This window comes from Chionomys nivalis, chromosome X (genome assembly GCF_950005125.1).
Source record: "Chionomys nivalis chromosome X, mChiNiv1.1, whole genome shotgun sequence".
In the NCBI taxonomy this organism is placed as follows: Eukaryota; Metazoa; Chordata; class Mammalia; order Rodentia; family Cricetidae; genus Chionomys; species Chionomys nivalis.
Window position 1 is genome coordinate 123,269,076 of NC_080112.1, and position 144,179 is coordinate 123,413,254.

Here is a 144,179-nt window from a genome sequence, read left to right on the forward strand (position 1 = left end):
CATCCCCTTCTTGTTACAATTGTACCTTCAGTTTGAAATTTGAGCAGCAGGTGGTCAGAAGCCTCCATCTCTCTGCTAATGGGCTAGCCTAGCCCAGGAGTGGATTTCCTTCACATTATAGTGTCCTTGCAGAAATACATGTCATCACTTGCCTGGCCATTGTTGCTTTATTATTGCCTGATCGACCATCATCTGCTGCCTTCCCAAACTCCTCTTCAACCCCAGGGAGTCCTCATCACCGTCCAGGCTCCCACCCATTCTGTTGAAATGATGATAGCTCATAAGTAACAGTTGCTTTCAGTCCTATAAAAACATTTCTGCAAGGAAATGGTAGCTAGCTAGCCTGTTGATTTTATTGGCTTCCAATACGTTGGCATTTTTATTCAATGCAATCGAATTACGTTTGTTAATGTAGCATGACTCTATGGATCGGCCGCAGCAGGGATCCGTGTTGCCTAAAGCATCGCTTCACAGAGTAAAGGGCAATTCAAATTGGATTGTTTTCCTTAGCAAAGGTGTCCATGTTCTCCAGACATCAGTGCCTGTCAGGAGTCCCCTCCCATTTTGAAGGCTCTGTTTGTAAGAAACCTTTGAATAATCTGAAATGTGTGAAATAAGGCTACTCACCGGATTTCCTGCCCCCAGAGCGCACAAACAAACTTTCTTCACTTCCTCTTTTGTTCAGTTTAGGCTCACTGACATAGCTGCTTTTGCTCCAGTGGTAACTCTCTTCACCCTGTTACCAAAGGTTACTCAGGGTTGACAGCGCCCGAAGTACTCCCTCCTTCTCGCTTCCGCACACACCACTTACTTTAAAATGCCAGACACTCTATTATGAATTTACACCCAGGGGACTTGGTTTCTTTCAGGTTTGAGTGAGTATTTGTCTTTCTGTGACTGCTTTAGTCTCCTTATCTTAAACTGAGGCCTCTCCAGCCCTGGCTCTTCCCTCAAAGTCCTTTCCCACCTCCTCCGTGGCTGCGTTTGTAAATTGTAGTCCCAAGGCTCTCCAGTCTCTGGGCTTTTTCAGGCCTCTAGCGAATTCTACCCTCTCCAGGACCTTACCTTTACCCACTTACATCTTCTCACCCCAGGCTCAGGTTAACCTTGGCCTTGTGTATATGGATGAGGGTTTAGAGATATGCTCATTCCCTACTGTTGTCCCAGGTCCTTGGTGTTTGTTTAATGAATGGAAATAGAAAGTAGATTAATTATTATTCCTGCCAGATGATGGTATTTCAGTTTACTAGAAATGGGTTTTTCCACAAGGCAAGGGAAGATTAAATCTAGTGGTCTGAGGGTTTCGACCCATGAGGAATGATTTGTGTGCGGCAGTGTAGTTCAGGCCTTAAGCTGCTATGTGTGATGGGACTGGAGGTGTTCTTATTCTAGGTTGTGGGTGACTTTATCTGTGCATTTGCTACACACATTCCTTTATTTCCCTTGTCTTCTTCTTTATTTTATTTTATTTGTCTAACATCCACTTTGTCTATGGACAATTAGCAAAGCAGTTTGGCTTTCTCAGAAGACATCCCTGTGAAACAAAGGAATTCCAGACTGTATACTACGTAACCAGTAAAGTCTCTTTTCCCAGACACAGTTCACATGACTTTGCACAGCTAGAGGCCCTAGGCAGAATCTACTGGGATTCTTTCTGCAAGGCATTCCAGTTTAATCATGTGCCTTAGAGGGATGAGGATTCTGGTTGGTTCACCTTCCTTTTACCCTCTACTCCAGGGTGGAACTCCTCTCTTTGATTCTAATATTGGTTCCTGGAGGGGGAAGGCTCTGTTTTGTTTCACCCCTGCATGGAAAACAATGGCTTCTATCTGAACCCAGTTTGAACTTTGCATTTAATCCCTTCGATACCAATACAACAGCACATTCTCTCCACGGGGCCCTGGGAATTTGGCTCTTTACCTTCCTGCTCTAGCCCAAGTCATGCTTTATGAACTCTCTCCTGTATCAGGCACTTTTCTATCTACAAAGGCCCTGCTGTGCGTTATCTGCTGGGAGATATCTAGGCTCTCGCTGTGGAGTCTTGTTTTTTTCCTCCTTGCTTTGCTCTCAAGCAGTCTTTGCCCACCAGCCACAGTCTCTGACCACATTTTGTTTGCTCTGTTAGTTTTAGGCTGACGCTAGTGTGAGCCAGGGGAGAAAGAGATTTTAGCTCTCACGGGTCACCAGACCATCTTGTAGAAGAGACTGGAGCTGAGGAGGAGACACTAAATAGGATTTTATTTTATTTAATCTTTGATTTTTCCAGAAAAATTTTCTCTGTGTGGAGCCCTGGCTGGCCTCGAACTCACCGACACCCTCCTGCCTTTGACTCTCAGGTGCTGGGATTAAAGGCATGTGCTACCACTGCCTGACTGCTTAAAAAGATTTTAAATCAACAACAATAGGGAAGAAAAAAATCAACACAGACGTTCCAAAAATGGAATCATTTTCCAAATGATTAATCATAGAAACTGGATCCAGAAATGACTTGGCTTCCTAAGCAAGACATCTAGAGACTACTTTCATTTATTCCCTGAATTCTCATGTACCCCAATGGAAATACTCTGCAAGCACTGTCTATGTTACCACTTCCAATATTAAGTATCCCTCCTAATCAACCCCAGATCTGCCACTCATGGACATCCTTGTCTTGCCTGATGAGCACACAAGTCAGATTGGTTTACGCACCTTATCCCCATCCCTCTCCATTCTCACCAGTCTCCACAGGCCATTGGAAAGGCTTTGGGGAATATGAATGGACATGGTACTCCCCTGCTCAATGTTAATCCATGAACTTAGGCTACAGACTTTTCAATTCTCCTTTTAGTAGGTATGTTGTCGTATAAATGCAGGCTTGAATCTTGAAGCACAGCCCATACATCTTAAGAAAACTGTGTGTGGTTGTGAAGGATGCTTCTGCTGTGGCTTCTTAAATATGATGGGAAGACCAAAGTGCCCTGATTTAAAGATCATAATTTTGTCAAGCTGGATTAGGTTCCTGAGAGCTGATTTTGTCTAACATACATATATATTTCTGTATAAAAGCAAATTCATCAGACAAAAGCAACACACAAGAACATTCACGATATCAATTTGTAGAGAAAGCAAAATGGTAAAGCAAGTATTCTTGGCCTTTTCCTGCCTTTTATGTGAATCTGCAAATGTCTCTTCTCTTCTGTCTGTATTCAAGGTTTCTTTCCACTCACTGAAAAAAAAAAAAAAGCTTAGTGACAGGATTTACCACTCCAAACAAAGCTTCCTTTTCAAGATACAAATATTACACATTAACATACATGATAAATACTTAACACTTAATATATTATTGAGGGAGCTTTTTTCTACAGAATTTGAAAACATAAAATATATATACTAAATGTTTATTAAAAGTCTGAAATTGCCAAAGTATTGGACATTTATCTTACTTAAAGAATAGTGGTTTATATTTCAACCAAACAAAAGAAGAGAATCATTCTGTGTTTATTCTTTTATTACTGCCATATTTCACTTAGTATAATGTGTTGAAGTTTTATCCTTGTGACAAATGTCAAGATTCTGGTCTTTTTATGGCTAAATAATATTCTATTTCTATATCTACGGGCATTTAGTTTGTTTTCACATCTCAGTGAATGTGGATGCTCACCTCACTTTGAGAAAAGGGGTTTGACTTTCCAGATGGACCCCTGGTGATGGAGAGAAGCATTAAAAGAGACCCACGCCCTGTTCTTACAGGGGTCAATAGGCAGGAACAGAACAGTCAATGGGCTACAGAACATCAATGTGTTGGCAGTGCTATACTATACTCAGCTCAGTGGGTAGCATTAAATCCCCTCTCTCTTTTCCTCACACTGCTTGGTTAAATGTAAAGCTGGCAAGCTTCAATCAGCCCATCAGAGGGACTAAGTATGAATGCTCTTAATGAAGATATTCCGATCACAGCACATCCCCACTAGCTAGCAATCTCTCTCCCAGCACCAGGAGGCACTTAGGCTTTATTTCTACAAACTTTCCTTTACTCGCTCTCTTGGGGGATGAGTTTCTCCCTAAATAGCACAGAGCACCTTCTCCATTAAAAAGCCTTGGGTTTATTAAATCTGATTTACAATGAGTACCATGACACTTGCCAGATTGTCAATATTCAATTGTTGTTGACCGGTCATAAGTAATCACTGTTTCTGATGTTGCCTCCCTAGTTTCTAATCTTCTGAACTACTACAGACTTTCTCAGTTCCACACAGTCTGTCAATTATAAAATGTTTTATGTGATTTCTTAGCAAAACAAATTGTGCAATTCTTTTGCAGTAAAGCTTGGACCTAGTACGTCACTACATTTCATGAGGCTGGCATATAGCACATCTTGATTGCTGGTTGGATTTGAAGTATTTGACACCGTTTTTTCCCTCTATTGTATTGCAAGCATGGTGCAAGAAAAACCACTGTACTTTGCGTGAAATACGATTTTCACTATTATCTCACAGTCTAGTGAGGCAAAGGAAGATGTAAGTCAGTAATTACAACTAAATCTGTTAACTACACTGCAGGAGTTTAATGCAGATAAATGCAGGCTCTATATTTCAAGGTGAAAGAAAAATCTTACTGAGGAAGTACACATTAGGCCTTTCCTACATAATAAGGTAGAACACAGGAGGGAGAACCTTCTCCCATCAAATGAACAGGAAAAAAAAGAAATGTTCAGGGACAGAAGTACAAGTTCTTATCAACATAGGGCACAGAAGAAGAAAGGGGGGAAGGACCAACGGGGCCATGCTCAGGATTTTGAGCCTCATCCAGAAAGCACTAGGGAGCCACTGAGACGTTTTTTCAGCAAGGCAGCATCATGCTCTCATTTGCATTGCTAAACAGGCCACGGGTAGCAGGCTCAAGGAGCACAGATCCCAATACCACCAACAGACCAATTTGCAGACTGTTGCTACCGAAGGTAGCCTACACTAGGGTTCCCTAAGATACTGAAAGCTCAATAATAGTTGTGAAAACCATGATAGAAGCAAAACAGATAGCATCTAGTGATCAACAGAAGAATGCACTTTCTGCACCAGCTTGAGGAATCGAGTTTGAGTCGTAGTACCTGGAAGCCTAACGGCGTAACACCGCAGCATATGGAGATACACAGGGGACCACTGGAGCTTACCGATCATATGCCAGTGGTCCAAGTTTCAAAGGAGTGGGGAAGAGATTGATAGAGCAGGACACCTGAGCATCTCCTCTGGCTTCCACAACTATGTGCACTACACACACACACACACACAAACACACACACACAAACACACACCACTCATACACACACAGAATAAATTACGTCAATTTTAAAATATTAGACTGGAAATTCTGATCAATGACAATAATATCAATCAACATGAGGTGTGCTATCAAGAGCCTGGAATTTGGAATCCAGGCTGGAATGCTCACCGTTCATTAGCCATGAAGTTTGGGGCATGTCTTCTTAAACCTAAAAATAGGTAAAATCCAGATAGCATGACCTACCACAAAAGGTCTGTGTGGGAACTGAACACATGGACATAACTGTGTATTATATGTTAGAAGGTGCTGAATGCAAATGCTGACCATTATTCCTTTGACTTGAAGAGTTGCCCTGCCTCCCCCCACTCATGCTTGTACATGCGTGCACACACATAGGCACAAGTGCGTGGTACTGGAGATGCAACCTAGACCCGTACACATGCTAATACAACCTCAAATTTCTTGAATTTCCTTAGAATCCATCTTCGGTGACTAAATTAAATAGCACTTGCATAGGAGAGCAAGGCAGAAAGGGTAACAAGGAATCGAAATGCCAAGTCAATCACCCACACTCCCCAGCTGCCTCCCTACCCTGCTGAGCAGGAAATGTCTATCGGGAATTATTGTGCAGGTGACAGTGAACAGCAAACTTTCAACAGTCCATCAAAACTGGGAGTTTGGCCTGTTTTAAGTCACTGATGCAAGGCCTCACCACGGCACTGTGAAGCGATGATTTGAGCTTTGTTTATGCCTGCGAATCAACAGACTCGTGGCAAGAAAAATGCTCTCCGGCTCATGGACGGAAAGAGATATGTTATTTTTGCTAAAGTTTTACAGAAATAAAGATGAATATGATCTTTTTGAATTGTTTATCACTGAGGTCTTGCCCTCAGACCCGTAGCCTGAAGGAACCACGCACCTTATCCACTTCCACTGAAGTGGTTTTCTAAGGACACTACATGCTGGTTCACACAGTCTGATAAAAAAATCAGACCTCCCCAAAAAGCTACAGAGAAACCCTGTCTCGAAAAGAAAAAAAAAGAAAAAAAAATCAGACATCGGGGTGTAGGTAATGTTTGCTTCTGCTTCCAGCTCTGTTCCTTCTGTGGGTGCATCCGGAGACTGTTTGTTGGGCTCATGAACCTTTGCTGAACTATTTTCCCTTCTAACCATACCAGTCAAATGTTTTCCTTGGGGGTATCTTTTAAATTGAACTTTTAGTTGGGAGGGGCACGATGCATTAATTCATACTTCTGTGCTAAAGACTGATCATTTGCTGTTCTTTTCAAAGATATTTGCATATTAACAATGGGTTTGTCTAAGTCCTAGAAGAAACAAGCAGAGACCTGAAAATTCCAGGTAAGAGTCTTTTCAGGTAACTTGCAACGCCAATTATATAATATGTTTGAGCCTGATACTCACCAAACGTCTGCCGATAAGAAAGCTGGTATAAACCAGACAATGCCGTTTTATTCATTCAATAGAGAATGTAGAAATTAATAAGCAAAATTGTTTAGTGTTTATCTAAAACTACATTATTGTTAATTAAGTTTGAAGTACCAAAGGACACATTATTAAATTACAATTTCCTGACTAGAAAACCCCTCCTATATTTGATATGTATTTGTAGGGTCCTCAGAGAAGCATTCCGAAGAACTCTATATTATTTCTTTCTGTATACAATCATTACTAAAAACTTCTATGGGGAGTTTCACATACAGAAACCAAATAGAATACTGAGGACCTAGCACTTAATTTGCAGTTTTGAATAATAAGGGTCAAGTCACAGAATGGATTTATCTTTAGTTCTCCATCCGAATTCCATTGGGCTCTGCAGTTGTGAAAGAGCTGAGTGAGGTTAGGGTTACAGGCTATGCCCCTGAAACTCGATGAGGCTAAGTTAAACAAATGGGAATTGACCCACCAACTTTGACCTCAGCCACTGCGTGGTCTAAACAACTGAGCCGTGCTAGCGTCGGAATGAGACCTAGTGACTAAATTCTCTGGCACTGAAAGTTTGATTTTGTTTTGCTTTTAGAATTGATCAAGCACGTTTCATTTTGAAAATCACATCTGTCTTGTACACAGTTTACCATCTGCTATAGCTAAAAGGTACACAGTCCTCAAATACAGAAACAAATGGTATGCAAGCCATTTAGTTGTAGTAAAACCTTCATACTAGCTAGGAAGCTATTCTAAAGTGCAGTCCACATGCACAAGACTACTACTGTTCTCAGTAGGAAAGTATATATCATAGGAAATCCATTCATGTACGTGGCAGGAAAGAGGCTAAGCAGGACAGTTCCATGATCAATTCAGCGTCCGCAAAGCTTCCAGTGCTGGGGGTACAGAGGATGGATTGGCAGAGGGTGAGAGGCCTTAAACAATGCCATAGGGAAGAACTTAAGGCGGGAACCCCAGTTTTTCAGAGACTATGACAAGCACTTCTGAAAAATAAAGATGGATTCAAGGGATATATGATCAGAGTTTGGGGTGTGTCTCAGTTGGTCAAGTATTTCCCTGGCATAGCCTGCACTTCATAAACCACCCGTGGTGGCACACATGCTTTATAATCTTGACAGTCTAGAGGTAGAGCTAGGAGGATCAGAAGTTCAAGGTTATCTTTAGCTACACAGGGAGTTCAAGGCTATCCTGGACCACTTAAGACTCTGTTTGAAAAGAAAATAAAAAAGATATATGAACAACATAATTACTATGTCATGGTCATTAATCAATGGGGATCTTGCTGGGGAGAGTTGTATAGGAAGAAGGCTTAAAAAATAATAATTCTTCCAATTGAAGAAGTAAAAAGTACTAAGTACTATATGTATTCATTTGTGTTTGGAATGTGCAGGATTTCTAATGTGCATATAGACACGGGTGGAGCAGCCCGTGTAAAAGTGTTTCATCGCAGGATAAAGACCGTTTCTTCTGGACTATTCTCCCATGGGTGAAAGCAGTGTAACCAGGCAGGGACCGTGGTCATTGGCCCAAGAGAGTTGCACAAGGTTCAAGTCAGAGAAGTAATCGCAAGTGCCGGGTCCTAGGGTGAGGTAAGAGAGTCGAAGGAAAAATGAGTCACGCCGTCAGAAACTTTAAAAGGCAGCGGGAGTTAGGAATTGGAGTCTGAGATAAGCTGGGGTGAATGGTTCAGGAGAGAAGTCATGAATTCTGAAAGAATGAGGGGGGCCTGTTTTCATGCAGCGTGGGCAGGTTGGTACAGGCAAGTACCTGATAGCTTAACAGCATTGAGCAGGCCCAGACACCGCGTGTGGAATCCCTAAGCCAAATTGTCTCTGCCTGAGGAGCTGAAAAAAAAAAAGAAAAGTACATACTTATAATTAGAGCCAAGTTTCATGTGTGTGCTTCAGTTTCCCAAGATCTGCCGTGGAAATATCTAACCTCATTAAGAGGCAAGATTCCCCAAGTCCTCTCCGCCCCCTCGAAATGCATGGGACAGATGAGTTCCGATCCTGAAGTATAAATCCAAGACTATCTTTCTCCTTCTAGTTAATGACTGTTTCCAAAAGAGAAATCCTTGAAACTGTAAACACAGGCTGCTGCACTCATTGTGTTTAGCAGGTAGCAGATAAGCTACCAACAACTGTCAGGCAGTGACTTAGAATGCAGCCTTTTCTCTGCAACTTTGCTGTCATGTGATAAACAGGGCACACTTGACCTCCAGAGAGATGGCTAGTTTAGGATGATTTTTTTTTTTTGCTATTGTCTCGGGCTCCCCACAAAGTACATAGTGGCCTTGAGCTAGGAACAGACAAGAGCGTAGGGAGAATGCCAACATACAGTGGCTTTTGCCTGCATCCATCACCAAATTTAGTCGTAGGAATAAAGCAGAAAAGGTTTAAGGAGGAAAAACCTTGGGAGAGGAAATCCAAGGCAGGAAAGGGACACTAATCCCAGCTGTCTCTTGCCATTTCCAGTCCTGGATTGACGCTGACCTTCATTTTCACCTAAGCCTTCTCCCAAGCCTTCCTAGTACCCTTTGCCATCATCAACCCTGACTGCCTAGAGTCCTGTGAGTACCCTAATGCTAGTGGACTGGTTATAGGCAGAATACTCTTTGTTCTACCAATACAACGCTAGGATTTTCCAAGTGGATTCTTATAGAAGAAAGACTATACAAAGGCAACGAAATTCTATTGGCTGGGACTGAAACCCTAAGATTTTTGGATCTGAGACTAGATTTCAAAGAACACTTAAGAGATAGACGACGAGCTGCAGCAAGCAGAGACAAATCCTTAGGTCCCACCCTAGACACATTGAGTTTGAATTTCTGGCCTAGGTTCTAGCCATCTTTGCCCCCATGGGACTCCGATGTTTGCTCAAGGTTGAAAACAAGCGACTCGTCTGGTCTCCTCCCACAAACCCCATGACTTTCTCCCATTTCTGTCAGCCATGTTTGGTTTGGCTTGCTTTGTGGCAGAGTTACAAGTGGCCTTCTCTACATCTGGCCCAGTGGACTCCATGTCCTAGAGTAGCATCTGTACCAAGTGCTACCACTAGCAGTCTTTCTAGTAACTGGCACATGCTTGCCTGGTTTCCATTGTACCTGCAACACTCCCATCCTTCCTGTGTGTAAGCCCTCTGGCGCTTACTGCTTGGTTCAAGACCTCTGCCTCATAAATGAGGCCATCATTCCAGTTCACCCTCTGGTTAACAACCCTTACAATCTCCTGTCTAATGTTCCCCCACCATCTCCTACTTTACTGTTCTGGACCTAAAAGATGCCTTCTTCACTGTCCCTTTACACCCTGACTCATACTTCCTCTTTGCCTTCACCTGGGAGGACCCTGATTCCCGGCCCTCCAGACAGCTTACGTGAACTGTTCTCCCTCAAGGTTTTAGAGACAGCCCCCATTTCTTTGGCCAAGATCTGGCTTAAGATCTCTCAAACTTTGACACAGGTTCCAGCATGCTTCTCTAGTACGTGGACGACCTACTTCTTCTCTGCAATCCTACATTGTCTCTGTCCCAAAAGGCCACCTCTATGCCCCTAAACTTCCTCGGATCCCTGGAATATCAAGTCTCACCAACTACGGCTCAGCTACGCTCTCCTACAGTGGTATATTTGGGTGTTTAATTCAACCTAGGGTCTAAAACCCTCACCTCTGACAGGGTCCAGACATTGCGAGATTTATAGTCTTCAGCCACAGGGGCTCAGATCCTCTCATTTTTGGGTCTGTTGGGGTTCTTTCACCACTGGATTTCTATCTTTTCCATTACAGCCAAGCCTCTGTATCAGGCAGCCAGAGAGATGCTCACGGGACCTCTCACCCACCAGGCCATCATCCATTGCCACTTCTCTCTACTGTGAGATGCCCTTCTAACAGCCCCTGCCCTTGCTCTTCCAGACCCCACAAAGCCTTACCATCTCTACACAGATGAGAGGTCAGGAGTGGCCACAGGAGTCCTAACCCAACAGGCTGGGCCTTCAAATTGGGCCATCACCTTTTTATCCAAACAGCTGGACCTCACTGTTTGTGGATGGCAGCCATGCCTGAGAGCCCTGGCAGCAGCAGCTGAACTCACTTGGGAGGCTCTCAAGATCGCCTTGTCCATACCAATTACGGTATATTCCACCCACTGCCTCTCAGACCTTCTGAGACACTCCTCTCTCTCTCTCCCCTTAGGCCTTCTTGAGTCCAGGGTTTTCACTTACTGTTTCTAGAAAACCCCCAAATTACTTTGGCTTCTAGTCCTGCCCTAAATCCCACAACTCTCTTTCCTGTTCCCTCCCCTCTGGTACCTCCTCTCACTCTTGCCCAGAGGCTGTAGACGCTTCAACCTCACCCAGCAGGGTCTTCTAGATCAACCGCTTACAGATCCCCAACTCACCCTGTTTGTTGATGGGAGCTCCCTTATAGATAAATCAGGAAACCGCCAGGCAGCATATGCAGTGTTGAAGCGGCCTGCCTGCCAATGGGAACCTCCTCACAAAAGGCCGAATTAATTGCCTTAACTAGGGCACTCCAAGTAGTCATGGGCCAAAAGGCTAATATCTACACTGACTCTAAATATGTCTTCTTAATAGCCCATACCCATTCTGCACTCTGGAAGGAAAGGGGCTTCCTTACTACCAAGGGCACTCCCATAGTTAACAGATCCCTTATAGCCAAACTTTTGGAGGCCCTCCAGCTCCCTGCAGAAGTAGCCATTATTCACTGTTGGGGACACCAGTACTCCAAGGACCCAGTGGCCTTAGGCAATGCCAAGGCTGACTCAGTGGCCTGGGGGCCTCCAGCTCCTCAGATTCCACAGAACATACTTTGTTCTTAACTCCCTCCTATCAGCCCTGTTACCAACCAAAACACAAGCTTATAAAAAGGGGGGCACAAAAACAAAGGATGGATGGTTCTATTTAAATAGCCATCTCATCCTTCCTCAAGACCAGGCATTGTCAATCATTTCAGACATCCACCAGACCTCACACATAGGCCCCAAAGCTTTGTTCTGCTTCTTGGAGCCCCTTTTTGACCCCACCCATCTCCGAGATTCTATTTCACAGGTTCACTCCCCCTGATGGAGGAAGGTCATTGGTTAAAAAATAAAGAAACTGCTTGGCCCTCATAGGTTAGAACATAGGTGGGTGGAGTAAACAGAACAGAATGCTGGGAGGAAAAGGAAGTGAGCTCAGATGCAGGGCAGCTCCTCTGAGAGACAGACGCCATGCTCTCCTATCCAGGGCAGATGCGATGAAGCTCTGACCCAGGATGGACATAGGCTAGAATCTTCCCGGGAAGGCACCTTGGGGTGCTACACACATTATTAGAAATGGGCTAGTCCAGGTGCGAGAGTTAGCTGAGAAGAGGCTAGATATAATGGGTCAAGCAGTGTTTAAAAGAATACAGTTTGTGTGTTGTTATTTTGGGGCATAAGCTAGCCAGGCGACCAGGAGCTGGGGCGGCAGGAACACAGCCTGCAGCTCCCCCTGCCAGACGTGTACCCAGGCCAACTCATAGGGGGCTCTCCAAATACATCAGTCTCTACACCAGCTTCATGAACACCAACCCAGCAAAGACTGGCCGGTTTATTTCACCCATATGCCTACTCATAAAATACTCCGTTATCTCCTAACACTTGTGGACACTTTAACAGGATGGAAACATTTCCAGCCTCCAGGGAAACAGCAGATGTGGTGGCTCAGGTATTCCTGGACCACATTATTCCTCAGTTAGGCGTCCCATGGACCATCCAGAGGGACAATGGGCCAGCCTTCACTTCCAGGGTCATGGAGCTATGTAAGAAGTTCTCAACATCTTCTGGAAACTCCATATCCCCTACCATCCACAATCCTCAGGAAAGGTGGAGAGGGCCAGTGGAATCATCAAACAACAGCTAACCAAGCTCTCCATTGAACTCAGGTTATCTTGGCCCTCCATTCTCCCCATGGCCCTGGCTTGCCTCAGAGCCACCCCATATTCCCCTACATGCCTGAGCCCTTTGAGCTGTTTTATGGCAGGCCCTTTCTCCTTAACCATCACCTCCCAGTCCAAACTCCTCCACTGGTGGGATGCCTACCCTATCTCTCTCTTCTGAGGTCCCTTTTCCATTCACATGCCGACAGCTGTCTACCTGCCTCATACCAGTGGACCCTAATGCCCCTCCTGAACCTGTCTCGCTCTCCCTAGGGGACAGAGTACTCCTCAAACAACTAACTCCTAGGTCTCCTGAACCTCCACGGACAGGACCTCACACGATAATTCTCACTACCCCCTCAGCTGCCAAGCTCCTGGGACATCCATGCTGGTACCATCTCTCCAGGCTCAAGAGGGCACCTACTCAGGACACTTGGTCTGTCTAGCAGACAGGACCTTCCACCCCCCGGCTTTCCACCTTCCTGTCACTCCTTATACAGTCTGGAATGTAAATCCCAGCCTCTGGCCTCCATCTTTGGAGCCCCTTCCCCTGTGCCCCTCGAACCTTGATCCCTTTCCAAGGAGGGTTAAGGTGGCCCACCAACCTTGACTCCTCCCCAGGAAAAGTCAAGATGACTCCCACAGGCTAGTTAAACTGCTCCCCCAAAAATAAACGCGTGGTTTTCCCTTTTCCTCTCTGGTGGCCTTGGCAACTTTCTGTTTCCCTCAGGGGCACCCGGGAGCTCAAGTGTCTAATTAAACCTGGATATCTTTTAATCTCATCTGATTTGACTTAATTGGGATTATTTTGCATCTGCCGAGAGGCTCGATTAGGAAAATATTCTTAACATCCATGTGCTCTGATTTTTACTGGACACATAATATCATTTCACTGTATCCTCCTAAGAACTCAACAAAGTGACCTTTTTCTTGGTTAGTTTTTTAATATAAAATATTAATTTTTGAGACGTTTATGCAATATATTTTGAGCATATTCACCCTCCCCCCTCAAAATCCTTCCTGCAGCATCACAAGTACCTGCTACAGAGTTCTGGCTCCTCTTAGCACTTCTCACTCCCTACCCTTCCCTCCATGGTTTCCCTTCCCCAGCTTCTCTTTCCTATAGAACTCCCATCTGCTCTCTTGGTCCTTTCGGCCTCCTTTCTCTTCTCTCTTCCCATCTCACTCTCCCTTCTCTCTCTCCTATAATGGCTGCTCTGTTCTGCTGGCCATGTTCAGTCTGAACTCTTCCAGATGCCTCTAGTTATTCTTTCTCTCTCATAAAAATAAAACCTCCTCAACCGTACCTTTGAGCAGTCACATGCTCATTTGCAATCACTTCCATATCTACCCCCATTTCTCTGCCCCGTAGCCACCCTCCCTAACTTTGTGTTTCCTCTTTTGCTTTTTACTTGAGTCCAATTTGTGCTGTCCATATGCTCCTGGTGGCAGGGCCATCCACTGGAGTGTTAAACACACCAGGAAACACACCTTAAAAGCCATCAAGTGTCCTTAGTTCCTCAGCTAGGATCAGGTACTCCTGATCCCCCTCCCACATCAACGCTGGAATGTTGACTGGCTTGATTCTGTGCAGGTATTATGCAGGCAGCCGCAGCTGCTGGGCCTTCATTTAGGGCAGTGATCTTGTCATTTCTAAAAGGCCTCATTTCACTTTTGTCCTTTCTGACCTTTTCAGAGTCTGACCCTGAACCTTGAAGGGGGGGGGGTGATCTAAAATGTCCCATTTGTGGCTGAACACTCTTCAGTCACTTCTCTGCACAGTGATCAGCTGTGAGTTTCTGTCTGAACTACTACTGTTCACTGCATAAAAAAATCCTCTGATGAGGTTTGGGAGCTACATGAATCCACTGGCAAAGAGATATGTATTAATAGGTAGTTTGATGCTAGGTCCACTTAACAGAATAATTATAGTAGGTTGACTTCTGGGTCTTGTGAGCGCCCCAAACCTGGGTTTGTGACCAGATTTACAGTCATGAGTTTCCTTCCATGGAAAGGGTCTTAAATTCAACCAGAAAGTGTTTGCTATCCCCATAACACATGTGTCACCATTGCGCCCATGGGAGTAGCTTGCCATGCTGAGTATTATTGCAGTGCGCAGGAGTTCCATCTGCATAAGATTACTGATGAGCTATTCTCCCAGAAGCCTATGTAGCACTTCCTCGTACTAGAAAAGCTAGGCAACTTGATTCCTCCATGTCCTGTGACCTAAACATGTGGTGTTAAATCAACATAATTATCCTCATGTTCTAAATAAGAAAATGTAGTCTGAAGAGGAAGGTTTGCACAGGCTATCCAGAGTCAGGATTCCTACCTAGATTTCTAGGGCTCCAACATACTCCATAAAGACAAATCGTTCATGTGCCAGGCACTGTGACTCTGGCAGCTTCTCTAAGTCTATGCCAACTCAATATCTTGAAGGAACAACTCTCCTCATACACTGGCCTTTTGCAAATTATCCCAAGGAAAGATTTTCAATCTTCAAGAGCATCAATTCTTTTGCTTGTAACATGGGAGACATAATTACCTCAGAGAGTGGTTTCAGGAGTTAAACAGACGGACATATACCCAAGGATTCTAAGCTATGTTTTTTGTTGTCATTACTTTTGAGGCAGTATTTCATGTTGTGTTTGAACTGGTTATATATCAAGGGATGACCTTGAACTTCTGATCTTGCCTCTTCCGTCTCCCACTTTCTGATATTATAGGAACATGCTACAATGCCATTTAATTTTTGTTTTTTTTTTTTTTTGAGACAGAGTTTCTCTGTAGCTTTCTAGCCTGTCCTGGAACTAGCTCTTGTAGACTAGGCTGGCACCAAACTCACAGAGATTTGCCTGCTGCTGCCTCCTGAGTGCTGGGATTAAAGGTATGCACCATCACCGCCCAGCTACAATGCCTAATTTTTATGTGATGCTGGGAATCTAACCCAAGGCTTCATGTATGTTAGGCAAGCACTCTACCAACTCAGCTACATTCCCCAGCCCCTAAGCTCTGAGGAAAATAAAAGGCATTGTCTACATTTTTACAGATGAGGAAATAGGAGTTCAAAGTGGTGAGCTACCAGACAAAAACTGCTCACTTGGCTTATATGAGGGTCAGAAGAGATTATTGCCCCCATGCTATCGCTACTTGCAACTTCAAAGAAGAGACAATATTTAGTAAGTATTAACTTTTAAAACATGAGGATGGAAAGGTTCTTAGGTCAAGGTAACAAACTGGAGGAACATAGACACATTGTGATCAAATCGAGGGATGAAAATGGCCTACAGTCAGACTAAGTACTTACTGGCTTCCATGTGGGCTGGGAGAAGTTGAAGAGGTCATAGAATAAGCTCAGTTAGCTTCATTTGTTTCTGCCTGTGGCCCAGATACCTATACCAGCATTTGAAACTACATTTAGTTAGTTACCATCTCTCTTTTAAAGCAATTGAAAATGTTTAAGTATAAATATCTTTATAGAACAAGGCTATCTTCACTTGTGCCTTTGTTTCTCAGTTCTCCTCGTTGTTTCTTTGAATACTTCCTGCCCATTGATAAGAGAAGCTGTCTGTGAACTCAGTGGTCACTGCCAATCTGTTTTCTCTTCTTTGCTCACATGCATGCTGTACACAGAACATATACAGTGTTTCAATCAGGGTAGAGGTCAGAAAAGTCAAGGTAGGATGTTGGGACATTTTTTTTTTTTTCAAAACCAGCAGTGTCAGGCCTACGGAACAGAAGACCTTGTGAATGAAGGCTGGTGCAACAGAGAAGCCACTATGTAAGTTTTTTTTTTATGGGAGACACTTTCTTTTAAGATTATTTCCTGATGTTTCTCACATGAAATTAGTTTCCTTTTAAATGGATTTTTTTTGTTTTAAAAATCTAGACTCAAAGCCCAAATAACTGTTGACTTAGACATTAGATGCTAAAAGAAAAAAAAAATGCTTCTGCCTCTTCTTTGGGGGACAATGCACCTTCAGTGGGTTGTCTTTTACAAAGGATTGCATGTCTACAGGGTGTAGAGCTTTGTTGGAAATGGGAGTGGTTTATGCTATCAATTAAAGCAGAATCAGGCATAATATAAATGACAATCACCCTGATAGGTGATTACAAGGAATTGCTGTACCATTTCATCACTTATGTCATAGTTTAAGAAGAAAAGCCACCATGTGGCCAGAATTTGGATCCACATAGCCCAAAGGTTTGAAATGGAACTGAGGGAGTGTATTGATCATAGCAGCAAGGAGTCGGCCTCCGTGACAATCCTATAGGTTGATAACAATTTACAAGATCCTCTTATTAGCATGTTCTGGGTTTTATTTTCTACAGATGTAGTCCAAAGCCTTCTTGAACCATGGTCTACCCAACTTCTGCTGCTGCTGGATGTGGTGAGCCCCGCAGGTTTTACTGCCCACTGTATAAAGTCTCACTTCCTTTTGTTTGTCTTGGATTTGACTCTTTCGAGTTTAAAGGTCTGTGCTGCGCTCTTGCCTGTTAATAGCTTTGATCCTTATTTACTCTGACCATATCCTTCACGATGCCTTTACCATGAAGTCAGCTGTGGAATCTCCTTCATAAAGTGAACAGATACTGAACGACCCCTTGCCTGTTAGGTGCTTAGACGTGTGGGACACACAGAGCGTTTCCTAACTATGTGGTCACTCTTAGTGGTTCCGGGAACCACATTAACTTTGACATTTCTTGTATGTCTGTCTTTTGTGGGTAGTGAATGGCAACACTTTGTCTCTGTCTCTATATAGCTTCTCCTTAGCCAGTCTTTGCCACTACCCATCTGCTCACCACTTCACACTTCATTTGTGACTCCATGAACCAAACATTATGTTCCAGACACGGCTGCAATGGAGTCTTAATTTTTCTCCCCCAAATTAGATAACATGCAATTTTATTTCTAGGTTATTTTCTATCATTGCAGAGTTTTCTTGAGCTTCCTGGCCAATACAGGCTAGTGGGCTGAAATTCTTCCAGAAGTACCTTTCAGTTCCTAGATGGCTCTTTGGATTCATAGTTAACAGGAAATTCAGTTACTGCTATTGTGTGGGCTTTGCTTTTCTAAATGCTTTACCTTAGTTGAGTTTGGTTCACACATCTGTAATCCTAGCACTGGGGAGACTGTGCAGGAAGGTCACAAGTTTAAGGTCAACCAGGCTGCACACTGAAGATCTGGCTAAAACAGTGTTTTCCCTTCCTGAGATAACACATTGTTTCTTTTTTCAACTCCCCCTACTTTGAGACATTTTCTTGCCATTTACCCCACAACAGCCTTGCATTTCATTACTGAGAAGAGTTTGCTGCCAACTACAAACACAGAAATACCACTGCGCATACTGCATTGCACACTGTTTATTTTATTTAGCAGGCATGGGTCTGGGAGAATCTCGGCTTTGACACACCCTCACCCAGAGAAGCACCCACTTTCCCCTATCCTCTAGTTAGTTCTGCTAGTTAGCTTCCCTTCCTCCTGAATCCCATAGGGACTCATTTAAAAATAACAAAAAAAAATTTTCAACAAAAGAGGATCTTGCCAAGGGCTTTTTAAAAAGTTGTTATAAATTCCGTCCGTGGCTTTCTCCTGTCCCTCTGGTATTTGCTCTCTCTAGGAGCACTGATAGACCTGCCAGACATGATTTCCTCTCCCAGAAATTCCTCTTTCTTTTGAGAAGTCATGTTGGTCTGTGACTCTGGGTTTACTAATCAACTATACAATAATCTTTGGAAAATTTCAGATTCTGCTTCTTTGTTTAAGAAAGGTTTTCAGGGGTCAGCAAGTTAGCTCAGAGGCTAATGGTGATTTGCTGCCAAGCCTGATGACCTGAGATTAAACTTCAGGACCCAAATGGTGGAAGGAGAGAATCAATTTCTGTAGGTTGTCCTTTGACCTTCACATGAATGCTGAGGCATGCGCACACACACTTACATAAACACACACACACACACACAAATGCTTGCACGAATATGCCAAATTATTAATTAATATGGAAAAGAAATATTTTCATAGAACCATTAAATGTCACTGGCGGCATATGCAGTGTCATTAATATGTTAGTCTAGGCAAGACTTGCACAAGGACAGCACCTGCTGATGTGTCGACATGTATGGAAAACATCTCAAAAAGCCCCACCTCCAGATGAAGAGCTAGAGGCAACCAATGGCTGTTGAGAGTGGGGCAATCAATCTTCTCCGGGGATAGATCCCCTAATAGATTATCCAATTCCAAGTGGCCAGCCCTGAACACATATACAGAAGAGCACCGCTAAATGGACACAGCAGGCTGTGTACGTATATGTAACAAAAATAATTAAAGAAGAAATTGTGCATCTGAGTGGCCGTGGAGGGGTGTGAAAGGAGGTGGAGGGAGGAACGGGAGGGGTGGAAATGATGCCAGTATACAACACACATACGGAATTCTCCAAAACAAAAAACTAAATAAATAAATTTAAGAAAAAGTCAGTGTTAGTATGAGAAGCCAAGGACAATGGCACAGGATTTTGATCCTACTTCATGTTCTGGCTTTGTGGGAGCCTAGGCTGTTTGGATGCTCACCTTCCTAGTCCTGGATGGAGGGGGGAGGACCTTGGACTTTCCACAGGGCAGGGAACCCTGACTGCTCTTCAGACTGGAGAAGGAGAGGGAGAGGAGTGGGGGGAGGGGGAGAGAAATGGGAGGCGGGGAGGAGGCGGAAATTTTTAATAATAAAAAAATAAATAAAAAAAATAAGAAAAAGTCAGTGTTGGAAAGTGCTTTTGAGATAGCCGAATTCTCTTTGTTCTGAAGTGAGAAAACTGAGGCCCCTACTAAACTTATTTTTTATCTTTCACTCAGTTAATGATTTCAGAAAAGTGCTTGCCATGATTATGCTGAAATGTTTTGCAAGATACAATGGGTGTATTTTTTCATTGAATAAACAATGAATATTATTTATGGAAGGAAATTTGGAAAACTCCAGCCTACAAGAGGCTTCTCACCCTTAGCTTTATTACCAGATACGTTGCTCTCACCTCACAAAGTTTGCCTCTCGTTTTCTTATCTTTTTCACACATTCTATCCAAGCCATAGGAATTTTCTTATCAAAAGCCAGCTGCCACGTTTATTCAGTGTCCACTATGTTCCAGACCCTGTCCTTGGCCTTTTGTTGTAGAAAATTCGAGTGTGATGTTACAAACTTTGGAGGTGAAGAGGACAGCTTTGCGCCGAGGTGACAGTACTTGGATAAACATGGCAGCTAAGTCTAGGTAGATTACTTCCTGTTGACCTGAATGATAAATCACAGAAGGGTTGACTTTGTTAAAATTCTCTGAGCTATTGAACACTTTAGATGTGTGCAGCTTTCTGTAGGCACATCACAATTTAATGAATGTTTAAAGAAAAAAGAATCTTCATTTGTAACTCTACATCAATTTTGAATATATATATATATATTTGAAAAATTATAAAACCATAGCACAGGCTAAAAAATACTTAGTTGAAGACCACAGGATGCACATAAAGAACAAACTAAGATTACCACTAAGTAGCATGGTTCCAGAATCTTTGCTATAAACTTGTATCACATATACCACCTCTCAGATTTGATTCATTTCTTTGTAGCAACTCTTCACTGTCTAGTCCTGTGCTAACCTTTTATCTGGCTCCTTCTGAGTCTGCTTCTGTATAATCCCACATCGTACATCATCAGCCCTCAATTAAATACAAATGGACATTGAGAAAACAAAATGAAAAGGGCAAACCCTTTAATGACATCAGTTTCCTGACTTGGCGGTCTTCTTTGCTGTCCATTAAAAGAAAATAAGCTACATAAAGCCTAAATTGCAACTCTAAGAACATTTTCTATGGCTTCTAAAAGCCACTCTAAAACTCTTGCAACCTACCTCTAAGAGCAGAAATTACACTGTAGAATCTTCTCTATCCTAATCATGATATGAATTCAGAAAATCACACAAGGCAAAGTGGAGTTCAGTTAACTTGACCCTTGATTTTTATGTGACTCCGGACCAGGCAAAAGTTGGTAAATAAGGATTATCCTCTTAAAGACTCCTGAGGCTTGCTAAGAGTAGTAGAGAGAGGCTCAGGAGAAGGGACAAATGAACCAAAAAGTAGAGATCGTACTTTTGTGAGTTTTCGATTCTTTATCAGATTTTATGTTACAGCAGCTTATGTCACTTATCTCCTTTGGCCTCCACAATTGGATGTGGCTGTTAACCATCTCCATATTGCACAAGAAAACAAGACTCAGACATTAAGTTCAGACAACTAAAAAGGTGGAGCAGGCCCTCCAAAGATGGTCATTTTTTTCCTTTGGAAATTATACTACTTTTCATCGAGTGAGTATTGCTGTTGTCTATTTTAGAGTAGAAAGATCAGAAGAAAAGAAGATGGTATAATACTTTCAATAGGCAGAACAAAGCTACGTTGTGTTAGAAGCACAAGGTGATTTGAACAACAGTACTGACCAACTAATTCTGTTCATTACAGTGGATCATGAAGGTCAATCACACTATTTTAATTTCTCCATTAGAGAACACAGAAGAAAAAAAGTTAATTAATAGTATAGACCTTATCACCTTGGAAACAAAAATTCACACTAAAATGTTGTTATTAAAAGATACTAATAATCACAGAAAATTCTAATAAAATGAAAGTTATTTCAAACTCATGATCCTCTGAGGCTTATCTATTAGTTACAATTGTTTCTGGTACTCCACATAAAGCCCTCTAATCTTGTAACCAGTTTAAATGAATGTAGTGGGCTAAAGCTTGAATTCTGATGCCTTATTCCTTGGCTCTAATTCTCATTTCACCTCTTAATAACTATTTGACCTTGGTTTATCAGATTGTCTGATTGTGCAAATAAAAGTTACAGTTGAGTTGCAGGTAGATGGTATTTTTCCAGTATAAATATGTATCATACAGAATTATGCATCATTGATTTAAAATTCAAATTGAATTGTCATTCTACATTTGTCTTAGATAAGTGATTTAATCTGTTCATTTTTTTTTTTTTGCTTTTTTCATCTGTAAACTGTGAATCGTATTTCCACTAGCAGTGCCTAATTCATGGAGTGCTGGTCAGGATTAAGCAGGATTTTGTTGAAATTATAGTCCTGTCTGATAAAGAGTAAGGGCTGCAGAAATGACATCTATTATAATTAATTCCCTCTGGTTACATTAATTCAAGCTTGGCTTGGGCTTCTGCTTTATGAACAGTGGAAGGATTACTCTAGGCAAGGTAGAAGACTGAGCGTGTAACATTTGCTTATGCACACTCACTTTGGATAGCTTACATTTTGCTGGGAAATATATTCACTAACCCAGCATTTTACAATCCAGACACAGTTTCTTCTGCTATTGGTCATATAAATGACCTTTCCATACAGCAATAATCTTTTATGCTTTTAGAGTCTGGAAATTTTTCTTTTAAAAATCTATATACTTCATAAACTATATCCATTCTTCATAAGCATCTATTTCAATATTTGCATGGCAGGAATCTGTATGTTGTCAGATGCAAAAGAAACGTTAAAATTTAAGAGCTGGTATACTTGAGTTTCTTGTAACATGGAGAAAAAGGCCAAACACATAATAAAATGTGGTATACAAAACATTTAAAATACAATCTATTTGTATCTGCTTTCATGATCTCATCTTGTAAATGTCTACCATTATTTTCACAATTTATATGGGAAGCATGATTTATCTATGTTAATTTTGAGCTGGCAGCCAGCCATCTGAATGCTTACCTTCCCATATTGTAAACTACAGGGATGTGTGAAGTCTCACATAAGGTCACTAGGACAGAAAGTATGAAAGAGCCAAAAGACTATGAATGATTCTGAGAAACTGAAGAAACACTAACAAGTCACTACACACTTTCAAAGCCAGAAAATATCGTGATTTTGACGGTAATCTGTGCTTTAGATTGCAATAAATTGTTCCTGTTTTTCTTTCCATTGTGGAAGACACTAACTTGGCTTCATGAAACCAAGCATGCATGTCATCTCCCACCTCATTTTCTTTTGAGTGTAGGAGGGGAAATATAATACAAACTGTTCTGGTGCACAATAATCTATTTTACAGTTGCATGCAAGAAAACCGTCCCAGAAATCCTGGCAACGTAGCATTTAGATCTCTTTACATCAGTTCTCTCTTACTTCCCTTGTTTATTATTAATACTATGTAGTCAAAAAAAAATTATCTATGCAAGCACATGGCAGAAATATTTAGTAACAGCCCTGTACACATGATATTAACAATTTCTATTTGAAGAAAATAGTATGTTTTCTGCAGATATGATGATATATAGATGTGACATCAGTAGACACAGACAGCATTTGACTGTCCCCAAGCATAGACCAATTATTTAAGAAGTGGTTTTCTAAATGGGAAGTGAATGTGGTTTCTATTTTTTATGCTCTTTATTGACACTTTGTCATGGGGTTATACAGGATTTATCTCTACAGTCATCAAATCTATATTTGCAATCTGATTCCTTGGTATTTTCAGCAGCTCTCTGGATATGTCTTTCCACTTAGGTGCCTTAGAGGTACCTTAAATTCATGGATCCCTTATCTTCTCTCCAATCTTGGTGTCCCTTTTATGTTTTCAGGCATCATTTATCCAGTCCCTTAAGCTCTATGTTTCTGGCATCTTAAATCTCTTCCCTGGTAATGTCCATGTCGAATCAATTGAATGCTGCTTATTTCACCTTCAAATTGTTTCTGGAATCTATCCCCTCTTCTTTATTGTATTAGCCATTAATTTAGCTCATTCACTCTCTATACTTTTCTGTTGATAACCTAATGGTCTCTTAATAGGTTCCTTTCCTTCAACTTTCTTCTATTTCCAATCCTTTATTTGTGGTTTTCTTTTGGAAAAAAATCTGGTTCAAGTCTCTCACTTCCTTAAAACACTTTGGGCCTTGTAGAAACCTCTGGAATCAAGTCTAAATGGCAGAAAGGCAAACCAAGCCCACAGTCTGCTCCTAACTTATCCCACCCAGCCTTCTTGCTGGGATGCCTCATAGAGTCTGTTTCTGCCTGCCCAAAAGCAAACCCACAACTAGACCACAAGGACAGCGTGTCATTTCTTTAAGCTAGCTGTTCTTAATAGAATACATATAAACAGAACCTCCAAAAAATACAAGTGTTCTTTCTCTATTTGAGACATAAGAATTCACAACCTGTATTCATAGATGACATAATCTATATTTATCTAGAACAGAGGTGATGTGGGATATGCGTGCCTGACTTATGAATTTCTTCATGGCTTCCCTTCTTTGGATGCCCTCTTTGCTCTATTGTCTCCTCAGTTCTCTCCTGTTTACTGACCACTCATTTTTCAAGGCTTCACTCAAGTTTTTCCTCTATTCATCCTTCCAGAACTTACACAGGTAAAATCAATTGCTCTGTGGTGCTTGCTGCTCTACTTTGCTTTTGTTTCCTTTGAGACAGAATCTCACTACGTAGTCCACACTGGCCTCACACTGGTGGTGATCCTCCTGCCTCAGCCTCCCAAGTGATGATGTTGCAGGCTTGTAGAAGTATGCCTGGATTATAGCATTTTTAATGGAATGCTATTAAAATCACCCATTCCCTTGAATGTGTTTTGTTCGTGGCATTCTGCTGGGAGAAAGCAAACTTTGTGTTTGTCTTGGTATTTAGTACACTGCCTGGCTTGGTGTTCAAGAAATATGTCAGAAGAGAAGGGCAAAGAAGAAAGGCAAAGTCGTGCAATGTGGGCGGTTTCTAGGGTCAAAGTGAAAGTGCGAATGAGCATGTCGTCTGTTTCTTAGCACCAGTTCTCTCTCAAGCAACTGGAGTCTTCTCAGCAGGTGTCATCACATGGCATATGGACTCTTAAAATATCGAAGTGGCCTTGGGGAAAAAGTAGTGGAATAGGAGATTTGCTTGTTTTCAATGTTGAGTTTCTGTCCCTCAGATACTTCAGCGTGTCTCTGATAATAGCCTTGCAAGGAGTGTCTGTCATTACTGTACTCTGTTCATGACCTCTTAAGTATAGGCGTAACAAAACCATGGACGTTTTTCTACCATGGTGTGACGGGACCTCGGCCGAGCCAGTCAAAGGTTGGTGATTTTACACAACTGCCTTTCTTAGAGGTCCTGGCAACAACTTCCTTTTCCTCAGCGTGAGCTGATGGCATAGTCACTTCCTATTTGGTTTCAACTGCCAGGGTTTTTTTTTCCTGTTTTTAACTGCCACCTTTGACTAGAGCTGTTCACTTGAGAAGCCTATGAATTAAAGAACAAGTGGCCAATTTAATACATTTTGAAAAGTCAACTCAGAAGGGAAAATATCACCTAGAATGTCAGTTGAGCATCACTTCATGGGGACACATGAAAAGGCTCTCTCCTGTACTTAAAGTCTGCACTCCAAGGAGCAGAGAAGCTACTGGAGCTTATTCTAAGGAGCCCAGCTTCCCAAATCAGTCCTCCCAGGAAATGCCCACCAACATCCTTTCACAGAAGCCTCTCCACTATCCCTATCAAGGCAACACTGTCATTACGAGGTGACCTGTGCAGCAACCAGTGTTTCTTTTTGGCACCAGGAGAGCTGAGTACCTAGGTATCTGCAACTCTCCAGCATGATTTTGTCACCGAGGAGGGAGAAGGTAGCCAAACGGGAACCAGGGAAGAAGCCATTCTACCTTTGGATTCAGAAATACACACGTGTATGCAATGGCCCAGACTGCATTGCCCTCTCTCAGCTCTGGAACCAACTGATGCAAGCAGTGAGCTCTTTACGTTTGGTGCCCAAGTGAAAGCATTTTAAAGGGCTTCAGCACGCACGTAAAGAAATGCTACAAGCAGGAAGCTGCTTAAACAACATCTGCTTCCACCCACCTAGTCTGTTGCTGTAGTTCCCTCGGTAGCATCCGGAAGTAACGCTATTGACAATAGTCTGCTGCGCAGAGTCTTGCATACTTTGCTTTTCTGTTACAAGTGATACCGTGGCAGACTACTGTGCAAGCCCCCAAAGGTCTAAGGTTATTCTGGAGAATTCAGCAATTACACAGGCTTAACATTCTCTGACTCAGATTGGATTCCTTAGGGGTTTTGCTCAGGACACTTGTTAGAACAAAGGTTAGAGCTATTATATCATGCTTTCCAATCTGCTACCCACAGAGAGCAGAGAGAAGACTGGAGATAGCCAACATGCTTTTACAAAACAAAACAACAACAACAAAAAAAACCCTTCTGAGTATGGTGTTGCATGCTTTTAATTTTAGTACTTGGGAGGCAGAGGCAGGCAGATCTTTGTGAGTTTGAGGCCAGCCTGGTCTACACAGTGAGACAATGTCTCAAAAACACTCAAACGATGATGACAATAACAAAAACAAAAAGATCCTCGAAGGCTTTACTTCAAAATATGGACAGGCTCCAAAGCCACAGAGAAACCCTGTCTCGAAAAAACAAACAAACAAAAAAAAAAACAAAAACAAAATATCAACTCAGTAGCTTATAGCATGAATCCAAATATTCATATCACACTGGATGGTAAACTTCAAGTATAACCCAAGTAATTTCCTTAGGTTGACTATATTTCAATAATTAAGATCTAGACAATTGTATCATTTGTCATTACACTTTGCACATTTTATATAGTTCAACATATACATTAGGCTTAAAATATGAAAATTCATACTGTGAGGTCTTTTTTTAAAAATTTTGTGGACAAAAGGCTCACACACTTATGTTTGATAGCTCTTCGATAATGCCTGGCATATTAAAATATGCTCAATGACTATGTTTTAAGCAAACCAATATTTTCCTTAAACTTTTCTGTTTGAGGCCGGGCGGTGGGTGGCGCATGCTTTTAATCCCAGCACTCGGGAGGTAGAGGCAGGCGGATCTTTGTGAGTTCGAGACCAGCCTGGTCTACAAGAGCTAGTTCCAGGACAGGCTCCAAAACCACAGAGAAGCCCTGTCTCGAAAAACGAAAAAAAAAAAAAAAAAACTTTTCTGTTTGATATTATTTTGAAGTAAATTATGCAAGTCTTGTGTGTGAGGGAGAGTGGGTACCAAACGTTGAATTTCTTGCCATTATGTTCACATTTTAGGAAATGGTGTTTTGTGGTGCAACAATGACATAATAGTATTGTTTTGTTTATAGGACTCACTTGACATGTTTTCATATGATTATTTTTTTTTTATTACAGACATCATACTGGGATAAAATACCCAAAGAACACGGATTCCCAAGTGTGTTACTTGATTAGTAGTGCCTCTAATAAAGAAGGTAGGACGTGTTTTCTTAAGTATTGGTATCACTGACATTTCAAAGGAGATAATTCTTTGTTATGCACCCCTTGCCTCTACCAACTAGAGAGTGGTAGAATTCCCACATTATTTACTATACCCAAATATTTTCTATCAGAGGTAAAAATTAATGCTAGTTGAGAACCTACATATTTGCTATGAATCAGTCCATCAACTAAGCTTATTTATAAGCATGAATAAAGTTAAATATTTAATATTGAAAGTATGATAAATATCAGCAAATGCAATCCCTAGATATTACATTTTATTTAGTTATTTATTTGTGCGTCTTTGTGTGCATGCATATGTGTAGGCCTGCCCTTGCCATGCCATGCAAGAGGAGATCAGAGGACAACTTTCTCAAGTTGGTTTGCTTTCACCATAAAGGTCTTAGGGTCTGAACTAAAGTCCTCAGCCTTGTTGGCAAGTATCTTTAGTTGCTAATCCATCTCACTGGGACAGATAGATGTTCAATTTCTTTTTTTTTTTTTTAATTTTGGAGGGATCATGGATACTGACATGGAATTTATTTGCTTCGCTAATTCATCACATAATCTTCATTTATCATAGAAATAAGGTTATATGTATCAAGCAAGCACTAAATTCTGTCTAAGGTGCTGTGTTATAACCTATGAGGCTACCAAAAAATCATCAGATCTTTTGTCTGTTCTCATGAAACATTTTCCATTGAACTGTGGTAATACATTGTAACATACAGGTTGGGGGTCCCTAATCTGAAATCCAAAATGCTCTGAAATTTTGAATATCAACCTGATGCTTGTGTAAACAGCCCCATATTTGAAAAACTGGATCTGAGACACTTCTCTCAAGCACTCAGATGAGAGACATTCAACCTGTATTATTAGATTCTGGACAGACATCTTGAAGTAAAAGTCAAGCATTGTGTGTGTGTACATGTAGATGCGTGATATTAAAAGCAAACTATAATTTGCCATTTTACTTTAAAATCATGAGAAATAGTGTTATGTGTGAGGGGGGTGTCCTGGTACTCATGATATTTGGATTATTTTCAAACATTTATACCTTCAAAATATTTTATGCACATGTTCACGTATAGCACGCACGTAATATAAGAAAACCATAAACAGAACCATAAGGAACCCCAAGGAAATTCCCAAATGTTCTTTATCAATAACAGCCATAACGAATGGTTTATTTAAGCTCCGCACATCTAAAATAAAAACACTCATCTCAGTAGTCTAGATCTCAAAGTTTAGTGTTAATTGTCCCACGTTACTACATCATTCTAGGCTAGCATGATGTCATTTCTCTGTTATGTTTAGAGCTCACTTGTTTACTAGAATCATATGACATTCTCTTAGGTAGTTATGAAATTTAAGGAACGAGAAAGAACACAGTAGGCCAAAATTGAATGGTACAATATATAAAAAAGTGACCAACTTCAAGTTCAACCAAGAGCAGTGCCTACGAGTTTACCCTGACAACAATACAATAAAATATAGTGTCCCCAGAACACGCCTAACAACATCAGCAAATCATTCTAAGGAAGTGCATTCCCTCAATCAACAAATGTTTAGTGAGGATCTACTCTGTGCCATAGAACATTCTAGGCTCTGGGAAAACAGCAGTAAACAACAACAAAGAGCCATCATTCTTGGATAATTTTCATAGAAGAGAAACTGGATCTTTAGGGTTGGTGGGCAAATAAAAGCCCTTCAATGCCTGAGGTAAGAAGAAACAGCAACAATGTTAGCATTGCTTCCATGCACACACAGTAGGATTTTGAAAGTTTGCATGGAAGAGCTATGAAGATTGGATGGCGGGTCTAAGAAAGTTCAGTGTCCTTACTTGAGGTGGGTTTTTAATGATGGAGCTGGATTCACATGACTAACTCGAAACCTGATCTAAGAATCACTGTGTCGTCTCAGATCTCGCCAACAGTGCAAATTCTTGGGCTAACTCTAAACTTGCAGATTCAAAACCTTCACTTTGAAAAGATCCTCTGAGCTCAGCATGGTGGCACCTTTAATCCTGACATTCAGGAGGCAGAGACAGGTGGATCTCTGTGAGGCTGAGGTCAGTCTGGCCTAAATAGGGAGTTCCAGAATAGCCAGGGCCACACAGTGGGACCTTGTCTCAAACAAACAAACAAACAAACAAAAAACCAAACAAATAAAACAGACAAAAAGTAACAAAAAGTAAACCAAGAAGGAAACTCCTTTGAGATCTCTATGGACATTAAAGTTTAAGTGGCATTGCATGCTTCAGGATAGGCTACTTAGTATAAAGTGTGTGTTAGACTAGTGAGAAATAGACACTAGATTGGGGCCTACCGTTGGGTAGAAATAAAGAACAGTTAGACTTGGGGAACTGCGAGTGAGGAAGAGGCAATGCTATTGTTTAATAATCTTCCAAGAAAACAGAAAGCAAACAGAAGGTAGTAAGTAGTCGGGGGGGGGGGGGGGGGACACTGACGGCAATGGGAATTCTCTGATACATCACTTTTTAATTGCAATATCTGAGTCAAATATTTACTTGGCTGAGCCTTTCGCTCTATTTGTTCAATGGGGGAGAAAACAGCGTGACCCAGGTGAGCTCTTGTCACACTAACTCATTCCAAAACTCAAAGTCTGAACTTTAGTGGTCTCTGGCCCAAAGTGAATGAACTCATTAGTAATAGCTGTGTTGACAGTAAGCAGCTACTTTCCTTAGAGAAAAGTCATAAATGAAGGCTAGCATTTGTAGGGCGTCTACTTAGCGTTTCCACCCAGTGTGTTGGATACACAACCTTGTAACAAACTGTACGGTATGTCCTCATTTTCGTCTGGCACTTGACTGTTAGCCCCTCCTATGTACACAAAAGAGCTTCCCTAGATTCCTGTGAGTGCTACTATTAGCAGTCACTGCTGATTTTGGGTTACCGAAAAGGGGCTTGCCTTGCTCCTGGAGTTGAGTTTAAGTTGGAAAAAAGGCAGAAGTCACTGCTGTGTATGCTGAATTCAGCTGTCTGTACTGCCAAAGATCTAATCTCATGCTCCTCGCCTCTGCTATCCTCATTAATTTCTCTGCCAATAGGTGATCCGTTTTCCAATCGCCTCTCTTTTACACACACAGAAATTGTGAGAAGTTTCAGCCAGGTCATTCCTCAACTGATAGCCTAAGGGAGGGACAGGCTCAGGTTAAAGTGAGGCATGTATAGGGGTAAGAAAGCTGAAGAGCAAGGGGGAAGGAACCTATGGCGTGAAGGAGCAGGTGTCTGGCTTGGTGGCCCCACCCTCGGCCAGGTGGGGGAGCCAAGCAAAACTTTTGCAACTCCAGACCTCTGGGAGGCTACACGCACCCCAGCTCTGCAACGTGGCCGCGTTCATCCGGGTCGCCCTCATATCCCCCACCCCACTCCTCCCTCGCAAACTCTTCTGTTCTTTCTCCAGGCCCAGTCGTATTCCAAGTTTCTCGATCCAGGGCTTCTGCTGCTCCCCCAAAATCCGGAGAGCCTCCTGCTTCTCTGACTCTAGCTACTTTAGCCAAACCCCTTTGCCTCCTGAAGCCTCCGCTCCCCCGACACCGCCCGGCAGCAGGGTGGAGGCAGGGCCAACTGGGGAACCGCCCCCAACCGCCTCCCAGGCTAAGCGATCGGGCGGGTTGCTGGGGCGCCTCCACCTCTTCTTCCTAAAGCGGCGAGGCGCAGCCGAGCGGCATCACTGGAGCCCGGGTCCCAGCCACTGCCTCACGTACAGCCCTGCATTCAGGAAGAGGAGCAGCACCGCAGTTGGCCACGACCTCGGCGGGCGGGCATCTGAGAGGTAAACTGAGTCCAGGGAGCAGTGCCGCGAACCGCTCACCTCCCAGGAAGGGGTGGGGGCGGTGGGAGAGCGGAGGTTGCAAGCCATCAAGCCACTAACTCCACTTCTCTGCGTCCTTTCAGGCCCCGATCGAGAAGCCTGGGAGAGCAGCCGAGCTACCCCCGTAGGAGGAGCCAGTCTGAGCCCAAGGCGCCACCACCGCAGAAGCAGCGCAAAGTAGCACTCGCCTCCATGGCCCACTCACCGGTGGCTGTCCAAGTGCCCGGGATGCAGGTGAGAAAGCCCAGGCCTCCTCTGCCATCCACGTGACGGCTCCGGAGCCCCGCTCTGGGCACCAGGGACCAGGGGCAGCCACCGGGCAAACCTGAAGGCAGGGCCGGATCCCTCTCCAGGTGACCCCGAAGTAAAGCTCGAGGTGTTTCCTGGTGTCTGGGCTAGAAGGTGCTTTGCACGAGAGAGATTGGGACTACTGGGGCGCGACAGTAAATGGTGGCTGGGGTTGTGGGAAGGGGGACACGATTAAAAACGGGCCAGAACCTTAGGCACCTGTGCTTGTTGGCTCTTTGATCGTGGCACGGTTGGGGACTGGGGGGCGGGGGGTGGCCCAGAACTTAACCTAGATGAGATGGAGGCATCTTGGGATGCGTGGGCTAAAACACCCCAGCGTTGCCCCTCGCACGACACACACAGAAGTTGGGGCGGAGCGAGACCAGGAGTGGTGGTGGCATTGAATTGGGTTCTTCCTGTGTGCAGAGAGAGAAGAGCTAGATGACTTTTTTGGTCTCTTGTGCCACTTAAAGGCAAACTTGTATCTCGCTCCCCGACCTGGCCCAAGGGATAGTGCTGAGAGGAAGGCAGGAGCCTTTTCTGAGTACCTGGGTGATGACTTCCCAGGCCCATCTCCCTGTCTCTGATAAAGTGCTGAGCACATGTGTTGAAGCTTTTGTCCAGTGTAAAGGACTACTACTGAGTGGGACCCAACTTCTTATTCGAAGTCTGTGCAGTTTCCCCCATTATATTATCATTTTATTAGACAAAAGCTATGTCAACAGTCTTTCTACACATCTTGTTTATTTTTTAAACCACTATAATATTTTAAACCACTTACATTTGACCCCCGCCACACAATAGCCTAAACAACCCCTTCATGAATAATGGGTCAGAGGCTAAAAACACTGAAACGGATTCCTTGTGATCTTCTAAATATGCTAAGCCAAACAAACAAACTTTTTTTTTCAAGTTAGAAAATGTCTGGAACTTTTGCATAGCTTATGCTTCTAGTAGGAATCAAAACTTTGGGAACTGGAGATTCATTTTACTGCTTGCTGCATGCGATTCAGCTTTTGCCTTGGAAACTGGTCTCGTTTGATCCATAATCACAATGGTGATTTAAAAAAAAAATCCTTTCTCCTCAAAGGGGCCATTTGTGTAGGACATACAGCTTCCCTGAATTTAGAGCAGGTCTCGGTCGAGATTCAGGAAGTTTGCCTATATTTAATAAAATTACAGAAGGGGAGGGAAAGAGATGTGAAATAGGAAATAGTAGGGCCTTTTATGGTATTAATCCATTTAAGCTTTTTCCCAGGACCCCCAACTTTTTTCTCATGGTTCTCCTGGAACTAGCTCTTTCCCCTAACTACTCTGCCCCACACCCATTCATTCAGTTCTACCTTTGGTTGTTGCTGGAGAAGCAGACATTTGCAATAGGAGCTACGGTTTTGCTCTGTTTGATCTGGAACACAGTGTGAACTTTCCCCTGCCTGCTCTTCTTGCTGTGATGGGGAGAAGTAGAGCTTTACATATGTAATGTTTGTCACGCGGGGACTCCACGCTTCTCTATCCATTGTGTGCAAACGCCTGCCTGCACGCATCCTCAGTGGTACCCCTCATTCATCAACTCTGTGATTCTGGGGGACTCTGTGTGCTAAGGAGAAAATGGTTTCTGGTTTTTATTTCATTTGTCTTGACTTTATTTGATTTATGTGGTTTCTGGTCTTTATTTAATTTGTCTTGACTTTATTTGATTTAGATGGTTTACGAACTGCTTGCTGTTCAGCATTTTGTATTGCTCCTTGCTTTGTTTAATTATCTAAGCTGGTTATTTCTTGGGTTTTCGGTTCTTACCTAAGGTGGGTCAAAATGGGAATCACATATTTGAAATGATCAACTTTGCCTCGCATGGTATGCCTTCTCAAAGTTGCTGTTATTTTGTCAGACTGTGGTTGCACAGGGCAGGCATCCCATTTTTAGCCAAGACACAATGATTGTTGATTTGCTACCCTCTCCATCTAAATGAAACAACAAATTCTGAAATTATTTCCATTTTTCTTTCTAGATGTGGTTCTGAAGTACTTGCTGTAACATAAAAAAAAGCAACAAAAACTTTTTCCGTACTTGAAATTATACAGTGACCTAAAAAAATTCACAGCATGCAGCATGACCCTTTAGCCTAGAGTATTTTTGTTTTCTTTTGAAAAACTATGATGAGGAAACATATCTTGGGATCATCATAGTCTCCTGGAGTTTTGATAGAGTTAGGAACAAGCAACTTTTAGGTTGCTTAAGTAGTAAGAAGACTTGATTTTGCCATGTGTTCTTTAAATTAATGTGGAATATTTCCCCAAATCAGGGTGAAGTGACTGACCAGCCTGTACGTTTTTAACTGTTTATGTTGGAGAGTTATGAAGATTGATGGGAAAAATGAGTTTTCCAGAAATTAAAAGCAAAATTACTTTCTCCACAATGTTTTTCTCCCTTTGAGGAGTGATGAGGAGCAGAAGCCAAGCTACCTGCTCTGTCACTTAAGATTCCGAATTGCAAACTTTTCAGACAAAGACATTTCTGTTGCCACTGGTTTAAAATAGAAAAGAAACTTGGAGTGAAGGAAGAAAACTCAGGATTTGGTCCAATTCAAACTCATCCTTTATGAAATTAGTTCCTCAAAATTTAGATTGGTATTTCTCAGTACTGTGGTAATGTTCTGTTACACTCAACGTCTAGGATATGACTTTTCATATTTAACTTGTGTACTTTTTAAGGTTTGTAACTAAAGGAATTTTCCAACCAGGAACTGTACTCTTGAACCACATTTAAAGTACAACCTTAAAAAAAAAAAACCAATAAACCTGTTTCTTTCCACCCAAATATTTACTCTTCAGTGATTTAAAACCTGTTTTTGTCTTTAAAGTTGTCAGTTAAAAAATGACATTTGAAAGTTTAAGATATTTCCCTTAAAGCTTGCATTAGTGTTTTTAACGAACTATGGAAATGAGCCTTGAAAGTATAGTCTTGTATTAGTGTTTTTAAAAAAATATGCAAAAGCAATTTTCAGTCTTTCATAATGTTCAACTGAGCATGAGTTACTATGTTTGTTATGCTTTGTGCTATGTCTCTCACTAGCAAAACAAATTTGCTTACTTATAGAATTCTAAAATTAGCTCTTCTGTACCTTTCCATGTGAACGGGATAGTGCAGCTTAACAACGGCTGTTTGAGATACCAATGGAAATGGAATTTTAGTATTAATAAATACTTTGAAAACTTTTAACTAGGGAGTAAAAAACATTACCTGCCACTGGTGAACCCAGTAGTGGCTTCTAGGAAGGACCAATATAGAAATATATGACCTGCCCTTAAAGAACTATCAAGCAATACGAAGTCTGTAATCTTACCTCTCTAAGTATAAAAAGAGGTTATGAATCGAAGAGTTGAAGGCTTCTGGAAGGTCAGTTGACCCTACAGTATTGTTAAGACTTAGAATAGACATTTCCAAATGAAGAAACACTCTTAGCTAAGGTATACCCTCACATATAACCAAGGGCCTGCCTGCATGTTTAAACATACATGCACACATGCACATACACCTTCTTTGAAAGTGGAATAAAATCATTGGGGTGAAATAGAGTTTTTCTCTAAAGAAATGATAAATGATAATTTTGGAAAACTGGAGTGAGACCGGATCGTGGTTGCCTTTGGATGCTAGGGAAAGATTTAAGCATTTGAAATAGCCTCGAACATTTCTTTATAATGGTACTCAATAACCAAAACTATGTATAGGGGAGAAAACTCCATATTGGATGAACGAATGTACTGGGAAATTACGATATTTAAGTCAGTTTGATCTGCAGAGGCTCTTTTGGTAGGACAGTTATAACTACACAGATAAAATGGATCTTATATTAACAGGTTGCCTTGCATATTTCTGGGTGGCTTAAAGAAAAAAGACATGGCCTGACTTAATAATTAGTTACAGGAGGAGAGGTGATAGAAGTACAGTACAGCTGGAGAATAAGAATGTAATGCAGACGATGCAGACCTGGCAGGAAGTTGGTGATTTCTGTTCCATGCTTGTGAATTTGGAAGTAGCAAAGGGATGACACCATACGAAGCCTAACATAGGGTTAGAGATGCAGAACTGGAGCCTTAGCTCCTCAGTAATGATTTACTGAGCATCTATTATGTGACCCAGCATTTTACTTGAAGATAAAAAGACGGAGAACCTTTGAGATGAAAGCGGGTCATAACATCAGTGAGACTGTGGAAATGAAGGCCCTCACGGGACAGGAAACACAGGTTGTCAGTGAAGATGCATGAGAGGATGAGAAAATCTGGCAAGATAAAGAGGGAGTGATTAATTGGGACAAAATTTTTATTAACTGTCACCCAAAAGCCTGAAGTGAAGAGATGACTTGTGGTACCAGATTCCAGTATGTGGTGTTGCTGCCTCCTCGTTTCTTTCTGATTGGTCAGTCAGGTTTGCTGTGTGTCGTAGCAAGAGGTTGGAAGCATGACCTTGAACTTGGGAACCCTGTGTTGAGTGGCTGAAACTGAAGCATTAGGTAAAATGACAATACCTGGAACAAAATAATCCGAGTCAACTTTATCTTGGAGGAGGAGGAGTAGGTACAATTTGAAGGCTCAACACTAGGGTCTGTAGGCTGGGGGATATTGGGGGAAAGTAAGTGGGAATTGGGCAGAGTATAGCATGTGATGTGAACGGTACGGAGGCTCTAGAAATGGTACTTGAATAAAGAAGCCCCCCTCCCCCCCACGCACTTCCCATTCTTGGGCCATAGGAAATGAGAGTTTATAATTTGCCTGGTGTTTAGGAACCAGTGAGCATTGTGGTGCTGTATTTTTTTATTCTTCCTTTTTTTTCGATTTAAGGTCATTTTTATTTATGCGATTATGCTCTCATCCCTTTAAAATGCCAAAGATTACATAAATGTTCACATATGCATAAAATGGCTGAAAACTACACAAAGCTGTTAACACTGTTACCTCTGAGAAGTTGTTAAGGGGATGAGAGTAGAGAAACTTATTTTAAAAACCTCCTGTGCTCGTTTCTTTTTTTCCCTGAGAATTACTTGTTTTTGCTTCTCTTTGCTTTGTGGGGGGTGTCGTTCAACACACTGTGGTTCACAGAGTAGGATTAGCTAGTCTGATTTTGTGCGACTCCCTTAATTTTACACATTAGGAAATGGATCCAGAAAATAGAATGGCTTATTCAGACACAGCCTGTACTAGTCTGAATCTGCCTTTCTTTTACCTAACAACCTTGTACAAATTGTCTCCAAAATTGGGAATAATAAAAGCTGCATTTCTTTTGCTCAGTGAGAGCTTGTTATGATAGAGTTATCTGTGGAGTATACTTGGAGCTCTCTTTGGCGTGATACCCTCCCCTTTTTTTTCAGTGAAACCAAATCCTGACCACTCCACTGCCCCCAGTCAGATCCAAGCCCTATGCTCCGTTTCCCTTATTTTCTACCTTGGGCTACTCTCGATAATAACTCTAAACCCAGTTTAACTACTTCCCACCAAGCAATCCTATTTGATCTGCTGTGTTAGTTCCAATTCATTAATCACCGCTTAGCCAAACCTTACTTGACTTTTCAGGTCCTAATCTTACTTTCTCTATGGACTTCCTGAGAATGTACCAAGCTGAAGAACCTTCCATTTTCACACAATTTGTGTCTACTGTCAGAAGCAGACAGTGCCCAATTTATATCCTGTCTTCGATTTTCTTTAAATGTGTTTGTTAGAGCTAGAGAGATGTTACAGTCGGTGGGCAAAGTCTTTGTTGCCAGAGGACTTCAGTTCACAGTCCAGCCCCATGTGAATACCTGGTGGCTCTGACTGTCTGTGATATGAACAGCGTTTGGGATGGGCATAATATACATATGGAAAAGTAAATAAGCTGTGTGTGTCTCCAAAGCTAGGTTGTAGACTGTTGAAGCTCTGGACCACTCCTTTTACTTTTGTTTATACCATTATCTAGGAGCTTTTACATAGATTAAAAAGAAATATAAATGGTAGTTATTAAAAATACATCCATGAGTCTTTATACATAGAGTTGGCAACGAACGTACTATAGACTATTCCTGCCTTTTAACTTTCTGGCTGATTTTGAAGTAAGTTGTGGAATGCTTATGTTGTGTGGACCATAAAGACATATTTAAATTGGACAGTAGAGACTTTGCCTTCGTTGAAATGATTTTGATGAATACTACACTGTGTAAGCGTGATGTAGTTCAGAACAATTCAGCTATCCACAGTTTGACACTGTCATCCGCTTGTCGTCCATGTCTTTGTGAGAAAATGAGAGTCTCACGGATTTCCTTCTAAGTGGGACTGATTTCTGATTTCAGGCACACTTTTGTCTTTGGGGGAAAATGGCTTCCTCTGTCTTCATCTCTTCGCTTTGCCTTTTCATTTGAGCACCCTTTCCATTGCCCCTGTAGGATTGTTTGGTGATTAGGCCCTCTTTGTGTCTTTGATCTGTTCTCCTGTTGCCTATACTACTTTCTGAGGCTTCTTTATTTCCTAAACCCAGCTATCACATTCGAATTTGATAGTTTCATCCATATCAATGTATTTTTAAAAATATTTATTTTTATGTGTGTGAATGTTGGAATGCATGTATGTAAATGTGTGTGTACCACATGTGTGCCCGGTGTTCAGAGATGGTAGACTCCCTGGAGTTAAAGTTGGTGGTAGAGCCTCCACATAGGCGTTGGGAACCAAAGGGAACCAGGGTTCTCTGAGAGAGTAGCAAGTGTTCCTAATTGCTGAGTCCTTTCTTCCTCCTGTATCAAGGTCGTTTTGACTGAGAGTTCAGTGTGTGGATTCTTTTGTAATAGTCACATTTTACAGGGACTCATGACAACTAAAAGGAAATTTCATAGTAGAATTTCAAGCATCTTGGTACTACTTTTTGATTGAGTTGTGTCTTCTGAAAGAGTGGTGGTACAGCTGATTGTATTTGTTGCTAGAAAAGGGAATTCAGAGAATTAAAACTAACATCATTATTAGGTGTGATGCAACAAACTCCTTTTCATTTCTCATAATTAAGACTCAAGGTCTTCCTATGCACATATAAAACAATGTTTTTGGAGGAATGTCATGAATTTTATTAGTATTTACCCATTCATTTAATTTCTTCAGCACTTATGATAGAACTCATGGCCTTCTGCATGATGTGCACTCTAGAATTGAGCTACATTGCCAGCTCCTAATTTTAAAATAAACAATAATTAATAAAATATCCACGGCTAAAATTTTCAACCCATGCTAGATACATATTTCTTATTTGGTCATCTGCCTCTTTAAGTAAAGTATTGTGTTCATAGAAATCAGATATTTAAGATAAATAACTTAATTCCCCATTAAAACTCTTATGAAATAAAAGGAGTGATTGAAGGAAATGCCTTCAAAATGGAATTTAAATGTAGAAGGCTGTCATCGTAGCCCTGGCTGACTTCCCCAACCTTCATTACAACAGGCAAATCACCTGATACGAATGTTTAGAAAAACAGGCAGGCTTATTTCCACAGCAAGTCCTGCACTCTATTCCTGCCTGCCTCCTCGTAACACCTCAGCAACATATCCCTACTGGGGCTGGAGAGAGTGGTGCAGGATGCTGCCAAGAACGCTCCTTAGCCTTCTCTGGACTTGTTCCAGCATTCCCCTGACAGCAGCCTACTGCCTTTTCATCTCCTTCATTTTTCCTAAGATCGTGGATTTGAATGATTCATATCCCCAAATATCAGTTTAGCCATTAGAACGGCATACTTTTGGATACTCTGGCAAAATTAGAACACAGTTGCGGTTCATACTTCCTGAGCCTTAGGGGAAAAACTGTAGACAGCTTAGATGAAAGATTTGTAAACATGTGTGTGTATTCCCCATCCCCCCCCCCCCAGCATCAGTCACAGTGCCTAGTAGATGCTAGACAAGGGTTAGACCGTGGAACTTACATTCCCAACCTCTGATTATGTTTTCACTGCTCAACTTCTACCTATTTGATCAAGTTCCTTTCCTAAAGTGTTGTCGAGAAAACAAGGCTCCATGATTTTGTGCTTTCATCATAGAAAATGTCTACAGAAAAAAGGAAAAAAAAAAACTTTTCAACTCTTTCTCTGTGGCCCTTGGAACAGGGATTGTGTGTTGATGGTGTTTTCCCTTTTGGTGCACCACCCGTTAAGGAGAAAGTTAGGGGGAATCTGTAAAACCATTCTGACTTAAACTTCAAAGCACCGAAATAAGTGAGCTTGAGATCAACCATGATGACTTTAAAAATGTGTTTATTAAAGAAAAATAGGGTGTCTCTCCGAAGAATAACTGTTGCTTTGGATTCTAGGAGCAGCTTCAGTGTAATGAAGTTTCAGGGGAATTTGAAATGTACACTGCCCTGGATGTGTTCCGTCATTTCAAAGTATGCTGGTGAATTACTCTACCAGATTTCAACAGTGCCTGGTAACATAATCCTAGGAGTGAATTTTTGGCAGGTGGAGGAAATGCTTCAAGGACATCTAGAAGCATCCAGAGTTTTCTTTGAAAATGCATTTTTGAGCTGTTCTGTTCCAGCATTTGTTTTTTTTTTTTTAATAATTCCCTCCCCTAGATTTCCATTAAACCACTGGATTTGGGGAATATCATTTTACAGCATGTCTATTAAGCTAGGCTTAGCTATTTGATGCAGTAGCGTTTGAATAACAGAGTAACAGGTGATGGGGGAGGGGTGAGCAACATACATAATCAGATGGGGTGTGGAGTGGGTGTGATTAATGCAAGGAAATTGGAAGAAGCTGAACCAGTCGAAACCATTAAGTCAGAATTTCTTCCCAAACCCTGCCTGCTAGAGCTGGGAAAGTTCTTGGATTCCGTCTCAATTTCCTGCTGCCTGCCTTAACTTTAAGCAGAAGCACAAAAGAAACCAACCAGAAAAGCATGCACACGCACACATGCTACTAAGTATGGCGATAGAAAGTAGAACTTTGACCTCTTGTGGTTAAAAGAGACTATAGTCAGAGTGTCTAGCCGCCCTGGGGAAAGAAACATTTTTCAGATGTATGCTTTTAAATGCTACTGACCCCGTGGGGGAAAAGGGTTAGCAAACTCATTAGCTCAGTCCTATTTACTTCTTCAGTTTACATCCAAATCCTTTGTTTGAAATGAGCTCAGAGCCTTCCTATGTGCCACCCAGTAAATGGTAATATATCAGACTTTCTCATGCTGGGCTGTGCTGGTTTAATGTTTTTCTATCCTCACTCTTCAAGAAGTAACTGGTTCTGAACTCAAGTAGAAAGGCGTTATCAGCTCTTTCCAAAGCTTCTTTTGATTAGGGCATAGGACTTTGTGCTCATCGTTTGAGACAGCAAACATAAGAGATTTTTCTGACTTCAAGAAGTTCATAAACTAGAATGACATTGAGAAATTCGACAGGGCAGATTGAAACCAATGCTTGTTAAATGATATAGCCTCTACCATAGACACGTCCCAGAGAAGATAGGTTATGTAGAATACTGCCATTTAGAAAAAAAAAAAAGAAGAAGTTCACAAAAGAAGAAATGCGTACATCAGAGGTTTGAGGTAGGTACTAGTTAGAATGAACTGTTTGGAACACGTTATACAAAGCTTTGAATGGCAGACTGAGACATTTATTTACTTGATTAATCTTTAGTCAGTTATCAAAAGTTATTTAGCAAGATGAGTGTTTGTTTGGAAGTTCGCTTAAAACTTCAAAAATATGCAAGAGGCTGGATGGAGATAGGAAAGGTCTGAAAGCTTAAGTTGAAAAGTGTTTGTTCTAAGGCAGTGGTTCTCAACCTCCCTAATGCTGTGACTCTGTAATACAGTTCCTGGTGTTATGGTGATCCCCAACCAGAAAATATTTTCGTTGCTAATTCATAACTGTAATTTTGCTGCTGTTATAAATCATAATATAAATATTGGATATGCAGGATATTTGATATGCAATCCCCATGAGAGGATCATTTGACTCCCCTCCCCCCTAAGGGGCCAAGGCCCACAGGTTGAGAACTACTTATCTAGGGCAATGAAGGGCAAATTCCAGCCTGCTAAGAAACCACCTGGAGGGGTTGTTAAAAGCAAGGCTGTTCCCATCCTTTCCATTTCTGATTCTGGAGGTCTGAGGTGGACTCTGGGAATTTACATGTCTAATAAGTTCCCAGCTGTTCTGTTGGTTTGGAGACTCTTCTGAGCACCACTCAAGGTATTTACAGACCTTGGTGACTAATTGAATGTGGGAATTGGAGAGGGTCAAGAATCAGATGTCCAGCTGAGTCTTGAAGAGAATCCGCGGAAGGCCAGATTTGAAGTGCTGGTTCACACAGCCAAGCAAAAGCAATCATTAGCCAGCTTGTTCAGGAGAGAAAATGGAAACAGGGAGGGAGCTGATAGAAGATAAATGTGTGGGAGATGAAAACAACAAGATTTCCAGCTATCCCTCCAAGGATGGGAACACAACTGTGTCCGAGTTCTACAGCTTCAGGACCAACCAACCAACCGAACAACAACAACTTCCCACTCCATCTGTCATTTCTTTCCTCCCTCCAGGTACGTTTGCATCTTAGAGAATGCCCATTGTCATTTGTATTGATCATCGACTCATGCATGCTCTACGAAAAGAATTTCTGTTTTTATCTATCAATTGATAACCTAGATTTTGTTATATATAGTATGTATATTTAATTTTTATATGGGAAAAATTTTTTCACTTAGTGACAGTTTTTAATGAGCCTGGTATCAACCTAACTGGTTTCAATGGTGCCATGTCACAGAACATCCTCCTTCTGGGTAATTCTTTAGGTGGGAAATCCTTGCAAATAGCAACTTTCTGTTGAATTCTGATAGCATTCCCAGCATGGTTCTGTGCTTTCTGTAGTAAATAGCTCAGCAGATTCTCTTAGTTAGGATGCAAGCACTCATTAAGAACATAAAATCTGGTTAAAATGAGGTAGAAGGCCATGATTATAAATGCCAATATTTTCCCCTAAATTGGAGATTTTTAAAGCCCTTCCACAATTTTCATAAACAGCATCACTTTTCATTATTCCGATCCTCCTGCGGCTTGCTGTTGTACACCTTTCTACCTACATGGACCTCATCAATCAAACAAACTGAATCTAATGTATCTAGGCTGCTATTAGAAAAATGTTTATTCATAATCATGCCACTCTGAAGCCAACTTGTGATTAAATATGTAAATTTCCGGAAGAGAGAGGAAGTTAATTCTGAATCATTAAGGAAATATCAAACTACTTCCTAAATGGCCTTTTTGCCTTGTAACACATTCCCTAGACCTGCCAGGTTAGTATGTTAGCACTTGCCAACAGGTACCATGTAGGAAAACCAGAGTCAAGTTCAAACAGAATATTAGAACTGAAAACAAGGGAAGCAAATATTTAATGAGTTTGCCGACTCCAAACAATGTGGACAAACTTGATTACCCACTGTACCAGTTTTGTATTAGATCATTTTCCAATTTCTTAAATGAACACAAGTTAACAACAGCAACAACAAAGAATCCAGCCTTCAGAAATAAAAATTGACCACCCATGATATCCCGAACAGCACATACAACAATTTCTCTTAAAGTATTAATCTATGTTTATTCATCAGCTGTTGTCCCTTTATATAATACTGTTTCTTAAGCTGTAAAAGTCTGGTTACCCTATCTATTCCCCATGATTTAGTGAACATCCGTTAACTAGAGTCAAGATTGTTAACTTTAATTTGTGTTGGTGAAAATGATTGATGGGTGCAGCATACATGTATATATACATACATGTATACATATGTATGTATTTACATGTACAAGGGTACTGCACAGGAAATATAGTTTCGTGTTTGAAAACACTTTATTTAAAAAAGAAGGCTCAGCATAAAGTGGACAGAAGATGACATGGTTCCTAAGTTCAAGAAACAGACAAATACGACTTGATAATGACATTTAAGAAGGTCTGCACTTAATGGCAGGGAATGAAGGTTCTGGAAAAGTGTATTTGTGAAAATCTGTGGCATTCCTGTTGTTAGCAAATGTTTCTGACATTTGAAAAAAATCTAGAGAACCCAGACTGCCATTTAGAATGTTCCCTGTAAGGTAGGGCATCTGTGTATTCCTACCTCTGCTGAGATGCTGGACACTTCATTGTGACGCATGGTAATTACACTTCCATCATGTCTGGTTCTTCCTTCCTCATTTTGTTCTCTTGCTATTTAAACTCCCATGGTTCTTACAGAAATTGAGCTCACCGTAGTCTGTTCCATACAGATCATGAGAATTGACTTTGAAGGAAATTTGATGCCAGTGTTAAGCAGTTTTAGAGAATTAGAATTGAACATTACGTGGGATTACATTTATCAAGATTTCCGATAGTCTCCTTAATTTCTCCCACAGAACAGTCTTACAGAGAATCGTTGCATCGAAGGAGCCGCCTTTGATAAACACAAATCCATTCACCTGTTAGTAAAATCAGAGGTCCTGGGCAGTATGCAAATGATTTGTAGCTGTCACCGTCCAAGCTAATTCTGAAGCTAAATGTATTACTGATATTTCACACTGTGGATTCTAAGGCGAAGGTGACTGGGAATGGAGGGAACCAGATACTGGATTCTGACTCAGTCACGAACAGAATCTTGTACCAGGAAGCTGCTTTTTCTTCCAACTATTTATTTCGTTATGAAAAATGGTGACTGTCACTGAAAGATCTTTTTTTTTTTCTCTGCCATTACCTTCCCAAAGGGCACATAAAATGAAAATGTGGGTTTCAAGTAGTTAAGGATGACTCAGTTTTGAGACTTTAGTATAGATGACACCTCCATGGTCATCTTTTTAGACTGTGATCTCTCATAATAGCACATGAAAAAGCTATTCCCTTTTTTGCTCTGGGTTGCCTATCTTCTGAGGTTCAGGCATTGTTTTTGGAAGCCCTGCTTAGGGAAGGTAGCATTTCCTAATACCAGAGGATTACTGCTGTCTCCTGAGCAAACAGAAAATATAGGGGAAGGAAAAGGGTGCTGGACTCGGGGAGCACAGAAGGACAGTGTTTCCAAGGAAGGGGAAAGTAGTCTTTTGCTTCAAAGACTGAGAATTTTGTCTATCTATTTTTTAAGAATGGGAAATTTCCCTACTTTCTGCAGAGTGGAGAAAAAGCTAACAGGAAAGGAGACTGAGGAGGTAATAGTAATTCTTTTTCTAAATGTTGTTATGGCTTCTGTGATGAAAGTTATATTTGCATAATTGATTTGTAATGACAATAAAATATCTGTAAAGAGAATTTTGGGGGGCTTGAGATCAAGCTTGTGAAAAACCGGGGGGATAAGTGATGACAATGGGGTGGTGGTTTTAGCTGCTCTTCTAATTAAGATGTGCAAATTTAGTTGTGGGCATATCGATCTAAATAATTGCTTCTAGATACCTGTAATCATTTTAGGTGGTCCTATCCCCATGTCATATTCTCTGCAGACCCACTGTCCGCACCTAAAGGCGTACTTTCTGTTTAAGCAAGGAAAGATGCCAGAATAGCATGGATTTCATTTAACTCATTCGAACTGCTGTTTTATGTGGAGGAAGGACAAAAGAATGAGTCTCACTTTCAAATGATTGGGCTTAATATAATGGTTACATTTTCAATAGGCTCTGACATTTAAGGTCTCCCTGGAGAAGGGATTAGAATAGTTATTTGGCGTGCTTCAAGACGGAAGACCATCTCTAATTTACTTTGAAATAAGTTTGCATAATGACTGTTTGATTCGTGTTTTGGCTGAGAAAAGAGTTCACGCTGTAGTTATGCAGGTTTTGTTGGGGGTTTTTTGTTTGTTTGCTTCTGGATTGTTTTCTCCCTAGGAACACCTAATGGATATTGACTATTCCATTGTTTTTATTACTGATTTAAGTCTGCAATAGTTTAGAAGGTATGAATGTCTTCATTCTTTGCAGAAATAAATAAAAAAAGAAAACAAAACTGAGCCCACTTGTTTATCCTAGGGGTTTCAGTGCCGTCTTCAGTTCCGGAACTGTTGCTCATCTACATTCTTCTCTCAAGCTGGATAACAAGAAGCATTTTAATCTGATTGTTCGGCTGTACATTTTTTTTTTTTTTGATGACAGTTTGACATCCAATTACAATGTCAGGGATCAAAATTCTAGTTGATAGATAAGGCACAGTTTTCGATTAGCTGAAAAGACGTGTTCATTGTGAAAAAATATTCTCGCTTAACATAACCAAATATTTCCCAAGCTTGAGAACTGGATTTTTTTTAACCTCAGGAGGTCAATAAGTTGTTTCCTCTTACCCATGAGGCTGGAGAACGCAGTGCATTCTGTTTCCCTATGCTCTAGCATCTGCTAAACTACGATATAAGGAGACTGCCCCAATGACTCTCCAGGTACAAGTTTGTGGGGAGTAGGAATCAGGACTGAGGCATTGTTGCTGTTCATCTTGGCGGGTTTTGTTTAGTTTCTTTTGCTTTAGTTAGTTTGGCTGTGACACAGAATCTTGAAACATAGCTCGGGATGGCCTGGGACCTGTAGCACGTCTCCTGCCTTAGCTTTCCAAGAGCTGGGATTACATGCCTGATGCACCATATCCGGCTTAGTTTTTATTTGTACATCAGGGCAATATTCAAGTATTTATATATTGGAGAGTCTGGATACCCATTCCAAACAAACTTTGAATGAGATGTGAGGTATTTTCTGTGAAATCAGTTTATGTACAGCTTATGTTTTGACTGAGAAATCAGTTTTCTGCTAAGAGGTATATATAATGTTTGCCTTGCAATTGAGACAAAGGAACAGGGCTTGAAATTGGACAATTTTACATTCTCCCTTGGTAAATATTTATAAATGACTGTGTATTTGGTTTTGTATTTTTGAGGCAAGGTCTAGCACTATAGCCCAAGCTGGCCTCTCATTCACAATTCCTGTGTCTACTCCTCCTGAGTGCCCTACCATGCCCCAGTCCTTGACTGTATTTTTAAAACATTTATCATTCACCTTAGGGTGGAGCTTTTGGAACTTTCTCGAGTAGGACTTTGTTATCTGAATTACGAAACAAGAAAGGTCCCGATTTTCCTTTGAAGGACACATGACTAAGGCTAATTCTCTTTGCGCTCTAGAGCAGTTATGATTGTGTGTGTGTGTGCACGCACGTGCACACGCCCCCCCACACACACACTTAACATATAGTGGATTCCTGATGGCAACAGTTAGCACACTATAGCTGAGAACCAAATTCTGCCTGCAAACCAAAATAATATTAATACTTGCAATAGTAATAATAATGAATATAACCATGCTGGGGATGGAAGCAAGCACATGCTTGGGAAGCATTTTAACACTGAACTCTGTCCCGAGGAAGGAAGAAAACGATGATCCTTGTTATGTTTTTAGAAAATAGTTTATAAATAATGGCACTCAGGGACTGCAGGCTTCATTTGACTCACAAAGCCCCTTTTAAGAAAATGTTTCCCAGCTCTGCCTTAGGACCTTGACCCCACTAAGAATCGCTGATCTAGAGAAAGTAGGATTTTATATCGTTTCCTATAAAGGTAGACGTCTAGTGTGAAAACTAAGTTTTCTGTTTGCCGCACACCTGATTTATATGCAGCCCTATTATTAAAATGAACCCAAGGAAATGCCTCAGATTATAGTAAATGTATACTTATTTTTCTTCACTTCTTCAAGATAAATTTTAGCCACTGAAGAATATAGAAAGTTGGATTGATAAGAATAATGAACATAAAGCATGTGTGTTTTTTTAATGGACACATTTAAATTTTTTCTCAATTTTAACACAGAAAATAAAGAAATGTAATGGAGGGCAGAAGATAGTGTTCCTTGCGTTTATTTGTATTTTAAATTAAACAGCTATATCTGTTCAAGAGGGGAATTGAATAGCGAGTGTTAAGTGTCAGAAATAATCACATTTATTTCTTCCTTGTACCGCGTAAGTGTCCTCTCCCTACAATTAACATCTCAGGGACCTCGTCAGCAGGAAGGAGAAGAATACTTAATCAAAAATGCATTCAATTTATTAGATCATAGTATGTGAAATAATCAGGCTCTATCAAAAGCCACTTAACCGCTTGATTTCGTGGGGGAGGTGACATCAGCCATAAAGCATGTATTGGCAAATCACAAAATGATCGAGACCAGCAGGCATTATGTATAACCTGCTGCAGATTTCCTTTCTCTCCCCATTTCGTTAATCACGAGGCTCTATCAGCATTTTCCCCCTGGAAAGTGTCGGATATCATCCTTGCTTTTTATCACGCCCTTCTGGCTTTTGTCAGTAACTCGACTCAAGGCTGTGTGCAGACATGATGGAATTACCTGAACTACAACATTTATTTTAGCCTTCATCTGCTGAAAACTGTCAGTGGCTCCCTACCAGCCAAATCAGAAATTCCGAGGAAGGCTAAGCCAGTCCAAACTGTTGAAATGATCACGAAAAGCATTTCGCCATAGCTGAGCTGCCATTAAGGTTGGGTATGAAGAAGGGAAAGAAAAAGGAAGAAAGAACTTTCCTAAGGCAAGAAAGATCAAAGAGACCTCTTCCATTTTATTTCTAAATGATTTTTTTTTCAGTCTTTTTGGGGTGGGCAGTGAGATTTCCTTGGTGAATGGCCCTTTCTGGCTAGGGCTCCAAAGTGAGAAGCTGAAATTCAGCTAAAATTGGAAATCGCCTATCTGAAATCATTTTAATTGCTTTGAGTCTGCCTTCAAGATTATGTTGATGACATGACAGCAAGATAAGAACTGATTAAGGGGTTTGATCATCTGCGTTCAAACTGGGATCCCTCGCTTGTGAAAACCCACTGCACCGTCCTCCCACCTAGAACCTCACGATAAAACCAAAAGGGCAAGTGCTTTTCAATGCTCATGTCTGTTTTCAAATCCTGCCCCTTTTCAAAAGCTATAAATAGATCGTATGGCAGTTTCTGAAGGGAGAAATTTTGATTCCTATGCATATAAAGCTTTGGCACTGGCTATTGTTTATTCTAATTGGAGAATGACAGTTCTGTTGGATTGATTGTTAGAGAGACAAGGACTACAAGTTTCCAAACATAAAATGGCTCGCATTTACATTAGTATATATAAGTCATATTTGTAGACAAAACATGGAAACAACTTCTTGCTTATAATATTTGTAAATCTTTTTAAAAAAATTAGCTCATTATTATGTAACTCGGAACTTAATGATATTTTCCCTTTTATTTAGACATTTAATCTATCCACAGATTTAAATTGTGCTTTGGCAATAGGTACCAATTTTGGTTATGTCAACAATACCAATAAGTCTAAACACTGAATCTGTACCTGTAAGGAGAGACATTTGAGGTCCGAAATGCTAAGGACAACTGGGATAACAACGGGGGTTTTGAGTGGGATTAAGATAGGTTTGAAAGAGGCAGGTGAATCTCTGTGAGTTCGAGACCAGCCTGGTCTACAAGAGCTAGTTTCAGGACAGGCTCCAAAGCTACAGAGAAGCCCTGTCTCAAAAAACCAAAAAAGAAAAGAAAAGAAAAGAAAATTTTCAGTTCAGGAAATGTTGGTGAACTTCCAGGGGAGATTAGTTTAAAAGAAAAGGTAGAAGAGCTTTCCTAGCTCCCTTCTTTGGGAAGATGTTTAATATTTTTCTTGATCAATGTCATTCCGTATGTCGAGGAAATGACAACAATAAAGTCATCATTAGAGAGGATGCTTGCATCCAGCCAGCCCTGTTCCCGTAAAGCAACAATTTACACAAGTTACATGCGTGACGTGCTGTGTGCACACATGCTTAGTTCAGTTGTACAAGTTCTTAGCATGGATTTTCAGGCATAGCCATTTTTTTTACTTGGTTTCTGAGTGTATTCTTTTTCAAAAACATTTTTATTGTTGTTTTTTGGGAATTTCATGATATTCATACCCGCCCCTTCCAACTCCTGCACTGCCGTCTTACATTCTCCTCAAGTTCATGTTCTCTTCTTCTATAATCATTATTGTTATATTTATATATCTGCATATAGACTTGTGTTTATCTACATATATACATATGTATGTAAAACCTATGGAGTCCACGCTAAATTTGTGTAAACAGAGGCTCCAGTGGTATTTTGAACTTTCGAGAAGCGAAAATGAATTGTCTATCATATCGGAAGACTATTCTATTTTAGTTTACTGTAATCTCCCCTCGACTCATTAGTAGTGTTTCCCATGATTAAAATCATTTGTTGTTGATGTTCTCGTGCCGTCAGCATCATTTTCTTGTGATTGTAGAATGTTAAAGCCAGCAGGACCCAAGAGATCATTTTCCTGAGTCCTAAGATTCCTTTGGGCAACTCCTTGCAAATACTATTTGATTAAATTCATTCCAAGGATAGATTTGATTAAGGAAGAAAATGTTGGCAGGGAATTATTCTACGGCACTTTTTCATTAAGAATGAAAAGGTAAGGCTACGCAAAATTCCACTTTTTCAATCAGTGTTAATTTTCTAAAGGAACTCACGGTGTTAATAATTTAGTGCTGTGCTTACAAGCTTCAAACCTATTGATTTTAATTGGAATTCTGTATCTAAAAGGAAGCCAGGGCATGAGCAAATCAATTTTGTTTTAATTCAATGCATTTTAATAAGTGTGCTAAAGATTCATCATAACATTACCGGGGACAGCTCAATGTCTGCTCTAACAGGCTGCTGCCCTCGGTGCTGAGCAAAGGTGCCCATCTCTGGAAGTACTACAATGACATCCTTTTATTTAACTCTGATATGGATGACAGAATGAGCCTCTCATTGTCCATCACTTTAAAGAGCCCTGTGTGGGTTTGATGAAATAATAGCCTGAATATATCAGGCTATCTATTTGACCATTTATATATTAACAGAATCCCTGTCTTTCTTTCACTGTGTGGCCTTTTCCTCCTTTCTGAATGAATATTTCATAGTTAGGGCTTATTATCAATCCCAGGCTATATTTATGTAACATCCTGTCTAGTCAGTAATAATCCCCTTCATTTTAACATTGATGCTCATGATTCAGCCTGACCCTGGCTAGATTGTGTATTTTTATGTGTTTAGCCGGGCTTAATTAGAAGAGATGTACAGCACAGTGATAAACCAAGTCCTGGGTCTTGAAGCCTCTAATCTTTACATTAGAGTATAAAATGGCAAGACAGCCCCAGGCCACGCAGGAGTCATGAGCTTTGCCTAATTGTTATGGCAGATGGGCTCACAGAATCAGATTTGTGTATTCTACTGATAGGAACCCTGGTGTTTGTGGCTACTCCCAACTCTTCCCTGGCTGTAGATTCAGACTGTTTTCCAAACTGCTCTTTTCCAAGTCTAATGATGTTTTCCACTGAAGAAAAATCTTAACCTTTAGGGAAAAGTTAATCATATATGAGCAGGGGGATTACCTGAAAATTCCATACCTATTTTAACACCCTTAAGCTTATTAATTGTAATCTCCCTTGTACCAAAACCAGCAATCCAACTGCAAATGAGACAATAACCTGATGCCAAGGATTTCTCCCCTAGGTGGTCCTTAAATGAAACACTTTGTAAACAGCCAAGGACTACAACGTATAAACTATTGTACTGGGGTCCTGTGAAGCATAGCTGGTACCAAGGGAAAGAGAACCCTACCCTTTAAATTAACTTAGGGATGAAATCAAAAGGTCGTGGCAATGAAAGAGAATGCACGGAAATTGTGAGTTGGGAGAAAGTATTGTCTTTATTAAAGATAGGTGATATCCAGAGACAGAAGAAAGACAGGATATTGTTCATTGAGAAAACTGCATGGTTCAAAGCCTCAAAAATAAGAAAGTAGAATCATAGGCTACTGGAGCATTACAGTGAAATTGGTACGTCTAAGCTACTATCTTCAGGAAACACTGGCCTTGAGATACGATAAACTATCCCTGGAACTTTCCCCTTGGTGCTTGGTTTTGTTGGCTGTTACTCTTCTATTTCTGTTCAGTATAGCTGTGTTACCTTTTTGAATCCTTTTGGAGAGAAGTTACTTTTAGGTCCTATATCTGTTCCAGTCCTGGATGTCTTGACTTCTTTGGGGACAGTCATTTATATATAATGGTGAGGGACAGAGGTCAGTATACATAATGATTCACTGTATTGCTCTTTCTCTATCCTTAGCTCTGAGGTCTGCATCACTGCGCTGCTTGGGAGTTGGAACTTTGGTACAGTTGACTAGTGATGCTGATCTTCTTATTGGCCCATAGTAGTGCAAGCTTTTCATTTCACTCACTGTGAACTACTATGTGATTAATGCCAGTTCATTCCTTACTTATTTGTGTTTAGAAACCAGGGTTGGTGACTGTTAGTGAGAAAGGGAAAACAAAGGAACTCAACTTCTAATACTTCACAGCTACCCAGCATCTGAACAGTACGGAATCTAAAGCACTGAATCCACCCACTCTTCCTCACCAGACAGATGGACAAGTTGACATTTAATTGTGGATGTCTTGTAATTTGCAGGATAAGCAAAATTAAGGCAATTTTGCCTGACCTCACTGCTCTCTTTACCTCTAGAATGCTAGGAGACCCCAGACCTCTCTTTTCCTTCAGAATGGATTTAAGGTCAGAGAGAAATGAGCTAAATGATGCAATGGAATTTGCATCCAGTGTTTCTTGTGATGATAGCCTTGGCTTTGGGTTTATCGAGAAAAGAATGTGATTGTTTGCAGGATCCCTCTTTCCCTTTACCCATGGCTATAATTAAAGGTTTCGGGAACTCTGGATCCCACAGTTCGTAAAAAAAGACAAAATTAGTTATTTCCTTTCATTTACAACCACTTTAGGCCCACAGATGATTAACTTGGCTGGACAAAATAATCTGAGACATGTCCATTAGAATAACAGGGACGTAGAGACCGCTCTATCTGGGAAACAGAGTGAATAAAAGTGCTGCTTCTTGGCTTTGCTTCCTGTGTGAGCAACTCAGAGGTGGGATAAGTATGGTAAAGTGCTGCTCATTATTTCTGCATTTTATCTTTCTTTTAAAACCCGTGGAAACGTGACAGGAGACTACAGGTTTTCATTCTTCCTCCCCCCCACCTTTGCAAATTGATCTGTCTCACAAACATATGTAAAGAAGCTCATTTTTCACATCTCTGAATGTGTGTCCCACTCACTTTTCTTTTTTGTGATCTGAGCCCTGGGGAAAGAGCAAAATGCAAGTTATGGGTAGAGGAAGCTCTTCTCTTTCCTATCCTCTCTTGAGTAGGCGGAATTAAGATGAAGGAATAATATCAATTATTCTTTTGTTCTTAAAAGATAAAGTAGACTCAGAATTACGAGTCACGGGAAGCTCCTCGAACTGCTGTGGTATGCATGCAACTATGTGAAAAGCTTTTTTAAAAACAATTTTCATGAAGTTATCCTTTACCAATGTATTTACCCCCTCACTAGTTTTGCTAATGAGATGCACTTAAAAATGGGAATAATAAAATCAAAGGGAGATGAAAAAGTACTTGAGAATTTAATTGTATTTCTGCTTTATGAACACATTTTTCTTGGGGCTAAGCACAGAATGGCTGAAAGTTAGTGCTTCCTTAAGAGTACAAAACAAGGCTGCTCAAGACCTCTGACTCCACGCTTTGCCACTAAGACCAAGGTTTCCGTGCTGGCCTCATCCATCTCTACACTGACTTTTAACTGGGTGTACAAAGAAAGGGACTGGCCTGTGAATGATTAAATGCTTTCTAATGGCCACGGGGAAGCTCGGAGTTGTTGTAGCTGCATTTCTGACTACATTCCATTTATCTCGTTGCACACCCGGGAAAGATGGCGACTGGAGCCCTGCGTTATTGTGCAGAGAGACATAAAAATGTAAGTACACTATAAAAATAGATAAACTAAGACCATTTTCTTTATATACCTACATAAATATTTTGAAGTCTTATAAACGTGGAAATGCAAACTGAAGCAACTGGCCACCTAAAGGAATCTGACCTCGAGCCAAATTCCTTACGTTTAATTAGAAACATACTTAATTTTGATCTCAGTTCTTATTCTGTCATACGTAAAACATAGTCAGGCTAAGTATTTTACTTCAGAATTATAAATCATGGAAATCTCTTAAGGTTCCCATAAAATTTTATCAGATCCTTGTAATACGATCCTGAGGTTGTGCACAGTAGAGAAATGTTCCACTCACAGCAACACTCTTCAAGAGTTTAGCAAAATTTATGGAGAGTTTGTTTACGCTTTCTCGTTACTGAAGTGATCTGAAAACTTACACAGTCATTTAGACCATTCTAGACCTACACAGTACTTAGCACCAGCTTAATAATTGATAGTAAATATTTTAATCTTAGATCAATTCATCAGTTTGTGGGGATTGTTTATGAACTGAGCTGAAATCTGCAGTAAATCACTGATTGGAGCTGTTGGCATGCTGACATTGGATCCTAGGGGAGTCGTGAGAGAGACTGTCACCATTACTTTGCCTTCCACACTCTGGAGGTTAGCTGCTTTCAGCCTCATTGCCATGGGAAAAAAGCAACCAAGTGTAGTAACCTTGACGGAAAGTCAAGATTATGGGATCATCCCCTTTTTTTTATAGATTCTAAATTGAAACATATGGTAGCTGCATATATGTACAGGAGTTGGTCAGGGTACTGCGGATTGGTTCAGAGATTAATATAATAATATAAGAATTTATATTATTAGCAATATCTCCTTGATATCTACCTCTACCCTCACCAACTGTCCCAGTCCCCAGTAACCATTCCTCTACACACTGATTCTGTGAGATCAGTTTTTTAAAGTTCCACCACATGAATGAGGTATTTTTGTCTTTAGCTTATTTCATTAATGTCCTCTAGGCTTTGCAATGCAGTGATGTTTTGAAATCATCACTGTAGTTGATGAAAGGCTACAAAATTTTAGTTAGCTATAATGAATAAGTTTATGAGATCTCTTATAGAGTGTGTTGACTGTTAGGATCAGGAGTCTGTACTGGCCCTCCCTGGGGGTCCTGACATGATACATCCTCAGCTGTGGCCATTAAGACCACCTCCTGTGCATGCACTGTGTTCCTTTTTAAAGGGCCTTGCCCACCTCCCATCTCTTTTTCTCTGTTTCTTTCTCTCTCTCTTTCTCTTCTGCCATTCTTGTCCCCAAGGACCAGTCTCTGGCCCCCTCTCTGCCCGCCTCTCTGCGCCTTCTCTCTCTTCTTCCAACAAACCTCCTTTCTGAGCCCCATTGCATGGCATAACTTCTTTGGTGATTTTTTTTTTAAATTACAATATTGACTCTAGTTATCAACTATACATTGTAGTCTTGAAAGTTGTCGAGTAGACATTACATGTTCTCCACACAGAAATTATAGCTGTGGGAGGTGGCGCATGGTCATTATATAGATTTAATCATTCTAAAACATATATGCTTTAAAACATTATAAATCCATAATAAATGTATAATTTTATCAATATGTTTAAAATAAAAATTTATAATATGAAATTTCTGTGTTAAAATTGGAAAACTCTTTTGTTTAATTTTTTAATCTCTTGAAATGATGAGTTATTAGAAAACTGACATTGGCCACTTGTTTGATCTACAGAAAGGTTTTGGCTAAGGCGTCTGGCTAACTTCCTATTTATCTCAAAAGTCTTCTCATTCTTTTAATCCCAGGATTCTGTTCAGCCCTTGGCCTGTCACTATCACTGCCACACCTTAGACAGTAGTTTAGGACACAGCAGACACACCACAGTCCCCTGGCGGTGTAGATAGCAGTGGTAAGAGGTAAGCTTTGGTGACCTTTGCATTTCCTGCTGGCCCGAAAAGCCTGGGACTAAAGCATATGTTCAGTCCTGGCAAAAGATGGCGACCTATGAGGCCTCTGCCTGATCATTTGCAACCAGTTCTTATCAGTGTCTTGTATAGGAAATCCACTGGGAACTTTTTTCTTTCACAATGCTCAGAGAGAAAGTGAAACATTTTAACATGAGCGAATAGTAATTTAATTGAAGGCTCACAAAGGCAGTGGAGACTGATTTTTATTTCTGTGCACCTTGCTTGTTAGGTGACAGGTAGCAGCTATAGACATGAGAGTAATCCAGAAAAGCCTGTCATTTTTAACTTAGAAGGGATTATCTAGTAACTGTGCATTGTTGGGCTTTAGCGTATTGTTAGGTGCTGTAAACATAGACGCCCCTGTTGGCTGCACACCACTTGAGTTTTAAGGCAATAAAAGGTGTCTTTATTTATCATCCTATTGGGGAGACCAATGGCAAACCTCTCAACCTCTCAAACTTCCTAATGCTGTGACCCTGTAATACAGGTCCTCATGTTGTGCTGACCCCAACCATAAAATCATTACGTTGCTACATCACAATTGTAATTTTGCTACTGTTACAAATCATAATGTCAAGGCTACCACAGTGGGGTCAGGACCCCCAGGTTGAGAACCACTGCCTTAGGTGGTCAGCCTTACTCAGTCTGGTTATTGAAGACTCTTTAACACACCCGAACTTTGCCATTCTTACCCCACAACTGAGAAATCTACCCACTTTACTTAAACTTCTTATGATTTCACTCTTCCTCGTAATGGCAGTCTTACTTAACTACCTCGTATTAGCTACTGCATATTCAAAGAAGTAGATAATATTTGATTTTTTTTCCTTCTAGATTTCTGTTCTGCTAGGGCCCAAAGAATATCTCTAATTATTTCTGCAGTTTTTTTTTTTCTGCACCCATTCTCAGTGTCCCTCTTTAACAAATTGGAGCTATTTTCTACTGCCTTCTAGATTAAGATTTTTATTCCTCATTGTTGGATTTTTAACGCAAATACTATCATCAGTTACAAATCAAATTACTGTGCACCCCAGAGACGATGTCAAATAAAAATGATGTTTGAGAAGAATTACAGGAAAATGATGGTCTATGGTGGACAAATACTTTGATGTTGGTAGTCCTGAGGGAAAAGTACTGATTTTTGAGATGCGTCCTTAGAAGTGTTTCAAACTTCATTTTAAAGTCTAGGTACATTCATGTAAGCAACACAGTGCTCTTGCTTTTGTTTTTGTTTTATTATGGTAGTGAAGATAGAGCCCCAGTGTACACATGCTAAAAAATCTATCGCTGAGTTACACACAAACCTCCTCAGTTTTAATCTCTGAGTTGTTCCCTTTAGTGTGCATAAGTTGATGAGGCCTATATGCTGGCCCAAAAAACTAGGGACAATGAGTTCTCTGTACCCAGTGATGTAAGCTTCACTTCTTTGTGCTCATTAGATCCCAAATTCTGATCTCAAGACTCATGCCAAAGTGTCTTTGCAGGAATCATTTAGGATACTTAAAAAATAAATAAATTGATGGCAAAGTCCTAGTCTCAGGCACTTTGAATCAGAAGCTCTGGGATGTGTCCTAGGTGTCTGCATTTCTTAAGGCTATACAGATGATCACGGTGTATAGCCAAGATTGGAGCACATTCCAAGAGCTTTTCCAAATTGTATTAGCCCTCTGTCTCTATAACTTGGGAATTCAAAAAGCCTTCTTCCACATATCACTGGGAAGGTGGGTTTTCATTGCATTGTTTTAAATGCTTGCCATTTATTTATTTGACTTTGCCTTCATTCTAAAGACAAGAAAGAGTTGGATATGATTGCCTGCTCCCACAGTCTCAACACTCAGCGGGCTGAGGCAGCAGGATCCTTGTAAATGGAAGACATCTTGGGAAACAGAGATTCCCATCCTGATCAGGATAACATGGCAAAAGTCTATCTAAGAAAGAAAAAGAAGGAAAAAAAGAAGAAAAAGAAAACAATGATAGAGAGAGGCCTCTGTGAAAGAAAGAATGGAAGAAAGAAAGAAAAAAAGAAAGAAAGAGAGAGAGAGAGAGAAAGAGAGAGAAAGAAAGAGAGAGAGAGAGAAAGGGAGAAAGAAAGAGAGAGAGAAAGAAAGAAAGAAAGAAAGAAAGAAAGAAAGAAAGAGAGAGAGAAAGAGAGAGAGAGAAAGAAAGAGAGAGAGAAAGAAAGAGAGAGAGAGAAAGGGAGAAAGAAAGAAAGAAAGAAAGAAAGAAAGAGAAAGAAAGAGAGAGAGAGAGAGAGAGAGAGAGAGAGAGAGAGAAGGGAGAAAGAAAGAAGATAAAATGATGATAATGAAAACAAAACCAAGCAAATTGTCAAGAAGGAAATCTGTCCTTGTATGCTTGGAAATCACTATGGTGATTTCTCAGAAAATTGGGACTCAATCTACCTCAAGATCCAGCGATACCACTCTTAGGCATATACCCAAAGGATGCTCAATCATACCACAAGGACACTTGCTCAACTGCGTTCATAGCAGCACTATTTGTAATAGCCAGAACCTGGGAACAACCTAGATGCCCCCCACCTGAAGAATGAATAAAGAGAAATTTAGAAATTGGGTGTTATTTATCAAAGATTCAGGAACTGGCAGTGAAACAAAGGTCTCTACCCTCCAGATAGGAGAGGGAGGTTACAGTAGAGAAAACCCTGTTTCACATTTCTTCTACTCTGAAAGTCAATGTTTTGCAGAACTCGTAAGCCCAGAATTAGAGTTGAAGTAGAATTACTCTGCAAATGACGGCTCTGTCTGTTTTTCTGTCTCCAACTTGCTGTTCCTCAGTTGAAATTCTTAAGCTATATTGATAAGTTAGGATTCACTTCATAGCCTCCCTAACATGTGAAGTGTGACTTGGTTTTTAAATCTATGATTTACATATTTGCAAGAGCCCATTTATTACAGAAAGCACTGAACAGCTGTGTCCTCCCTAGGGTTAATAGCTCCACTTAAAGCCCTTTAAAACACCAATTAAGAAGAGGAGAATTTAATTTCTGTTTCTTATTAAGTTCTTATTAGGAAGTTAGTTATTAGTATACTCCTCAGAATGTATTATTAGACAGTACATCCAATATGTAATCAAGACTGTGTTTTCCAAAGTTCAGATTTCTTTTGTAAGTATATTAAAAAAAAAACTCAAGGGGTTGGGAAGACAGCTTCATTAAAATGCTTGCCCTGCAGTGCTGGCAAGCATGAGGACCCGAGTTTGATCCCCAGAACTGGGGTGAGGTGGGTGAGGTGGACACATACTTGTAATCCTTGTGCTGGGGAGGTAGAGACATGCAGACAGATTCTTGGGGCTTTGCTGGCCAGACTGCCTAGCCTACTAGATGAGCCTCATGTTCCAGTAAGAGACCATGTTTGGCTATTTGGGGTATTTTGTTTTTTGTTTTGTTTTTTTCAAAACAGGGTTTCTCTGTGTAACAGCCCTAGCTGTCCTGAAACTTACTCTGTAGACCAGGCTGGTCTCGAACTCACAGAGATCTGCCTGCCTCTGCCTCCTGAGTGCTGGGATTAAAGGAGTGCACCACAACACCCAGCTGAGAGACTTAAAATACAAGGTAGGGAACAGTGAGATGGCTCAACAAGGTAAGATGCTTGCCACATAAGCCTGGTGATCTCAGTTCGGTCCTTGGAAGTCACATAAAAATAAAAGGAGAGACTACTCTACAAAGGATGTGTTTACACATATGCACTGTGACTCTTGCGCCTAATAATAATAACAGCAACAACAACAACAATAATAATAATAATAATAAATTTTAAACTTAAAAACACAAAACAATTTGGGCAGTTGGTGAAGACTGACACCCTCTAGCCTTCCCATGCAAATACACACACATGCACATGTACCTGTAGTCAAATGTGAACCCTCACACCCGTTCACATACATGTACCCACATACACCTAAAAGAAAGAAAGCAAAAACTTGACATTGAATTTTTTCTACGTTCTCTACATTTAAGAAGTTATAGTGAGGTGAAATCATCCGCAGATTATTTCATGACTATTTTCAGCACAAACTGCTACAATGAGAAGAATTAGCATGCAAACTAGGAGGAGGTAGCTGTGTGTTAGCCACCGTACATATGGTAGTAATCACAGCATGGTGCTGGCAAAAGGCTACTCCAAAGGAGTAGTGCCCAGTTGTTCACACCTCTATTCCAGCACTCAAGAGGTCCGAGGCAGAGGATCACCAGTTCCAGGGCAGCCTGGGCAATGGGTAGGAGCAACCACAAACCAAACCAAATCGCAAACAAGAGAAAGCACCCGTGCTCCAAAGAATCTGTAATGGTGGCAATTGAGTTGTTGGGAAGAAATGCTAACAAAATGTGAGCTTTGGGGCGTCACTTATAGCCACTAGAAGTGTGTTACAACTCCTTCGAGAAGCCTTATGGGAATTTCCAGGTGTATTGGTTGATTCCATGTAGAGATGCCCATTGGACATGGTCACTAAAGGTGGGTAGGGACTCACACTAATCTTGAAGTGGAGAAAAATACTCCAAAATGGAAAGTGCATCTCCGAGAAAAAGAAAATGAAACCTCATCGAGGAGAATATGTGAAGACTGGAAGGTCGATAGATCATGTGATTAGCTTTATTTTTGGGTAAGATGACAAAGAGAAGTTCAAGACAAAGAACTTGATAGGAAAACGTCAGCGGCTTCTTTGTCTGATAAAGTGACACACAAAGGATATGCAGACTATAACTGTCTCCTGAAATCCATGTGGAGATGAAACTTGGGGAAATTACAGCAAAGGAACATAGAGTAAATGAACTCACAGTAGGTTTAGGTTTAGTTGGCAAATTTGATTGAGTGACTAGAACCAGGTAGTATCCTTTTAGGTTTTGAAGAAGCTCAAAGTAAAGTTTTGGACTAACAGGTCCCTCAAGTATACTTTAAATCTTCATTTTCAACTTGATCAGCAGCGTCTCTTTAGCCATAGCAATAAGAATATAGGAAGGTTATCTCATGGGACAAGTTTTGTACCTTTTTAGGCAAAGCTATCTCTGTATCAAGAAAGGTCAGTACATTTATGCATTTAGGTTTTGCTAATGGACATATTTATGCTTAGTTCTAGATTGTATTTTGTTTAATTCTAGTTCCCTTCTGTAAGCTTACTTGAAAGATAGTTTATATTTTCCTTTAAAATTATTGTAATTATATACATGATGTGATAATTATATACATGATGTGATAATTCAATCCACGCAGAACAGTGTGTAAGAATCACCTGGGGAAGTTAATATTGATACCTCCTTAAACATAAAAAATCAAAGACACATAACAGTCGTACATATTTATGTGGTATGATACAGTATTTCATGTGTATACTCTATGTGCAGAGCATATCGAGTGAATGACATTCCTATCTATTTATCATTACCTCGTGTTTGAGTTCTTATTCAGAGAATGTATTAACTTACCGTGAGCTATACTCCTTGCACACACATACTGAATACTGGAACTTATAAACTCCTCTCTGCTGTGTTTGGCTACCTGTCCTTCAACCTCCCCCGTGCTCTCCTCCCACATTCCCGAACCTTAAGTAATCATTATATATTCCAATTGCCTTTTCAAAGCATACTTAGGTAAAAGTGTGTGGAGAATCTGTCTTTTTGCAACTGTCTCACTTTATGTAACACCCTCTAGCTCCTTCCATTTTCCTGTAAAGGATACTATACTAATCTTTTGATAGCTGAATAGTATTTTATTTGTGTGTATGTGTCTATACGTGACATTTTTTTTGTCTAGTCATCTTTTGATGGTCCCTAGACTAATTTCCTATCTTAGTTATTGTGAGTAGTGCCTAACTATTGTGAAAAAGCATGAGGGTGCACATGTCTCTGATACAGTTACTTCTTTTCCTCAAAAGACAAACTCTAATGTGTGATACCTGGATCAAATGGTAGGTCTCTTTGATTTTCTGTGCCTACTATTCTCTATAGTGGTTATACTCATTCACTTTCCTGTTACCTGTATATAACAATTCCTTCTTCTCTACATCCTTAGCAACATTTGATATATATTGGGGGGATAAAAAATGAAAACTTCCATGAAGTAGTCTATATTTAATCTGATTCATTTTTCTCGAGTTAGAAAGTTTGGTTCATGCAGCTGGAGAGATGGCGCAGTGGTTAAGAGCACTGGCTGTTCTTGCTGAGGGCCCAGGTTCAGTTCGTAGCACCCACATGACAGCTCACAGCTGTCATTAACTCCAGTTGTGGGGAATCAAATCCTCTGTTCAGTTCTCCATAGGTACCAGGCACACGTGTGGTACACTTACATACCTGCAGGCGAATAAAAATAAACACACATAAAATAAAAATAAACCTAAAAGAAAAATTGACTCAAAGCTTTTGTGTTTCCTCTCTGCTTTCTTCCCCTTAGAATAACATAGCGGATCCAGAAGAACTGTTCACAAAATTAGAGCGCATTGGAAAGGGCTCCTTTGGAGAAGTTTTCAAAGGACTCGACAACCGTACCCAGCAAGTGGTTGCAATTAAAATCATTGACCTTGAGGAAGCCGAAGATGAAATAGAAGACATTCAACAAGAAATAACTGTTCTGAGTCAGTGCGACAGCTCATATGTAACGAAATACTATGGGTCCTATTTAAAGGTAATGTGCTCATTATATATTATATATTATTTCATAATGTGTTCATGCTATATTTTTTCTTAAGGTGTTTTCATTATATATTTTTTGTTTTCTTTTAATTCTAATTTTGAGAGGCAGTATCTTTTTCTCCTTTTTTTTTTTTTTTTTTTTTTTTTTTGTGAGACAGGGTCTCACTGTGTAGCCTGACTCTCCTGGAACTCACCATGTAGACAGAACAGGCTAGCCTTGATCTCATAGAGATCTGCCTGCTAGCATTAAAGGTGTGCACCACCACACCCAACTCAAAAGGGACGGACTTAAATTAGGATTTGGTAATCTTTACCATCTAGGCAGAATCAGCTCCATTTGTGGTGTCAACTAAACCATTGTTAGAGTTAACAGCCACTTCTTAAAAAGTACTCCAGAGCTCAACTGCTCTCTTCCATTCCAGAACTTTTGGTACAGGGGAAGAGGAAAAGGGTCTCTGATCTTTAGGCCACATTGCCACATAAAAGCTGTACCCCTGGCTTTCCACATGCTATTCTTAATAGTCTAATCTTTCTCATACTCAAAGTGGAGGGAGCATATAGATAGTATTGAGTTATGGTTGTTACTTCTGCATTTCTTTCACCAGCTTGTGAACTCATTGAAGTTTAGCTGAACTTGTCCCCGTTTTTATATCCTTTAGTCCAGCTTATGATTCATACTAAGCACATGATATAGTTTACCTGAATCAACCCCAGGTTCTTGCTTTCTTCCTCCACAACACTAAGATCTATGTGATCAAATCCTTCACTCACATAAGATGGTGCAATATTTACAGAGACACTTCCCATCCCACCTAGAATGATGTGTTCTACACCAAAGCCATAGATGTCAAGTGCGTTCGTTAATCCAGTGACTCATAGATGCATTCTTTAATAAATAAATCCTTTTCTTATTGTCAAAAAATAAAAAAGAAATAAAATAAGTAAGAGATAAATAAACAAGAAAGAAAAGAAACTACTTCCAGCCCAGTATGAGCCAGATTGCTACGGCGGCAGTATAAAATCTGAGTTGTGGGGGCTACGTTGCCATGATATAATGGATTCACTGCATGGCTTTACTGCCACGGCATAACTTTGCGTTAGAGAGAGGAGTGCTTGTCTGGAGCACAGGCATGTGCAGAAAGATTTCCGGTTTGGTATGGTGGTGCCTGGGTTGTCAAAGATAAGGTGAAGACAATGTAGCCATTGAGACATCTAGCCTCCAGAGTGCTTGCTTTTCCTTGTGGCCACCAGGCGAGTTAGTGTGTGCAGTCCAGGTGCACACAGAGAAATTTTAGTTTCACCTGAGTGGGAGCTAGGGGTCTGAGGCAGTGACCCCACTTGGCAGTGACATGTGGTTCGATCTAGTACAGCTACAGAACCCAGGTCTGAACTGTGGACTCTCATCGAGCAGCTGTTAATCCAAGGCTGAGGAACTGGTATGGTTTGGGAGAATGGAGGGTTCTTTTCCCAGTGCCTCAACAGCTTTTTTGCTTCATGAGCAAGGTTGTGTTACTGTGCCTGCCCTCCCTGGAGCTCCCTAGGAAGACTAGCTGTTGATCACTTCAGCAGTTACGATGTCAGTTTCTTCTGGAATAGTTCATTTGGGGCCGCGGTGGTTCCTACTGCGTGGCGATATTGATAGCCTTCCTCTTTCTTCTTCATTCATGGCCATCTCTCAGCAGCACAGGTATGCCACTCTCACCAGTGACCCTTTCTGGGGAGAGATCCTGCTGCCTTTGTGTCTCCTGTGCTGCTACAGTTAGGGCTAGTGAGTTATTTTAGTCTGTGGGTATGTTCTCTCTCATCTTCTCTCCTTCCATCCCACCGTGTGCACCCATTATGCATGCGTGCATGCGTGCATGCGTGCATGTGTTTGTGTGTGTGTGTGTGTGTGTGTGTGTGTGAGAGAGAGAGAGAGAGAGAGAGAGAGAGCCAGAGCGATGAAAACTGGTGTCTTGTATGCCTCTTGGTGACCTAAGTGTCACTGCTTCCTTGATCTTTATGTATTTATATTAGCTTATATTGATATGAATCATCAATTTTACTGACTTTGAAAAACTTATTTTACTAACGTATTGCATACATTAGATTGAATAGGAAGTGAATTTGCTCTAGAGTCATTCAACAGCTAGACACTGTGTCATACGGGGTACCAGGTGCTGGAGATATAATATGAATAGCGTACTCCTGTAGCCAGAGAGCGCTCAGTCCAGCATTACATAAAAAAGTACAAATTTTATGATAAAAGTATATAGATACTTATCATACCATATAATACTGAGTATCTACATACAGCAGATTACAGATGAAATGGGCAGGAGTGTAGCTCATTGACTGGGAATTTCCCTAGCATGTTTGTCTTACTGGGTTCCATTCACGGGACTGCAAAAGTTAAAATCAGACAAAAGCTACATATTAATAAGGGCAAATAAGCAAGTGCTTACTTGTGTATTTTTCATCAAGAATAACTTGAAGAAGTTGCCTCAAGGAAGAGGTGATGAGAATGGAAAATTCCATCTAATTTCAGCATTTACTCCTACGAGTTAGCTGTCATCATATTTTACTACATATGAAAACTTCTGGTTTTTTGTAGCATAGTATTTGCTTTCATATTCATCCCTAAAATATCTAACTTAGAAGTTCATCTAGCTGTATGGAATGCTTTGGAGTGATTGCTCCATCTCAGTGCCTGTGCGTTTTCCCCTTAATTCCTACGGTGGGCTTTGTTGTAGGCAGCCCTGGGAATTTTCTGGTCATATGTATTATTGCTCATTCTGGATTGAGTACTGGTAATTGCAGACTCTCTCTAGAGCAAACCTGAACCCTTGTTATTTTTAGGCACCTAGATCAGATAAGCTATTTTCAGTGGCTGGCTTAAAATATTCAATAGACTCTATTTAAAATATTTTTTAATACTTTGTTCTAACTCAGCAGTAGCATGGCGGTGAAGATTTCAGTCATTACTAGGAGCCTTTGTTTACTCATGCTTCTTCCACAGACGAATGTGCTGCACCTGCGTGGGTCTCTATTTGTAAGAGATTATATTTCAAAAACACTGCCTTCAAACCTAGCCTAGTAGGAGCTACATACTAGTCTTCTAGTAATTACTTCAGCTGTTAATAGGTACAAACTAATGCTTTGTTTTGTCCCAAATATTGACTGTAGAATTCTTTAGAGCATTCCCTGGTAGAACACTAATATCCAAAATATCTGTTAAAGTATAAAACTAAAATATTTTCATCTCCTTTACCAATCATTAGTGGAAGTCCTGGAAAAGGGTATTTGAGGAACCTTTTTCTTTCATGATAAACTCTATAAATACAGTTATGGGTAAATGGCTATACATACAAAATGTAGGACTCTTATCTCATTTTAAGTCACTTCCTCTTTGAGTCATGTGTGTGTGTGTGTGTGTGTGTGTGTAAGGATGAAAGCCAAAGCCTTGCACGTGGTTGATGTTTATTAGCATTAAGCTAAATCCTAGGCCTAAAAGTATAATCCACGCTGGCCCCGAACACATGGTCCTCCTGCCCTTACCCTGTGTAGCTTTTGGATTACTATTGTTTAACTTCCATGGTGGGCTATTTTACTGAAATTAACCAACTCATTATTTTCCATTGATATTGTCATATTGTGATTGCGTAGGCATGCATTTCTTTTTGTAAACTAAAACCACATCAAATCTAACAGCATTATGTTTAAAGCAGTCAGCGTAACTTGAGACCACATCCTGTTAGTATCATGAGGGAATGGCTTTGTCAATTGACTTGGATACGTATTGGGAGGCTGTCCGTGCATTTCAGATGGCAGTGGAATTTGTGAGTCGGCTTAGTTGAGCAACATAGGATCTGGGATTTACACAGGCTATCATACATAACCAAGACTTTACTGTAATCTGGGGTAAAAAGTGACTTTACTGTAAGCTAGGATAAAAAGTGACTGCAGTTGAGAGAAAATTATATGTTCTCTCAAACTGTGTGCAGTTGTAGCGATTTCCTTCAGACATGCAAAAATGTACTAGGTATTCATTTTGACTGAGCTCACTGTAGAATTCCATCTTTAAAAACAAGAGTAAAAAAAACAGACAAACACATCAGTGTGACCACAGTGTTTTCCTTTCGTTTTCGTTCACTGCAGTTTCTTGACAAAGTTAGTCTTTATGAAGAGTGCCAGGAGTACAGACTTCCCTTTTGATCTCCTAATAGTGCTAGAATCTTTTATAATCTTTAAATATTTTGTTAGTTCAATGTAATTTTTAAGTGAAACTCATTCAGGCATTGAACAGAATTTGGGCCATGCCTTTATTTGCTGCTGAAAGTGCCTTTAGATTTCTGTTTATGTTAAGGGAATGTGGTCCCTCCCATAGGTCCGTTTAGACTACAACCAGCATCTGTTTAAAAACTTGAGTGAATGAAGTGAAATGTTCCAGAGCAAAATCTATAGTTATATGGTCTTCGTGCTGTTTTTCATCAAACTTTGTGGTTTTATCTAGAGTATATTTAATGCCTCTGAGATTTTTTTTTATTTGAAAATGTGTTTGGTGTTTTCTTATAAAGCTTGAAGTTCATTTCTTTCTCCTTTGTAAAATGCCCTTTTCTCAAAATGAAATGGTTTTAGGCTTAACATAACCCATCTCTAAGAAGCCCCATCTTTGAACAGACGTGTATTTATTGAATGCTACTATGTGCCTTCATGTCATTTTGCATAATTTGTCCAGTCAATCTCATCCACTTTATTCTGTCAGCTTCAAAATTCAGCCTCCCTCCTCAGCTCCAGGTGTGTGTTTCAAGTTTGTTTCCTCTTCCCTGCTTAAACTAGCGTGTATAGAGGGCAGTAACACTAACACTGGGGGGGAGGGGGCAGCATTTGAACTCCTGGAGGTATGACTTTGTGAAGCATGGGCTATGGACAAAGGATTCACAGCTGGAGCAGAACCCCGTGGAGGGCATAAAGCTTCTGGCCCCATTCTTCATAAAGCTATCTCTACTCTCCCTTTTAATTAATTCTATAAAATCATTCATGCTACATTTTTAAATGATGGCAAAGAATAATGTAACTTTACTATTTTAGCCATTTTCTGTATTCATTTTAATAATGTTTTTATTTTTTATATTTCTCCTGTTCCCATAACTCCTCCCCCACCTCCTTATCCTTAACCAACTTCATGTTCTTTCTCATAAAAATAAAAACAAAACATGGAGTCCAATTTGTGCTGGCAGACTATTTCTGCCATGGACTCTCCCCTGGAGGGTAGTTGATATCCATTTTTAAGTGTGTCATTTTCGCGCTGTTGTTCAACCATCACCACTATTCATTTCTAGGATGTGTTTACCAATTAAAATTCTGTACCAAGATATAATAACTCCCTGTAGCTAGCTTCCTTCACATCCACCATCCTAGGGCCTACTTCTATGCTCTTGACTGCTCTAGGTACCTTATACAATGGGACCATACAATATTGACCCTTTTGTGACTGGCTAATTACAACTCTACATTCTAGTTTATGTCGTTAGTGTAACAGGCTATTGGAGTAGGTCACCCACTTGTGTTGACTTGTATACAGTATAAATAATCCTCGTGTGTGTGTGTGTGTGTGTGTGTGTGTGCGCGCGCGCGCGCGTAAGCCATGGTGTGCATGTGCAGGTCAGAGGACTTGTGAGAGTCAGTTTTTTTCTTCTACCATGTAGATTTCGGAGATCAAACTGAGGTCTTTGGACTTGCAAGCAAGTGTCTTTACCAGCCTCTGAGCCATTTTGTTGGTCTTGGAGTCGTTTCTTTTCGTGTGTTCCTAATTTGGGCACAGTTTCCTATAACTTAAATTTTTTTTTCAAACCATCATTCAAATGCATGGCTTCTTTTATAAGGGAAGCGGAGGTTTTCCTACAGAGATTTCCTGCCCTTAACAGTGATGGGTTTATGGTTATGGATTATAGTCACTTGGCACTTTTGGAATTGTAAACCAATATATTGACACCATTTTAATCTAGCACATTTATTTGTATTCTGCAATACTAACTTCTGTTATCAGAAATCAAATGCAGAAGCTGTCCTACCCCCAAATAATAATATTTATTTTGTCTTGGTTTCTGTTATTTGTAATCTTTTTTTTTTGTTTGTTTGTTTGTTTGGTTTTGGTTTTTTTTGTTTTTGTTTTTGGACCCTTTGCACCCAGATGTAGACCGCAGATTCCCTGCGGGAGAAGCTTCCTTGGACAAGCTTTCTTTTTTTTTTTATGGTGCTCCTTCAGGCCTTGCCCTGGCTCATGCCTTCTTAGCAGGAATTCAGATGTCCCCAAAATCCTCCTGTAAAATTTATCTCTAGAAATGGAGAGATCTAAGGAAGGTAGCTGCAAAAACCTATCAAGTCCCCTGGTTGTTTCAAAGTTCCAGTGAACCACCTTGCTTACTGGTAGGAAGCCTTATTTTCAGATGTAGAAGTTCCTTAGTTGGGACTTGAGAAATCTCAGCCATATAGCCTGCTCTGTAAGGTCACCGCTTAAAAGCTTTCTCTGCATCCATTTTGGTGACAGTTGGAAAGCTTCCATTTAGAACTGGTACAAACAAAATGCCATGCGTTGTTTTTTTAACTTGAAAAACAGGTTCTTTCGTTCATGCAGAACAGCAAAATAGAGACATATTTTATAGGGACTTTCTTTTAAATGTCAGGCACACAAGAAGCACTTTGAGTTCATGTGGTAGAGAGAGTATAGTTACTTATTAGGAACAAGTTTGTGGCAAATGAACAAATCTTAATTTATCTGTTGGAGGAGGGCCGCTTGTTGGTTCCCGGCGCTAGCTTAGACCTGAAATAATCACATAGAAACTATATTAATTAAATCACTGCTTGGCTGATTAGCTCTAGCTTCTTATTAGCTAACTCTTATATTAATTTAACCCATTTCTATTAATCTGTATATCGTCATGTGGCTGTGGCACATCTGTCTCCAGCAGCTCCATGGCTTCTCTCTCACTCCGCCTTCCTCCTCCCATGCTATAGGCCAAGCCAGTTCCTTTACTCATTATCCAATAAAAGCAACACATAGACAGAAGGACCTCCTATACCATTTATCAGTAATTATAATTTTTTCTTCCTCATGAAAATGCATAAAGATGTATCACGTTCGCCGTTTTCGCTGTCTCAGTGCCCAATTGATCTACATGAAAGCAAGTTGCGTGAACCACTCCTAGATCTCTGCTTCCTCCCCTACTATTGTGGGCGCTCATATCTTCTTTTCTAATGTAGACATTGGACTCCCGGTGCTTTGCTTCCTCGGTTCAAGCTGGACTGCTATGGCAGAACAGATGGATGTCAAGATTACTAGAGGGGCATGAAGAGGATAGGGAACACTTTCTTTTACATATCCCACATAGAAACAGAAACAAGAAAAGCATTGACAGGGTTAGGGAGGTGGTTTGCAGGTAAAATGCTTGACATGCAAGCAGCAGGACCAGAGTTCAAATCCCCCACAACCCATGTACAAGTTCTGTAAATGCATTTGGCCTATAATCCTAGCCTGTAAGAAGCACAGAGAATCCCTAGAGCAAGCTGGCTAACCAGACTAGCCAAGACGGTATGTTCAATGTTCGGCCGAAAGAAACTAAAAAACCTGCCTCTGTATATAAGGTAGAAAGCAATGCTGGAAGCCATTCAACTTCAGACCTCTATACACATTCACACACATGAAAACAGGAATATACATATGCATATCATACATATACATATGCAAGAGAAAAGACATCCCTTGTGTCCTATATTTGATATATGTGAACATTCTCTCCCTAATTCTTAACTCTAAGCTACATCCCGGTTTTCCTACTACAGAGTTCACCCAACTCTTGATTCTTTAACCTTCTCTCATGAGTGTTTGTATCTCTGGAGTCCGTTCCCTGCCGTAATAAAGCTCCAGGCTCGTGGGACTGTTACAAATTTTAAATGAAACGCCTGAACACGACTGAGGGATTTTAAGAGTATGAGGGCTAGTAGCAGTGGCTTGAGAAGTTTCATCTCACAACTGGGCCTTTAAGTGACAAAAATAGTACTTGTGTCATAAGTTGAAGCACAGCAATGACTGTATTTTCCCCTAGAAAAAAAATGGTTGATGTATAAAACTGTAGGCCATGTCTCTACCGCACTTCATGCTTGCTACTGTGGATGCACTTACGTTGAAGTTGTCTTTGGAAAGCATCAATCCGCTGCCTGCCTTCCCCTGGAACCTAGGCATTATTTTAATGAAGAAACACAGGTTTCAAAAACTTAAATATTTTACTTGGAAATGGGCTCAGAGAACACAAATCATTCACAGTGTGACCTGCCATCAGCCTTGTTAAACCTGCCTTTCCACCTCGAGTCGGTTCTGTGGTCTCACAAAGTTTCAGCAAATACCATTCATGAAGTACTGGAGAGAAAGGAGTGTTTCAAGCTATGTCTGAAAGAAAGAGGAAGTTGGTGATTTATTTTTAAAAGGTTTTATTAGGAAAGGGAGGCGTTTGGTGCCTCATAGGGTCTAGGCAAGCACTCTGCTATTGAGCTGTGTTCCTAGTCATCTAGTGTTGATCCAATAGAGCTGGATGGTGTGCATGTGTGTGTGCATGCGTGCGTGTGCATGTTATAGTGCATTTCTTTATAGCTCCCCTATAAAATGTTTTTTTTTTGTTCAGCTCACAGTGAAGTCCTAGGTTTGGAACTTAACTGTCATATTAAACTATATACTCCCCCCCTTTTTTGGAGGGGGATAGTTGGGTTTTTTTTCTGGATTCCAGGTGTGTGCAAAAATATCTATTAATCATGGCTGGAAAAGGCTCTAAAAATGTCTTAAAACAAATGGAACAATGCAAAATGTCTAGTGTCTTCGAACTCTAAAATTACACAGAAAGCATTCAGAATTGTCCACTTGCTCCTTAGTTTTTGATGTCATTATACTTTTCTTTCAATATTTCTTCAAATAATGACTTCAAGTGATTGTTAATTTTGTGGATTTTATAAAAGTTAGTAATAGTTAAAGTGACACGTGGTACTTGTATATGGTTAGCTGTATTGTTTAAGTAGTTTTGCAGGAAGTACAGGATTAGAATCTGACTCTACTTTTTTATGAAAAACAATGTATGGTCTGGATCCCAAAGAACCATGTTAAAGTCTGTATTTATAACCAATAGACTGGTTACTATGTAAGTTTTAATTTTTTTCTAGTGGGTAATTTGGGGCCAGGCATGTAATCATTTAAATTGTTTTATGTCTTTACAGGGCTCAAAACTATGGATAATAATGGAATACCTAGGTGGAGGTTCAGCTTTGGATCTTGTGAGTATTTTAAAACAGTTATATACACATACATAAACTTATTTAATTCTTTGAAATTATGTAAGCAGTAGCTTTGGGGCAAGCTAAGTTATTCAGGTAAGACGTTCAAATTAAACTCTTTTGGGATAGGCTTTTAATCTTGTGTGCACAAACTGCATTGTAGATTTGTTCATGCTGCTGAGAGTCTTAAGGTATGTAATCAATGCAAATATCCCAGTAAGATAAAATCCTGACGTTTACAGTGATTGTTTGCCAATTGCTGTCAGTTTGACATTTTCATGCATGCCTTAATACTGAGTATACTTAGACTTAAAAATACGTTATGGGGGGATGGAAAAATGGCTCACTGTTTAAGAACACTGGCTGCTCTCTTCCAGAGAACCCAAATTTGATGCCTAACACCCACATAGCAGCTCACAACTGTTTGTAATTCCACTTCCAGAGGATCTGATGTCTTTTTCTGGCCTTCACAGGCTCCAAACACATACGTGGCACAGGGACTTACATGTATACACACAAAATAATAAAAACTTTAAAATACTTCATTGAGATAACTGTCACTAACAGTGATTATGAACCAAAGGTCTGAGTCTTTGAAAACTGATGTGTTACTTACCCTGCCCCCCAACATGATGGTATTAGGAAAGGTAATGAAGGCACGAGAGTGGAGCCTTCAGGGATGACAATGGTGTTCTTGTCAAAGTGGCCCTGGAGGACTTTCTAGCTCTCCTTTTATTATATGAGGATACAATGAGAAGGATTATCTGGAAACCAGGAAAGGTGGTCTCAGGAAATAGCCATCTACTTAGACTCCCCAGAACTGAGAAATCAGCATTTACTATTTAATCCACCTTGTCTGGGATGTTTTGTCACAGCAGCCTGAGGTGTAGGAACGTGTTACTATCATTTTTTTGTTTAAATTTTGTAAATTGTCTTTTATTTGTGTTTTTTATGAGGGTGGAGAAGGGGTATACATAGTCCGTGCTACACATAAGAAAGTCAGAGGACAAGTTACCTAAGTTTCTTCTCTCCTCCTACCATGTGGATTCTGAGAAGCAAATTTAGGTCATCAAGTTTGATGGCAAGAGCCTTTACTCATTCAGCTTTCTGCTGGCCCCTTTCTGAGGCAAATATTACGGTGCTAAAATCTGGTGCTGCGTAGGAAAAGTTCCACGCAACGAAGACATATTCACATGGAAAACGCCTCTGAGAAAAACTGATCGTTTTTCCTGCGTTGCTGTGGTGATATCAAAGTTGATCCCTCCCTAGGAAAATTATGAACGTGCATTTATACTTAAAATTCAATACAAGTTATAATAGTCAACTTGTTATAGATTGACCATTGGGTGACCATATAGCTCTTTGAGGTTCTCCAGCTGGCTCTAGTCATCAAGGTCTGTGACTTTGAAGCTTTGAACTTGAAAATTCTACAGCACACAGAACTTATACTAAGTGCTTCTAAGTTCTCTTGCAGCTTTAGTAGTATGTGATATGATGTATTTGGGGGTTTGTTTTATTTTTGAGGCCCAGGATGACCTGGAACTCATAATCTTCCTGCCTCAGCCTCCTGAGTGCTCCATTCTTGTTTTGAGGCAGGATCTTCAAACCCTCCCATATATCCCTTCTTGCTCTCTTTCAGATTCATGACCTCCTTTTTCATTATTTTTGTTACATGCATATATGTATATGTATATACATATATATCCCTTAACTATAATTTCCAACTTCTACCATTTTCCGTTCCTTTCTTCAATATTTAAAATTTTTAACTGTAGAATTCTTTTACTCCCTAAGTTAGGTATATAAATTTCAAAGTATTGTATGTCTTTGAAAAAATTGTGAATGAGATTACTTCTCTAGTTTCTCTCTCAGCATGTTTGTTATTGGTATATAGAAAGGATGTTTATTTTTGTGTGTTAAATTTGTGGCCTGCCACAAAAGTGGTGGGGCTGGAGAGATGCCTAGGTGATTAGGAACACTGGTCGCTCTTCCAGAGGACCTAGGTTTGATTCTCAGCACCCATATGGCAGCTCGCAAATGTCCTCAGTTCCATGATATCCAACACCCTTACATGAACATACATGTAGGCAAAACACTAATGCACATTAAATATAAAACAAAAAAAGACTTTAGCCCTAACTGCAAATGACTTCAAATTTCCGGGAATTTGGTGACTCGAAAAGTGTCTGAGAGATTTTCCGTGGTGGGGTAGGTGGTCCATTGGCAATTAAGCCAAAAAAGCCAGCCTACAAACCACAATCCCAGAGAACTTAGACAACAATGAGGACACTAAGAGAGAGAAACTTACATAGATCTAATCTACATGGGAAGTAGAAAAAGACAAGATCTCCTGAGTAAATTGGGAGCATGGGGACCTTGGGGGAGGGTTGAAGGGGAGACGGGAGAGGCAGGGAGGGGAGCAGAGCAAAATGTAGAGCTCAATAAAAAATCAATAATAATAATAAAGAAATGACAATCTCAATGGAGAGCCTCACCTGGGAATTCAGGGCTAATTCTTCCTTGACTTTTCTCTTTTATCTCGAGTTCAGTCTTTATGTCTCTATCTTTTCCAGTGAGGCAATTTCTTTTAGAAAAATCTTCATGCCTGTGAGTTTAAGCTGTGTTCTCTTCTGGAACTGAAATGAGCTTATTTCTATAGCACAGGGTCTCCCAGTTGCTCTGGTCTACCTCCTCCATTCCTTCAACATGGATAGCCCGTTACAGAGTCACCACTTACTAAGTCACTAATAGCAATGTACCCATTGGCTGTTGCCATAATCCTAGCTAGCAACCCTAATCTGTATCTACTGCCAGTAGTTTGTCCAGTTTAATATAATGTCTGAGTCAAACAAACATACTTCCTTTACCTCTTTTTGCCGCCCACCTCATCATAATAAGACAACTGGCAATTCATATAAACTTAATAAGTTAAAATGTCAGCACTCCATTGGTTAAAAGCTTAGTCACCTAATCCCAGCTCTACTAAATGGCTCATGGATACTGAGCATGCAAGTCACTCTGTGACTTAATTTCCTCACATGTTAAATCAAATGAGGAAAATGGGTTAGAAATGTCTAGTTCTGCTTTTCTAGCTAAAAATAAAATCGACACTGCTGTGGTTTAATTCTACAGCCCAGAAGATACTGAGAAAACATGTTGCCCCTTTTCAATGTATAGTCATCGACAGATGAGTGCAATTGATTTTGATTAAGAATTTATTGTAGAGTAGTAAGAGAAACAAGATGGCTTCTGAGCAGCGTGTTTCTCAACTCAAACTGGCACCCACCTAACTGGCTAACACGAGACTATCAATTCTAGTTTATAGTCAGGATTATACACTGTACTTCTCAAGAGTCTTATTCCAAGAAAATCATTCGTTGCAGTTGAACAGACTTTGACCATTTTAGATGCGATGTTATGGAATTTATTGTTTACTGCTCCTTTCTAAAACAGTTAAGTTGTCTTGCACAAAGACATCTGATGGGTAAACAGGATAAAACACGTACTAGTTATGAAAGAAGGCCTACTGTGGTAGGCAGCCTCGTGGACTGGCAGGAAATGAAAGGAATGTAGGGAAAACCCATAAACCCACAAGTGCATGGTCTTTAAAGAGCAATTGTCCCTCTTCTGCATATCCTTATGTTCAAAACCCAGGCAGGTTATACAAGGCAGGTATGTTGCAGAGAAGTTTCAGTTAAGCATTCCAAGACCTTGGCATTTTATTTCCCAAAGTTGTATTTGAAATTTTAAAGAAGCAAAACAATCACTTCCTCTTATATTGCATCTTTGCGACATTCCTTCTGTTCCCCGCATGCTTTGTCCTCTTTTTTTCATGACTGCCAGCACACCGTAGGAAACATGTGTACTACAAGGTTTGAGGCCATTTTTGGTATGATAATGGTCCAGAAAAATCCACCCACACCCACCATCCCATATCCACCCCTTCCCCCTCCCACCACCACCACAAAATAGTCCCTCCCGTCCCTTTTCAGCTTCCAGTTGAAGTTTTACTTTGAATTTTCAAGACCCTTTTTGTTGTTCGTACTGACCTGTTTTAAAAGTTCTGTATTAGGAAGTGGATTAAGCTATCTATCCCACACTTAGAAACCCTTTAAAATGATAGTGGGTGCCCTGAAATTGCCCTTGCCCAATTTCTTAAGTAACCAAGAGTATGCCTCTGGCCCTACCAATGCTTTATGATCATGTACTAAATTCTAGTCTTTGCTCATATGATGTATGTCCTCTGGTTAGTTGGTAGTTCCACGGAATTTCTTTGCCAGCCATCAATAAAATAATGTCTCATTTTTCACCTTTAGAATCACGTTAATCACTAACCTTTAAATTAAAAAGAAATTGAGGTGGAAGTTGATAGATTTGAAAGTTAATAGATAATGTTACCTAGGAACGGAATCTATTGAATTACAGGCATCCCTGGGGGATGCAGTAAGACCGCTCTTAATAGCGGATGGTGAAACCAAAGTACAAGGTCTATTTTAAGCTGTTAAATTTTGACATAAAAGTGCCCTTTATTCGGTATAAATATGGCATTCATGGAAAGATGAAATACACAAGGTGCCAAAGAGCTGTGAATCCCTCCCAGTGAGGCAGAATAGGCACCTCCCCCCTCCTTCCAGCAAACAGAGCTCTGCCTCCCTGTGCCTCCAGCTTCCCACCCTTCCTGGAATAACACTGTTTGTGCTTTATGAGGTACCAGAATTTTAAAATGACCATTTATTTTAAAGGGATTTTTTTTTTTGGGTGTTCCATTACAAGTTCTCCTGAAACCTAATGATTGCTTTCCTTGTCTTCCAGTTGGAATGACTGGCTTTGGTACAGGGGTGGGGAAAGAAAGGGAAGTGTGTTACATTTATTTGAAAAATATTATTCCTCCATGATCTGAATTTTTTACAATGACAGTCTGAATGGTTGAGTTATTATATTTCTGGCTGAATTTAGATTAGGGGTGTCTGATTGAAAAACCAGTTCAGTGTTAATATGGAGTGACTGTTTAAAAGCAAGTGCGTTCTGTCTTTATCTAGTCATTGTACACGGTATAGTGTGACCTAAGGACACTGCCATGCACAGTTTGAAGCTAGCTCCAAATTCTGAGGGTTCTAAAATTTACATTCAAGATTTAACAAAACTATGCAAAGGGCAATGGAACTTTTGTCATACGGGCAAAGGAGGGGAATGAATCTGTTACTTAGGGAGTAAAACTCTCCAAGGGAACAATGGACTAGCAGGAAGACTAAGAAGCAGGGGTTTAGGGGCATGAAGGGAATTTGGAGCTAGTATCTAGGTAACGCTTAGCTGAGCTTTCAAGATAAATCATTTGTTTATGTGTATATGGGTGGCTTGTTTTTAGGCAGGATCTCATGGAGCCCTGGCTCTCTTGCAGCTCAGGCTAGCTTCAAACTGTGGATGTAGCCAGGGATGAACTGAAACTTTTGACCCTCCTGCATCCATCTCCCAAGTGCTATAGAATTACAGGCATGTGCCTCCGCGCCCAGTCTATGGATGCTGGAGATCTAACTCAGGGTTGTGCTCATGTTAGGCACGTACTCTACCAGCTGAGCTATATTGGCATCCTGCAATCTAAATGTCTAAAGCCCTGCACAGCCATTTGAAATGACTTTTACTACTTTTTCTCCCTTTAAAGTTTTTTTTTCCTCATTTGTTCAAATATTGGTTTAATAAACTATTTCAGATAACTAAGTGATCCAAAATGTCAAAAATACCAATTTTGAATTTCTCCTGAAACTTTTGAAGTGTGTGAGTGTACATATGTTTTCTTCTTAAGCTGCGCGCTGGTCCATTTGATGAATTCCAGATTGCCACCATGCTCAAGGAGATTTTGAAAGGTCTGGACTATCTACATTCTGAAAAGAAAATTCACCGAGACATTAAAGGTATACAAAAGTCAAATAGAAACCTGAGAAAAACAGATTCGTTTTGGAGAAGCTGGGAGATATTCATTTTTTTTTGTTTTTTTTTTTTTTTGCCCCCTAGCCGCCAATGTCTTACTTTCAGAACAAGGCGATGTTAAACTTGCTGACTTCGGAGTTGCTGGCCAGCTGACAGATACACAAATTAAAAGAAACACCTTTGTGGGAACTCCATTTTGGATGGCTCCTGAAGTTATTCAACAGTCAGCTTATGACTCTAAAGTAAAGTATTCTCTGTCCAGATGGGATTCATTGAATATAGCCTTGTCAATAAGCTTTTTAATTTCTCCTTCCTTCGCAAGTGCTTCTAAAAGAAATTATGTCCTATTGTTTCTTAATCATCAGTGTTGGAAGTATTTGAACCCTATTTATTTCAATGGCTTTTCATCGCACTTGGAATAAAATCTAGAGTCCTTATAGTCACCCATAAGGCCATTGAAGATCTGGCCATATTTGTCTGTCTGCCCTTATCTTCTACCATTGTCATTTCTACTCTTTGCTCCAGCCATTATGGCCTCATTGTTCCTCAAACCCAAGAACATTTTGACCTCAGGATTTTTCCTTGCTTTCCTTTTTGTCTGGAATAGCCTTGCTCCCAATGAGCTATCTCTAAACATCCCATGCACAGAGATGTCTCTCCCAACCATCCCGCAGAAACATGTAGCTCCTGACCCTACTTCGGTCACCATTCCCTTTTCTGCTCTTTGCTTCCCCATAGAACTTGGTCCTACCTCACATAATGTTACTCCTTTATCTGTCCCTCCCTCTTAATAGAATGTAAGCCTCTTCAAGGCAAGGGCTTTCATCTGGTCTATTTAGCATTCAAATAGTATTGTGCCCGTACAAAATATGAGATTTAAATTTTGAATTCATGAGTTCCTTTAATTAAAATTGTTATAATTATTATATATTATATAATATTATTATATTATTATAATTCACCATATTCCTTGATATGTCATTGCAGGGATTTTGGGGCAGCATCCTAGAATGGAGTTTCAAGGTGGTAAACGGTTTTTGTTATTGTCTCCTTTTTAGGCTGACATTTGGTCATTGGGAATTACTGCTATTGAACTTGCCAAGGGAGAGCCTCCGAATTCTGACATGCATCCAATGAGAGTTCTGTTTCTTATTCCCAAAAACAACCCCCCAACTCTTGTTGGAGACTTTACTAAGTCTTTCAAGGAGTTTATTGATGCTTGCCTGAACAAGGATCCATCATTTGTGAGTACATGTCATTACCACTGGTGGTTTCCTATTGTTCCATCTACTTCTAACTAAGACGGTGTTTTCTATGGCAGAGAGTACAATGTGTGGCGAAAACATCTGTGATCCATTTGTCCTGCTAATTCCACTCTGTTCTTAACCAGATCCTTGGTCCTTTTTTCTCCTCCCTGACATCATCGTCTTAGTCCCTAGCTACCTAATCATTTCCTATTTCAAGGTTTGGAGAAATAATTAATTTTCTATTAGTTATTTATTAAAGTACATGAGTACCTGCTAGTGGTGGAATTGACTAAATTTATTATATGTTGTAGTGTTGTTAAAATAGCCCTGCTTCCACTCCTGGTGATTAGAAAGCCATGAGTACTTTTCTAAGCGAGATGTAGTTATGTTTATGTTGACAGCAAACATTCCAATAGTAATGAAATGATGAAACAAGCACATTCCCCAAGCACTTGGTGTTTGCATTCATCTACAATAAGAATTAGTGTTTGAGAGAAAAGCATATGCTAAAATGTGGGCAGATAATGACAAAATCAGGGATTCATAAGATGTGCAGATAGCAAAATTGCAACAATCTTGCTCATTTGGATGATTTTTTAGAAATTACAGTCAATGTAATAAAGTGTCTTAAAGTGTTGTTTTGACATTTTAGATGCTTGCTTTCTAAGTCCTACGCTTTCTGAGAAGGCTTTGTTGCCTGGCATGCTGGTGAGGTAGCCCAGTATCCGCTTTCTGCTGCTCTTTAACAAATGAAGCCATTAAAGCAGCGAATTTAATGTGCTTACCTTGACCCACCTCAGATAATCGAACCGTCAGCTTTCCTATTACATTTTAACCGTCCTTGTGTCTGTAGATATTATTTTGTAGATTTCAGTTTAATAGTTCAAATGATGTTTTACCACCTACCTCTCTCTGATGAAAGATCCTCAAAATAGTCACGAGTCCTTCTTTCTTTGTGTGTGTGTCTGTTCCTTAGCGCCCTACGGCTAAAGAACTTTTAAAACACAAGTTCATTGTAAAAAATTCCAAGAAGACTTCGTATCTGACTGAACTGATCGATCGATTTAAGAGATGGAAGGCAGAAGGCCACAGTGATGATGAATCCGACTCCGAGGGCTCTGACTCGTAAGTACACATTACTGCTGTTTCTATGTGGGCAGCCCGTTCTCATATGCTCTGCCTTTTTGCAATGACCTAGTCTCTTCTTGCTTTAGACTAAGTTAAAAATCGCATTCTGAGGGTTCACTTCAGCCCCTCTTTACAGTCTGTGGGATACAATGAATTTGGAAATATGCTTTGGAAGTGAAAAGCCCTGCTTTTAAATGGTCTCGGTCTAACCCCTAGTGGATACTTGAGTACATTACAAAATTTTGGAATACGATTTGATTAAAGGTGTTCTATTAGTTCACAAAAAAAGCAGTAAGAAACTATGTTTTCTTGTTCTGCCATGGCAACCTGCAGAACTCTTTTGAGACCTGTTCTCATGTCCTTTCTTACCTCCTGGTCTCAAACCAAACTGATCAGACTGATCTGTGAGCTGCTATACCTAGTTACTTAGGTATGATTTTTACCCTGTGGACGTTAGTCTTTTTGAAAAAAAGGCAGTATTTGCACTAATAGTTCTGCTGCTTCTTAACTTGTGCTCATCTTAACATGAGTAGAAGAATTCAAGTTAGGTAAACCTCCACAAAGGTAGCACCCTGTGTCTTCACACAAGATTCTCAAGTACCTGCATTTAGGAGAAATTGCCCAATATTGAAATGAACAAAATATATCAGGATAGTTTGTACCCAATCTAAGGCTTGTTAACCTTAACTGCCCATGAAAACTTCTTGATGGAACTTTAAAAACACAAGGCATTCTGCTAGGGAGCCTGGTTCAGACATGGGGCATAGCAGTATTAGCATATCGGGCTGTGCACATAGCATTTGGGTGATCACTTACAGCTGAGAAATGCTGCTGGTCTTGAATAAAATTGAGCATCCACCTGAAACTGAGGTCAGATGCGGTATTGTATGGCGACTCTGTAAACACTGACACCGTAAACTCTTCAGATTTGGTGTGTTTTGCCATGTCAAATTACTTCGCATCTGGTATTTCTTTAGGGAATCCACCAGCAGGGAAAGTAATACTCACCCTGAATGGAGCTTCACCACTGTGCGTAAGAAGCCTGATCCAAAGAAACTACAGAATGGGGAGGTACGTATATGGAGCTAATTATACAGTTTAACATAGTAGATTGGATCATATCATCTTCATATACATATCATTGTAAGTTTTCCTCAGCTGATCATATCCGCCTTCATATCCTCTTTATAGGCTTTTTAAAAATAGTGTGATGAGATTATAATGTGCAAAACTATGAGAATTTAATACCACCGCATGTCTGTCTGCCTCCCTATCTGCATAATAATGTTCATTTATCATTAATTGTGACCTAATTTAGTCATAGAAATCATTTAAATGGCCACTGTTACTTTTAAAATTCATGTCCATGTAGAAATGTAAACCTAGGGAATCAGATATCTATTGGAATCCTAGACATTAGGGGGCTTCCACTGATGGATACGAATCTATGACAGAAAGGAAATATGGGGACTAGCCTTATCTTGGGTCTTTTGAAGGGAGAATTCAAATTGATTCACATTTGCTATCAAATAAGTAAGAAAAGCCATGAATGATTATTTTAATTCCGTGTGTGTAATCTGTATCATTTCTTCAAAGGAGCAAGATCTTGTGCAAACCTTGAGCTGTTTGTCTATGATAATCACACCGGCATTTGCTGAAGTAAGTGTGGGTTATTTAGCATCCGATATCAGTCTCAAGTGGCAGGATAGTTTAAATGTTATAGCTATCATTCTTTTCCAGCTTAAACAGCAGGATGAGAACAATGCAAGCCGAAACCAGGCAATTGAAGAACTTGAGAAAAGCATCGCTGTGGCTGAAGCTGCCTGTCCTGGCATCACAGATAAAATGGTGAAGAAATTAATTGAAAAATTTCAAAAGTAAGTTTTAAGTATCGTTTTCAAAATGATGTTAACATTTCAGATATAAATTTATTGTGGAATATGGGTGCATTGGTGCAGTCATTTATGTTTTCCCTACAGAATCGCTTCCTAATAGTTGTGTACTTGAAAACAGTTTTGTTTCTTGTTTCTTGCCCATCTTAAACATTGCCGTGTGTGTGTGTGTGTGTGTGTGTATGTGTGTGTGTGTGTGTGTGTGTGTGTGTGAGAGAGAGAGAGAGAGAGAGAGAGAGAGAGAGAGAGAGAGAGAGAGAGAGAGAGAGAGAATGGAGGGAGAATGCTGCATATGCTTATCCACATGGGTATGTGGGCGAACTGTCTTGCCCACGGGCCTGTGATGGAAACAGGTCAATATCAGATTTGTAACCCTATCAATTTCCACCTTACCTTTCGAGGCAGAGTCTCTCACTGAACATGGAGCTTGCCCTTTTAGGAAGGCGATCTATCCAGTGATGCCCTGGAATACCCCTCTCTGTCCTCCAATGCCGAAGTCATGGGCCTTAGTCACACCTGACAACAACATGGGCACTAAGGATCTGAATTCAGGTCCTTGGTCTTGGACCTCAAGCACTTTACCCACTGAGCCAGTCCAGTATTAGCCCCTGAACTATTATGTTTAGATATGGAAAGGCAGTTTTCTACTGAATCAAAGAGCCTAGATTTTTGCCCTCTCTTCCTCCATCAGCATTGAAATTTGGGCACATGTAACATCATGCATGTTTCCACTCTTGACAGTACTCTTAGCATTTGCAGAAACACCACTAATCTGATTATTTCCAGTAACAAAGTTATTCCAATGAGCCCTTATGAAATATTGATTAAAAGACTTAGAAAAGACAGCCCAGACCAGTGGCTCTCAACCTTCTTAATGTGTGACCCTTTAATAAAGTTTCTCACGTTGTGCTGACCTCTAACCATAAAATTTCTTTCATTGCTAATTCATAATTGTAATTTTGCTACTGTTATGAATAGTAATTCAAATACCTGTGTTTTCTAATGGTCTTAGGTGATACCTGTGGAAGGGGTCATGACCCACAGGTTGGGAACTACTGCCATAGACAGTAATAGAGGATTTGTTTGTGTTCAGTTTCTGCCTTGTTGCCTATTAGCTTGATTTTGTTCAAAAAAAGTTCTTACAGTTAATTTGAAATTTCTTTTCGTAAACAAGACTTTTGTATATATACATACGTATTCATTAGCTTTCGTGAGTTCAAACATGATTGTACAGATCATAACTTTAAACCCATCATATCTCTTCTGGTTCCATCTTTAGATTTCCCTGCTCAACTGAGCTCAAGGTGAAACTAAATATTTATCTTTCCACCCAATAAAGCTTACTAATGAGGACTAAGGAGCTAAAGTAATCTTAAAAATCCCCCAGATTCTAATTAAAAAAAAAAAAAAAACCTCCCATCTCTTTTGCTCCATTGCAAGTTAGGAGAGCAGATGCAGAGGAATTTTGGACCATCTTTGCATCTTTTAATATCTATCTACATAAGAATCAAAGAAAAGAATTTGTCTCCATTTGTTGTAGAGTTCATGAGTGAGAAATATGGATGACTTGTCTAAAATTATACATTGATTTATACTGTTCTTAATTTTACAGATGTTCTGCCGATGAGTCCACTTAAAAATGTGTTGTTGCTATTGCTGGCTTCGGTTTCATATGGAGCTAGAGAAACCCACCAAAGCTATGTCAACCTTAATAATGCTTAACCCATGAGCTCCCGGTGCCTTTGGATCTTTGCGACATTGAAGATTTAGGAGAAGCTTTCAAGTATTTTGTGATGGTGGCTATCATTTTGTATTTTAAAGAGATTATTTTGTAAGGAATAATTTTAATACTATAGTTTCACCTGTATTGTAGTAAATGTTGAGATACAGTTTTTTTTTTTTAACTTTAGGTACCATTATTTTTTATGTTACTAGAATGAATACTGTTTGGTTTTCAATCTTTAGTTAACTGTACACTCATGAAACATACAGGTCTTTCAGTCATCCTAAATATTGAACGTCTGTAAATCATCAAGTTTCAAAAAGCATTCTTTTTTTATGCAAACACTCTAAAAATGACTATGTGTAGGGAGGTAGAAATAAGTCATACCTTCTTAAAACAAATATTTTTAATAAGCTCTTGGAAAAAACACCTATAAAAGTATTGATTTTTCTAGCAAGGTGTTCTGGATTCCAGACAGTTCCATGTTTATCATACTTGAGGACCTTGTGTTTAAAGAACCATTTCCAGGCAACATGTAGCAGAAGAAGGACCTCTTAGTATTTTTATCTTCTCTTTAAGATGGAAGAAGCGGTTAACCCTTATTTAACATGATTAGACGTTTAAAGTAATCTCATTTAGCCAAGGATGAGGGTTTGGTTAAACTGGAGGAATTAGTCTGGCTTCAACCTTCAAATCTTCAGCTCAGATAATATTGTACATGCTTGGATTTAGAAAAGTTTTAGAAACCTTGTTGTCTTGTGAGTAGATACCTGATCCATAGTTATGAACATAATGACACCAGCATCCTTTGTCATGGTAACTCAATTTTCGTAGAAACTATTTATATATTTTTTCTTTATAATTATCCACACATAAGCATAGTGTGTTCAGTTTTGAAAAGGTATTTAAGTGAACATTGTCTAGCTCATGTGAAAATACCATAGGGCACGAACATTTCTCTTCATACAAAGGTAAGATAGACTGTACAGTTAATTTTCAGTTCTATTTATGGTACTGTTAAGTGGGTGATATCTTTTTTTAGCCCTATATATATATACTATGTTTGCCTAAGTGCTTGACTGGGGCTATAGTTTCATAGCTGTAGGCTTGTTGGCACTGATTAATTTTGACAGTTACAATTTTCGTGTTTGTATCTGCACATTTGATTTTTGCACAAATGATCTTTAAAATGTCTGGACAACTGCCAAATATTAAAAGAAAGATGTTGTGTAAGTAAAACAATAGTTTTTAGTTGAAGTGGCCATTACATGCCTTCTTTTAAAAAAGAAATTCAAACACTTGTGAAGGTATAGTGTTGTATGTCATGAAAATTCTTTTCATTGGTGCCTGTACGCTAACAGTTGCTTTTACTTGATTGTATTTTGAAGTCATGATTCAGTTAGAGTTTTCATCAGTTCTGTAACTGAAATTCAATTACACTTTGTTCTCCGCAGTGTTCTACAAATAATTGTGTGACTTGAATCATGGATTACATTCATATTTTTGTAAAAATAAAATCCACCAGTTCATAAATTGATTATGTAAAACCTTACCACATAACTGCATCCCAAATACAGCTTGTATTGCTTGCTCATTGGAGCTTTTGTCCCGTAGACTGTTTCTAGGTAACACATACTTCAGTGTTTGGGGGATTTTAAAATAAATATTTAAATTTTATGATCCTTGATGCTGTTTTCTTGAGGTTAGGTCTGATATGTTATTCTAATTGTTTTAAAATACTTCTCCTCTTCCTTCTATTATTGGAACATAACCAAGGTTTACTAAGAATTGATTCTACTCACAGGTGAACACATATATCCTGCCTTCTCCCTTAACAAAATTATTAAGTCCTTTCAAAAATGTCTTCAGACAACCAACTCACTGCACTCCCTAATTACTATTTTAAATAAAAATCACATACAGATTTGAAATTTATAGTTCTAAAGGAAAGTGTACATTTAGCCAAAGTGTTTAGAAATGAAAATGAGATCAGGAAAAACCATATAAAATATAAGATTTTGAATTTCTTTTGGGGAAAAGATTACAGGTAATTTTTAAAAAATAATAAAGATCTCTATAAATTACACCTAGGTGGTCAAGCTTCAGTATATTCATAGTTTTCAATAACTACTCTAAACTTGTGACTTAGTGGATTTGTGTCCAGGAATAGAAGGAGTGGGTTGAAACACAGATAAGCTGTTTTTGCTAAGGTGGAGAATAAAGAAATCTGTTGTCTACCTTTTCACTTATTAAATCACATATAAAATTATATCTACTAAGTAAATATAATGAATGCTACAGTTGAGAAGTGTGTTGTCCCTGCCCAAACTCATGTAAAAATCTAGCAATCAATGCAATCCACAGAGACAGGTTGGGACCTATAAGATTTTTAGGTAGCAGGGTTCTACCCTCTTAAAAATATTTGTGAGTTCCCAGAAGAATATCTCTTAGAAAGTGCCTACTCTTTTATATCCACTCTTCCCTTTTGCACCTGCCCAGTTGACCCCCCGTTCTCTGCAGTGGGATAAAGTAGGATGGGACCCTTGCCATCACCATGCTCCTAAACTATTCCACCTCTAGAAATGTGTGCCCAAATAAATCTCACTTCATTATAAATCACTCAGAAAAAAAAAATTGTTTATTCTATCACTTCACTTCTTTGACATTTATATTTAACACTGGCTTGAAAATACATTGTACTTAAGATTATCAACGAAGTTCTTCAATAGTCTTCCTTGAGGATTGGTAGACAAATATTGAATGGGTCAAGAATAGAATTTTGAGGGTTGGAGAAATTGCTCGGTGTTGAAGAACACTGGCCACTTCAGCAAAGGACCTAGGCTGAGTTTGCTAGTACCAACATGGTGGTTCGCAACTGTCTATAACTCCCATTTCAGGGGATCCCACCCCATCTTCTGGCCTCTACAGGAGGCAGGCACATGCATGGTATGCTTACTCACACACATAACGTTTTTTAAAAAGCAGTCAAACTGAGCTTAACACCATGTTACGTCACTGTAACTGCTAGCACACAGCAGGCTGGGGCAAGAGGATCAGGAGTTGGAGGCCACCCTCAGCTTCTTGAGAAAATTAAAAAACAACCACACAATAGAATTTTTGGTCCCTTTCAGAGCCTGGTGGTGGTGCTCTCTCTTTTTGTCTCACTCAGCCCTTGTTTCCACGTAATCCCAGCCATTCATTTTCCCCTGTCTCTATTCTTTTTCAATATTCTAACTATCCTCTTCTATAGATATAGGCCACAACCATCTACTTCGGAATTTTATTAAAACAAAAAGAAAGTCATACGTATAACTTCTGTTTGAGTGGATCTTCCATTGTTCTTTATTAAAATTACACCTCAGATCCTTGCCTACATGCATGCAACCAAGATATGGCAAAAAATATACTCCAGCAGGAGAAATTAATAAACAAACTTGCTTGTTAACATTGATTTCCACCATATATCATAAGTAGTTAAGAAGAGAGAAATTAGAAGTCAACATCATAATATCTTCAACAGGCACACATCTGACATGAGAAATGGGCCTAATCCAAGAACCTCCAGCATTGAGAATTCTGTTAAATCCTCTATTAATTCTAAACATGTTCTGCTGAGAGGAACTATGCCACTCACTTACGTATATTGACATTCTTGGTATATAACAAGACTGTTCACTGGGTCCCAAACAGGTCATCAGGAGAGAAACCATAGTTTAGTGTTACATAAGCACACACACACAAACCCAAACATAATCATGGACTACTGAATCACAAAGTGGCATTAGAAGCCAGTCCCATACACCAACCCACGCCATTGTTCTTCAGCTTTGAAGATGGTCTTCATTTATAATATCTGCTCAAAGAAATGTTGAATGGTGATGGTGTACACCTCCCTCACACTGCCATAGGAGAAGGCATGTTCCAGAGTCTGCTCGGAGGAAATAAAAGAACGAAGTTCCTAGAAGGAGACAGCAACTTAATCTTTCATAAACTGAGTGCCGGCAATGAGCAGACTCCATTAGCATCAATTAATATGACTAAGGAGAAGGTATTTTGAAAGGCTCTTAGGTCTTACCTAAAGGTGGCAACAGGGAACAGGCCAGGAACGTTCACAGAGTTCACCCTTTTAAGCTAAGAAATAGTTGCATGGCTTTAGCAAAGTCCTATCTTCAGCATCTGGCTTGGTGAAAGAAATATCTTCTTCGTCTTCATCCAGCTGCAGACTACCAGACGACAAGCGGATTCGGGCCCTAGGTGACTTTGTGCCTTTGCCATACAAAGAGTAGTAGTCTGGCTTAAGAATCTCCGATTCTGAATCACTGGACTCACTAACTACATATCTTTCTGCTGAGCTCTGATCCATTAGAACTGTGGGGAACTCCTGCTCTGCAAATGTACAGGTAAAGGGCTCTGTTTTACGAGTCAAAGCAGGACAAGGCCCTAAAGGCCTAAATTCTGACCCAAAAGGAAAACGGATAGTTTTCATGTCTGAATGGCTCTGAGATCGTTTAGGAGTTTGCTCTTGAAGGTTATATGCAAAAGCATCATCCAAATGTGGGTCTTCCTCCCCTAGGTCTACACTGATATTGTTCCTCCCACAAGTTCTAGCCATAGCTTCTTGAAGTTCTTGAAGGTCTTGCTGTAAACTTTTTATCCTGCTATTCCTGGGGCTCTTCTTGACTGGTTTTACTGCACTGGGGTCTAGATAGCTGTCTGATCTGACATTTTCCTCTGCCATGATTGGAGACCGCCTGGGTACCTGGGGTGGCTTGTCCACATAAAAAAAGACTTGAGGAGGCATGATATCAACCTGCTGGCTAGTACAAGGAATATAGGGCACATCGGTGTATGTGAGCTGCCTTGCTGGACTCACTTTGCTGGGGAAAGCAGGAGATGTGCTTATGTGATTGTCCACACACTTCGAGCCTGTCTGGAAGGAGCTTAGAGGGCTCCGTTCCTCAAAAAAGTCTATGGGATCAGGGTCGGTGTTGAAGACAGGATCTGCATAAACAAAGGTGAAAGAGGAACTGCTTTGGGATGGATGGAGCGATGTGGGATGTGCCTCTGGTTTGGACCGCTCCAGCTCGGCTGCAAATGTCACCTCTACTGCCGAGTTCCTCCTCCTCCTGTCTAGCATAGGCTCGGATGTGTGCGCTCCATCCACGTTTCGGTAGTAGCCGCTGCCATAGGGAAGTCTCAGGTCTTCCACCTTGAAAACCCAGATATGCTGATGTCAGATGGGTTAGGTTAGATATGTAAAGAAAGGGTAATGCCTTCCACCATGAAGTTATAGGTTAGAAAATACATATGGCACTCTTCGTTCTCAGTGACATCTCATTTCTAGACTCCACATTTCACGGGTCCTTCAGGTACCATTCTGAAGTTCATTTTGGTAGCTATGTCAAAGAAGTAGCAATCCTACCCCTGTCTGCCTTTGTCTAGCTATGTGCACCTTAGACACCACGGTCTTACGTTCCTACCCCAGCCTCCTCTATATTTTCTGTAAATAAAAGGTAGAAGAGAGAGCTGTGAATGGCCTGAGAGATTCATAATCTCCATGATCCCTTTCACCAGTTTACATCTGATGCCTTTCAGATAAAAGCCATCTGTGACTTGAGTGAAGGCATGGAAATTTATGGCACCGACAATTAACTTTTGTAGACAGTACCAAAGAAAAATGATGAACAATTTTCCTGATCTAAGTCTCAAATGAGGCGATCATTTTACAGTTCCAAGGGTGGAACTGTATCTAGAAATCATGTTACCCAAGTAAGAAACAACACCGTATGCCTTTCTTGAAGCCTTATTGTTTCTACTGGTTTTTTTTTTTTAAAAAAAGAGCTTTTAAATTTAAAATTACGAAGCCATACAAATGTATTATTATCTGATTTTTTAAAGATGTTGATAGGACAGATTGCAATTTGAAGGTACACCAGGGATTTCACTTGTACACAGTACACAGTTAGTTGTAGTTTACAAAATGACCTATTAGCAGGAAGGACTGACTGTGCCTAGACCTCCCCAAGCGACTAACCCCATATGGAGTGACTTTGGTACACAGTAGGTAGATCTGGCAAAAATCGACTCTTGGAAGCATTTGAAGACTGGATGACTTATACCTAAAGAAGTAGGGCTTTTCTGAAACCTTACTTGTTTGGACACGTCTGAGAGAATGTCTGGTGATGACCTGCACTGTCGCTCGTGATACTGAGATGGGTACTGTTTCCTGCAAGCCCCAAACAGAGAAGTCATTGAAATGCCCATTATGCAAATTATAGGCTAAAGTCAACTTCCAATGAGCATGAGAAGCAAGAAGGAAAAGGGTGCACCTTTCAAACGGCAGGCTCTTTAACCTCTCCTTTTTCCCATACTCCAAAAGTTGCCTTTGAGTTCTTCCACTATTGTAAAGAAAAGACAAAAATCATTAATTCCATCATAAGACTATGTGCAACTAAAATCCGACACCCTCATCTTTGAACCTTAAACTGTCTGGATGAGTGTCATACATTGTGACTCTCTGTCATATTGATGCTATACCTACTTCTCTGGACACCAAGAATAGAGCGAATTCATCTACCCCCAAAATCAAAAAACCTGTAAAATACAAATACCAACTGACTCCTACTCTACATATTCATTCTAAGGAGGCTATTTAGATTTCCAACCCAAGGTGGATGCAAAGCAGCTAACAAAACAGTCAAAAAAATGCATCAGGTAGGCTCATACCAGTAAAGATTATCTAGTTGAGTGCTGGGAGAAACACAAGAGGCAGGAAGAAGTCACAATAATAAGAAAATTCAAAATTTCGGGGCCATTTAGCAAAGGGCCAGGCCTAACATGCCACCCCTACCTAAGGCTATCACTGCACAATGGCCTGCAAAGGCTAAGAAGGGAGTTTTACAAGTCAGGTCATTAAGACAGAGCAAAACATGCTCAATATCATCTGTTTAAGAACATAGGGATTTGTAGAGTACACTTTGGAAACATTCCATCAAAAATATGTTTTTTAAATATCTCTATTCTTCCAAGGGCAGGTTTCCAGGGTCTGAAAAATTCCTTATGTGGAAACATTACGATTGGGATTATTTTTGTAATCACTAGAGTTCTGTAAGCTTCTCCCTGTGGATTTCAAGGCTAGTGTGTTCAAATAGAAACAGTATCTCAAGTCTACCTGTCTTCAATTCCCCGAAGGTGGGAACTGTATTGAGAAGCCTCTAGTGCAGGATTGCCCCATCCTCCAAATCTCTTGACCCCTGTGCAGTGTTTACTCACTCTATCTTTTCCCTAAATGCCATTAATGGATATGATTGACCTTTCCTTCCACATCCTGCATAGAAGCTGCCTTTCAGGGAGACAGTAAGTTCATTGAATACAATTTTTCAAGTACCCTCTGCTACCCTACATCCTCACTGTAATTCTGACCCAACCCCTTTGGTTAGTAAATACTGACCCAATGCAATGCAGCAAGAATGAACAGTAAGGAATATTTATAATCTTTCAAGTGACTTAAATGGATTCTTTATTACTTCTGGAATTCTGACTCCTCCCACTGTTTCCCATGGATTGAAAAGAAGCAGTGTGCATGGTCTCCCCATGCACGGAGTATAATTACCTGTAGCGGAAACTGGAGCCCTTGCTGCAGAGAAGGGTCTTGGGCTTTGACTTGGGCTCTTCGGAAAGCCTGAAGAAAGCATGGTACTCCACACAAGTCTTCCAGAAAGCCTTGCATGCATCTCGGCTAGCCATGGTGAACTCCAAAGTATCTTTGCACAACACCTGTATAAACCATTTTCTATCAAGCAAAACATCCTGCGAGAATACCAAAGACCTTCCAACCTTCGAAACTGACAGTCCGGCAGCCCATGAAGTGTCTGCTTTTCTGTTTGGCTCCCCACAGGCTCCACAGCCACTGGAACCAAATGAATCGCAACCGTCCAAAGATCAAACACTGCATCCACTCATACTCAGAAGCCAGGCTTGCTTTGCACACTCCCCTCCCTTTAAATGTCGTTCTGTCTTGCCTCTTTGCTGCCAGAAACATTTTAGGAAGCTGTAAATTAGGTTAAAATGAATATCAAAGGGCTTCTTTTTCAAGGTGGCAAGAAGGTATAAATGACCAAGAGGCAAGGGGAAGGGGGGAGATTGAGATTTCATTCCTGCTGTGAGGATGATTGAATGTGTAGGAATGTTTTCAATGACCCAGCAAGAAATACACCTTCTTCTATGTACTTTCTCATACCGCAGCACTTTGTATTTCTCTCTTGGCATAGTCCATATTTTAACATGTCCTAAGGGAACTTCGATTTACAGTTCTAAAGTACAAGCTTTTCCCATCTTGAGTCACCGTGTACACTCGTTGGCCCAAGGCTCTATGGAGGTTCCCAGCTGTCTTTTCAACAGCCCCACCAGCAGTCAGAACTGACTTCCCCCTCCTCTCATTTCCTTCCAGGTTCCTGCATATAACCCCTGAGGCTCCCCATGAAGTTCACACTAGGTCTGGTCCCATGAACTATTCAAATGAACGCCTTTACATAACACCAAGATCTAGGCAATGTAATTCAAACTTGATCTTTTATAGGTTCAAATTACTTGATATACATATAGGGTTTTACCCCTTCATGGTCAGTCATCAAAACATCCTTCCTAACACTTTCTCAGCCTAAGCATGTAGTTGATGTTTGATGATTTTCGCTTAAGGGAAGTGTGTGAAGATACTTTATAAAATATAAAAGAGAAGGTCAAACAATTACTTCTGTTGTCCTAGATCTGGTGGCCCCCATTTAACTCATCAGATCCCTCAAAGATGCTGTCCACAGAGACTTGCCTTTCAGTCCAGCTGCCTTATTTTCCTTTTGCATCATTTGTTCTGAAGTGCAAATCAGATGTCATAGTGTTTTGCCTTTAGTTGAAGCATCATTAAATCTCTGCTCAGTTTATATAGAGGACAAAGAGGGACCCATCACCCCTCAGGGCCAGGCACTTTTCACCATTTATATTCAAATCATTTCTAGAGCAATAGCGAAACTCCAAGTGAACAGAAATAGAATGTATTAGAAACCTACTCACCAAAATATTAGCATGAAGCTTGATGAGAAAATGTTTTCTCTTAAAACTCAACTTGCGGATCTTAGCCCAGTTGAAAGTATTAATCTTTGTATTTCCCTATAAGGAAACACATAGCCAGTTTCAGAACATATCTGCATGAGTTGGGTTGTGCCACAGTAAAAGTATGATGGAAAGTACTGTTAATGAATAAGAGCCTGCGGAACTTAAACATTGCAGGTAGGGAACAAGTTCCTCCAGTATATAAGCAAGAAGCAAGAAGGTGCAACAGGGGGACTTTTAAGGCAGTACAGTGAGACCACAGCAGAATTGATTGCTATAATGCCTTCTGCGATCTCACCCTTCCCTGTTTGCACAAAACAAGTGTTAAAAGAAAAAGCTCATTTATCCTGCTGCCTCATTTAACTAATAAATCTTCAGCAGTTCCTCGCTGGCCACATCATCAAATGTGGGCTGGGTTTTGTTGTTCAATATACAACCATCTCTCCTACTGCTTGTTACTTCAAACTTCTGTCTCTATCTGTACCATCATTCCTGTGACTTCTTCATTCTCCCTTGCCCCAAATGCCTTCTGCATTGTCCGACTTCTTACCAGTGCTGATAGCCCACTCTCTGGGACATTCTGACAGCAGCTCCTTTCTAGCTTCTCTAAGGAATTCTGGTTTTAAGCAGAGCAGGAAAACCAAAATTGTTTAGCGGAGTTGAGGGAGTAGGGGCAGGGCAGCGTGATGGTAAAAGACAATGGCCCTTCAAGTTGATTTCTAACTTGAAATTCCAAATTACAGGGAAACAATGGTGTGATAAACAGCAGCAGTTGCTGGTGGGATTCAACATTAATTCCCTACCTGATCTGGGAGTATCATATATCCCTTGCTTTCATTGATTAATTAATAAAGAAACTGCTTGGCCTGATAGGTTAGAACATGGGTGGAGTAAACAGAACAGAATGATGGGAGGAAGAGGAAGTGAGCACAGACTCCATGCCTCCCTTCTCTGGAGCAGATGCCATGAAGCTCCAACCCAGGATGGTCGTAGGCTAGAATCTTCCTGGTAAGCGCACCTCGTGGTGTTACACACATTAATAGAAATGGGCTAAGCAGTGTTTATATGAATACAGTTTGTGTGTCATTATTTTGGGGCATAAGCTAGCCAGACGGCCAGGAGCTGGATAGCAGGAATGCAGCCCCACAGCTCCTACTACACCTACCAGTTGATACCGGTTATGCCCAATGCAAAGAGTTCTAAAAAAGGACGCATCACAGTTTGGACCACTGAGGGTGGATCTTAACCATCTGGCACATACTAGAGTCAAAGATTCCCTAAGAGCCTCTTGATTTTTCTAACTTCACCATGCTGGCCTAATCTAAAGTGTGATGGTCTCAAAGCCCAGACAGTACATTACTGACCGCACACAGGGGCAAAGCACATTGTGGGGAGAGAGCTTTTGCACACCATTTTATTAGCTCTACTTCCCTTGTAGTTGGTGGTATGACAAAGCCCTATGACCCTCTGGGGAACAGATATTCAAGTTGAAGTCACGATAACCACTCCCAGCACACTGAAGGGCACTCAAGGGAAGAGTTAGTACCCGTAACACCAGTACTCCCATGTGAGCAACAGCCAGGTGGATCTGCATCCCTTCGCCGTCGCTGGCAGGCTGAGGTCTGATGCCATACATATCCAGCTTCCTTGCTATGTCCAGTAGCAGAATGTCTGATTCAGCTGGGTTCCGGCCACTGCAACGGGAAGGGATTCGTGAGCCCAACAAATGCAGAACAACTCTTCCCACCCCTCAACCTTTTCTCCGAGAGATGCACACGGACTGAGCGTGTTCTTGGGACTGAAGCTTCTCAGACGTAAAGTTTGCTCTCAAGAGTCTGTCCCAGCTTTAGTGTCCTCCACTGGGAAAGCAGGGGCCAGGGGACGCACTTACATGTGCTGCTGGTGAAAGTGCATGATCTTGCTCTCTAAACAGTCTTGGCTTGGGAAATACTGGGTTTGTACCAGATGCTTCCTAACTGTTTCTTCATGAAAGTCTCCTAGTTCTGCTGTACAATAGAAAAGTGACAGTTTTCACATTTCCATTAAGAAATTAAAGTACAACCTAAGAAACCTCCCATTCAGCCCCCCAAAGCCCTTTCTCTGCGGTTGGTGTAGCCTAATCCCCCAGCACGCCCCATGCTTTGGGTATATTTCTGTCTGTACAGGAGGAAGTAATGGACTTGTTCTCACATCACAAGCGGTGGGTTTCTGTGAGCACTCAGCTTGTATTGTGGGTTACACACCCAGAACAGACATTAAAAGCTCCAAAATCCATTTTAAAAGAGGAAAGCCAGGCACACAGGGATTCTCAGATGGGTACACAGGAAAAAAGATGATACGGGGACACAGAAAGAAGACTGCCTTCATCAGGATGATGAAAGAGGCTTCGAGCTGAAGGAAACCTTCCAACACCTTCATCTTAGACTCCAGCTTCCAGGACGGTGAGGAGTCATTGTCTCATTTAAACTTCCCGGTCTTCGGGATTTTCCTATGAGGAACCTAGTAAAGACTAACACATCCCAAATTTCCGTCTACTATGACTAGCCATTGGCATACGCGGAGAATAAAATATCAACTAGAGTGCACGCTAACTACAGCCAAGTCACCAGTCTGTCCTTGGGCAATTTAGTAAATCCCCAACAATTTGAGTCCCTGATAGACAAATCATCCTTTCCAAATCGCTGGAAGTTTATCTATGAAGCTAATTTACTCTTTTTCAGACATCTCCAGTCTTGTTAGAGACAACTACTACAGGATAAAGTCCGCCCTGGCAGCTATGCACTTAATTCCCTGCCCCTACTGTAAATGACATTTGTCTTCTTTGACTTCTGTTTTCTTTAGAATTGTTATGTTCTTCTGTGTCTAAGATTCATATGAGTTATTTTCTGATTGTTTTTTCTCCTAAAGTCAACGTTTAGAGCACTTTATTCTCCATTGTTGCTTTTAATCTAAGATACCTGGACAAGAAGAGATATAGCCACACCTATTATTCACATATGTTCTCTCTCTCTTTTTTTGCTTATAACTTCACCACAACATTTCTCCCTTCTATGTCCTCCCTCCAAAGCCTTACATGTACCCTTCCCCACTGTCCTTCCAATTACGGCCTCCTTTTTTATTAATTGTTATTGCACGCATATATGTATATACATACTGTAGGCCATATATAGTGTTTAAGAGTAATACACTCTTTGTGGAATCCTGTGATATTCTCATTTTGAGTAAAATACATGTACATGGCTAAGAACACTATATAAATAAGGAACTAAAGAAACCATATTGAACCTGATAAAAAGTTCTCTATGAAAATAATCTGTGGCTAACAATATAGTCATATCACATAGCAAGAGAATAAAGACTTTCCCTTAAAGGCAGAAATAAGATAAAGAAGCTTGCTTTGGCCACATTACCCAGAATTGTACTTATGAGCACAGTAAGTGCAACCAGACCAGGAAAAGATACTTGAAACTTTTGTAATGTAAATAAAAAGATAAAATTGTCTTCTGGAGATATAAAGATTTACAGACTTCCAGTTTTTACAGATTTACAATATTTACAGATTTCCAAGAAACCAATAGAGAACAATGAAGCTTAAATGAAAAGTCAAGAACTAAACTCTCAGAGTTCTTTTTGACAAAGCTGCCAAGATAATGCAGTGAAGAAATAAAAATCTTTTCAATGAATTGTTCCAGCACAAAGGGAAATACATCTGAAAAAATACAATAGAAACCAGTTACAGTTAAATCATCACTCTGTCCGTCGGGAATCTAGAAGATACCCAGCAATGCTACCCGAATCCTTCTGATCTTTCTAAATAGTTGGCCGTTTATCTGTGACCTCATGTAACACACCACACAAGTATACTGGAAGTGAACTCAAAATGAATCAGAGACCTACATCTAAGGGGTTAACCTACGAAAGACCTAGACAAAAACTAAGAAGAAGAATGTCTTGTGGCTATCAGAATTTATTTTAAAAAAGAAACCATTCTAAAATTCAATGGTAAGATAAAACATTTCAAAATGGGCAAAAATATTTCAATGGACATTGATCAATCTCTGTCTCTCTGTCTCTGTCTCTCTCTCTCTCTCCGAATAATCACATGAAAAGGTGTTCAAAACAATTGGTTGGTCATTAGAATAATGCTAGTTACAATTTTTTTTTTTTTTTGATTTTCGAGACAGGGTTTCTCCTTAGCTTTTTTGGTTCCTGTCCTGGTTACAATTTTTATGTACCCACAGTCCTGGCCTCTCAACCTTGACCAGAGAGGCCTCTTTTTGCATTGGGCAGCTGTCAATACAGAGACTCCTAATTGGTCAAAGAGATTAAGTGTTCAGCCCTAAATGGAATATCCTCACCACCAAGCATAGTTCAGGAAACAGAAAAATAGGGGCAAGGAGGCAGAGAGAATAACAGGGCTGGAAGATGGGGAGGAATGCTGTAAGATGCTGTCCTCTGAACAGTATGAGGCCAGGGCACTCTGAACTCACAGCAGCTGTGATTACCTGCACAAATCGAACGAGCCAAAATTCTGGTACAGATAGGGGAGGTGGTCTCTGGGCCCCAGTGTGGAGCTACTGGCAGTTCATAGCTGCTGGAGAAGGGAGAGAATCGCTCTTCTTTGAGGGGGTAGCCACTGGTAGATTTCCTGTGTTCCAGGGAATGGCCCCATATCCATGCGCATGGGGGCAGTACTAACTGGACTTAATGGGTTATCAGAAACAAAACAAAACAAAATAGAAGGTATGAAGTTGGGAGGGGCATATGTTGGGGGATACAGAGGGAACTGGACTGGAAAACCAGCGGGGTCTGACCGTATTTCATTGTAGGAAATATCAAAGAATAAGAATAAAGAAAAAAGCTAGTTATCCAGGTAATGAGCTATTTCTTTCTATCTACTAGGATAGTCATAATTCCAAGTTATATCCCCACCCCTGAGAGGTTTCTGTTGACATTATAGAAGTGTTCTAAACTGGACTGTAGTCATAGCTGGATGGACATGAATTTACTAAAACCCATTGGTTTGTGCATTATAAATGAGTAAATTCTATAGCATGTAAATTATACCTCAATTGAGTCATTTTTTTAGAATACAGCACACACTCACACACATCATATATGAACATCTTTCAGGTTCCTTAGAAACAAAACCCTATAAAGACCATCAGGAAAATGTAAGAACACAAGACACTGTTAATTTCCTCTCCGTGTACTTCTGTGACAATTTAGCAGGAAAAAATGGTATCACCAGTAGCAGAAACTGTCAGCTGCTATGATCAAGTGTTAGGCCTTTCTGGTTCAACTCCTATCACCTCTCCTAAAGATCTCCTCTTATCATTCTGCCTACTACCACCATTCCCTTCTAAGTGCTAGAGTTTTCCAAAGCAGCCAATATGGTTTTCTTAAAACTTAATTCAGATTTTGTTCTTATATTTAAAACAGTGGCCAAGAATTCCTTCTGATGGAGGTGCTTCTGATGATGAAAAGGAAGTGGTCTTTTTTCTCCTACCTCAGTCTTCTGTCCCTATGGTTCCTACCTCATTTAGAGTCATGTTCTAGACCTTCAATGTGCTTGGAACTCCCCTCTACTTTCTCACTAAGGCTGCAGCCAGTCACAAAGCCTTCTTGATGTTTCTTAAACACACCAGGCATCTCCTCTCCTCTGGCCTTTTCCACAGAGTTTTCCTTATGTGCGGCCCTCTCTGTCACTAGACTTGTCTCCTTTGCTCACTTTTGTGCCTCCAACAAACTATTGTTCAACTGTCCCCTTTATGTTAGGCTTACCCTCCCCACTATTATTTATATAATAATATATAATATTATTATTATTGCAATGCCCAGCACCCACACCTAGAATCCCCCATCTCCCTTCTATGTTCTGATTTTCTCCATTGCTCTCATTCCCTCCGAACATTCATATGCTTTTTTTTGGTTGTTATTTTGGTCATTGTCTGACTCTCTTGCGCTGCCACAATGTGGGGTCCATGAAGACAAGGGTTGGGTCATAGCTCACTACTGTGCTCTCCATGCTTATCATAGGATCTAGCAAGGTGGCACTTATCCCATAGTTTTGTTGTTTAATGAATGATGAAGAAAGACCATACTATGTGTTTCTAAGAAGGACTATTCGTCTAAATTATGCAAAGAATGTTTGGTAGGGACTATGTGGCTAGAGGTGCATAAAAGAGGTGTAACTATTAAAATGCCAAAGTCAGAATGTCTGGGCTCTTGAATGTCTAGCCTACAGCAGGCACTCAGCAAATATTGGACCAATGAGAAAATGAGCAGATAAATGAGCAATTGGGCTGTGATTCTGTCTGTGACCTTGAGTCCTCTGAGTCAGACTGGGATTGACTGAAGTGCTAACTTGCTAGGCCTGCAGCTTTTTCTCCACAAAATCAATGTCTTTTGACCACATACCTTCTGGAAAAGCTGAAGTAGCCTGTACTCTACGTGAAATGGGCATTGCCCAATGACCATTTATATGGCAGTACTGTTAAGAATAAAATTGGGGTCCCCCCAAGAGGTCACCTGGAGCCCGACCCTCTTAAACTGCTTTCTAAAGAGGTAACTGATGGAGAAGGAAGCTCCTCCTAGCTGCTCTACGCCACGCATCATACGTCAGTGCCAGGAATGACACTGAGCATGTGGCACATGGCTTCATTTGTCACCATGTCTCCTAGATAGACACTATTCTTGAGCTACGTGTGGTCATTCTTCATGCCCTGTGTAAAATGCTTCTTGAACCATCACCAATGTTATGCTGTTTTCTCTGCCCATCTTCATATTCCGTTCCCATGTATTCCTTTAAGTCCAGTACAGAATCCATCTCTTCCATCAACTTTCCTTGACACCTATGGCACTTTCCATCTGTTGCCTTTTTGAGAGTCCGGAGCTCTCTTGTCCCAGCTGGGAGTCGCTTGACACACTGCCTAGGATGTAGTACCAATCCAAGCACTTCACTGTGTTGTTCTTAGCGACATCTGAAGTCTACCATTTATGGACTGGTAGAAAGGTAATGAACAAAGGTCAGAAATGAACTTAGGAAATAAACAAAAAAAAATAAACCCCGAAGTTATGATTCTGCAGGATTATCAAGGAACATTGTATTCTTGGGAGGCTTCTTCAAAATAGAGAAAGTCCAGCTGGCCTTTGGAAAGATGTCATCTTACACCGCCTAGCCCCTACCGTCCAGACTGCAGGAACAGCATGGCCTGGCCTGTGTAACTCCGTCCCAGGCAGGTCCCCACGTTTCCCCAGGCCTCCTCAAGTCTACCTTCACTGTTCTTGCTAGTCCAACTGCTGGGCTGCTGACATGCTGGAAACACTGGCCTAAGCCTGGTGCCTTTCAGTCTCTTTCCACCTTCCCCACTCCATGATTTACTCTCTGCAGAACATGGAGTGGACATATAACCTAGGGCAAGCAGAGGGCGCAGGGACTCCTCGGTTAAATCCATGGCAAGAATTACTCAACGCAGTTCCTGGACAGCAAGTCAAGGGATGGTGACAGCAGGGTAGGTAGACTAAAATGGGATAAAACCAGCACTTTTACCCATCAGAAGCACCTCCATGAGATGGCATTCTTGTCACTATTTTAAATACAAGAACGTCAGGCTCAGAGAAATAAGGGAGCGTGCTTTACAGTCATGACAAGGGACAAGATTTCATTCGGATCTCAATGAGTGTGATGAAGCACCACTTCACTGTCTCTGAACGAGATCTTCTTTCCTCTTAATGCTGAATGAATACAGTGCCAAGCATGCAAACTGGAGGTGTTTGGCTCTGTCCCTAGCGAATGGGCCAGGCGTAGAGTTTTGGTACTTACATTGTAAGATGTGTGACACCATTAACGCTGTACAGTTATCACTGCATGGGAGCCTTCCCAGAGCCAAGTCCTTCTTGATTTGAAGAGTGAAAAGATACCTACAAAGGATTGGAGGAAGAGATTTTGACAAAGAAGCAGGGATACAGAAAGAAAATTTCCTTTCTCCCAGACCCAAGCTAATTCTAAGGAGGAACAGCATCCAGTCAATCAGAGGCCTTTTAGGGGGTGGTGAATCATATATAGGCTTTGCTTCAGAACCAACCCAATCCCAGCCCACAATTGGCTGACCCAGCACTTTGGCAGGTTCCGCGACCCTTAGGAATTGCCCTGACTGTAGCCTGCCACCAGCTTGAGGGACTCAGCCAATCCTCTACTAGTGCTTTCTGCTGTGGAAACGACCACATCCTGAACTAGAGAGGCGGGAGCCCCAGCAAGCGCAAACAGACTCTGGGGAACACCGAGAGCAGCCAGGTAGGTAGGGCCCTAAGAATTCCTGAGGCCAGGGGAGCATTAGCAATCACCACATTTTACAATGATGCCAAGCTCTTCTGAGCAGACTGTAGCGCTAGGATACTGGAACCGGTGCTGGAACCTAACATATGCGGCTACCTACCCAAAGAGCAGATCTCAGGAGTCAAGGCAATCAAGCCAGGCCTGTGCCCACCTTATTCCTTCGTCTAGATTGCCATGGTACTGCCAATCGGAGCCCATTTGAGTACATTACAAACAGTAGGTGGAACCTTCATCAGGGACCATAAAATGCAGGTTTGTGTTTAGGGTTCTGCCGAAATGGACTTAAGGCCTTAGGAAGGAACTCACTTTTGTGTTTGCGCGAGTGTGTGTGTGTGTGTGTGTGTGTGTGTGTGCTTGTTCGTATGTGTGTGTACAGAGGTCAGAGGACAACTTTGGGTATCAGTCACTGCCTTCCACCTTATGTAAAATAAGATTTTGGACATTAATTTCGCTGGCTTACCAGCTTCTAGGCATGCCTCTCCTCTCATGGATTATGTCCCATGTCCAGCTTTATTTGGGTTCAGGGATTTGAACTTAGGGATTCACTCTTGTGTGGCAAGTGCTTTTCTACATAACCATCTCTCCAGTCCCAGGGCCCATTTTTTTTGGTGAATAAGTATATAAGAAAGACTCCACTGCTTTCCTGTCCAGAGCAAAATTCAGTTACAATACTCTCTTTTATATGCAAGCACATGCATTACCTATTGTATTTACCTATATAAAATAAAATACCCTAGATTAAATTCTATGTGAATTTTTCAGTGACTAATGCCCTGAAGGCAATGTAATAAAAGATAACTAGTTGCAGATGATAAATGAAAATCTGGTCTGAAGAATCTTGACAAGTCATCATTTAGTTCATGGAAGCTTTAGCTATTATGTCCCTTCAAATTGTAGTGTCTCTAATGCCCTAGAAATGATTCAGTCAAGATAGTTATTTTTGTATAATAATCTCAGAAGGCCATGCCTTGGCCCCAAACAATAAGGTATGTTTTTAATCTCTACAACACGTAGGTTTTTATTCCTTTTAGTTGTCACTGCTGGATTGTGTGTTTCTTTGTTTGTTGTGACAGGTTCCACTTTGTAGCCCAGGCTGGCCTAAAATTTCCTACATATCCCAGGCTACCCTTGAATTCACAGCATTCTTCCTGTCTCGACCTCTGGAGTGCTACAATTACAAGCATGAGTGATCACACCCAGCTCAGTTATGTATTCTTAAATGGAACAAAAACGAAAATCTAAAGGAACCCTAACATTTACCATTGCCTATTTTCAAATTTAGTTGGATATGCCATTAATCGGTCACTTTGCAGAAGCGAGAGGGAATTGAAGTTTGTTCTTAGCGAAGAGAAAGAAAACCTTTTGTCATTTGATTATCCCTCATTGGGAAGAAGGCATCACGCTGCGTCAGTAGTAACAGGCACCACTTAAGAAGGCAGCTGCCTGCTACAGCTGAATAATTGATGAGATATTTATCATCACATTAATTTTTCCCGTATTTTTGAGAAAGTTCATCCCCATCAAAATTGGTCATAGTTTAAAACCCAACTACCAAGATTTAGTGAATGCAAGCTAGTTTACACAGCAAGGAAGCAAGGGTGGTGGACAACAGCGAAATGCGGAGAGAAGCAGAGCAGGGAAGGCAAGCAACTGTGCAGAGCCCACACCAAAGGGGCAAGTCAGTCGGCCCCCTGTGGAAGGGAGATGAACGCCCAACAACCTGCGGTTTTTAACTCAGTCAACTTTAGCTTCCAGGACACGCTTCTCATCTATAATCTAAAAGACTTCGCTCCTTTCTATGGGTAGCAGTGTCAGTCTTGAAAGCAGACTGTGTTTTGGGGGAGTGTCACAGTGGCAATGTCATTTTGCCGAAGTAGGTTTTCACTGCAATTACCAAGAGCATTTCTCATAAGCATATATCATCATTACAGAATGCTTCCCTTTCTGCCTATGGGATCCCGCCACTCATTTCCAATGATCACGAGCATTAGCTGGCCCCAAAGCTATGCTGATTGAAACACAGATGACATAAAACAGCGTACTATTGTGGCACTTAACGGATTAAGCCTTGAATGCCACCCAGGTTTACCACTTATCTATTCTTAGTTCTGAAATTTGGAGAGATTAACTTTGGGGGGGTCAGCCAGATCTTCCCTCTTTCTAGCCCTTCACCTTGATTCAGAGAATGACTTAAACCCAAGCCATGCAAAAGGGAATCAGAGCCCCTTCTTCAATAGCTGGAGAATGGGTATTCTCAAGTAGCATCTTTCAGCACACACACAGTTAAACACTTTACCTTGTGAGTTCTTCCCGAAGGTGTCCAGGGTCCACTGGGAAAAATTTCACCATAAATTTGAAAACAACCTCCTTAGGATCTTAAAACACAATATCTCCATAAGTTTTCTTAAATGTTCATTACAACAGTTAAGACTCTCTCTCTCCCTCCCTCCTTCCCTCCCTCCCTCCCTCCCTCCCTCCCTCTCTCTCTCTCTCTCTCTCTCTCTCACACACACACACACACACACACTCATGCACACACACACATAGTGTTCTGCTTCCCTCCCCTCTCCATTACCCCTTCCCATAGACTACTTTACATTTGGGGTTTTCACATGTATGTTGTTTTCATTTCTGGATTGTGACCCCATGTGTACAGCAGTTGAGTACATCCTCCCAATCAGCCCCCCTTCACACCCTTTCTCCCTTCGGGTTTCTTTTGTAAAGATATGTTCACTGGGGGCCTACTCTGTCTTTTCTTAAGAAGTGAGTTATTCAGAAGACTATTTACAGCTCACTGTCTGTGAATGTCCAGCCACGCATGAGAAAAGGGCCCAGGTTCAGCTCAAGCACGTGAGTGGATGTCCTAAGGGTTTCATAAAAGGAAGGCGAAACAATGTGGGCCAGTGTCTCTATCAATCTTAAAATATACCCCTGAGAAACCACATTTGCACATGTTCACACCTACTTGTATTTGAAAATGAGAAACTTGAGGCTGGGGTGGAGCTCACTGGTAGGATACTTTGCTAGCATATACAAGGTCCAGGGTTCCATCCCCAGTACCAGAAGAAAAAGAATAAAGTTTGTTAGATCGAAAGTAACCGCACACAAGAAGGAACAATGTCATCCGTTCAATACATCATTTCCGGGTGCTCTTCACTGCGGGATATTATCCTAAGCGGATACTGTGGAAATTAAAAGATACTCAAGTCCTCCCAGTCTTGTTGGAGAGACAAATAATTAAACAGACCAATTTGAGTATCACACAGCCTAGGTTGAGGAAGCCTTCCTGGAGGAACGTTAGCAGAGGCAGGAATTGAAATGGTAAGTGGTAGGGACAAATCGCTTACTATAGGGTCTAGAGCTTTGCATACCACGTTAAAAAGGTTGAACTTCAGAGGTAATTAGGGAGCCAGGGAAGCATTTTAAGCAGAAGGGAGATGTGGTCAGGATTATATATTTCAGTTGATCCCTTGAAGAGTGATATAGATGCTTTAATTGGAGAAAAATCAGTTCAGAAGCTACTGAAATTGGGTGACATAAATCACAGAATTGGGGGAAGTAGAGTCACAGAAGGCATCAATGTGTGAAGAGCAGAGTGGATCAAGGAACCAGGAAGAGACTGAAGCAAGGTTTCCCAAAGTGTTAAGATCCACTTGCAAAAAGAAAAATGCCTGTGAAGTTAGTTAAACGGCCATGCCCCTGAACCCTTGTCCCACGAATGAGGTTCCATGTGAGATACAGGAATCATCTGAACATAAACTGAAGCAAATGGCAAGGCTGGCGATGGCAGGAAAGGAAAGAATCTTCAGGCAGAAGGGGAACATTCTCACAGATTGACACTAAGGATGCTTGAAGCTTCACAGGGCGCCGGGTGAGATACGCTCCCACGCGCCATCCGCAGGTGGCATAATTACCAGAACCCTTCAGATGTACTCCAAGACCAGCCACATGAGCTTCTTCAGCTCAGACTAAACTAAGGCAATTTTCTCTATTGCTAAACTTACTGGACAGATGAGAGGCTGAGGCAACCTGTCTAAAGCCCTCTTCCCCATTTCAGTAGGGTGAGGAATTGTGTGGGGCTATAGAATCACTTTTCCAGTGTGAGCTGAGGACGACATTCCTTGAGTGATCTTCCATACTTACTTTTTACTTGCTTTGTTATGGGCTTCAGCAGTTCCAGCCAAACCTGCAATAATATCAGTGAAACAATTGGTAGAACACAGCAGCAGTGAGCAGAGGTTTTTTTCTTTCTTTTTCTTTTTTTTTTTCTTTTTTGGTACGAGATAAAGGTCAACATCAAATGAACAAACCCCGGGACGATTTAGATTTCCAGAAATAGTTGGAAACAAACAGTCATGTCAATGAGATGATATACCTTCCCCATTCTCAGAAAGCCCCCCTCGTATTCCCAGTGACAGTGAACACTGCTGATCTATAAAACTCTGCATTGGTGATGGTTCAATCACCGCTTCCCTGCCTGGGTAGGATGATAGAGGCAAGGCTCATCCCTGGCTATGAGGACTCATAAAAACATTCGGCTTCACATTTGAGTCCCGCCTTTCCCCTTGCCCATCTCACTTAAGAATGAGCCTCTCTGGGAAGGTGCCAGATTACAGATATGCCAAGGCCAGATGCAGCAGAAGAACCTTCTGAAAGTTTGGGCCCAAGAAACAGGGAAAGAAATCTCCCTAAACAGTCATGAGGTCAGGAGTCTTAATTCTGGGGACTAAGGTCCAACCATTCAAAATAGATAAGACTCTGATAGCTGGTCAAAGAGTAACAGAAAAGGGTCATGAGACAGAAGAATTTGTTTGGTAAACCAAGATAGCTTAAAAAACAAAGCGGGGGGAGGAAAGTCGGTTTTAAATACAGTGATTTTGCAAGGTATAAATAGGTTTTGCATTTTTAATACGGGATTGAGCCTTGTGTACCTAGGTGCAAACTGCATCTTGAAGCATTTCTAGACACACAAAATCCTGTTTAAAAAACAAAAACCACTTACATTATTTCCAGAATGACTGCAGAATTCTAATCCAAAATATTCCTTTTCCGAAAGATTAAGGTGGCTGCAACTCAGGTTAAAGAGTGCTTTTCCGGATGATTTTTGCTAAACAAAACAGATTATAGCACAGTTTGAGTTCCTAGCATGGAATGCATGATAAGGGGGAGAAGCAATGCCTTTCTTCAAGCCTCTCTGTTTAGAGGACCTGTGCACTGCAAAAAGATGTTTGGAACTTTACAGATACAGACAGATCTCCCTACAGATATTCTAGCCACATCCCTAAGAACTCCTCAGACTAATGACAAGCCCTCTTGGAAGAGATAACCTTGCACTTAGCAGTCACTAGATCTGCACATTTATCCTTCACATAAAAAAGCCTTAATCCATTTATTGCAGGTAGCTTGAATGATTTCCCCCAAACTGACAGACAGTTTAATCAAGATGTAAATCTGACCCTACCTTAGCCCTACTTCAAGTCCTCCTTTGGGAAGAGCTTGACTGCTCAGCCAGGAAGGATGGCGACTCCCTTCTCTCATTCTGCCCGCTTGCCTCTCCAGCTGTGTTTCTTGCCCCATCTCCTGGACGCATGGCTCTCTACTGATCTCAGCTTGCCTGCAGCTCTCCTGACATGTCAAATCGTTTCATGCCTCCATGCCTCGGCACATGTCATTCCTTCTCCACAGCCTTCCTGCCCTTCCCACCTCTCTTTGGTATGGCTTACTCCTACTCAGCTCGGATAGCATTGCCCTAGGAGAGCTTTCCAGACGCTCCCTGAGTTCCCATTCACCCTGGCTTACCTCAAGCAGGACACATGTTACCCTGTGTGTCTGCCTTCCCCCTTATTTGAAAAAAAAAAATCCCTCCATATCTTTTCGTTGTGACTCCTCAAGTCTAGCTCAGAGCTTGATGTACAGTAGAGGCTTTTAAGGGGTTGCTGTCCTAACAAATAGGAAGTTGATCAAATTCATCATATGAGTTTTCTGAGTAAATTTCATTTTGGCATCTTTGCCCGCAAAATCTCCATACAGCATATTCCGTTCACGCAAGTCCCACATATTTCTTCATAAAGCCCCCACACACTCTGAGCCCAAAGCGGTGCCACTTTCTTAGGCTTCTCTGGGAACCGGCACTGTGAATAGGACCGGCTCTGTGAAAATCTCATCGAGCTCAGTATGGCTTGAAGGGCCACCATCACCGAACCCCAGTGTCACGCTGTTGCAGGAAAGATGGTGATGGGAAAATTGGACCCTGGCTGATCGTCACAAAAACATGCCGCTGAAAACCCCTAGCTAAAGCAAAGTCAGAGGGTGCCCAGCGTGCTGAGAAAGAAGCCAGGTGTGGGGTCATGGAAGTGGAGTCGCAAGTCGTTGAGCCATGGAATTAACAGCAGCTAGGAGAGCAGGGGTCACCCTAAGGCAGTGGCACACTGAACAATCTACATCTGGGATTTAATAGCTTCCAGGAAGGTAGCCCACCTCCCCACCACTTCCCCCACTGACCAAAACTATGCTGCTCACCCCCTTCCCTTTCCTCCTCTGGTTACCCTGCACAGAGCTCCAATTTAAGATTCATTTGGGTTAACCAGGGCCCTATTTTTAAACTCAGATAGGCCACAAAGGGCAAAAGAGATTGCACCCCCTCACACCTGAAGAGGAGGCTGAGAGAAGCCCAGTGTGATTTGATGTGGGAGACCGTGTTGAAGTTACTGGCCAAGAAAAGGGAGTCAGGTCTGGAGCTGGAAGTGGGGGTGCAAAGGGCATGGGGGTGTCTAGTGGGAGAGGAAAGCGCTGGCCAGGGGGATGGGAAGTGGGGGTGTTTCAGGCCTGTGTGGCAACCTTGCCTAGGGCAAGTGCTGACACAGACCATTCCAGACAGATGAAATCGCTCCTATTTTTAAAGTCCTCCAGACAAGGAGCTGCCACGGGATTTTTATTATGAAGGAAAAAAAAAAGAATTTCTAAAGGGAGAAGGATGGCAGCAATACTTTTTCCAACACCGTTTCTGTCGTGAGGACTAAATCCTGGACTCCAGTTTCTCTGCGCTCTCTCTCTCTCTCTTTCTCTCTCTCTCTCTCTCTCCCTCCCTCCCTCCCTCTCTCTCTCTCTCTCCCTCCTTCCCTCCCTCCTCCCTACCCCCTCTCTCCTTCCCTCCTTCCCTCCCTCCCTCCCTCCCTCCCTCCCTCCCTCCCTCCCTCCCTCCCTCTCTCCTTCCCTCCCTTCTTCCTACCTCTCTCTGTTTTTTTGGTCAGATTTTTCCATCACAGTACTTATTCCCTATCAACATTGCCATACTCTGTATATTTGTATACATGTGTTTACTTAAAAGCTTCTGCACTCACTAAAATACAAAGACTGTCACAGAAGGGTTTTAAGTAAGGCTTTCTTTTGGCCCCTTTCCTTCAGACCCCACCATGTTTATGACTATAATCCACCAATTCTTCCATCCATGTAAATATTGCCAAATAGTTCCCGAAGCCTTTAGCATTTTTGCAGTTGGAGTCTGGGCGCTCCTGTGGCTCAAGTACTCCACCCCCATCTCGGGACAGGCATTTCCCTTCCTAGTGTACGTTGAAATTGGCCAGCCTTGTGGAATGTGTTACATAATAGGTACGATTTTGGTTCTGTCTCAACATGCAACCTTTAATTTTTTTCTACCATTTGCGATCCAATTCTTCAACGTTTGTATGTCCTTCACAGAATATCTGTTAATATATAGCTTTTTGGTTTTCTCCTTCAGGGCTTCTGATTTTCTGTATAATCATCTGCTCTTGTTTAAGACGGTACACTATGACATTCTAATCAAGCTCCTTTGTAGATCTAAAGCCTCTGCCATCAGTTAGTCTTCTTATACAAGAAACGGAGACTCCAATCCTGATTCTGGTCCTGGTTTCGTCTCCCTTGGCTAGCCGTAGAGCACTGCCTGCCTTCGAAACAGAACTTCTAATCATGATGTATCAGAGGTCAAACTTAGAGTTTTACATGTGTTAGACAAGTGTTCTACCACTGGCTACATCGCTAGTCCTTGTGTTGTTTCAAGCAAATGTTTCGGAACTTAGTTATATAATGTCCAATTTACTGGGTCATAACCATTAGAACTGATTTCTGGAGTTCCAAACTCATCATCTCACGGAGGTAATAATATTCCAAATGTTTAGTTTTAAAATTCAGGTTACAGAACTTTCTTTGTACCTAGAGTTGTCAGAACCTGTTTGTTAAATACATCTGGATTGTAATCTTTCTCTACTCACTAAATGAATGGGGGCAAATAATGTAGCTCACAGATTTATCTACCCTTTCCAGGTACCTATGATTTTGAATATCTAGATGGGCATTCGATAAGCATTTACTGAGTAAATAGATTACTTGACCCAAACATCAAACTGGATTGGTGTATGTTACTATGACAACCCTCTCATGAGGAAACAAACACTGTATGATCTTGGGGAAATGAGTGAACCTGTCTGAGCCTCACTTTACCAGTCTGTGAAATGGAGATGATAGCAATTAAATTATCTCAGAGGATTATCGTGAGGACTAAGCAAGATAATTCACAATGAGATCTTAGTCTGATGCCTGGCACAGCATAACATCCAAACATATGTAAAATATGTATAGATGGTGTGGATAACCTAGAGATAAACACAATGACATAAGTATGGAATGATACACAGGAAACTTTAACAGATTTATTATACTTTCACACAAAATAGGATTGGGGGCAGTCTTCACGTATTTTTGCTGTGTCTGTGGCTGAGTATTTTTAAATAGGCAAGACCAGTAGAATTTATCTTGACCAAATTCCACTATGCAGACCAAGATTTCCTTTCCCTCTTTAGAACAACAGACAGAATGCTATAAAAACAAAGCCCACAGCTAGTATGAGCATGGGTACTGCTGTACAACAACGAGACCCATGCTTATCAGGAACTATTTTCTTCACCGTATTTTGGACAGTATGACTGATTAACTCCGCTTGGACAGCTTGACTAGATCATACACATATAGTCATTATTATGAACAGCTAATAGTCATTTCGATGAAGGTTAGAGCAACCCTTATACGGACTACAGAAGGGGCAACCCCATGTGCTGTCAAATTTGTTTTGGCCATGAAAAACGTAAAATATTAGAGAAGAAAATACATCAAAAGTTGATAGAATTTTGTCCTCAGCATTGTTTCCCAATCATCTACATTCTCTTGTCATACTTAAATAAAATGATATTGGAAATGATAGATGTGTTGGATTTATGGGAAAGGGACAAAGGAGAGCATAGTCCATACCTAACGGGAAGGCTTTGGTCCTATGAGGAATTATTGGGATATATACATAAATGTGAAATATATTCTTTATTGGCATGTATACATATATAGTTTATTACTGATCTCTGCTTCAGCAAAGTACTACCAGTTAACAGGCTAACAAACACTTCAGAAAAGATTGAGAAAGGCATTCTCACCTATCCCCACTCAGTGCATACTTTGATAATTCAATCACATACAGACTATATAATTAAGCTTTCAGAAAGATTGGATTAAAATATAGCATATTAGCAGAGTATAATAGGCATTTTTTCTTTTGTCTTTTACTTGTTATATTTTCTAAAGAATTCCAATGGATGTAATAAAACTTTAAAAACCTAATATCAAATGAAGTATCTTGCAGAGATGTGCTCATTTCTACTGGTGACTCTAGCATTCAAACTGTTTCTTTTACTCTCCTTTGGAAACTGTTCTTGAACTCAGAAATGAGAATTAATTTGTCCTACTTTATGTTCACGGCCATTTTTATCCCCTAATATGACTGTCTTTGGTGTGTTGTGTTGGGCATAACAAAATACCACTCAACCGGAAGAGATTAACTTTCTCACAGTTCTAGAATCTGACAGTAACACGAGGGTACTGGTACAGTGACATGCTGGTAAGATTACCTTTTCATTGTCTCTACCTGTGAGAAGAGAGGGAGAAGGCAGGAGGGAAGGAGGGGTGGAGATTTCTCATCTACTGCTTAAAAAGGCCACTAACCATATGGATAATGGCTTCACCCTTATGATTTCAACTCTATCTTTTAAAAGCTATGTCATCTAATATAGTCACATCATGGATGAGAGTTTCAACGTAGGAATTTTGCAAGGATACAAGTCTGTCAACAGCTATGACCCAGCTTGATAATCCACTTTAGTTGTTTATTTTTTATTGAGTGTGTGTGTGTGTGCTCAAGTGCATGCACATGATGTTTGCATGTGAGAATACACACGCCACAGTATAGGAAATGAGAAAACAATTTTGTAGATTTGGGTCTCTCTTTCAAAATTTACATAGTTTCTGGGACTGGAACTCAGGTTGCCCGGCTTGCATGGAGAGCACCTTCACCTACTGAGCCATCTCACTGCCCCACTAAGCCGCTATATTTGGTTTTTATAATTTTTGACTTTGTATTTGTTTGTTGGTTTGAGGACATTTTCTATCTATGGAGCCCAGGCGGGTCTTGATCTCACAATCTTCCTGTCTCACTCTCCAGAGGGCTGACTGGGATTAAAGATGTGAGCCACTGTAGCACGCCTCATTCTTTATTTTTTCCAAATGTTAAATGAATTCTTCAACAAGGAAAACTTGTAAGCATTTGAAAAGAATGCATCGGCAGAAGGCCCGAGGGGAAAAGCCTGTGATGAGCGCCCACCTTGCATAGGCGAAGTCAGCACTTCGTGGTGACTAAGCATGCGGGTGTGCAGTCCAGACACACCTACGTCCTGCTCTGACTTTCCTCCCAGGAGATGGGGTGTCTTAGGCAGACTGCTTTGTCTATCCTGAACTTCAGTTTCCTTCACTGGAAAAATTAGAAGATCAAAAGCCAGACCCCAAGACCAGTTATTATATAAGTCCATTTAATGCAAAGTGTCTAGACTCCGCAAACCCATAGAGATAGAAAATAAAGACAGGGTTTCCAGGGGCTAGGGCCTGGGAGGGATGAAGGAGCAATGACTCTTAATTTGTACCAAATTTCTTTTTGGAGTGACTAAAATATCCAAGAGTTAGATAGGGTTTGAAGGTTGTGCAACACAATGAACTATTACAGACCATTTATCTGTATACGTTCAAATTAGGAATTTGCGAGCATTCACATTATAATCTTAACTTCAAGAAGAATGTCAGTGAGTAGCTCATGAAACTATTCTCTTGGCTCAGGGAAGGCTGCAGTAGGTGCTGAGTATTTGTACGATGACCACATAATTTATCAACCATACTTGGATACTTTTAAGGTTGACAGGGGCCACTAATAATAACTACAGCTTCACAACAGGTGTAGCCTAGGACTGTCTTAAACAAACTTTGGTGTGTGGTCACCCAGCTCACAGCATTTGGACTGCTTACAAGGTCTGTTTTCATAGAAGTGGTGTTCCTTTGTATTATCAGAATCCGGAATGTTAGGGTCCACACACATTATTATTAGGTTTCTCCTAATAGTGATGAATGCGGGCTGATGTTTGGTCTTCATAGCCCTGGATTTCTATTTCCATGCTAATGAGAGCAGAGTGTAGTCTTTCCGGTGTCCTCAACACTCTAACACTTCAAAGGTCCGTCTCACCCTTCCTTTAGCACAGTCCTCTGCTATTTTTTTTTCTCTTCTCCGGCTTCTTTTGGTTTGCTTGATCTTCACGCTGCCATACTCTAAGCTTACTTTTGACTCCCTTGCTTCTGTATATACCATTATGTATATACCCACTATGACCCTTTCCACCTTCTCTTCAATTCAGTACATTGTTGAGACCCCCACCCTGTGCAAGGTGCATTCCTACTGTCCAGTGAGGATGATGCGGGCAGCACAGAGAGGCATTATTCTGATGGAACACAGACGGACGGGCAATGTAGGCACACAGAAAATCACAGCAGTGTGAAGGGCCCAGTGCCTTTGTGTAGGAATGTGTGCATGGTCGATATGAGATCCCATCCAAAGTGCACCTAGCTACCCCCAAATGGGATAGTACATAACACGAGGGACTTCCGGCAGAGGGGATGCCCAACCAGACACAGAGCTAGAACTGGCAAAAGGAAAGAAATAAAGGCCTCAGAAGCAAAAAGGATTAGAAAACCTTGTCTAGACTATGACCAACCAAGCAGTCTGCTGTTGTTAAGAAAGGAAGTGAGACACGGTAGCTGCAAAAGTGGGCAGTAGCCATACATACCAGAGCGTGTGTCTTCTGGCATATGAAGCCAAGGCCCCAGATGTGGGCCTCAAGGAGGGAGCAAAAGACATGAATGATTTTTAAAAAGATATAGACATGGTCAGAATCTTGTTAGAAACATAGGGCAGGAATAGAGCACAGCTCCCCAAACTATAAATTCCAAGTGAATCCCTTGGGGGGGGGGGTCTTGTTCAAAAGTATGCTGATTCGGTAGGTGTGGCCGAAGTCTGGGCGTCTGTATTTCTCACTGCTCATGAGGCCCTGGGTAGGAGAAATGCTGGCTGGGACTACTTTGAGAAACAAAGGAGGTGAGGATGAACAGAAGATGGGGCAAATGGGGGTCACGAAGATTCTCTAGGGTACCGTCATGATTGTGTTAAGTGAAGAAAATAGATGTGAAGTAGGGCCTTAGGCATGACAACAGAGAAAAGCCAGATGTGAGACAGCACCACAGTGAGCACAAGAGATCAGAGACAGGGAAGGGGCGAAGCGTCTATTACTGCCGGCATACCCCCTGCCAGGGTAAGGGTGCGCAGACACCACCTCTGAACTCGGTCGCACTTTGCAGTCTACTGGGTTTTTCATTTCGTTTTCTAAACTGGTCTCTAAAAATGTTTATGTGTGTGTTTGTGCGTGCGTGCGTGTGCGTGTGTGTAATGTATAAATACGTGTATCCATGCCTCTCCTTTGACCCTCTATCCTTTGCCCAAGTCTGAAAAGCAAAGCAACCCTTGTCGTATCTTACGCCCTCTGCTGGCATAGTGACAAAACAGCCAAACCTCTCATTTATTCCCTCTGCTTTTAAAGTCACTACCTCCACCTGGTGTTTTCTTTCCTGTTTCCTGGGGTGAATTTCAGAGCTTCTTTGTTTCATATCTCTTTTTCAGTTGACCGCACCCACCCTCTGGAGCTGCTCCAGATCAGCTGTGTCCATAGCAGTACAATCACATTGTATCTTCATGGTGTCTCTTGGGACATTGTTCCTTCTGGACACTCTGCTTGCTCCTCTCCTTTTCTCAAAACCCTTCATTCCTGAACTAGAGCAGTGGATCTCAGCCTTCCTACTGCTGTGACCCTTCAATACGGTTCTTCATATTGTGCTGACCCCCACCCATAACATTATTTGGTTGCTACTTTGTAACTGCAATGTTGCTACTGTTAAGATCATAATGTGTACTGATATGGAGGATATCTGATACGGGACCCACCCCAGAGGGGTCACAACCCACAGGTTGAGAATCACCGCCAGATAGCATTTTTGTGGAACCCAGAGCCAGGCAGAGAACTCTGGGTAAAGGATGGGACAGGTTCTAAGTCGAGCAAGAAGTTTTGGGGTATTTCTGCATTTAGTCCTGTTTGGTGCATTTCCGAGTTGAAGCACTGTTGACCACAGTAAGGATTTCATTCAGTTTTCTCCTGTATCTTTCGCTTTCATCCATGCCTGTGTTGGGAAACAACACCAGCAAGTACTTCATCCATACTGAGCCTGCCCCCACCCCCAAGAGAAATCTTTCTCATTTCTTAGCCTCTGCTGACCTAGGAACCCAAGGACTCCTTGAAGATTAAACTCTGGCACTGCTTCTCAAAATCTATTTTTACTTTTTCATCAAAAATACAAATAACTCTGGAGTCCCAAAAGATGACTGTACTGATAACGGCACTTGTTACTAACCCTGATGACCTGAGCTGGATCTCAGGGACCAACATGGTAGAAGAAGGAATGGATGCCCTAGAGTTGTTGTGCACCATGGCACGCTCACACACATGCATGTGTGCTCTCTCTTTCTCTCTCTCTCTCTCTCTCTCTCTCTCTCTCTCTCTCTCTCTCTCCTGTCTATCTATCTATCTATCACTGATATATATATCATCAAATAAATCAGTTAATTAATATGTTAATAAGCATTTTTAAAGATACAAAAAGGTGAGTGGGCAGCCAGAGAGAAGAAAATAATAATTCTGACACCGCAAAAATTGTGGCATGCATCTTACATATTACTATTATCAGATTCTACCAATTTTCTAAGAAGCAAATGGAAAGGGGAAGGGAAATTAGCACTGGGAAGTTGCCTAGAGATGCAGGCGAGGTGGCTTCTTTAGGGCAGGACTTCTAGGGGATCATTCCTGGTAAGAAGAGCCCGCCCAAGCTTGGAGAGACTAATGAGCAGCGGTGGCAGCTCCCTTCTAAAATGGGCCGCTCTTTCGCAGTAGACGACCTTTTAGCTTTTGGTGGGGAGCAAGGTGCGGTTGCACATAAAACAACAAAGACCAAGTAGGAGGTCGACAGAGGCCCTTTCTCCCAGAACCCACCGGACTCAGCCATAAACCCTGGAGGGAAGCAGTTTAACTGAGTACTTGCGATTTCCTCATGGGGGTGGGGTGGGGGCAAGCAGAGAGACCAAACCTTAGAGTTGCTGGTGCATGTGTGAAATTCACACCAAATTCAACCACTTCTCATTTGGTTTCGGAAAACCCATAGCTGTTCAAAGCCCTGCATGCGTACAGGAAAGATGGGAGGCTTCAAATTGTTCAGGATTAACTGCTCAGAGAGAGTTCCAGCCATGTAACTTTCACTGTCCTGTGGGGGGTCCTGCAGACTCAATTGAGCAGCTGACTATCACCCCTTTTGCCCTTGGCCATATTGATGCCGAGGGAAAGCAAATTGCAAAGAGAACTCTGGAATTACACAGTGTAGCATCTGATAGGTGATACTTTCTGGCAGACACCCTTTGAAAGTTCCAAGGGAATGAGAATGCTTCATTGCCTGGGGCTTTCCGGAGGCCTGGCAGTGACCTGGACAGGTTGCATCGGATTCAAGTTGCTAGATCGGTTGCAAACTGACTCTCACCACTCAGTCGCCCTTTATACTAAGAGGGGAAAAAGGAAAAAAAAAAAACAACCCACAAGATTACCACCCTAATAGCAGCCATGCCCCCACTCCTGGGACATTGAAATTATCATGCTTGTACTGGAAAGACTGCTGCAAAGTGACAGGGTAATAACAGCATTCTCAAGACAGAGCTCCCAAGTCTTCTCAAAATTACTAGCTACTCTGGGTAATTAAAACAATTATAATTGTTTGTTTCCATGAAGTGCTTAGCACTAAATCCAGGCAGTGTGCATGAGGCACAACCAGGTTCCAAATGGTTGTTGGAGTTTCCTTCTAAACTTGAAATCAGTTCTCTATCGTAATGCATACAACAGGACCCCCACAGAACCCGTTCAAATACCACACTCCGAAGCCTTGTTCTACGAAGTTGGAAGCTGACATCCAGCCCAAGTAAGACACTTATCTGGGGCCTATCAGAAAGTGAGTAGCCCACCTAGGAATGGAACCCAGGACATATAAAGGGAAAGCCAACATACGAAACCAAGCATAGAAAAGAGCAGAAGCAGCAGGGTCTCAGGAATATGCTTTGCTATTTAGCTGTCCCTACACCCCAACACCTGAATGTTCCTCTTTAGTATTCGGTCTGGCTCCCTCTCCCTGACGAAAACCATCCTTCCTGATGAAAACCATCCTTCCTCACCACCCCACGGTACTGTTGGTTAGCCTTTCTTTTCTCCTGCTTATGACTCTGGGGTCTTCTTTTCCGTGGCATCCTCCTCATTTGCCCTTCTGGAATCAGCTTCGCTCAGTTTGGCTGAGTGGCCCAGCTGCACTGGGACCTGAGTAAAAGTTACTTTGTTCTGACAGGCTGGGAATTCCAACAGAGCCCCATCCCTAACGTATTAGGGGTGCTAGGGAAGATCGCCTCCTTTTTTCTCTGTCTTGGTCTCTCTGCCTCTCTGTCTCTCTGTCTCTGTCTCTCTCTCTCTGTGTGTGTGTGTGTAATGGTGAAGGGGGGCAGAGAATTTGTGGTCTTTAGATAAAGAGTCCAGGCTGGTCTTGAACTCAAAATTCTCTGACTTCACTCTCCTCACCTGAGTAAAAGTAGTAAAATCTGGGGGAAGGAGTCATGGTTGAATTTTACCTTTTTCTTTTGGATTACTCAAAGTTTGTAAATTTGGTTTTTTTTTTTTTTTTTTTTGTAAATAGCTTAGGTTCTATCATTTCTGGAAACTTAATACGAAATTCTTTTAATTAAGAAAATCCCCTTCAGGGGATTCTGAGTGGCGCAATGACAGATCAGACAAACTATTACTCTCTTTCTGGGACAAAGTGTCTCATTCCTTTATTCTTTCAACACCCTCTCATTAGCCAGGTGTGTTTGCTTGTTGACAACGGAGGACCAAAGGGAAGGGAGCAGTTGTACCCTGGAGCAGGAAGCCCCTGCCTCTGTCTCACTTGGACTCTTTCCAAGTACCCCAGTCACAGGAGTCACTTAAGTCCTGCCGGGTCACTCCTTTGCCCTCTGACACATGCACTTGAGTTCCTGAGCCCAGCACACATCTAGTCTCTTCCTATGGGGTGGACTATTTGGCACTGACTTGGACCTAACATAGCAGCTGCTTAGAATCCAGTTAGCTCTACTTGCCTCTTGACTGGATGCTACGAATGCGGTGCTCACAGTAGGTGCTCTGTAAAGATCTGCTAAACCTAGGGCACAGTGGTATAATTTCACTCCAGGGCCTGCCTGCACTTCCTGCTCCTTTTCTTGTAACCGATACCAGCACGTAATCACCCACATTCTGAGGACTGTCTCGTGTATTTGAGACTCTTGAAATAATCCAGACTCCAACCAATGCCTCGGGGTACCACATTCTTCTCAGTCTGGGTTCGGCCCCATTACAGTTGACCTTTGTCGTTCCCCACCTCGACATTTTGATCTGGAAGCTCTACCATGAGGGGGCGTGTGCCAGAACTCAAAGCTGCTGACTAGAATTCTCTAGTCATACTCAGGCGCAAGCACAGTCGTGTCCAGGGCACTTTTAATTCGCACATTGCCTTTAAATACTGCGCATCAAGAAATCCAGTGCACGAGAAAGAGAAAGCATGATTTGACTTGCAAAATGTGACACTGTGGGCAAGCCAAGAAGAATTTCTAAGCCATGAGCAATGTTCAGTGGGAAACTTGATCCCAAAAGAGGCTAACCTTCGGGTCTTAAAATTAGTCATTCCCAATACATGCTTCTCAATACCTTCCTCTTTTGATTGCTTAGGTGGAGGTGTTTCTGGAGAAGGATCTGGTTAAGGTGACTCATTGCTATTTATAAGTCAAAGCCAAAGATATTCTTCTCTTCTGAATGTTAAATTGACACTAGCTACTCCACATTGTTTCAAATGCAGAAGTGGGCTCCTGGCAGCATCCAAAGAGGCCTTTGTGGGTTGGTAGGGTCCAGGTGACCTCTCCTGTGTCATTCTCCGCAAGAGCCTGAGGCATGGTGCTCCTGCTCCTCATTCCTGGTATATCCATTTCATAGGACCAGAGGAGGCTTACTGAAATCACACAATCACACATCTGCATAGAAAAGAATCGATGCTCTACTATGTAAAATATGTGTACTGCATCCTTCTTGCCTGAAGGTCTTGCCTCCTAAAATCAGCAGACTGGCATTTGGCCTGCTGACTCAGCCGTCTGAGCAGGGACTAGTTGCCTAGCAGCCGAGAGCATGAACAAAATGTGTAGATTCGTATTTCTTGAACATCTACTATGTCCCAGGACAAGCACTAATAAGTCAGCGTACACGCTTTGCCTTCCCAGACTTCACAGACCTCGCTCGCTTCGCCTGAACTTTATCCTACTCCCTGAGAGCTCCCAACAAAGCAAGGCCACCTTTGTGTCCCCGTGTGATCCTCTGACGCCACACACCTTTGCTATATCTCTGAACTGTTTTCATTGTTCCTCTGTCCCGTGAAGGCTCCCTAAGAGCTGAAAGACTGTTTCCTCAAGCCCCTTTCCCCGACCAGCTGCTGACCATTATCTGTACCGTCATCCCCTGCACCTGTGACCGCTAACACAGCAGCTCTAAAATGGCAGGCCTTCAAGAACGGGGAAAGGGGTCAAAGTTACAGGATCTTTCCCCAGTACCATCCCATGCAAAGCTTGTTTCTACCCCTTAACTAGATAGCTACATTTTTAGTGCCAGGAACTGAACCCAGGGCCTTGCATACATCTGGCAAGCACTCTACCACTGAGCTATATTCCTAGTACTTTTCGGATTTGTGTTTGGGGTAAGATCTTGCTAGTTTGCCTCGTCTGTCCTTGAACTGTCTCTGTGTTCCCAGGCAGGCCTTTGAACTTGTGACAGTTCTTCCCTGGCCACCCACGCAGATGGAAGCAGAGGCAAGATTAGTCTGCAAACCTGAGCATGTCGCTTCTACACACCTCCCAGTTGTTAGGTAGGAGTGTTGCTGCCTCCTATCTCGCCGTGGGTTTCATTTAGGGAACACATGCAGAATTCCTAGTTTCATGCCTGGAACACAATAGACATTTTAAAATACGTACTAGCTATTATCAATATAATTTAGGTTGGAAAAGAGTCCGAGGGTCCTTGTGGGCTAGTAGGCAACGGCTTGATATCTAGGGGCAGGGACTTGGCACATCTGCAGGACATATGACTTTGCTATAGGCAGCTTTACCACTTTCGGAGGAACTCCCATTTTGTGGCTTAGGCAGAAAAGGACTTTATACTGCAACTGTTTTAAATGTATTATTTGTAAATGAACAGGTAAAAATTACACATATTTATCATGCGCAGCATGACATTTAAACTATGTATATACTGCGGAATGATTAATTTGAGGTAATTAACAAATGCAGTACCTCACATATTTATCATTGGGACAGCTTTTTTAAATGAAGCTTCCCTTGTTGTTTTGGTTCTGGTTTTTTGGCCTTACTCCAAAGCAATAGGTGCTTATTAAAAAATGAGGGCATCAAGCATGGTGATGCATGGTGGTGCACACTGTTAGTCTCAACTTTTTAGGGAGCTCCACCTACTTGGGAGGCTCACCTGAGTCTGAGGATTCCCAGATAAGCGCTGGCAATACAGCAAGTTATCGCAAGAGATGGATAAACAAATAAGTCTGGAATGAACTAGATATGCTAATACACAGCTGGAATCTCGGCATTTGGGGTGTGGAGGAAGCAGGAACATCAAGAGTTCAAGACTAGCCTCGCCTACATGGCGAGTTCATGGAGTTTAGAGGGAACCTGGGGTAGATGAGACCCTGCCTCCAAAAGAAATGAGGACCTTACAGTAAAGCTTGTAGGACAATTTTCAATGGATGTCACCTAAGTCTTTAGTGACAAACTTTTTACAAGCTTAGTACTGCATGACAAAGGCCATAGGAAACCACCTTGCTGACAGCATAAGCTGTCTTCTCTTAGCAGTCGCAAACAAAATAAAGACAAATATCTTTGCACAGAAAGAAGTACACACATCTATAGACACAACCCTAACTGTTCCCTTAGGATACATTTTTTCCCCAGAAATTCAATTTCCTCAGCTAATTTGGGGCGGTTTTGGTTGTTGCTGTTATTGGTTGTTTTACTATTGTTTGAGACACAGAGCTAAGTAAAACTGACACATTTTAAGATTTATTTTTAAATGCTGAAGTTCAAATACAAGTTGTAAAAAGGAGACAGGCCAGCGAATGGCTTTGCTCATTGTGAAACTGTGATGGGATTTTCTGAGCCCAGACTGGACAGCTCTGCAGTCAGCTTGTTACCGTTAGCTCCTGACTTCTTTCCGGGTAGTTGTACGACCTTGGGCCCATATGTAACCTTGCCGAACATTAATTTCTTCGCATGAGCCCCGTCTGCTTGGCTCTTGCTTCTCTCTCCTGTCTGCAGTCTCTCAGCAGTCCTTTTCCTCACCACTCAGAGGAGCCCGCCTGATCTACACACCACAGGCTTACTTTTGCTTCCTCCTTTGTCTCTGGACCATCTTCGCTCTGCTCCCTCAGCCTCCAATGCCCCAGCACACGCCTAAATAATTAGCACTGGTCGTTTAGGGCTCAGGTCAGAAAGAGCTTCCTTTGAAGGCCCATGGTGCCGGGGGACGAAGCCTATTATGGTAGATGTCTTCCGGTACTGTGGTGCCTGGAACTAATAGGGACTCTTAGGTTCTTGTTTAAAGAAGAACTTATTGTGTAAAATAAGTGGGACCTCCAGGAACATGGGTAGGTGTGGAAACCGCTATCTCCTGGCTTCGAAGGCAGCTGACAGGAACTTTGTGAAGTCCTGAGCACGGGGTTTTGGAGAACCTTTATCTGTCCCTACGTCTGTGGAAAGGTGACTTTCATCATCACAAAAGGAATCTCAGAGGACAAAGGGCTGCTTGTTTAAGACAGCTAAGCCCTACGATTAGCCGTGAGGCGCCATGCCTAAATGCTTCCAGGGCTGGGGGTCAGCTCACTCTAGACAAAATCCATTTTCTGGCCCCACACCTTGGGACCAGAAGACAGGGAGGAAGTTGGGGAGAGAGGAAAAGCAGGAATAAAGAAAAGTGGCCTGCAAAAAAGACTCTGGTGGTGTTGGGGGCAGGGGCGATATCTGGAGGTTCACATAGCTGCTGTTTTCACAGCCTGCTCTTCTCCCCCAATGCCTGTCACCTTCCAGTTTAGCCTAGCGTTGCAGCCTTCAGCAGATCTTATCAGGAAGGTTTTGTCCCAGTGGCTTGTGACTCTGCTTGTGACCTGCCTCCTGGGGTACAGAGGAACTCTAAAGGCCAGGCCTCTTAGTGGGAGAAATGTGCCAATCAAATCATTTCCAGCTCTGTCAGTCACAAAGGCTAGCACTGCTCTCTGGCCTTTGGCTGGCCCGCTTCAGGCCCTTCTAGGAAATAGCTGGGCCTCTCCTGTTACCCCAGTTAGTTCTGCCCTCAGAGCCATTCCGCTTTGACCCCAAGACATTGAATCCCCTTTAGTGACTTTGAAAATCTGCTTTCTCCGGGCCATAGTTGTCAGCTTCGTTGTCTTCATGCACAAGTTAAACCTAAATTCTTAAGACTCGGACGTGTCTGTGTTCCTGACAGTCCAGACAAACACAGGACTGCTGTCCCTGGAGAAGAAAGAAACATAATGGAGTCTTGCTTGTTAGCAACAGAGTGCCTGGCCAAGAGTGGGAAGCCTCAGCTAGGCTTCCTCAGCACCAGGATGGCAGGAGCAGAAGGCAGGGACCCCTGTGCTGTGATGAAAGGCAAGAGGCCGGCAAGGCCTCAGCCAGCTGAAACTCTTTCCTGAGGTTCCCACAAGTGCAGATGGGGAGAAACATCCAACCATCACCCACCTGACTCCAAACCAGTTCTGAGATCCTCTCCCCACAAAGCTCCCTTCAGATCTTGGGACTGGTTCCTTCCTCCTTTCTGCTGTGGAGAGTGAGGAGGCTGGGAAGGGGCCGGCTGCAGGCCAGGCCTCCTCTCTGGACTCTGGAAGGAAAGCATCCTGGCAGCCAGGTGACAGTAGATGAAGGGCCCCCAGTTGGGTGGGGGTGGGGTGGGGATGAGCAGCACCCAAACCACATTTGGCCTACTGGCTCCTTGACAGACAGAACACAAACATTTTCTTTCTTTTTCAGTTCAACTTATTTTCCAAATCAACAAACCTTAGGCTGCGAGGGACAGAGAAAACCCAGTTCAAACAAAAGCGTTCTCTGGGCAGCATTGGCCCCCTGTAATGAGAAATAAATCCCTGGCAAAGACACTGCTAATATTGGCTAGGCTGGGCTTTATGATTCCCGGCTGATTTTCCATGACCTGACCTTCCAAGTTCCTTCCTTTGGCCTTCTTTCCACGAGTGGGCGAGGAATTGAGCTGCTCCAGTTCATCTGTTTTTCTATCTGCAAACCCTTGATTTTGGGGATCCAATATGGGGAGGTCTGCATGGATCTACAGGACAGATTCCAAATTCCTGAAAACTCAGGCAGCTTCATTGCTCACAGTGCAGTTTCAGAGAAAGCCTAAATGCAGAGCAGTCAAGAGTCTGAAGCTCGAGGCTCTATGACTTGAGTCCTGGTTCACCTACTAAGCAACAGTGAGGTCTTGGGAAACTCAAGCTCTCTATGCGTCCATTTCCACGCCTGTACAAATGGACAAGAACCTATTGTTTCTGACCTCACCAGCTTGGGCTGCTGTTGTTGGAACATGAGTCTTAAGATGTCCGTTCAACGTTTAAATCTGGATGGGCCAGTGAAATGGCTCAGGGGACATAAAACACTTGCCACCAAGCCTGATGACCTGAGTTCAGTCTCCGGGACCCATATGGGGGAAAAGAGAGAACTGACCCCCTCAACTGACCATGTATCACAAGTGTCACTGCACATGTGCATCCGCACGCACACAACACACACAAAAGTAATAAGGAAAAGTGTAAGAATAAATTACACCCAGAGTCTCATCCATGGGCCTCAGTGTAGACTTACTGGCTTTGCTTTATTACATATGGTAATTTGTAACAACTCTGTGGAGTGGGTACTAATAAACTTCCCTTTTAGAGATGAGACAAATCTTGAGTCACAGAGAAGTTACAGAAGCACACTAGTTAATGACACTTGTTTGTTTGATTTGTGTGGAATTATGCAAGATGGAGCATGCAAAGCATATCTAGACCATACCATTGATCAACACTATCTATGCCAATTACTCAGCAATATTGTTGCTATTATTGACTGGGTTAGCATTACTATGAGTGGTGACCATGGAGTAATTTACGATGTGGTTTGGCTGTTTCCATCTACTTCCTCCAAGGAAACCCTGAGTTATTTTAGGTAATAGTAGACAGATATTATTGACCCTCGTAGGATAAATGACCAAAATCCCAATGGAAGGGCCAGATAAATTAACCACTCCCTGAAAGCCCCAGAGAAGTGAAGAGTTAGGAGAACACAGCTTTCCCAATGGAGGTGATTGACAAGCTCAAGGACTCTGCAAAGAAATTCCAGCCCAGGAGAAGACTGTTCTGTCGCTTTGGAAAGGGTAGAAATGTCATTTCTGTGAGCAAGGAGTGGGAGGTAAACAAACCTGGGGTTCCTGCCCTGTGCCAGGAACCTTCCATTTGCAATCCCATTTATTTTTTCCACTGGTCTCCCAAGCTAGGTGGTATGACTGTTACCATCTGACAGCTAGGAACACAGGTTTAGGGAGGAGGTGTGGCCTTCCTGATGTCCCACTCAAACCTATAAGAGCTGATACTAGAATTAAGGCTGAACCAACTCCAGATACATTTCATTCTATAATTCCATCCTTAAATTCAAATGGAAAATTATGATTGTCCTCCTCAGTGCACTCCGCTCGCTGTGTTTTCAGCCTCTGTGGCCAAACAGTCAGAAACATGAAGATTCCTTGCATTCCTTCTGACTTGATCGCTCCTCAGTTTCCTTCCATCTCCAAACAGGAGTCAAAAAATGATTCTAGAAATTCTGCCTCCTTTAGCATCTCTTGTGTCTGGCCTGTTTCTTGTCTGTAATCACTGCTGGCTAAATTCACACTTTATAAGAGAGAGGGAAAGAGGTGTGAGGAACCGGCTACCTTGCTCAGTTCCTGTGTGGCTTCCTTTGACTGGTTACAGAACTGGTTACAGAACTGGTTACAGAACTGGTTCCTTTGACTGGTTACAGAAACCCAATCAGTATACTAGCTGATTTAACTACATACTATGCCATAGCTTTCTTCATTTTACATGTGCATGGAAATAAGCACAACCGTGAATTCTGAAGAAATCATCAAAGCACAGAACACTCATACTGTTTAGACAAAGAACCAAAACGCTCTGACTTAATTGGTATCTGGACTACGGTAGTAAATTCTAGGGCCATCCACACAGAGACAGAAGGCAGACGGAAGCAGTTGCTATTGAAGATAAGGGTTAAATCAAAGAGCTTGTTTACTCAAGGGCTCTGCAACCTAAACAAGTCTCTTGTGACCAAGGCCATTTCCCAGCTTTGGTACGTGAAGGCCGTCCCTCCGGAGAGAATCATTTTGAGTCTGTTGAAAACAGAGGCCAAATGGTCCTTCCTGAAGTTACACGTCCTCAGAAGATTTCAGCTTGAAATAATCAATAGTCCAGCCTGGCTTATTTTGAGATTAGATGGCGTTAATTCCTTCAGCCCCTATCTGGCTAGAATACTGATGTTCAGGCACACATTTGTTAGAAAGTGCTTTGAGCCTGTAAAATTGGAGCCACTGACTTTGTTATCATCCAGATTCTACCTGCTCTCGCAAGGACCTAGCACACATCTTTTACTAAATATCAGTTGGGCAACTAAACAGATAAGTTAACAAACCAAGCTTATTCTAATGTCCTCACTTGTTGACATCGATAGCCTCCCCAATTCTCCATCACCTTCAGAAGATAGATTGGACTTCGTCACAGGTAGACCGTAGTGCCTGAACAATGGAATCGGTATTGAACCTTGGTTTTTCAGCCAATCCCTGTCTTCCTTGCAATCCAGCCATCCAAATGACCTTTTCCTTTTGTGAAAAGACCACATTCTGGTCTCATTTGTGCGTCCATCTTTACATTGTCTTTTGCAGAAGTCACCATCGCCCCTTCATTCTAGCTTTCGCCTCTTACTCTCTCGGGACCCTCCTACTCAACAGCCTAAAGAGCTGTTCTTTGGGGGAAATTTCCTAATGCTTTTAAGTCTTGTTTTTGACAGTTGTGATTCAGCTGAGATTCAGATAAGCTCCTCAAGGCCCCACAGCTTGTAAACGCAGATTCCAATTTATCCTGGTTTATCAGACTCCAGATAAACATTATCACATTTGCGTTACCCCTCACAACTCGAGATCAAAGAGGAGACGTGACTGGCCTAAGATGGCAGGTTTTGCAGCCTGAAATCCAGGTGCATTTTATTATACCAGAGCAATCCCTGTCACTGGCGTTGGAAAACCCTAGACTTGTGATGTGGGACAAGTTATCCGATTCACTGCTGACCAAATTACAAAAGTTCCCTCATCACTACAAATTGGAAAAAAAAAACAACTTTAGACAAGTACCTATAAAGTAAATTCCACTACTGATTAAAAAATAATCACTGGGCAGTGCTTTGCTTTTCCATTTGCCTTAGATAGTGCTGGGTCTAGACACTGCCTATCCTTTGTCTTTGTTAGCAAATGAGAGCCCGTGACCTTTGTTGTGAGCTCCTGAGGGGATCAGATGAGCTGATTCACTGTTCTCCTACTGGGTAATCACCGGATGGTCAGCAAGATCACCTAGCAATCAGACAAAGGTCAAAGCAGAGATACTTCAACCTCTTGCTTGGACTTTAGTGTCTAGAAACTATCAAGTGAAATGTGGTTTTGAAAAATCCAGAAACAATAGCTTTGGTGGAGACAAGAACAGAGCAGAGGAAGGGAGTGTGTGGACATCAGGCCGGTTGTGGTGATGGGATAACTGTTTCAGAAAACTCTCCATCTAAATGGAAGTGAAGCAAACAGCTCGAGTTATAAGAAAGCTGTGCTGCCGTGGTGTGTATATGTGGAGGAATAAGGGATCTGTAGTCAATGTCAAAACCTAAGCTCTACTCTAACAGCCCAGAAAAGTTTAACGTTAGCCATATCATTTCTTTCTTCTTTCTTTCTACTCCCTTTGTTGAAGGAGCAAAGCTGAATTTGCACTAAAACTTGTAATCACTTTTTGAACCATCTGATAGGACTCTGTAACTCCTCTTGCCCACTCAGTCTCAGCATCCAAAAAGCCACCTTTGATCTTTTAAGGATGCTAACAGCGGTCCCAAGGTTGATGCCTGAATTTGACAATGATCAATTTTATAAAATATACATAAGGACTTGAAAACGAAGATGAGATTCTTGCTCCATGGTCCTCCTAGGATCGTACTTCAGCAGGCACCTTCTGGCAGTGCTAAAGCTGTCTGCCTTGCCCTAAACAGACTTCGAAAGTCGCAGTGGAAAAGGCTGACGACGATTTTCAGACGCTTCATCTGTAAGATCAGCACACATTGCCTTAGAGCAAAGAAACACCAGGCAAACAGGATGTCTCCAGAGCCAGATGCTCTTCTGAATAATCTAACTAAAGGGCTTAGCAAGTTAAAGCCAGACTAGAACAAATGTACACTAATCACATCGACAACTCAACAAGAGGAAAAGGAATCGCCCAGGCCAAGCTACTGCCCAGCTAGCACGGCTTAGGCTAGAGTACGCCCTTGCTTAAAAGAACTTTACCTACCCCTGTAATAGTCAGCTACACACAGAATAAGGCCTGGACTTATGAGATCCTCAGAAGTAATTTTTAACTAAACAGCTACATTAATTAATGAGTAATTAATAAGTGTCACTAGTAGGGCTTTGGTTGGCTACAGATGCCTTACCAAACTGTTAAATGTGAGAACTGCATATCAAATTCCTCAGACCTGACTTTTAACATCATTTGGCCTTCTTAGTGTTTAATCTAAAGACCCAAGTATACATAATCCCACTCTAAATGGTGACCTTGGCATTGAGGATTTGTAATCAGTCTTTGATTTCAGCTATTGTGGAGTCTTAACAAATGAGACTTCTCAATCTACAGGCCTGAGACAGATCTTGAATACTGCGAATATCATAAAGATTATGCCACTGGAGTAGAGATTAATGGTTGTGAATTTTTATTACTCTCTTGGATAACATTATTCTATCTGATAGTATGTGCTTTTTAGATCTACCCTGCTATATGTGCTATACAATTGGCACGGATGCCTAACTGGCCATTATTTTAGCTTGCATAATAAATTACTTTCTTGAACCTTATCTTTAAAGGACAGTCTTCCCTGGGAAAGACCCAAATTTCTTCTGACTTCAGTCTGCTATCAGAAACCCTATCACATGGCTTTCCTGGGCTATGAATAAGATCTCCTCATTATAATTCCACGCATTGTTTAAATCTGTTTGAAATATGAGCGCTAATATAAGAGAACTTTCTTCAAGTTGTTGTTTTTTTTTTTTTTTTTTTTGCTCTTTTAAGCTGGGGCTTCACGTAGCTGAGGCTGGCCTCAAACTGAACATGTAACTGATGACAACCTGTAATCCCAGCACTTTGGAGGTGATAGAGTCATACCATTTCTGTTGCTTTTAGGCATCAAAATTAGTGAACAAATTTTCAGTATGGTGCCCCTGACGTCTAGTGACCATTTTGCTGCATACATCCTCTTTCATGGGTAAGGAAAGAAGGACCTGCTAATGGCTTACAAAAGCCACAAATGTTCACTGTATGCTAAATTATATATCCTTTGGGGACAATACAAAATGATGTTCTTGAGCCATGTTTCAGGCCTAGCCAACTACTGACAGACGAGATTTCTGAATGCAGTTGCAAAAGGAAGAGTGGGGGGAGGTTCTGGATTCAAAACCCCCACTCTGTCCTCACACACTATGTTGTGATGGTAATATAAGCTATCCAGTGGTCCTGCATCCCCTGAGCCTGCTCTCACCAGCACCACCATCGTCACTATGGATATTGTTGGTAAGGAGACACTGTCGTGTTGATGGCCAGATGCTAAGCCCTTTTCCCTCCCTACAAAGCTGCTTATAGTACTGCATTTTGTGCTGTTCCCACTCAGGAAGGCACATGATTGCTACGCGTGGTGCAGCCTTGCACAGAGGAAAAGGGATCGGACGCTTTGACACCCGAATTGCTGGGTATCAAATCTCTTCCATTATCTTCCTAAGGAACACAATGTGTTGCAGCTGGAAAGAGACACTCTGACTTGAAGCCAAATCAGGCTGCCTTCCAGCTGCTGGAACCGGCTCCTAGGGAGGTGAAGTCTGTGCAGCTCCAGCGCTGCGCTCCCCACTCCCCATATAATTGGATCTGAATTAGAACTGCACATTCATAAAACTCTTCTGTCACTTTTTGTCAAAGATTTCTCTTTGAGATGCCTAAAGTATCTATTAAAAATTTAGCCTCCAGCGGTATCTTTTGAATATAGCTCAGTAAGTTGGGTTCTGGAGCACGGCACCAGTCCGCCATCAGCTTGCAAATGGACAAATTACTCAAAAGACATTTTCCACCCCTCAAATATACTTCCAAGAAAGAATAGGAAATGCCCCATAACTCTAATGGAATCCATTTGCTACAAAACAAATCATTCAGGTCCGAGGAACTAGAAATGCCTTTTGCACATAAAACTGAAAGGAAGAGACAGCAAAATAGCAGCTAAAACCAGAAAGTCATCACCAACAAAACACATGATTCAAGGCAAAATGAAATTCTCATTGGAAAGATGGGCTACCACACATCACGCTGAGCCTAGAGTAGCTGTCACCTTATGTGTGAAAGGGGGAAAAAACACATGCAACATTTTTGTATGAATTTCATGGAAAATGGACTGTTTGTTCCTTGTTAGTAGCTTATGTAAATATCACAGGAAACAGCACTTTGCCTTCCAATAAAAAGAAAAGTAGAACGTTTCAAAATGCTCATACATAAATCCTGACATCAAATTGCACAGATGTGAGGATGTTGGAGCTTGAGCATTAGATGATGTGCTTAATACATTTGTTCTTTCTTGAAGAGATGAGGTACAATTGTGTGCAATCATCCTGTAGCTATGAATTATATTAAGAACTCTGAACTCTAAGTACCAAATCAAACTAAATCGTCTCTTATCCTATTTTTCACCTTCATTCGTGGCGTTGCTTCCTGAAGCTCTCATTAGAACTGTAACTCTACTCCCCATAACCCGTAGGTTTTCCTCCGAAAAGGAAGGCAGCCTTCCCCTCTCCTTTCCCTCAGAATCTACCTCAGACTACAGATAAATAATTCCAATGAACAGTAATGCCTTATTGGGTAGAACTGAGTCGTTGCTGCCTTTTCACAAATACTTAGCGTATTTTTCAAATCTGTTTTCAATGTCCCTTGAGAAAAGAGAGCATGTTCTAGAAGAAAGGTTAATGGGAAAACATGAGCCACATCGTGACATTAAATACAGACTTCTTTTCCAAATCTAAAAACCACAGTCCTCCTCCATTCAGTTTTAAAGCAGGCATAACATCCCTGGCTAATGAGCTATCCACAAATGACCATTATTGAATGAATAATAAAGGAATCATAGCAACGTGATTTCCACTTACATCAACCACAAAAATCTTCTGGGAATCATCCAAAAACTGCACTTTTAGATGGAGCATCCTTAGCGAGGCCGTTGGGCTGCGAGCAGATTCCGAATGCCGTGGGTGCTGTGACAGGAAGGGGGCTTGCTCCAGGAATCTCACTCTCAGCTGGATGCTGAGCACTCGGGTCCCCCCACCCCCAGCCAGGCATCCCTACTTTCAGCGGGGCCCACTTCTATTTGCTTGAAGTAAAGCACACCCAAGGGCGTTTGCGCTGCTGAGTGCTGGGGATCAATAGCATCCGGGCAGCCTCTGCTTCGGTCCACATGAAATCCAACTGGACTTTAAACGCGTCGCCTCTCTGCAAAGAAAACAGCGAGGAAACGGTTGTGGTTCTCTTTCCTTCCAAAGAGAGCGATTTGGAAACACTTGATGAAACTTGGAGAAGCTGAGACTACCCATTCTCAGAAGCAGAAAGATTAGAATTAGTCTCATTTTATACTAGAGATGCCATAGCTGAGCTTAGAAGCCGTGTGAGCTACACTTTACACTTTAAAAAGACATCTTCTCTTGATTCTTTTGAATTCCCCTGATTTACAAACGAAAACTGATATCCTTATCCTTAGATAACCTTTATCCACATATGTCACATGTATACTTTTCAATTCTTTTGAATGTCCATAACTTAGAAATGAAAACCATACAGCCAAGAACATACAGAAAGCTCCATTTCTAACCCTGCCTGCTCCGTTCTCTGTCACATACCCCTATCAACAATCAATTTGACCCGTCTCCTCTCCTGCAGTTGTTTTCCATTCATTGTCTCTACAAATCCCATGCAAGCCAAGCCAAATGCATTTCTCCTATGTAGACCACGGGCTATTTATTATGCTGTTCACTCCTTGCCTTTCTTACCTCCTAGTCTGTAGATCTCCATCAGCGGTGCCTACAGAGCTTCCTCCTCTCTTCTCACAGGGGCGTTTTGGCTTGTGGAGACAAACCACCACGTACTCTTCTCTGAAATCCTTCTTTCTGCCTCAACGGGGCTGAATTAAATATCGTCGTACATGTTATTTCACGTGACTGTAGGTCTGTCTCTCTAACAGATCTCCAGAAAGTGGGTTTGCTGATCAAAAGTAATGCCATGTTAATTGGCTTATCACTTTTAAGTTTCCTTTCATAAGAGCTGTTGTTGTCTGAATTGTCACCCAAAATGTGAATAATTCCAGAAATGTGGGGATGTGGTTGGTCTGAAAGAGATTGGAAGAGGTCGTTAAATTCAAGCAAGGTTATTGAGGTCAGTTCGGACCCAGACCCATAGGGGAGCAGAGAGAATACATTGAGAATTTCAAGATATGGGGAAGAGGATATGGACACCTAGAAGCCTTGGGAAGTCATCTCACAAGTCCCGTAAACACCTTGAGCTCAGATTTCTACCTCTGATGTTATGAGAATTGCTATTTATGTCCCCCAGTTCATAGTGCTTCATTCTGGAGGTGCAGCAAATAATGCAGTTTTCAGAACAATGGAGGAGAGGACAACAGTTTTCCCACAGTCTAGACAAAACTGTGTGGTGTTCAAACTGGAAGATGCCAAGAAAAGAAATATCAGCATAATCCTAAACTTCAGTTAATTCTCATTGTAATGTTTAAAGAGCATATCAATTCCTTTTAAGGTATGTTTAAAGAGCATATCAATTCCTTTTAAGGTATGAACAATTTGCCTTTTACAATGTCTTCACTTTCTTATCTTTTCTCTTCCACTTCTAGGAACATTTAGTTTTTTTTAAGTTAAGGAATGTGTGACCCAGTTATAGACTGCCTGTATAACATATGTGAACTTCTGGGCTTGATCCCCAGAACGGCAAAATAAATAAATGAGAAAATAAAGAAATCAATAAATACATAAATAAATAAAACAACAAAGGCTAGTCATATGCCACTGGCATTAATTAAAACATTTTCATTCATTTTTCCTCTATCTGTTAATTTTAATTAAATTGTGTGTCTCATGAGAAACTCTTATTTTTATGTAATTAATTAATTATTTTAAAGATAGTTTCTGGATTTTATATTTTATTTAGTGTGTGTGTGCCTGTGTGGGTGCCTGTGTATAAGAGAGAAAGAGAAAAAACTTCAGTGAGGGTGTGGAGGTCAGAGGACCAGCAGTGAGAGTTAGCTCTCTATTTCCACCATGCATATTCTGGGGATCAAACTTGGGCCATCAGGTTTGTTTTGTTTAAACATAAAAGGGGAAATGGTGTGGGAGGTCCTTCTATCTATGTGTTGCTTTTATTAGTTAATGAATAAAGAACTGCTTTGAGACTATGGCAGGGAAGAACAGAACTAGGTGGGGAAAGCTAGGCTGTATGCTGGGAGAAAGAAGGGCAGAGTCAGAGAGAAGCCATGGAGCCACCTTAGATAGACACTGGGAACTTTAACCAGTAAGCAATAGCCATAAGGCAATATACAGATTAATAAAAATGGATTAAATTAATATGTAAGAGTTAGCCAATAAGAAGCTAGAGCTAATGGGCCAAGTAGTGATTTAATTAATGCTGTTTCTGTGTGATTATTTTGGGTATCAGCTAGCTGGGCAGTCAGGAACCAACAAGTGACCTCCCTTCAACAGACAATCACTTTAAAATCATTTTACTGGCCTTAGCATTTGGGTTGTGTATAATAGTTGAAATCACTTTCTTTGCCTCAGACTTCTGGTAATTGTCTTAGTCAAGGTTCCTATTGCTGTTACAAAACACTATGACCAAAAGGCAAGTTGGGGAGGGAAGGGTTTATTAGGCTTACTCTTCAGCATTGCCATTCACCACTGAAGGAAGTCAGGACAGGAACTCAAACAGGGCAGGATCCTGGAGACAGGAACTGATGTCGAGACCATGGAGGGATGCTGCTTATTGACTTGCTTCTCCTATCTTTCTCAGCCTGCTTTCTTATAGAACCCAGGACCAGCAGCTCAGGGATGGAACCGCTTACCATGGCCTGGGTTCTCCTTCATAAATCAGTAGTTGAGAAAATGCCTTACAGTTGGATCACATGAAAGCATTTCCTCAGCTAAGGCTCCTTTCTCTCTGATGACTCTACCTTGTGTCAAGCTGACACATAAAATCATCCAATACAGTAATTAAATATTTTTCTTTAAACTTCAGTCTTTGATCTATTTGGGTTTTGTGCTTATGTGTACTGTGAGGTATGAATTCAACTTAATCTTTTTCCAAATGACTACTCAGCTTTTCAGATGTTATTAATCAGAAAGTTCATGTCTACTTCTATTGATTTGGGAAGCTTTATTTAGCAAATTCAAAAATATGTACTTTGGTCTATTTGAAGTTTTTATGACCTTCCATCCATTCACAAATATCACATTTGGTTTTTGAAGCTCTAGAGCATGTGTTAATATCTAGTAAGGTTATGAATGCTCCCTTACTTTTCTTTTACACAATTATCCTGTTTTATCTTTGTTCACTTATTTTTTTTCTGTATACTATTACCTTGTCCAGTTTCAGGCAACAAATAGTGTGTATTATAACTTTGCTTAAGGATAATCTATATCTTTGTGATGATGAGTAGCAGACTATGCTTTTCTATTTGTTCACGCTTACTGTTTAAATTTTTCGTATACATTTCTGTGTTGTATGGGCACACATGTTGAATTCCAAGGACAAATTCCAGCAGTCAGTTCTCTCCTTCCACTCTAGGTTCGGGAAATCAAACTCAGGTCACCAGGTCTTTATCTACTGAGCTGTCTTGCCAGCCTCTTGTTCAGGCCTTAGTTTATTTCTTTCTTTCCTAAAACTATATTGTATATTATACATATATTTTGTAAATAAAGAAGAGCAAAGAATTAGTCTTCTCCAAGGATCCAATAGCATGTGGTCAGTCCTAAAAACATATACATACAAGTAGACAGACACAACAAGTTCTATTTGTACATCTTGTTTTTTTTTCTTATGGTTTTTTGAGACAAGGTTTCTCTGTGTTGCTTTGGTGCCTGTAATTGAACTCACTCTGTAGACCAGGCTGGCCTTGAACTCATGTAGATCTGCCTGTCTTTGCCTCCCAAGTGCTGAGATTAAAGGCATGGGCCTGATTCATCTTGATTTCTTTTTAAGAAAAAGATGGTATGGTTTGAGGGCATACTTAGGAGGGCAGGAAGGAGGGGTGGTATATTATTTTAATTAAAAATAAAATTTAAAAATTGTTTCTCATGAGACTGTACATATTTGGTATGAATCACACATACATATGTCGTCTTTTTCATTGTTTTGTGAGAGGGTGATGTTCTTTGTCACTATATCTTCTGATTAATTGCTGTTAGCATATGTAGAAGGAATCTAATTTACCTATTTATTTTATATCTTGGGTTTAGTAGTTTGTCATTTGACATGTATTTCCAGGTCTAATGTTTGATCTCTTCCTTTCTAATACTTGTGACACTATTTTTGCCTTTTGTCTAATTGGTTTGGCCAGTATCCCAATGAGTTGTTAAACAATAATGATAATAGCAAGCCTCTTGTTTTCTTCTCTCCTGACCTGTGTGGGAAATCTCCCAGTGCTTTGGAAAAGAGGCGTCTTCAAAAGTGCATTTATCCAGATTAGGCAAGAAGCCAAATGCACCACCCTTTGTCTATACTGAGCTAACTTCTTCCATGTCACTAAATAAATAGACTGGTAAAATGAGACCAATGAAATGTGGTCCTCTGACGGACAAGAGTGCATACCTATTCTGACAGCTCACAGCCCAGTCTCCACAACAACTGCCGCAGCACAGGCAGCTGCCCAGCCAGGCTGGTAGCAAAAGCAGTAGCTCTGGTGACTGAAGAGTCTGTTTTGAACCTTAACCAGCAAAGTCACCTGGTCATTTTAGCTCCCTGAGCCGCAGAGGTCCCTAAAGTTACTTTTAGGAGGTGATCCACACTCACAGGTTTGTTTCGAGGGTGATGGAGATGGGTGCAGAGACATACTCCAGTGGCTGAATCCAGAGGGCAACGCAAGAAATGTTGGTTGAGGAGGTGAACACCAAGAAAACATGTATGATAGAGACAGGATCCTTTGGTTTTTTACTGGCATATTTGGATGAATAAACTGTGATCCAAAACAGGAAACCCTTCTAAAGGACACTCACTTCTACTTCAGAGCGAAACTCCAAAGCTGAGCTCACCCTTGGAAACACGAGCCAGTCTGTCCTCACTTAGTCTCTCCACAAGCAGGGAGGTGGAGAGGGAGGGCTGGGCAGACAGCCAGGAGAGGAGCGGAGGAGAGAGAGGCTGTGGATTCCCGCCTTAGCAAACTAAGTAGAATTAGTTTGTCAACACAGAGCTTATGATTATTATTTTTAAAAGAAATCAGAACTTCGACAGCAACAATAAAGCACCACACAACCAAGTTCTTACCTAACATCCTGAATGGCCTGCCATGCTCCTTGAACAACTGAAGCTAAGAACTGGAGCCAAAGTTATGCCACCTCTTGGCATCTCATCATTAGAACTCTATTCCTGTGGGATTAAGGTCTGTTACTTTTAGGATTCCATATTAAGGTGCCAGTGTTCTTGAAAGCATTCGGTCTTACTACTTATGTATGTATTTAATAGAGTATCCAGACCTTAAAGAAGTTTTTAACATGGATTCTGTTGTTCATTTCATGTACCTCATCCAAACAGCTTTTTTCCCCCCTGACTTCATAAAGCACACTCATTTTGGTTTGGGCATGGTGCTTGTATTAGTTACTTTTTTGTCAAGGCAGCTTGTAGAAGGAAGGGTTTATTTGGTCTTGTGTTTCCAGAGGGATAAAAGTCTATCATAGCTGAGCAGTGAGCTGCAGGCATATGGCAGGAGGAAGAAACTAAGAGCTCTCATCTTGAGCCACAAGCACAAAGCAGAAAGAGCAATCACAAAGCGGGGAGTGACTCTAAATCCTCAAAACCGGCAGCTGGTGGTGCAATTCCTGACAGGGCTCCACCTCCCCAGAGTTCCACAGCCTCTCCAAAGAAGGCCATCAACTAGAGAGGCTGTTGCTGTTTGAATAATCAGAACCTATGGGGTAATCCCCATCCAAACCACCACAGTGGTGTATGATTATAGTACCAGAATTTAGGAAACAGGGGTAGATCAATTTGAAGCCAGTCTAGCTTACATAGCAACACCCAGGCAAACCTTGGAGATATATACATATCTCCAAGACTTTTTGAGTCTGTATATGTATCTATATCTTTATCTATATGTATATACATGTACACACATATATACATGCATGTGTGCATATGTATATATGTATACACACACGCGGATCTCTGCTCTTTAAAGCAAATTCTAGGCCAATCAGGGTAACACAGTGAGACACCATTGAAAAAAAAAAAAAACAACAAAAAAAAAACCAATAACATCAACAACAAAAACCCTCAAAGAAAAAGTGCAGGGTCAGTTCATTTATAGAGTGTGTATCTAATAACTGGGCATGAGAAGCCCTGGGGTCCATCCCCAGCATAAAAATAAAAATAAACCAAGAACAGGTAAATAAGGAATTTAGACACCTGAAATTAATGCAAGCAAGCTGAGATGACCTCCATTTCTTCATAGACTCACCACCCCACCCCACCCCAACACAGGAAAGAGTGTCACTAGGCAGGGGGTCAGGAATCAAGGACAAAGGCCAAATGCCCTCATTAAAATCTACCCTCCTTGATTTTCTCTTAGTAAAGATCAATTGTCCAGTTCTTGTCAATCAAAAAGAGGGCACACCCTGCTCTCCACGACCCTCAACTACATCTTTAAAAACGCTATCAGCTCAGCGACAAACACCATTATCAAAACTACTTGGGGAGCAATGGCTTTATTTCAGCGTGCAACTCACAGAGCATCACTGAGAGATGCCGAAGCAGGAGCAGAGGACCAGAGTTTGAAGCAGTAGCCACAAACTCTGTTTACTGGCTTGCTGTCAGGCTAACCTTCAGCTACCTTTCTTATATAGCCAAGGTCAGCCTACTGAGAGTCGGTACTGTTCACAGGGGTCTGGGCTATCCTACGTCAATTAGCAACTGAGAAAATGTCTCACAGATATGCCAAAGGCCAGTCTGATGGCGTCAATTCATCAGCTGAAATTCTCCCTTCCAAGATGTATCAAGCTGACAACCAAGATTAGCTATCATATGGCCAAATGCTTTAAACTAAGCATGATTAAGACTGCAAATACCTTTTCTAGCCAGGCAGTAGTAGGATAAACCTTTAATCCCAGCACTCAGGAGGCAGAGGAAAGTGGATCTCTGAGTTCGAGGCCAGCCTGGTCTACAGAATGAGTGAATTCCAGGACAGCCAGGGCTATACAGGGAAACCCTGTCTCAAAAACAAAGACCTTTTCTACATGTATATGACTATCTCACTACTGGCAATGAAATTGTTTAACTAGCAATTTGCTACACATACACCAACAATTTGAGTTTGACTGACCCAATGATAATGGCACTGGGATTTGTCTCTACTACATGTGCTGACTTTTTGAACCCTAGTCTATTTGGATGCTCACCTTCCTAGGCCTGGATGGAGGGGGAAATCCTTGGATTTCCCACAGGGCAGGGAACCCTGCCCTCTCTTAGGACTGGAGGGGATGGGGGAGTGGGATGGAAATGGGAGGAGGGGTGGAGGTGGAAATTTTGAATGGTATTATTTATAAAGCAAAAAATAAAAAATTAAATATTCATCCTGCTGTGCTGTAGAGCACAGTTTCTTAAAGTATGGGTCAGGAAACCACAAGGGGTCATGTCAATAAATGTAGGAATGGTGGAAAGTTCAGCACTCATGTTATATATGGCACTACTATACCTTGGTTCTAAACACATGTACCTTACACAGTGCTAACAAACACCGTGTGAAACACTTCAGCTCACACTACTGCTGATCATGAACTGTAGTGTTTAAACCTTTTCATTACAGTTGGTAATGGCAGAGGGCACGTGTGTGCCATGGCTCACTTGTGGAGGTTAGAGTACAGCTTGTGGGAATCCAGTTTCCCCTTCTGCCATGTGGGGCCTAAAAATCAAATTCAAGTCACCAGATGGATGGAGCAGCAAGAGCATGTACCTGCTGAGCCATCTTGTTTTTTTTTTTCTAAATATATTTTAGATGTGTCATTAGTGTGTGTTTGTTCATGCTGCATGTGTGTAGACCACATGCTGTGATGCTGGTGTGGGCCACATACTTGTGATATCAGTGTGGAGGTCAGAGGACAATTTTGTAGAGTTCGTTTCCTCTCCCGTATTTACTTATATGTGCTGGAGCATCAGATGGCCAGGCTTATCAACAAGCGCTTCTAATCATTGAGCCATCTCACTGACCCAATTGTATTGGCTTTATTGTTCTGCACACATAAAGTTTTCTGCATCTGTTGTTTGATTTTCCTCATAATGATTCAATTACCATAAGCAAACTTTAATACTTTCAACCTATCATTAATCAGTATGCTTCAAATTAGCATATATTTGGATTATTCTATTAATTAGAATATCATATTAGAGTGTTTAAATTTAAAAATTGCTGTTTGATGTGCTGTCTTGAGTTTCATTTTAAAAAGTAAGTGAATTTGGGCATGGGATTAGACTAGAATTTCCAACAGTGTCTGAAATAGCCTTGAGCATGCTTCTGCAAAATTGTAATATGTATTTATGCAAAGCAGCATTCTCAGCTGATTAATAAATCAAAATATCAATCAACTCAGAAAAATATTGAATGTGTTCTATAGCCTGCCATATCTATTATCATCCAAGATTTAATTCTTTATAAATATGAACAAGTACATCCAACCTATTAGCTGGCAAATTTGCTTTCATGTTGAAAAAAATAGTATAAAGCTTATGTATATGTGTGAGTTTAGTCTTCATTCTCAGCTTTGTTGGATTTGGAATGACCTAGGCTTCATGTTTCTTGATGTATCTGTGAGTATGTTTTCAGAGCACTTTAACTGAGCAGGGAACACACAGCCCAGACTGGGACCTCAGACTAAATAAAAAGGGATTCCCTGACTCTGTTTCCCGAGTAGGAATGAAATTTGACCAGGGGCGTCACCACCCGTCTACCCCCATAATAATGGACTGCATGTCCTCAAACCAGGAACCAAAATAAACCTTAAGTTATCCTTGATAAGTATTTATTCATGTAAGAATAGTAACTAGAACAATAACAAGAATTGTTTAAAAATAAATGTCTTGACAATCTTACCAAAAGCAATCTACAGATTCAACGCAATGCCCAGCAAAATCCCAGCAAAATTCTTCAAAGACCTCGAAAGAACAACACTCAACTTTGTGCGGAAAAGCAAAAACCCCAGGATAACCAAAACAATCCTGTACAAGAAAAGAACTTCTGGAGGCATCACAATCCCTGACTTCAAACTCTACTACAGAGCTACAGTACTGAAAACAGCCTGGTATTAGCATTAAGAACAGACAGAAGAACCAATGGAACCGAATAGAAGACCCAGACATCAATCCACACATCTTTGAACACCTGATTTTGACAAAGTAACAAAAAATATCAAATGGAAAAAAGAAAGCCTATTTAACAAGTGGTGCAGGCATAACTGAATAGCAACATGTAGAAGAATGAAAATAGACCCATATCTATCACCATGCGCAAAACTCAAGTCCAAATGGATCAAAGACCTCAGCATAAAGCCAGCCACCAAACCTTATAGAGGAGAAAGTGGGAAGTACATTTGAATGCATCGACACAGGAGACCACTTCCTAAATATAACCCCAGTAGCACAGATGCAGAGAAACAATTAATAAGTGGGACCTCCTGAAACTGAAAAGCTTCAGTAAAGCAAAAGACATGGTCAACAAGACAAAACGACAGCCCACAGAATAGTGTAAGATCTTCACTAACCCCACATTGACAGAGGTCTGATCTCCAAAATATACAAAGAACTCAAGAAATTGGACACCCAAAGAACACATAATCCAGTAAAAAAAATAGAGTACAGACCTAAACAGAGAACTCTCAACAGAGGAATCTAAAATGGCTGAAAGACATTTAAGGAAATGTTCAATATCCTTAGTCATCATAGAAATGCAAATCAAAACAACTCTGAAATTCCATCTTGCACCTGCAAGAATGGCTAAGATCAAAAACACTGATGACAATTTATGCTGGAGAGGTTTTTTTTTTTTTTGGTTTTTTTTTTTTTTTTTTTTTTTTTTTTTTTTGGTTTTTCGAGACAGGGTTTCTCTGTGGTTTTGGAGCCTGTCCTGGAACTAGCTCTTGTAGACCAGGCTGGTCTCGAACTCACAGAGATCCGCCTGCCTCTGCCTCCCAAGTGCTGGGATTAAAGGCGTGCGCCACCACCGCCCGGCATGCTGGAGAGGTTTTGGAGAAAAGGGAACACTTCTGCATTGCTGGTAAGAATGCAAGCTGGTACAACCCCTTTGGAGGTCAGTGTGGTGATTTCTCAGAAAATTAGGAAACAACCTTCCTCAAGACCCAGTAATACCACTTTTGGATATATATCCAAAGGATGCTCAATCATGCCACAAGGACACGTGCTCAACTATGTTCATAGCAGCTTTGTTTGTTATAGCCAGAACCTGGAAACAACCTAAATGCCCCTTGACTGAAGAATGGATAAGGAAAATGTGGTACATTTACACAATGGAGTACTATACAGCAGAAAAAATGACAACATCTTGAATTTTGCAGGAAAATGAATGGAGCTAGAAAATATTATTTTGAGTGAGGTAACCCAGACACAGAAAGACAATTATCACATGTACTCACTCATAGGTGGTTTTTAAACATAAAGCAAAGAAAACCAGCCTACAAACCACAATCTCAGAGAACCTAGACAACAATGTGGACACTAAGAGAGACTTACATATATCTAATCTACATGGGAAGTAGAAAAAGACAAGATCTTCTGAGTAAATTGGGAGCATGGGAACCTTGGGGAAGGGTTGAAGGGGGGAGGGGAGAGGCAGGGAGGGGATCAGAGAAAATGTAGAGCTCAATAAAAATCAATTTAAAAAATCCTAAAAAAAAAGTAAGACAAAAAATAAATGTCTTTATGGCTTATTATCAACAAATATTTGATTTGCATACCTACTTTATATACCTGGAGTTGCATTAGAATTTCTCAGGTGAAAGGGGGGTGTGAGCAGAAAATAATAAGAAAGGAAAACTGAATAACCCAGCCTAAGCACCCTCTTCTGCTCTGTACAGAAGGCCCCTCTGTCTCCCTGCTTACCACCTTCCTAGTTGCTAACCATGATTCTGCACTTCTTCAATGGTTGGACCTTAGGTTGAACCTTTTCTGCTTTGTTTTGTTTTGTTTTGTTTTGTTTTGTTTTGTTTTGTTGTTTTAGTTAGGTTCTCACAGTATAGCCCTGGCTGATCCAGAATTTATGGTGTCACTTACCTGACCTCAAACTTTGTGTGATTCTTCTGATGCTGCCTTCCGAATGCAAGCATTCCAAGTATGCAGCAACACACCCAATGAACTCAGCTTGTTTATTAGAGCATCCACATACGTAGAAAAGGCATGTTCCCCGTTTGTCTTTATGTGTTTGACTTATTTCATTTAACATAATTTCCTCTAGCTCCATCCATTTTGACACAAATAATAGGATTTTTGTAGCTAAATAAATCTCCATTGTGTATATGCTCGACCTTTTCCCTACCCATCCATGTGCCTGGTGGACACCCCAACTATCTCCACATATTAGCTGTTGTGAATGGATATAGAAGTCGATGTGTTTCTTTGATATGTTCAGCTTATTCCCCTTGGAGGTTGACCCAGAAGTTGGATATCTAGATCAGAAGTTGGATATCTAGTGACTCTACTCTTTGTTGTGCAGAGCTAAGAAGTTTGATAGCATAAGAAGTTTAATAAAACATATATAAGATATAATACCTTTGAGGGACAGCAAGATGGCTGAGTGTAAGGGTGCTCGCTGTCAAGTCTGACTACCTAAATTCAATTACATGGACCCACACGATGGAAGGAGAGAGCTGATTAATCTAAATGTCCCTTGACCTACACATACTCCCATTCACGAGCTCGCACAGTTCTACAAAGGAGTTCTAAGAAAACCTAGCAAGAAGCAAAATCTTGGGACATCTTAAAAACAGCCCATAGTTTTCCTCTTCCCATAGAGCCACCATCAGAGGAAGTCTTCAAGACCAAACATGTTAGAATACAAACTTTGGCCAGTATTTGGTTGATAACTAAGCTATAAAGGCCCACCGACGATCCTTAAGGATTTGGTGTAGTTATTCTAAGCTGACTACTAACGAATCAAGCAAAATCAAACCAAACAGCAGCCACCATTGGCAGAAGAGTCAGGATCCAGAAAGGTTGTATTACATTACTTGAAATGTACAATGCACAAACACAAAGTTATGAGATACTCACACAAAAAGAAGGTGTGACTTATACCCAGGGAGATGAGGAGAATCAGTTAGCAGTAACTATTCCCGAATATTTCCAGATGTTGAATTTAATAGAGAAGTTTTTGAGGCAACCATCATGAATATGCTTTAAAAGAGAAGGGAACATTCACTTGAAAAGAATTAAAAGAAAGTTTGATGAAAATGACACAGAGAATAGAGACTCTCACACATGACATATAAACCATACACAATAAAGCTACCAGTGAGTCTAGTAATTAGAAAATAATAGAAATAAAAAATTCACATAGGCTCAACAAAAGATTAAATGAGCAAGTCAATCAATGAATGTGGAAATAAAATAGAGAATATCTATCTTGAAGAACAGGGAAAGTATAAATGAAGTATAAAATTAGCAGAACCACATGGCTATGCAACCAATAAATCTAGCACTACATTGTTCTTGTAACTTGCAAAATTGTTTGACAGCGGGGTCACAAGGGAGGAGATAAAAGTTTAATATTCTACCAATTAGTGACTATGATATCAAAATGAATTGTAGCAAGTTAAGATTAATATTGTAAACACTAAAAAGAGCATTAAGCAAACAATGAAAACAATATGTTAAAGGTGAATTAATAGAGAAATAACGATTACACAGGTAAATAGATTTATGCCCGGGACCAGCCTCGAGGGGAGCTATGCTTTGCCGTCTCTGGCTGGTTTAACCTACACAGGGCAAATAAGGAGCAGCATGCACATAAATACAAGGAGAAAACAGAAAAGTATGACAAAATGGCAGATACAAATGCAAACCTATCAATAATTCTATTAAATGAGAGCATACCAACACCCCACTAAAAAGTAAGAATCATCAGACTAGAAAAGCAAAAGTAAGCCTCATCTTGTCTACAGAAGGCACACATTGCCGGGCGGTGGTGGCGCACGCCTTTAATCCCAGCACTTGGGAGGCAGAGGCAGGTGGATCTCTGTGAGTTCGAGACCAGCCTGGTCTACAGAGCTAGTTCCAGGACAGGCTCCAAAACCACAGAGAAACCCTGTCTCGAAAAACCAAAAAAAAAAAAAAAAAAAAGAAAAGAAGGCACACATTTCAGGATGAAAGCAAGTCAAGGAATGAAACATAGATCCTGTGGACATTGCGACCATGTACGAATGATGCTGGCTATGTTGATAGCAGCGAAAATGGTTGTAAGATAATTAATGCTCCTCGAAACAGAAGGAGACCATGGGGGTGATAAAAGTTCCATACCCACATAAGGATGTAATAATTGTAATATTTGTACGCGACAGTAGAAGCCCAGAGAACATGAACTAAAACCTGACAAAGAAATGAGTAAGAGACGAAGCAGTGATAATGGTTGGACATTTTAATACACTACCTCCAAAATCTTACAGAAAAGAAGCAAGAATGCGTAGACTTGTATATCACTGTTAACCAACTTGACCTGGCATTATCTATTTTTCCACTCAGTGATTACAGAATACACGGTTAGAAAATTAGATACAGAACATTTTCTAGATGTACTATGCACTGAGCCATGAAAGAAGTAACAATAAAACTGAAGATTCAAGTCGCTTATGTACATTATAACCTTAATTAAATCATTGCAGAAAGTTATCTGAGAATATCAAATGTTGAGAAATTAAATAAGATACTTCTAAGTAACACTGGTGTCTAGGCAAAACTTGAAAGTCTAGCTAGACAAAGTCTTCATTGTGTAGCCCTGGCTGTCCTGAAACTCACTATGCAGGCCAGGATGACCTCAAACTTAGAGACCCACCCATCTCTTTGGCTCAAACACTTGAATATTTTTGCTTATTTGTTTTTGTTTTTATTATTGTTGTTGTTTTGAGGCAGCATTATATAGCCCAAACTGCCCTTTAACTTGCTATGTAGCCACTGCTGGCCTTGAACTCTCAATCTTCCAGTCTCTGCCTCCAAACTGCTGAAATTACACTTGTGCACAACCACCCCCACCTTAGTCAAAATAGATTTACATGAATTAAATTGGCACCATCTGTATGGATTTACAGCATTGAATTAAAGCACTACTTAGGGGAAAATATACAACTTTAAATGCTTGCAGCAAAAATTAAAGGTCCAAGTCAATGACACAGACTTCAAGCTTAAGAAGCCCGGAGCAATTTAAAAACCAAAACAAGCAGGGCACAGATAATAAGTACCCATCAGTAGTGAATGAAATAGAAAACCAAAAAATTTGGAAAATATCAGAAAACAATAGTTGATTTTTGGAGGGAAAAAGTGGTACTATTGACAAAATCCTTGCTAGATTGATGAAGAAAATAAGAGAGAGGATGAACGGAAGAGAATCCATTGCTACTAATGTCTAGGGGTTTTGGTGCTTATAAGGTCTTAGTGGAAACTAGTTTATTTAAAAGGAATTAGACCATTTAGATGAAATGATATGATCTTTTTTGTTTTTCTTTTGTTTTTCTTTTTTGTTTTCCAGACAGGGTTTCTCTGTAGCTTTGGAGCCTATATTGTAACTAGTTCTTGTAGACCAGGCTCGCCTCGAACACACAGAGATCCGCCTGCCTCTG

At 41.1% G+C, this 144,179-nt stretch overlaps 2 protein-coding genes across 2 annotated transcripts; one reads left to right on the top strand and one right to left on the bottom strand.

Moving 5' to 3' along the window:
* Window positions 1–30,547: 30,547 nt before the first annotated feature.
* On the top strand, window positions 30,548–84,324 carry Stk26 (serine/threonine kinase 26). Its single transcript, XM_057759429.1, has 12 exons — window positions 30,548–30,708; window positions 30,831–30,981; window positions 61,208–61,438; window positions 70,687–70,743; window positions 76,544–76,652; window positions 76,753–76,910; window positions 77,727–77,912; window positions 78,892–79,040; window positions 80,021–80,114; window positions 80,640–80,702; window positions 80,784–80,920; window positions 82,548–84,324. The coding sequence occupies exons 2-12, from the start codon at window positions 30,940–30,942 to the stop codon at window positions 82,570–82,572; spliced, it is 1,251 nt and encodes a 416-aa protein (XP_057615412.1). The 5' UTR covers window positions 30,548–30,708; window positions 30,831–30,939; the 3' UTR covers window positions 82,573–84,324.
* A 2,460-nt stretch (window positions 84,325–86,784) lies between these two features.
* Frmd7 (FERM domain containing 7) lies at window positions 86,785–106,295 on the bottom strand. Its single transcript, XM_057760782.1, has 12 exons — window positions 106,113–106,295; window positions 105,104–105,208; window positions 104,245–104,287; window positions 102,398–102,431; window positions 99,589–99,686; window positions 93,655–93,769; window positions 93,310–93,457; window positions 91,725–91,820; window positions 90,271–90,434; window positions 88,988–89,056; window positions 88,809–88,884; window positions 86,785–87,867 (listed from the first exon to the last, which is right to left on the bottom strand). Exons 1-12 carry the CDS (start codon window positions 106,293–106,295, stop codon window positions 86,785–86,787), a joined length of 2,214 nt encoding a protein of 737 aa, XP_057616765.1.
* Between the last annotated feature and the right edge of the window lie 37,884 nt (window positions 106,296–144,179).

Coding starts and splice junctions, on each gene's coding strand:
- Frmd7 (XM_057760782.1), bottom strand. CDS start 106,295: ATGGTGGCCCTTCAAGCCATACTGAGCTCGATGAGATTTTCACAGAGC. Junction 91,821..93,309: donor TGGGAGTACTGGTGTTACGG/GTACTAACTCTT, acceptor GTTTCCTTATAG/GGAAATACAAAGATTAATAC. Junction 87,868..88,808: donor TCTCAGACGTGTCCAAACAA/GTAAGGTTTCAG, acceptor TGGGTTTTCAAG/GTGGAAGACCTGAGACTTCC.
- Stk26 (XM_057759429.1), top strand. CDS start 30,940: ATGGCCCACTCACCGGTGGCTGTCCAAGTGCCCGGGATGCAG. Junction 70,744..76,543: donor GAGGTTCAGCTTTGGATCTT/GTGAGTATTTTA, acceptor TTTCTTCTTAAG/CTGCGCGCTGGTCCATTTGA. Junction 76,653..76,752: donor AATTCACCGAGACATTAAAG/GTATACAAAAGT, acceptor TTTGCCCCCTAG/CCGCCAATGTCTTACTTTCA.